This window comes from Photinus pyralis, unplaced genomic scaffold, assembly GCF_008802855.1.
Source record: "Photinus pyralis isolate 1611_PpyrPB1 unplaced genomic scaffold, Ppyr1.3 Ppyr1.4_LG5, whole genome shotgun sequence".
In the NCBI taxonomy this organism is placed as follows: domain Eukaryota; kingdom Metazoa; phylum Arthropoda; class Insecta; order Coleoptera; family Lampyridae; genus Photinus; species Photinus pyralis.
Window position 1 is genome coordinate 41,524,983 of NW_022170596.1, and position 139,068 is coordinate 41,664,050.

Here is a 139,068-nt window from a genome sequence, read left to right on the forward strand (position 1 = left end):
GGATGATCTACTCCACGAGCACGAGCCATTCGCTCAACTCGGTCGATAAATGAATTCAAAGTTTCACCTCTACTATCCCCGGAAAATTTTAATCCCCATTTATGTACAGGAGTACTCGGTACGGATAATCTTGGTTGTAGTTCTGCAGTACGTCTAGTAGGTGTAGAAGAAACTACAGCAGTTGCTGAAGGCATAATTGAGTCGTTAAAATGAAAAGCTTTGTTATCGAGTGAAGCTCTTAATTGTCGAAATAAACCAACTAATTCCCCAAGTTTACTTAATTGTTCAGCAGAAGGCTGCAATAATGTGCGAGTCCTATGTAAACGTCTGTCGGCATGAGCTAGCATGGTAACAATTGACAAATATGAACCTCCCCCAAAAGCATCATCAAAATTGTCAATCTTATTCTGAAGGATCACTGTCAATTCAGTAAGAGCAGCTAAATCCTGAGCAAAGGTAAAAGGGTACTCTGGAGCAACATAACCAGGTGCTTTCTCTAACTCTAACAATTTCCTGAGAATTAAACGACTTTCGTTCATATTACTCCCCATTTGTCCCGCTCTAATCTCAATTTCATATTGGAGTTCAGTCTCTCTTAATCGGTTAATTTCCATAGCCATGATCACACAATAAATTCAAAATACAAATATAAAAAGATAACACAATATAGGTACCTGTTAAATACCAAGAAATACACAAATATCAGTAATAACCACAAATTCAATTTAGAAGAGATAATTTAAAAATAAGGCCAAAAACTTAAATTTAAACAAATTATGCCCAGGCCACACGTTGAAGGGGGTCACTTTATAACGTGAGGTTAGTTCGGCGCTGTAAAACTCAAACCCCGCCGCATAAACGGCCAGCTAGCTCAGATTCTTAATTAAAAGAAGGGCTCGAGATGAGAATCTTCCACAGCGGTTTGTTCGTTCGGGCATATAACATAAGTTTTTGATCTTTGGTAGTCACTAGAAATGATTAGTTGAGCGCCACCCAATTTTGCACAAATTCTGACCTCTCCTGTATAGAAATTGGGAAAACACAAAGAGCCAAATAATAAATTCACTACGAGCAATTCTGATTTATTAATCCTGGCAAAAACGGTGCAGGATCGGCAAATAAAATGTATCTTCAATACGACAATAACAAATACTTTAAATGACAAAAATAATCCCCAAATAAATTCCTGAACACTTCCCTAATAATTACGTTACCAGCCCCCTACAACAATGATCGAGCAAAAATGTAGTTAAGCTTTCAATAGATTCAAAGATTGAATTAAGTTAACCCGAATAACAACTCATATAGGCAACACTGGGTACAAGTAAATTAAAAATCTTACCTTGAATAACACATACGCTATCTTCTCCGAAAAAGAGCTCTCCTTCGAAGTTCCAGTTCTGTAACACAAAAACAAACCCCAAGCTACAACGCTCGGAACGATTATATGAGCCGGAAGGGCCAAAAATAGCTTACTCGTAGCCGGCTCGTTTACCCATACGTTAAATACAGGTGCGTTGCTCTTGAAGAGAGTCACGACCTCAAACACTTGATGCGAACCAAATACAAAGCTCCGATCATAAATCGTCGGAAGGTTACACTAGATTAATGGTATTGAAGCAAATAACAAAAAGGTTGTGTAAAAGATCGTATCTTCCGAAAATTCCACAATCAGCTGGTCGCTCCCGGTATCGTTTAGGTGTTAGCGCTTATCTACTCGGTGGTACGCCGGATAGCTGCCGACAATCAACAGGTGTTCGTACTCCAGAATATTCGCAAGATGCAAATTCATTTACATACAAGAATTCATCTACTACATGGATTGATCGGTACAAGAATTCATCTACTACATGGATTGATCGGTACAAGAATTCATCTACTACATGGATTGATCGGTACAAGAATTCATCTACTACATGGATTGATCGGTACAAGAATTCATCTACTACATGGACCCCCTAAAAGTAATGAAGATGTAACACTCCCTTAACGAGATTTTTAATAACATACCTGAAATCGTCAGGAGGGTAATGAAAAATACTTAAATCAATGAAATATGGAAATTATCCAAGAGGTTGTGAATCTGAAAGAATTTTAGATAACATAACGTAAAAGAAAACCAACGCCATTTCACTTACATGTAGGTAGGGCGATGAATTTCCACCAGATATAGCCTCACAACGGAGAAAACGGCTTCTGAGTTACTCTACTCGACAACGCCAATAAACAGGTAAAATTGCCAGAGATTTTACGTGAATGATGGCAAATATTACCCACTGGTTTAAGAAGAATTCACAACGCCACGCTCTACAAGTACAACCTCGTTGGCTTTAAAACGGAAATGAAGTGAAAAATTAACGCGATCCTGCGCAAGGAAAGAAGCACGCGTACAAGTGGCGCCATCTCACCTATATCCTGCCTAACGTAGCAAGCGGTAATTTTGAAATTTGAATATAAATAAACTAAACTGTTACACAACACTAACAACTTAACTAAAACACATGCAGAAAAACACCGTAAATACACCGATATAGCTATCGAGCTTAAGACGCAATGGAGAATGAAATCTACTGTTATAGTTCCCATTATTCTTAGTGCTACCGGAGTTATACCAAGGACAATACACCCCAATTTACAACTATTAGGTTTAGACAAAAACACATACAAACATTTACAAAAAGCAGTCATTATCAACACATGCCATATTGTTCGTAAATTTCTAAACATAACCCAAGATACTACATACACAAATGATCCACAACGTATACATGTAAACAACAGTACTCGCTCACAACACGGTACACAACATACTGTAATATCTCCACCTCTAACCCAAACAAACACACAAATACAACTTACCGAACAAACAAGTACAACAAATGATACAACATATATACTACAATCAGAGATTCACCTCTGAAGCAAACCACATTATCACGACCCATTAGTATTCAACCCAAACGCAAAAGCCTAAACAGCACTTTAGACTCACAACATGACACACAACATACTGTAATATCTCCACCCTTAACCAACCAATCACACAAACACAACTTCCTGAACAAACAAACGCAATAAATACAAGTAACGCAACATGCCCTACAAAGACGCCCTCACTCAATAAAGTTACACGGCCTAGCACAGCTAACAAACACAGTACTCTTTCTTCTCAGAAACACACCACGTTATCACAACCCACTCGTACTCAACCCAAACGCAACAACCTTAACAGCACTACAGGCTCACAAAATACTGTAATGTCTCCACCAATAACCCAAGCCACAACACAAATACAACCTCAAGAACAAAGAAACACCATAAATATAAGTAACGCAACATGCACTACAAAGACAGGTCCACCCAATAAAGTTACACGCCCTAGCACAGCTAAAAAACACATAACTCCTTCTTCCCACAAACACACCACGTTATCACAACCCACTCGTATTCAACCCAAACGCAAAGCCAAAGAAACACTTACACAATAAACTCCATTTAATAAAATTACAGGAATTATTATAATGATTTTTGTTTTGTTTTGTTTTGTTTTCCTCTTTCCTGATAGCGTTGGCTATTGTGCCCATCAATAGGTATGTTGGTAAGTACGAATTACATACTATCCCTAGATGTCCAATGTACGTGTGTGATTTTTTTTTTTAAGGACCCTACATAACTTCACCAGACACAGACACAGACACTAATCGTTACTTGATTTTAATCCGTGCGATTAGTTAACCAGGCTAGACCTGCGTTCTCACAAGAAACACCGACCATAATAATAATAATAAATTCAACATATTTTTCTCATTATAAAGTATAAAATTTGGTTAAATCATCTGCATAGAAATCTCAGAATTCTTAAAAATATAAGCAACTTTGAAGTTCTATACCTTTTTTAATAAACATTTCACAAAAACTATAAGAAATCAAACAAATTTCAGAGGTTTTGGGGGTGTACTGGGAAAGCACAAGGGGTGTGAGGTCGAAAACTTAGATTCTTAACCACCAGGTGACTGTCTATGACATTCAAAATAAATTGAAACTACTTCTCATTTTGCAAGTTAAAACCCTCTATTCCCTGGACTAGTATCTACTCTCAAGTACAAAGACAACGTATCTAAGTTAACCTACCCACAGCGGTTGGAGCGAAGATAACGCAAATTCGTCAATTAACAAAGTTTTAATTAGTGGTCAATTTCCTCTTCAAGGATTGATACCAATTCAATATCTTCAAATTTTTACTGTCCATAACTAGTGTTAGCTTCACTAACTTATCGATGTCTGATCGTTTCAATTTTGCATGTTATGAATATGCCCTCTTCTTAAGAGACCGCGATGGTTTGTTAACGTATTCGATCGTAAACCTGGATACAATTACTTGCTTTGGGGGCTTAAAGAACCTTTGATATCTACCTTTACCGAATGGGTTTCTTGTTCCCTGTTTGTTTTTCTTTTTGTATTTTAGATTTATATTTAGATAATTAATCGTTCCTACTTACCTAATTGTGCAAGTAGGTAGGTATATAAGTGTGATCGCAAAAAAAGGGTAGTGTTCCTTTGTGTTTAACTTTATAAGCAATCAGTTTTCAATTTTTCATTTCGTGTTTCGCAAAATTTTCCATTTTCCATTACATCCAAGCTTTTTCTCATGCTAAGACGAATCTTTCAATTTCAATATTGAATCATGGGAAAATTTCATTAGAAATATAGTACTTACCACCACCCTCATCTCCTGTCTAGTCGGATCTAGCAGTTGCAATTGACATTTAAAATTGACGCAATCCTATGTTTTTTACATCGACGATTATCTGCGCGGGAAGGTTTATAGTTTTATACAATCAGATATTAATAATTTTGTTTTGCGGCTTGCGCTTTTTACAAAGAGACCAACTTGTGAACTAAATTTTAGCGTTTGCAATAACTCGTCGGCTATTTTTAAATCGGAATTATTTTATTGCGCATAGCTACTGCAAATGCAAATTTAATCCATTCCATATGTATCTCTAGTAATCTAGACATAAATAACGCGTCGATTTTAATATCCCTTGTACACATCGGCTTACAATTTCTGTCACTTCCCTGTGTGTAGTGCTCGAAGTAACAATGCCCAGCAATTCATTAGATTGGGTGAACAATAGACAATTCTCGGCCCTTGCACTTGAGGGTCTAACGCCCCTAAAGTGTGGATAAAATACGTAAAAACCCCACTGCGTCAATTTAATACTGTTTCCACACACACACTCACAGTCGATATAGGATTCATCGGTGGGGTTTCTCTCCCTAAAAGTCCATGCAGTAATTGCAACGGGAATTACCTACCTACATAGTTTTATATTCAATACGTAGCATCTTTTACAACAAAATCAACGCGGCGGTTCCGATTTTTCATATCTAGATTATGCGTCTATTGAAAAAATGCAAAGTAAAAAGAAGTTTGGAAATATGTAACCCTTACGTTTTCCGTTGCATATTTGGTCATTTAGACATATTTTAGTTCGTCTTCATGCAATGTCTGATCCGTGTAATAAAACTTAAGCACTGCCATGTGGTCACAATACAATTTTCCTATTACGTTATTAAAATTGAAACATTTATACAATGATACAGCAACCAAATTTTCACTTCTGAAAGCCGCGGTTGGCAAACCTTTATATGACTAGGACAGTATTTCTTTTTTAAATTTTTTCTCTAATTAAGAAACTGAAGCCATCCAAAAGCTATAGTGTATTCTTTCAGCTGTAAGGTGTGTTGCCTAATCGTAGGGGTATGGTATGTCCCCACTGGTTCAATGGTTTTTGAAATGTAGATACCGAAGTTATAACGTTTGCAGTTTGTTGAGGTTCTGAAGATGTAAAACAGTAATAAGTGTTTGTGTTATTTAAAATCTTTTTTATTTACTTATAAACAAGCACAATAATTATTACAGTTACCTACGTCTCAATAGGTGAAGTCGTTGCGAATCTGGATCTGTTTCATTATAAATATAAAATTTGACGGGAGCATTGATTAACGAGCTCCTAGCGAGTTTATAATTTTGCGGTGTCTGTCCGTCCGTCCATCCGTTAGTACGATAACTCATAAACGAATGGACCCATCACGATGAAATTTTGCAGGTGGATTCTTTATCAAAGTTTTAGATCAGAATTCGTGAATTGGCAATGTAGACCAAAAAAATAAAGTAGGTCCTTTTGACATCTTCGTTAGTTATGAACCGATTTGCATGAAATTCAATATGCGCATAGCTTTATCCATATAAAACACAGTTCCCAACAGTTGAGCCTAATCGATCAGCATTCACAGTGCCCTTTGCGCATCTCGACCATTTCAGACCGAAATGCAAATTTTCTTATTTATGAAATGAAATTTGATACATAGCCACTTGGAATAAAGGCAAATTTAGCGCCATTTTCCAAATTTGGTTTTGTGTAAGATGTGCAGTACCAACTTTCTTATTTATGGAAGCAATTAAATGAAATTTCATACATATGCACTTTAAATAAAAGCAAAACTAAAGTCAAGTTTAAAATTTGGTTTTGCAAATGCTATATAGCCATACCCAGGAGCTCGTTTGCTATATTTGTTTAATTTATTTTTCGTTCAATCGTGTCATGTCATAGAAAGCATTTTCTTGCTAAAAAATAGACATAAATTTTTCAAAATCAAAATACTCCCGACAAATGTGATGATTAAAGAAAACATAACTTTGTAATGTTCCCTATACTTACAGTTGACAACTCTGGGGAAACAGAATATAAGCTGAGTCATCTACTTTCATGTTGAAAGGACGGACATTTCGCGGTAGGTAAGGAGTAGTAATTTTATTAGTAGTCATAGCAACTTACTTTCGAATCTCAATATCAATCAACTAGGACCGGGCAAGCTGTCTCTTACGGTTACGCATCTGATAGGTTCTTTCAACAGAAGCGATCGCGATCGCATTCAAATTACATTGAAAGAACAAATCAGATGCGTAACCGTAAGGGATAGCTTGCCCTCTTAGTTTTCCCTTCTCTCTCACCTGCAGTATCCGCACTTATCATTGACACGCGGAGTTCATTTATTATATGTCGATGAGTGGTACGAATAGAACTCCTACGTTATATTTACTATGACAAAATGTGCCATAACACACACAAATACCCGGAATGCAAAAACCAAACGTATCTCAAATCGTACAACAAAAATCCGACAATCGAATTAAATATGGTTAAACAAAGTAATAGAATCGAGATACAAGTGATATAACTACAAAAGGAACAAAATAATCATTTTTGTGCAAAAACATCATAAAATCACAACTCATAAAATAATGATAAATTGCATGACCTGTAAAGAACATCATATGGGCATGGATTTGTTCCGGTATCATCCACCATTAATTTAAGACGTGATAATCTAAGTAGCTAAAGTAGACCATCACACATGCAAATCCGCATAGTAAACAACAGAGGAAAAAGTTTTTTAGAGGGGGCTCCCTTCTCATATTGGCGCAGTTCGCACGAGACGAAAAAGAAACATATACAGCGAAGAATCCATCTGCATGAAGTTCTTTCTCCATGAAAATACAAATCAAAACATACAGTGCAACATCATACTGATAATCTACTCCCGCGTGAACATGTTAAACTAATAGTAAATATTATCATAAAATTTGCCCGGATGACCATATGCACATCCAAGCCAAGCCAAAAGTGACTTATAACGGTAAATACAAAACAATATGCCTTCTTACCTCATAATGGAGATGGAGAGAATGTTCCATCTTACTATACCTACATATAAATATAAATGGGAAAAGGAGCAAAGAAAACTACTTTTAAACGCTCTCTCAATTTAACAACAGAGATCCTGTTCTAACAGCAGTTAACAAATACAACCTACACTTTTAAATTAAAACAAATCCTGGAGTTTAAAGCTATTTCAACAGTTAATTTTTTAAAAAACATTTTCCGCAGATCCTCATAAGATTTCCTCCATCAACCGATGTTCAACTTTTTCGGTATCCACGTTAGTCTAAAATGTGATGTTTTTAACGCTTCTAAATAATAAGTCTTCAACCTTACTGTATTTCTGATATTAATAAACTGAGGATTATTTTCTTCTTTGTTTAAGGCACTTAAATATTTTTCTCTTAGATATATGACAGTATCTGTGTGAGTTTTATGCTTCACAGCCAATTCTAACGCTCTAAAAATGTCCTACAATAATCGCATGCCACATACACGAATTACCTATTCCATTGATGCAGCTGAGTATTTATCAAAATTGCCTGATACACCAGGCCGTTGTGCAACAAAATTGATTCGGCATTTTGTAAAGATCCGCCTAGTAACGACGTCGCTGCCATTTGTTGAGCCTTGCTTGGCAGCGTCTAAAAATCTACAAATAAAAAACCGTGCACAAGGTGATTTTAAACAGTACTTTTATGTGATCAATATAGTAGACCTTATCGTACTGCCGAATTTCCGAAAAAGCCTCCGCTGCCATTTCTAGTAAATCTATATTGTTAGACTGCGTAGCTAGTACGGCTAAACCGGTCCATAATATTTTTTCTTTAATTAATCTGCATAGTAGTAGCGCGTCGTCCCACTTGTTATTTTGTATATGCCTGAAACATGTGCGTTAAGATTTGATTCTTTAAAAAAATTAATCTAAAAAGATTTTCCGCTTCTGTCTGTGTCTCAGATCAAAGGTCACACTCTGCTCTCACCAAATATTAAATGATACAAGAGAAAGCCTCAAAATGTTTATTCAAACTATAGATGCTTACGGAAACCTAACCCTCTTACTAGCGCTTTCCAGTGAAAACATACAAAATTACCTGTGAAGAAGAGAAGGGAATGGAGATATGGGGATGTTTATTAGAGAACCATCCGCTCTTCGAATCGACACAAAGTTTCCAATGAAGTAATTAATTCGAGGACCACGACCTAGTTCAGGCGAATTGTATTCTAAAGATGACATATTCAAAAGGGCTGTATTAAAACAAGCAGTCGGAAAGTACCATATGATCACATAGATATCCTGTATCGCCGCCAGCATATTTTCTTCAGTATTCCATTGAAAAGATTGCATTTGGTTTCCTACAAAACAATGCTTTATTTACAAGTAAATAAATTTAGGTAAGAGTACCTAGCTTCAAAGAATTTCTGTGTGATCGAGCTTGTGTGAGGAACAAATCTTTGTTTCGGTCTAGAATGGCTAAATACTGCTGGGAGGGTATGCTTGCTTGGTCCAACGCTATTTGCATAACCGGCCTTGTGTGTTGTATGGTAATGGTGGTATCTGATATATTTCGACTCGATGCCAAATCCATAATGTAGATTGCTGCAAGATAACTTCAAGTAAGTGAATACTGAAATATGGACTTACTTCTTAAATCTGACGTATCGCGTACCGCCAGAGTGTCATTGGACAAGCTGACATGAGCGCTTCGAAGAATATCAAGCCTCATGTTTGGCCAACGTGGTGATGCAATTAATCTACCTTGATAATTATAAACTGAAGCCGAACTTCGTTCGATGATCAGTAAATTTCTTGAAAATGCAATTCAATGAGTTCAAAATTTTCAGTGCACAATTCTACATACTTCTCACTCAATAATAACAGTACTACAGAACCATCTTTCAAGTCAAAAATGTTTGGAGTACTCCAATTATTACTATTATAAATGTAACACTGCGAAGGGGTGGTTATAACCAAATTCGTGTACTTAAGTGAAAGTTGCATGACGCGCTCCGGCAACTCCAACAATTCCGAAGTGTCGTCAGATATGTTATGGACAATTACAGTTTTCTTATCTTGAACTGTCGCACTGTAGTTTAAGTAATGAACTTGTCTCTCGATCACGTGCGCAAGTAGTACATGACCGTTAGCGCAAGCTGCAGCTAATTGAGTTCCGTCATTTGACCAATCTAATTTATATATGGAACCGGTGTGTGGCTTATCCAACGATCGGGACCACTGAAATAATAATCAAGTTTATTCATACATTGTACGAGGGCAATCTTCTAAATATAAGACCCTTAAGCGTATCATCGTGTTCTTTTACCAAATCATCAATAGGTAGTTACTGAAATTTTGGAAATATTGGAATATAAAGAACCTAGGTAAAGGTAGGTTGACATTGCGCAGTTTGCGCATGCATACATCTGATTTTTACAATATGCGATATGCTTGTCTTTATTCGTGCTCCAACCCAGGGGGTAATAGAAAATGAATACGAACAGGTGGTGTCACAGAAAGATCCGATAAGTCCGCCAAAATGTCCTCTAGAACTGCACCCCTATCCTTAGCCCCACCGACTTTTACCATATATGCACCCCCACTATTACCATTCCAAATCTCCCTTGTTTTCTACCCATACAGACCACCGAGTAAGCAAGAAATCGAAAAGAGAGCGACACCCTCTCCGGTACCTGACACTAATCTTGCAGCCGTTCGAGCCGAAGTGTATTGGCATTGTGGTCAACCAGGACATTTGAGGTTCCACTGTAAAAATCCTTTTCGAACATTTTGTTCCAGGTGTTTACTCCCGCCAGATGCCAGACTCCAGACCACGCCAAAGGGGTAGGTATATCATCACATTAGTTTAAAACCAGATGCCGAGCCGTGTAAAAACGGTACTATGCCGCGATGCAAAAAATAATGCATGACGAGGTCATCTCCATGTTTGTCGATGGGGTGATTGAACCTTTTAATAGCCCGGGGCTACAGTGACCTTATAGAGACAGTGGCGACAACAGGGTATCTCGTTTTTTGATTGGTCGTTGGTTCCGGTCCCCATACTGGAGCTAAATTCCAAACTCGCCAATAGAAAGCCTCCAAAACGACGCGGTACACTCCGTGCTATAATTATTAATTATACTGTTTTGACAGTGTCACCTGTAACTGTCACGGCTACACGTTACATACTAGTTTCCACTTTGTTTCTTGTATTTGCTTTATTTTACGTCTCTAGTTTTATATAAACTCGATTTTTAAAGACGCAGATATATAGCCGAGGATATACCTTGGATTTACGATTATATAAGGTATATAATTCGCTTAGAGTGTTTTTAGATGTAAAACTGTGCCTAACCTGACTACTGGTAATTGATGTAAACAAATTTTCAAAAGCCCTAAATACCTAATGAGTTTAATCCACGTTTAAGAACTTAAAACCTTCCCCATAAAATTCAATTTATTCAAGAATTTGATGTTGTAAAATAAGGCTAAGGCGACATGTTTCAGCTAACAAGCCATCATCAGGCCCTAAAAGTTCGGCTTTAACAAATTTGATAAGAACCAAATGGCGACAAAACTTACAATCTTAAAACTAGTTTTGTCGCCATTTGGTTCTTATCAAATTTGTTAAAGCCGAACTTTTAGGGCCTGATGGATGACTTGTTAGCCAAAACATGTCGCCTTAGCCTTATTTTTCAACATCAAATTTTTGAATAAATTGAATTTTATGGGGAAGGTTTTAAGTTCTTAAACGTGGATTACCATTGCACACCATTTCGGGTTAGAGAAGGAAAAATGGATACCCAAAGAACTAATGAGTTTAAATAGAAAACTGGTTTAAGAAGCAGCTTATCAAAATTTTAGCAGCAAATTCAATTATGGTTATGGATAACGCAATTGTGATCATAAATACCCTTGAATTAGTTTAATGTTTAACATTGGTGGTTGCTGAAGTTTCCCATATATCTTTTTGAATTTGGGAGGAAGCGGTTTTCCCATAGGTAGTTCTGAAAAGCTTTAAACGATCATTTCTGCGCCGTTAAATGAAACTGACATTTATTATTCTACGGTCACAATTTGACATGACAATATATCGATGTTACAATCAATTTTTGAGCTCCAATATGGCGGATTGTGATAAGTTGTCGCCACTGTCCTTATAGTCACTGTACCCGGGGTCATCGTCAGTCGTTTTGATCCGTAAGCCTAATTGAAAATACCGTTTTTGTATTGATTTTCGAAAGGTTAACCAGTACACCACCAACAGTAGTATTCCTTTACCCATGATGAAAAGTATCTTGTCAAAACTATAAGGCGCTATGTTTATCAACATCTTCAATCTTCGTCAGGAATATTGAAAAATACCCCCTGATAAAGTTAGCAAACCCATCACCTCATTTACCGTACCTGACCGAGGGTTACATTCAGGTCCCGCGACCTTCCAGAGGCTCTTAGAAAAAAAATATCTTTTGCTAACCTTGAAGACAAAATTATGTTACTCGTACGTAAATACCTTTACAGAGCATTTAATGAAATGTATACAGTATACAGTAAATTTTTTTTTTTTATTTAATTTTTTTTTTATTTTATTTTCAATATGTTAATGTTGTAACCTTTTGTTAAATTCATAAATATAAAATATATATATAAAAAAAGGTAAAAAATAGAAAAGTACAAAATGAAAATCTGAAAGAAGTGTTCCAACGTGTGCGACATTGGGATTTGACACTTCAAATCATTTGGATGTAGCGTCGACTTTTTGAAATTCAAGTCAAGGAGCCATAGGTACAGGGCGCTAAAGAAAAGCATTGAAACGTCAAAAATTTTGAAAAATCTTGAATAACTTGAAAACCTTTGATGCTGCGATGATGGGTATAGGGAAATGTGCTATAAAATGACGTAGATTTTCATGTGGATTTCGAAAACGCAATAAAATATAGGGTGTTCTATTTAAAATAAGAAAATTACTATCCGGTAAAACCGGAAGCGAAATGATCATGATATTTTTCCTTCGATGGATCATAAAAAAATTATGTTGGTATGCAAATTTTCAAATGTAAATTAGTAATGGAAGTCTAAATACTTTTAGGAAACGGTTCGCGTGAAACAGCCTGTATAGGGAAATTAAATTGTGTTTCATTTCAGTTCCAACAAGGATGCCGAATACTGAAATTCGCGCTCGTTTTATAAATTTGAAGTGATAAATAATATTTAACTATTATAACTCTATAAATTCATTACAATAATAATTACTTGCACATACATTACCTACACTGTAGCTTAGGCTAGGCTACACCTACTCCCAAATTCAGGAAAGATGTATAAAAAAATAGATTCTGTACAGAAAACACATAAAAAATAAAACACCTAGGCAACACATCAAACACAAATCCCTTACCGACCATATACAGAGTGATCGAAAATGATTGATATGTTTCCATTTCCCATGCTGACAGATCCCCCACTAAGTGATATGGAAACATCTTCCAATTATATTCAATCCATCTGTATCATGAATATACAAATTAACAATGGAAAATAATCCTATAGACATGTAGACTGCTCATTACATAAAACAGTGTGCAACTTTGTCAGTATTTCTAGATTTGAAATGTAAAATTCTGACCTCTGAATTCACATACCTACGTATAGGTAGATCTCTTGGTAGTTAAAATTTAATTTTAACCATACAAAACATGTGTGTATATGTTTTAAATTTCATCAAATGATCAAACAATATGCAATTAACGCAGGTCTTACCCCCAGAAAATCGCACAATCGCAATGTATTATAAGAGCCCACAGCAAACAGATCTCCATTCGGCGACCAAGCTAGGGCAGTTATAGGTTGATCATGCAAAGAACTCGAATATAAACAGTGGCCATGATTATCCCACACCTTATATCGACAATCCTCCCCTCCCGAAACGATTAACTCACATGCCGAACTCCACGATAAGCATAGAACTAACCCCTCGTGAGCTCGCCACTAAAACAGTCAAGTTCATGTTATGGTATAGCTATGCACCACTTACCTTGACGGGTTTAATGTTAGGTGTCAACTGCTTAATAATAATAAAACATCCGTGTGTGTATAAAATGGCCTGGCTATCAGGAGACCAACATGCATCGTAAACGGAATGATCACTTTGAACTACGGTTGATCTTAGCATACCTCCCCTTGACCAAATCTTAATAAAACCGTCTTCACCAGCTAAGGTTACTTTGTTAACTGACTGCTTAAAGCCATTCATTCACCTGTTAGTAATCCTGCGCCATCGTGACTCCATTCGCCTCTTAAAATTGCACCTTTGTGTGCGTCCACTGTTCTTTCAATTCTACCATTACGATTAACAATGTGATATCTACCATCCGTTGCAGTTAACAAAATCAAATCTCCATATTTTCCTAGTGAACCGCTAGCTCGAGGAAGAAAATGTAAGCTTGTTGGAAACAAGTCAGCATTGAATTCAGATACTTTGGAGGACTCGTTATTGGAGACACTCCACGATAATAGCTTGTTGTCTTCCCTAGTAGTTGAATTAATAACGAATTGTGTCGAGTTGAGTACCTACCCGGCGGAGTAGACTTCTTCGGCGCTACTCCAACCGACGCACGTTACGGATGCATTATGTGCAGGTTCTTTGGCCAGTGATATTTTAAAGCGCATTTTGTTAGGGAATAGACCTGATTCTCGTCTTCACTGTATTGATTTTAAATTTAATTAAACATTTACAAATCACATTGTTGTTGTGACAGTTGTCATGGGAACGCCTCAATAAATTCCCATTTCTTAAATATTCTAACTGGTGTTCCGATTCCCATTGGCGAAATAGTAGCGTTCCCGATGTTTAAATAAAGGCGCTTTTACAGTTTTCTGGAAAAATTAATACTACATTTTCTTTGGTTATGGCTGTTTAGTTTTTAGAGAATGGTGTGTGTGGAGAATTTGACTAAATATAGAGAATTATTCGAGCTCAAACAAATTAATCCTGTCTATATTTACAAAAAATCGGTATAATTATAGTTAAATATGTTACTTACATTTTAATTTATAGTATTTATGTATGTCCACAGAAGTAAATTCGTTAAACTTGCAAATTAAAATATATAAATGCTTTCCCCGTCGAATATACATTACGTGCGGTGCACACAGCCTTTTATTCGCATATAAGTATTTATATTTTGCTGTGATCAACTTTTAGCAAAACAATAAACCAAATAAGTACAATAGTAATTATATAGGTAATAGAGAATTCGTTCTCTATTCTGAGGAAAACTAAAAGCTTGTTTTTACTATTATTCTTTTACGCTTTTTAGTTTAGATTTACAATGACGTTAACTTTTCAGAACCTGTTCACTTGACATCATTATTATTTGAGTTACGAAAGTGGCGTCCGCCATATTGAATTTAAAATGGCGACGTTTAATAATTGGTCGCGTGGTATTGTTCAATTCAATCAATCAATTGATAGAGGTTTACTGGTTCACATTCAGATTTCAAGATTTGTCTCACACAAACTAAGAAGAAAGAATGCAGACCGAAACAGTAATTGCTTATTAAATGATTTTTAAAAAAGCAGGAAAACCTTATGCCATTAAGTACATAAAGAATGGTCAAAATGAAATTAGTAATCCAGCATCAATGGGTTAAGAAAATCGATTCCATTAATATTTGTGTTATCCAATTGTTTGGCATCTTGTCATCCACCTCTGTAGAGTACGCTTATAGCTTAAGATTGCACTCTGTACACATAAATGAAATAAACTAGTATAGTAGTTCCCACAAACCATTTGTGTGTGCAATTTGCATATTATAGGTACATATATCTATGGCAATTTGTGCTAGTTCCATTCGTGAGTTGCACACATCACAACACCATAATTACCTATCCCAAAAATTTCATAAAGCCACATGCCTATAGAAATGTCCTGTTATCTCTGGTCATTATAATTATAAATAAAAGTTGATCTGTTTAAGGGTTTTGTTACCGTAGGTGCTCCATTATACAGGTTGGCTCATGGGAGCATACCTACTCGATTTTGGAAATGATAAAAGCTAAAAAACACAAATCAGTAACCACTGCTGGTATTTGAACAGGCACTTGCTCGGCCTTTGTGGTATCACCCCAGGGTGCTTGCACAACTCAGATTCTTAGAAAACCTTTGTACACGCTTGAAAGCCTTATCTTACAAACACTTAACATAGTTTGTCCTTTTACTGTAGTTACACTTCAAATTTAAGCACAACTCTAATACAGAGGACACATAGACCTAAATAAATTCACCTTAGTTATGATTGTAATAAAGCTACATCTTAGGTACATTTTTACATCATAATACATTATGGTGGTGTAGATAGGTACCTCACCGGGTACAATTTATTGTAAGTATATAATATTAAGTTGGCCATAACAGTAATAAATCAATTGTGTTTAAAAATAGAGGCATACAAAAATTTATTTGCATAGTACATTAATACAATCGCTTTTAATAATTCAATGATTAATCTAACTGCAATAATTTTAGGTAATCTACATACTGCCCCTCACGCATAGAGTCAATTTCTTGCAACTTTGAATAACTTGCAATCTGCTCAGTTTTATAACTACCTTCATCCATCTGTAAATTTTTTAAAAGCCAACATTTTGCCACTAGAATCCCTGAAAAAAGCCACATTTAATAGCAATTAATGACAACTGTTGCATTTACATTTGCATTCTGGTTCCAATTCTAATAACTGATTTAAATTATCTAGTAAATCTCTCATATGATCATGTGTAACAACGGAATTACTCAAAAGCCATCGAAGATAGAACCAGGCGCTGCTATCCATAGGATCCGTAAATAAGGCACTTTTGACTAACGACAGCTCATCTTGAACACAGTCAGCTGTTAAAGCTTGGAGTGTACTACGATAATGCCAAGAGGAATAGTTTGAAAAATTAATATTGATGCGGTTTGTCGAGAATTTCAATTCATCGCCCAAAGTAATACCTATTTTATTTAAAACTAGTCTCCTATAATCCCAACAGTGGACTAAAAAGAGGATTATCATAACCCAGTACTTTATTATCATACATACAATTTCTCTCGTCCATTGTTAAGTATTTAGAACATAAATCAAATTCATTCTGCCAGTTACTGTTTGGATGCCTTGCCAACACCCAATAACGATGGTGCCATGAACCATATGATTTCGGATTCGCTAGTAGGCACTGCTCTGTTAATTTCAATTCGTTTTCCAGAAAGTTAGCAAGTTGCTCAGACTCGTCATTACTGAAAAGAGTGTAAAATGTGCAACAGCTATTAACATCATTGTAACTTATTACTCTGCTTTCAATTCTAATAAAACTACCTCCTTCCTGTAGTTCCATAAAGTATAAATGTCAGGATTAACCATAAGCAGTTGTGCACAAATTGCCAAACTTTTAGGATCGTACGTGTCTTGTTTTCTGGATTCCAGGATTTGTTTCATTCCTAGTCTGTAAGCCATTAATTTCTTTTGTTGTTCTTTACGTTTCAGCAGTTGTTGCTCCTCTGTGGTACGGACCTTCAATCTACCGTGCTAAGGTAACGTGAAATTGAATGACGACGTGAAAATGTATATTACTTACCATTTTTGTTAAAAACTATTTTTGCTAAAAGACAAAATAAACAAAACAAGTTGTAGATCACAAGTATTATAACCTTTTTTGTGATTGTCATTTGTCATATTTTATTTCATCATTGCCAACTGCGTTTCCATTACTTATAAATTCCATTTCATAAATGTGTCATTTGCAATACTATTCGAAATCAAAATATAATGTTCACATCTCACAAGGTTGTGTAAAAAGCGCTTTATCTGATGCATTTATATTGGGCTGCAAATTTTATGCCACCATCAATGCAGTTTTTAAAATCGTCTTGTCTTGCGGACGAAGCACAATTTCATACCTAATCAGTGTGTAGTTCCAATTAATTTCCTTTGCTTTCCTCATATCAACATATTTTCAGTATGTTATTATAACTTCCAGAAAATAAATATAGTATAATCCAGTGAATAGTGCACAAATCGATATCAACATACCCAGACACCTTAGACTATGGTAGGAGGGGACCCGTAATACCCAATCAAATGCAATGCTGCGAGCTGAAGCACATTTTGACTTGCTTGGTGGCAAGTAAAGCGTTTTTACTTCTTCTTTATGCCGTGCAGATGTTTGCATTTTCGGCCGTGCGTGGTTGTAAGTAAAAGTAAATTTAAGTACCGTTTTGTTATTTTGTGAAAATGGTACGGTACAGTTGCTACTTTAATCCTACGGAAATGGGCTGCAGGCGGCCATGTTATTGGAGGCAAACAGAGTCTTCACTTTACGATCATCTTTTATCCCTCCCCTCTCTTTCCTTCTCTAGCAAAACAGGAAACATCATTCAAGCTCTGCCTTTAGTAGTAAATTTGCTCCCAAGTATAAATAATGTGCATGTAATGTATAGATTTTTCCACCGCATACATAACCTATTAAACATCAACTTCGCAGTACGAGTTTGGCTGCTTAGCGCTCTTTGAAAAACGATATATTGTATAAAGTACGTGTGAATAAATAAGTCTAAAATGGCAGATGAAGAATATGATGGAGATGATGTTGGAGACGATTTTGACGAAGATGTAGAAGACGACAACATCGAAGAACTAGACCAAGGTGAAGAGGAGGGTGATAATATTGACATTTTAGCTCCAGGACAAGCAGGAGGAGGTGTTCCGAAGTCAAAGCGAATCACCACCAAATACATGACAAAGTACGAAAGAGCTCGAGTTCTGGGCACAAGAGCACTACAAATAGCCATGTGTGCACCCGTAATGGTAGAGTTGGATGGAGAAACGGACCCTTTACAGATTGCTATGAAGGAACTTAAACAAAGAAAAATACCAATAATTATACGCAGATATCTACCTGATAATTCCTACGAAGATTGGGGAATTGATGAACTTATAATAATAGATCATTAATTTTAATTTTTTACTTAAAGCAATAAATATTTTATTAATAATTTGTCTCGTATAAATTCTGATAGCGTAACTTTGTGCGTAATAGATCATCATCTGTTGTCTGCAGTACTTGAGGTGGTATCAAACCGGCAGCAACATACCTTCCCTCAGAATTTAAAAAGTTAAACGTTGTACATGCTTGTTCTGTTGGTAAAACCTCTATATTAATTAGATGTTTTCTCATGAATGGTAATAAACTTTGATAGAACTTCGGGTTTTCTAATGAATCTCCGACACCGAGGACGATTATTTCTATAGAAGGTTCCAATATAGTAAATAAACTTAGAGATTCTTCATTAATGTCCCTTATGTCTCGTATGCACCATGATAAAACTGATCTGAAAGAATGAAGATGTACCAATATATCAAGTAGTGTACTAGCAGTTTACCTAGGAAAGATCACCATGGGACCCAACACGGTAACGCTATTATTTAACCTAAACCCTACCTACAACGGTTTGATCTGAGATAAAACTGAATGGCGGCAAACTACATACTTCACTAATCCCATTTATCAACAGTCCACTGTCTGCATCGCTATTTAATATATGGGCCGTAGTTTTACCATCACCTTGATAGCTCGACCCACAATTTAACTGATTTGTGGATATAAATCTATGAACAGTAAATTACAATGGATTGCGACAGTGGAAAATATTTACCTTCTGAAGTGCTTCACATTGTAGTTATACCTAGTTGTGCGGAGAATACTTTGTACACAATTATGGAACATAGTAACAGTAATCAATTAATTCCTGATAATCAACTTTTATTATTTGAATTGAACAATTAAAGCAAAATGAGGTTAGAAAAGCTACTGTAACGTAACCACAAACGTCAGTAGCTAAACCGGAGTTAAAACATACCGGGTGCTCTAGAAATTTAAACCTTTTATAATACCATTGTTTATATAATGATGTCGACTGAAGCGTAGCCTACCGATAGATCTAGCCGTGACATTGATTTAGTGACGTCACAACTGGAGATGGGCCACTGCAACGCGATACTATGTGTTTAAATGCAATTTGATTCGCGCGCGTACTCATTTAACGCGAAAACATTTAGTAATTACTTATTTTGAGTCGCAGGATTGTTATATGTTTTTTCCTAATTATAAACACGTGTAATTATGCAAAAACTATTATTAAATACGTACATAAATAACAAATACTCACTGAAAACAAATAAAATTTAAACACATCTGCCTTTTTTAGCGTACACAACGAAGTTGAGGTAACGCTTGTCGCTTATGTGCTCGATTTTCCGTCGTCTGCCTATCTGTCTGTTCCATCGAGATTTCGGTCCCTGTACCACCTAGAGACTACGGGTTTTCGGTCATTTGTAGTTGATAAGGTCTATATTTTGCCGTTACTCATCATTTACATCCTTTTCATATATGTACCTATGATGGCTGATTTTCAAAAATGGAGGGATATGCGTCTTCGGCAAGTTTAATCTGGTCTCGTGGAACTGTTAATACTGTACCGTCTTATCTAGTCATCTTGTCTACCCGAATAATGAAAATGTCGGAGAAACGCTTTATACAAACCCTCGAGTAACTAGTAATTTCGAAATTGTCCCGGTGAATACATCTTAACCACTTTTTTTTATTGTCTTCATATTTTGGAAAACGAAAAACCGCAACCTTGTCTCTTGAACTATAATTGCTTTTGCAACCAGGGACGCAGCACGTATTTTCTTACTTATTCTGTTCGAATACAGTTAATTTAAGTATACAACATTAAAAAATAAGTTAACATAAAACCTACTTGGAATTAATTACATTAAAAGTCGATATGACGGCCGCCGTCAGTTGTGACGTCAACGCAATAGTGGGGATGAGTGTCACGGCTAGTTCTATCGGTGGGCTACGACTGAAGTAAACCACTTCGTCGGGTTCTTGTTTCAAATAATATTGTATATACAATTTTCCAAATTTTTCGGTTGGCCAAAAGATAAATAAAATTACTCTTGATATTCATGCCGAGCTTTCAGTATGTTGTGTTACGTACAATACCTTCTTCAGAACAATATAAGTCAATTATTATTCATTGTTCATAAGTCTAACATTTTAAAGAATGCGCATAAATTATCGAGTTTTGCAGATTACTTAAAAAATGTCAACAAACGTCTAGAAGTAGATTTTGAACAATTAATTGGAACGCTCCTTTTTTAGGAGGTACAAATAGTTTTATAATATATACCTAGATGAAACTAAAACCATCCAGGGACACACAAAAATGTCACCGAACCATTGAAAAAAAATAATTTTTTATTCAATGACCAAACCAACCGTTTAGGAGGAGTTCGGTCACACGACGAGGACCGCCAGACAGACCGACATCATCGAGATTTTGTTTGATTCGGATTCCTGGTGCTTCAAAACGTGTATTTCCGTAAAAAAGTTACAACAAGATACCTCCATTACTCTGACGGGCGGGAGATAAAAACGTCAAAAAGTCCGAAAGTCGTTGGTCGTTCCTCCTCGCCGTTAACGCGATTACTCAATAATGCTTTTACTTCACATTTATTGGTAGGTACACATATACGCCATGACAAGAAAAAGTGCTTAGATTTTGGAGTTCGAGCATTCCTGGAGTTTAATTGCAATGCTGTAATGTAAGGGACTAAAATATAAAAGTGTCTCACCTCCCATTCGTGTAATAGTAATTGCGATCAGTGGAGGTCATAATTCACCATTTATTGGAATAGTTGCGGGTTCACTAGGTTGTAACAAATCTTACTCCGTCTTGGGGTATTCAGACACACTGAGCAAGTAAATCCTAACTACTTGCTACTTAAAAATGTCATCTCCATGAAACATTTTTATTTTTGAGTGAGCGGGCCAGCAAAAAGATTATTTGTTGTAAGAACTCTTGAACGCGATAGGATTTCAGTTATATGGCAGGAAAAGCGCGTTGTCGTTCATTGATTACTTTTACCTATTCTTGCCAACATATAATATGTAAACGTAAACATACAAGTAATAGAAAAGCTAACAAACGTTCTTAATCAAACACATTTTATTATGAATATATCAGGTATCTTTTGTACCTACCTTCTTGTCAATTTAAGAAGTACCTACAGTACCTGGAGTCATTATTCGTTTACAAATTTTGGTAAATATGAAAGTAAGCGCCTACACTTTTACAAAATCGTACAAAGTTAATGAATGAACTAGCTATTCTAATTGTAAATACAAGAAATTGTAAGGGAACAAAAACTCTTTTATTTATATGAAGCAAATATGGAATTGCTACAACCAGGGTGTAATTCTAATGTACTCAGTTGCAGGAAACCGTATTATCAGCTTAATAATATACACTACACTATACCTACTATTGCATATGTTGCACAAGACATTTGTTTCTTGTATCGTTCGTTTCGGTTAAGCTGTGCACAACAATATGATGCTCTTTGTTCAACTATTCGGATTTATGGTGGTAGTGTCCAGTTACGAACATTTCCAAGTAGAAAACAACACTCTAATATTAACGTGTGTTATGCGGCTGATGGACCAAATATTCACAGGCGGCCAGGTAATCTACGCAATTTCCGACAATAATTACAAATACATTACACCGTCGCATCGAAATCCATACGTTCTTCTGGACCCGCTTAAAGAAATACGCACGTTTGATTCTAACTATGGCACTAATTGGATGATTGAAGCAACAACCGAACAATCTCTCTTTACAATGTTGGACCGCCTAAGCTCGAGTGCCGTTTGGAATAGAAGCATTTCAGCGAAAGGGCGATATATTATTTTGATGCCTGCCACTAATCTATCGCTTGTCTTTTTAAACCTGTGGAAATACGACATCTTAAATGCGGTTGTAGCAGTTTACAGTAACGATGTTGTATCTTATCACACGTGCAATCCCCATAAAGGTAATAACTGTGGAAAAATCGCTGATGTGTTTACATCTGAAACATGTGGCCAAGAGAAACGCATTAAATTTGAGAAATCGCTACGAAATTTCTATGGTTGTACGATGTATCATGCAGGTCCAAATGCTCAACTATTTCAAATTACTCTCAATCGATGCACATTTCAGCTTTGCTACATATCCATTTTTATAATGAAGACACTACGCGAAACATTAAACTTAAAGATAAGACCTCTCACTAACACATTCGAGAGAACAGTGAAGAGGTATGATATGGTTACATCATTTTTTGACTATGAACAATCAAGCGATTACGTAGATTTTGAACAAAGTTTGCCCGTCGAAAATCCTAAAATGTACTACGTGGTTCCTCCTCCTAGAAGAATACCGCATATAGTAATGCTGGGATACATTTTTAAGCCCATAACGTGGATAACGATCGGTATTTGTTTTATACTTCAAATAGTGACTTGGTGGTTGTCTCTGGTGCTTTTCAAGAAACATGACAAACTTCAAGCGCTACTAGAAGTGTTCAGTAACGTGGCAGCTCTTTTTTTCGGTGTGGCTATAGCTCGGACACCTACAGTAAGTGTTATGAAGTGGCTTCTTGTCGTATACCTGTTTTACTTTATTCACATTCAAACCGCTCTTACTTCGAATCTCTTCAATATACTGTCAGTCGCCAAATACGAGGAGACTATTAAAACTGTCTATCAATTGGCAAATTCGGAACTTCCAATATGTGCGCCACAATTTTACCGTAAGTACTTTCAGCGCGAAGATCCAGAAAATACAACGTACTCTAAAATTAAACGCAAATTAAAATACTTTGGCGACAGTGAGAAACCTTTTCCAACTGAACGTGCAGTAGTGCTTCGCGAATGTGCCTCTCTTACGTCAGATGTAGATTTGCATTCCATTAAAGTGGAGCGCGGCTGGCTTATTGACGCAATAGAAGATACCGAGGTGTTGAAACTGATTAAGGTTGGGATAAAAATGCGAAATGGACATTACATGATGCGTTCTATTAATAAAGTGATTACGGCATTAATAGAATCCGGCATATATGAAAAAATGGAACAAACCATTGTGAACGACAGAGGTGGTGATTTACGTGCATTTGAAGATGTCAGTGTGATTGAGGCCCTTGGGATAAAGCATTTGTACGTTTTCTTTATTATATTCGGAATTGGCTGTTGCATTTCAACTATAGTGTTTGCAATTGAAGTATTTTTTCGTAAAATTCGATAAAGATTTTCATTGTTCGCAGTTAACTGCTTATGTAAACTTGTGTAAAGTGTGCAATATTACTTCAGCCCGCATATCATTCTTTTGGGGAATAGTTGCTGGTCCATCCGGTTGCAGTAAATCTTTCAATATAATATAGGAAGCATGTATAACGCTACTTTTACATTAGGTGTTTCGTTTGGTGTGATTTAAAATAAAACATGTGCAAATTATTTTCTAAATTCCCCTTTCTACATTTTATTCTTTATGCAATTAAGACAGGTGTGGTTTTTGACAACGTACATTGGTAAGATATCAATTTTCCATGTAAGTATACAACTTGAATCTAAACTTTAAATTTCGCCCGATGTTTGCAGATAGAAATTTCGTATAAAGCCGCGACTCAATACTCTCTCGATCATCCGCTTGTGCGTGAAAGTTCCGAGCGGACTGTAAGAATCATAATAATCGGGAGAATAAGAAAGGGAACACTGCGAAGAAAAATAAAAATCTGTGAAAAGGGTTCGAAAAAACAGGAAAATCTGATGAATCGTAAAAAACATTGTAACATTCAAAAATTTATAGAAAATGTTGTTTCTCTGATTTGGATGCTCATTTTTCCCCATAACGATGATCGTATAGAACCAAAAATAATTCACCTACAGCATCTTCCCTTGGCCACATTTATGTAGAAGGAATTACCCGGAAGACCCAACCCAATTATTTATTACGCTCTGGAATATAACCTACTACCGTTGAGTTCACTCAACGCTACTACCCTTACTTGGCGTGGCGTGGTTGCATGTATTCACGTTTATTATGAAAAGTAATCTCTGTATGTTTGTCATTAACCTTGCGAAATGTAAGTGAAAGAAGAGTGAGTTTAATAAGTATAATAATAAAACGAGTAGGTAGGTATAATTTTTAAAGTGTCAAAAATGTAACGACGTTTTACAACGCTGTAGGTACTGTTTTCCCTTAAAAAATTCATTAGGGTCCATACCCAAATTCGCCGGACGTTTTTGGGCGGAAAGGCCACGGCCGGCTGGCCAGTTTGCACTACACACGTAGTTTATTATTGTGAGAGCAAAGAATATTAGCATAATATGTATTATACTATGATATTAGTTACTCTTTGGTAAGAGGACGTATGTACACTATTTGCTCTCATAGATGGCATAGTTTTAGTTTGTTTTTCATAGATATGTGTATTTATATATCTATGTTGTTTTTTCGTTTATGTTTTTGAGAAAGGCTAGACACGGCGCAGATGGTGTCGTTGTTGATTAGTTAATACATGCCAGATGGACAAGAAAGTGTCATTTCATTTTTAATTTGATAAGACGTTTAAATTGTTTGTAATTGTTTAAAAAAATTGTCACTTGTATTTAGGGACTCGGTCAATTTTGAGTTTCCTGTTAGTTTAGGCAAGCCGACGCATTTAAGTTATGTGTTGAAATCTAGTTGCTTTAGGCTTTTGAAATCATTTCAGTGCCGGATTCCGAAGTGACAGTTTTCATTTCTTCAGTAGTGGGCCTGAAATTTTGCCTGACATTTGCCGATTTTTGTTCTTACGTGTAAGCCATACTGTGCATTCGGGTGAGTTACACAGCAATGTATTCATTTTTTAAGTGGGTTCGTGAAGGAATAAATTTCTTTAGTGATTAATTAGGTTAGTAAGTCTTAAATAATCTTAGTGTTCTAAGATAACTAGACGATTCTCGACAGATCACAAGGCTCCCAAAATCGCGGGACCGTTGGGAATGAGTTGTCCGGTGATAGTTACGCCACTAACGTCTAGGTAGATATCGCAAAGCAAAAGCTACTTGAGTTCTGAGTTGCAGAAATTAAACACTTGCCCCCACATACAGGCAGGAGCAGGTTCTCCGCAAGGTGATCTTTAACACGTGTGGTGCACTAGAACGGCATCCCCGAGGGCCGGAAAATGGGCGAAGTTAATGTCGTAGTGTTGTGTACCTACTGTTGACTTTTTTTCTCAATTTTTGGAATCAGACCTACGTTTACAAATAAAAGTGGTAGGTAGGGGATATTGGACATATTTCGTAGATCCCAAACAAAACATTTCCAACCCTCCGTTTATAATCGGGAAAAACCTGGGGAAAACGTCAACGACTCACGTTTAAACATATACCATAATTTTTTGGGTATATTCAAGAGTAGAATTCTTATTGTTCTAATAAATGAGGGATTAAAAACTTCTAAATTAGTCAACCATTTATAAAGGAGTCCCGCGGGGGTGGCTTTTGTTCTTAGTCTTGTTGAAAACCTGAGCAGGATCCCTTTTTTCATAGTTGCAATACCAAATCAATCTACTTATGTCCTACAAATTGAACAGATTGATAGCAGCGATACTGGTAATATGTACCTACCTATAAATACATCATGAATTATATCAATTTGATGTCAATATCTTATCGCAAATGTAAACCTGATCTAGTTTTAGGTGGCTTTCACAACGTGGGTGGTGTTTGTACGGATCTCCAATTACAGTAAAATATGACTCGCTGCATTTGGTATACCTAGTATTAGCCCAAATATGTAATTTTGACGAATTATTTTCCAGTATGGTGTCGGATTTCTTTTACCCCAATATAGGAGGTGTGGAAGAACATATATTTAATCTTTCCCAGTGTTTGATGAGTAACGGAAATAAAGTTGTTGTGATTACGCACAGTTATGGAAATCGCAAAGGAGTACGGTACATGTCCAATGGCCTAAAAGTGTATTATATTCCTATTAAAGTTATGTATAATCAGTGCGTTTTACCGACATATTTTTGCAATATTCCAATAATTCGCTACATTTACATTCGTGAAAGGGTCGATATTGTGCACAGCCATTCAGCCTTTTCAACTTTAGCCCATGAAGGCTTGTTGGTGGGAAATCTAATGGGATTGAAGGTAATTTTACTTATGGTAAACGTTTCACATACCATAACCCGATTGCAGACAGTATTCACCGATCACAGCCTGTTGGGATTTTGTGACGTGAGCTCCATATTAATAAACATACTACTGACAATGGCTTTATCGGCATGTAATCATTGCATCTGCGTTTCCCACACGGGAAAAGAAAACACCGTTTTAAGGGCAAATACAAAAATCGACAATGTGTCTGTTATTCCCAATTCTGTAGACACGCAGATGTTTCATCCAATCCCAGAATTACGCTCTAAAGACAACGGTAAGCTTATTCAATTAATTTTGCTTTGCCATTGCTGTGTTTATCTTTTCCAGTCACAATTATCGTTCTGTCTCGGATGGTTTATAGAAAGGGAATTGATTTGGTTATACAAATCATAGAAAAGATATGTCCCAAATATCCAGAAATTAATTTTCTGATCGGAGGTGACGGGCCCAAAAGAGTGTTAGTAAGTCTTTAAATACCTACACGCCATATCAGCGACAGATTAAAACTATAATCATTGATCTTCGTACTTATAATTTTACAGATAATTACATTTATACTGTCGATGGCTAGTTAACTAATTAATCAAACATACAGTGAATTTTTTTAAAATGCGAACATAGGAGTTTGCATGCAATGTAATTTCCCTATGTTCGATTAAAAAAAACACATCAATCTATTGAGTAGTTCAAATGAGTAGTAGATACAATTGACAGCTGTCACATTTTTAAAAATACCGCCGTCCAATTTAATTAAGAAATCGGTTAGGTTATTGCTTAGAATGTCAAGGAGGACACTTCGAACATTTATTGTAATTGTTTTCGGTATTTATTTTCTTCATTTTGTGTACTGAATAGATCAAATTAGTAGAATACCAAGTGCACATGACCTACAAATAATTGAAGGTTGGTTCACAATGAGTTGTGGTGTCAGTGCGTGGCCTGTGAGGTCAAGTTATCGTAAGTTTAAGAAAAATGTATCCTAAAGTTGCTATGGTGTCACATGGCTTCTTTAAAAAAATCTTACCGAGTGCTCCATCATAAAGACTATAGAGTTTCTGTTCATAGTCACACAAGTTGCGCGTTTTGCTGGTGGGAATGTGAACCGCCCACACCTTATAGATTGATGTGTTTTTTTTTATCGAACATAGGGAAATTACATTGCATACAAAAGCGTATGTTCGCATTTAAAAAAAAACTCACTGTATGTACTTCTTTTGATATTTTTCTTTCTCTAGAAAATACCACATAGCTCTTTTGTTTAGGTTACTAGAAGAATTACGCGAACAAAGAGGGTTTCATAACAGGGTTAGGTTACTCGGTACCGTTGAACATTCAGAAGTAAAGTACGTTCTAAACAAAGGTCATATCTTTCTGAATTGTTCCTTGACCGAAGCGTATTGCATGGCGATAGTTGAAGCTGTTTCTTGTGGGTGAGTTCCTTACAGTTCGACATATTACGCATAGGGCTAAATTTGCCGGTATCGGGTTAGAAGTGGGAGAATGAATATGATCAGTAGAGGTATGGGTACTTTGATTTTAGATTACTGGTCGTATCCACTAACGTTGGTGGAATACCAGAGGTTCTTCCCAAAGATTTACTGTACTTGACCAAACCTGAGGTACCTGAATTAATTAAGGGCATTGAATCTGCACTGCATGTTGTAAAAAGCGGTCAATTCGTTTGTCCATACAAATTGAACTTGAGAGTAAAAGGAATGTACGATTGGCGAAATATTGCCTCAAGAGTTGAAAAGGTGTACGACCTAATTTCGTTTAAAAAGAAACGAACACTAAAGCAAACTTTTCAATGGTAAGTTGTAAACGTATGTTACGGTGGTACTAAGTTCAAAGTAATTTCAGTTACCTTTCAAGCGGTGTTTGGCCCTTTCTTGTTGTAGTAGCGCTTGCTCATTTGATGTTGATAATTTTGGATATATTTGTGCCAAGGGAAAACATAGACATATGTCGAAATTATCCTTCTGAAACACGCAAACAGATCAAGAAGGATTAATTCCCTAAATTGATTTCATACATTGCATACCAATAGTCCTGTAATTCCGTGTAATTATATCTGTTATTTTTACGTATCCGTTCAATTCTATGTATAATTTCTTTAATGGCAAATGCAGAATATACAAAATAGAGATACTCAATTGTATGGGAATGCGCGATACATTGTACTTCTATCGAGGAAAAATCATATGCAGAAGAAAAAGAGAGGTAGGTAAGTGTAACTTGTTACGAGATTAATAAAATGCGTTCTCACCTTCCTCACAACTGGTCTAATTGTTGCACCCTATACACAAAAATTAATTTAGAAACGTAGAAAAATGATTGAACGCTACCCGTTGATGGTCTGTGAACGCTACCAAAGAAAAAGTTTAGTTTATTCTTGTTAACCTCACTTACTTTAAACAAAAATAGTGAATTAAATTAAATTATTATTAATGTGTACGTTATAACTTCGAAGTTCTGTTTAACATGTCTCGGTGCATATGGTATTTTTACCACACCATCTTCGGAATGTTAACTTTATTCTTGTAGTATGATGTCCGACTTCTTCTACCCCAATATGGGCGGTGTCGAAGAGCACATATTCAATTTATCGCAGTGCTTAATTGCGAATGGCAATAAAGTTATTGTGGTGACCCACAGTTATGGAAATCGTGTCGGTGTTAGGTATATGACGAACGGTTTGAAAGTTTATTACCTATCCATTAAAGTTTTGTATAACCAATGCGTTCTGCCGACCATTATGTGCAATATTCCGCTAATACGGTATATATTTATTCGGGAGAGTGTGGACATTGTCCACTGTCACTCTGCTTTCTCTGCTTTGGCTCATGAAGGGCTTATAATTGGCAATATGATGGGTTTAAAGGTAAATCGCTCATGTCTCTTGGGCTGCTTTAAAGTTTACTTGCAGACTGTCTTTACCGATCATAGCTTATTTGGTTTTGCTGATGCTAGTGCCGTGATTACAAATAAGCTGCTGGAAATCTCACTGTCGGGGTGTAACCATTGCATTTGTGTATCGTATACGGGAAAAGAAAATACTGTTCTGAGAGCGAGAGTCAATAAAGAGCGGGTATCTGTGATTCCAAACTCGGTGGACACATACATGTTTAGCCCAATACCTGAATTACGTTCCACGGACTGTAGTAAGATGCTTTAGCGTTGCATACACTTACGTCAGTTTTGTTTTTCAGTAACGGTTGTGATCGTATCAAGATTAGTTTATAGGAAGGGAGTGGACTTAATGGCACAGGTTATTTCAGAAATATGTGATAATTATTCAGATGTTAACTTCTTAATTGGAGGCGATGGGCCTAAAAGATGGTTGGTATATTGTCTTTAAAAAAAACAAACTCTACCCAAATGTGATGCAGGTTGTTAGAAGAAATTCGAGAAAGGAAAGGTTTACAGCATAGAATTACTTTGTTAGGTACATTGGAGCATTCTCAAGTGAAGTATGTTTTAAATCAGGGACAAATTTTTCTAAACACTTCGTTAACAGAGGCTTATTGTATGGCCATTGTTGAGGCTGCATCATGTGGGTAGGTATATTTGTATCCCAATTAGAACAGAAAAGGGGATATTAGATTTTAATGACCAAAATCAATCAATTCTTATGAATATGACCTAATTCCTTTACTACATTGGTCTGCAATTCGATGTGTGGGGCGATTTTTGGCACTTCTACAACGGCAACATCACCTCCTCCCCACAAGCAAACACTACCTAGAGCATGTGTCACCACATAAACACAGTTAATACCTATACATAATATGTCAGTTCATTGATACAACCTTCCACATTTAACTGTGTAATTGAATAGTACAAAAGTGAGCAGTTTTCATTGCTCCATTTAACATCAAAGAATAGTTTATTATTATTTGGCAATAAAAGGTAATTATTTAATTACATTTTAAAGAATGCCTTTCTCTAATGAGACCAGAGATTGTTGCCATAGTGAAGAAAAATGTAGACTTTACACAAATTTAAATGGTGAAACTTTTAGTCCCTTTCCTCATATGGAAACATCGCTATTGCGGTCTCTTGTGTGCCCATTTATCCGTTCGTCTGTTCCTACTTTTTACTGCGGAGTGCTATTCATCAGAAATTTTGCTAAAGAATCCCTTAATTGCTCCTGTATGACTAAATATCCTCCCCCTGATATAAAGGTAATTTTTGCGTCAATGATCAATGATAAAAAATGATCTAGATGGTTATTGATTAGGTATTATAATTATGTTATTTAGATTATACGTTGGAATATTTATTTATCGATCACACACAGTGCCCCCCCCCCCTTCCCCGATTGTTTGGTGTCGTCCTCTGTTGTAAAAGACAAGAAATTATTGAATTTACTCTTGAGCTTCTGAGGATCAGCAGTACTTGATTGGAAACTAATTTGTGAGATCATTTTAGTTTTGAAAAATCAAGGATGCCTTTGAAATTTTCAAAAAACGTTTTTTGCATTCAGTAAAATGAAAAACTGAGTAAACTTGCAAAATTTTAAAGCCCTAAACCAACTTTGATTTTTTAACGTTTTGCAATGTAATGACCATGTAGCAAATTTGACGTCAATAAGAACACTTTGATATTTTATTTAAAATATTTAATGTACAAAGATAGCGCTGGGCGATTACATAATAATTTTAATAATCGCTAATTAATTATAAAAATAATCGATTATACTGATTAATCGATTAATCAAATAATCGATTAATTTAAAAGAATAATCAAATCCGATTATCGATTAATTAATTTTTTTTACCAACGCTAGCCATCACAATTCACATTCACAATAACATAAGAGGCGCAATGACATTACGAAATCACTATTTTTTGCATACACGCCTCCAATTAGGTTAATTACACCGGGCGCTGGATGGACCTAAGTATACAAAATTCAAGGACCGCATTTGACCAATTGATCCAAGTTCAGAAAAGCTTGTAGATTAATAATTCGGATGTTGCAGGACAAGGTTTGTATAAAAGATAATTTCCAAAAATTGTACGGAAAGACAAAAAAACAATTTTTCCCTTTTCCGCCATTTTAAATCGCAATAAAACTAATAGATGGCGCCAATGCGTGATCTACTACCGCCCTAGAAGAATTCAAACCGTTGACTACGGGCGAGAGGCGAAAAAATAGACGGACAAACGTATCTATTACGTATGCCCGCGAAGATTTCTGATGTTCCGAAGTTCCAACGGGAACGGGAATTGGAGAAAACAGGATTTTATGTTTTCCAGTCGAAAAGAGACTTAACATTTAGAACGTAGATTTCTTTGAAGGGGTTAAGGTTTATTCCAAAAGAGACTTCTCGAAGTTCCCACGGGAACGGGGTACGGGAAAAATGGGATTTCCCAAAGGCGGTACGAAGTTCGCCTAGACTGCTAGTTAAATATAAAAATAACAATGAATGACAGACGATTATCGCGGTTCCGAGGTGTAGACTGTCATTTTTTAAATTGAAAAAAATTATGAAATTTCAAAAATATTTTCTTTTTTCCGGTTCTAACATCCTAACAGACAGCAAAACCTTACCTATTGCCCCAGAATGTGTTTATGTAGGCGCATCTCCTTTTTCATTGCACAGGGTGTTATAATTTCGGTACGCGTCAACTCGCCAAGGGCGACTCGCCACCGACTGACTCGTCAACGGGACAACTCGCCAACGCGACAACTCGCCAACGGGACAACTCGCCAACGCGACAACTCGCCAACGAAACAACTCGCCACCGCGACAACTCGCCAACGGACGACTCGCCACTGCGCCAACTCGCCAACGAAATGTTTTTCCCTGTTTAATGTGTCGTTCAAATAACGATGTGATTGTCAAATTTTCTGTTCAAAAAATAATAAGCAGAAGATGTCGTTATATCAAAAATGCAGTAATAGAAACAGGTATAGGCGGTTGGATCTTCATTCAAATATTGACTACAATTTTTCGATAAACTTTTTTTACAAAATTAGGGAAATTGACTATTGCATTTGTGGGATGCATTTGTATGACACATTAAACAGGGAAAAATATTTCGTTGGCGAGTTGTCGCAGTGGCGAGTCGTCCGTTGGCGAGTTGTCGCGGTGGCGAGTTGTCCCGTTGGCGAGTTGTCCCGTTGGCGAGTTGTCCCATTGGCTAGTCGGTCGGTGGCGAGTCGCCCTTGGCGAGATGACCGTGTCCCTATAATTTTACTGTACACTTCATAATTTAAACCTTTGATTTATAAACATATGCAAACACAAGATACAATTTCATATGTGAACTGTCAAAACCAATAAAAACAAGAGATTATATATTATGAAACCAATGGCCCACTGGAATAGGATCACCTCAATATCTTTTATTTGGTGAGATACGAAAAAGTTGTTAAATATAATTGTATTGTGACATTACAATCTATGTGATCGCAGATTAAAACTTCCGGTATCACTTTCGGTTTAAAATCGATACAACTTTTGTTTTTCTAAGGCAATGCGTATGTTTTTTTAAGATATTTGAGGACAATCAATTTTCTGTACAACATGAAATTATTATGCATATGGTAAAAAAAAGAAAATTTATTGAAATTTAGCATGCCGAGTAACTCTAGGGCCCCCCGCACCGAGCATAGCGAGAACTCATCTCGTGAGTGCTATAATAGGAGACTTACTGGGCAAAATTGCTGATTTTATAATTTAATTTACATACACCATACTACATACGGCACTGTCAGTGGCGTAAATAAGGACTTGGCGGCCTTGGCAGCGCCAAGGGGCGCAGGGCAGGAAAGGGGCGCGGCGTAGTTTTCCTTTTCTCATTATTTTTATTGTCGCCTCCCCTCCCTCACGCGTCGCACTGAATACTTTTCCTGAACTAATTTATCAAAATTCAAAATACTGTTTTATTTTTATTCGTTTTCCCCTGGACCAAATAAATTTTTCTGATTCGACGGTTGCGATCGTGAGAAAAAACGCTTCATCTTTGCTAATATAACCAACTTGGTAGCTGCAATAATAACAAAGTTAGCAATGGTGCCGACTTCGCCGTGAACACTATATATTTTCACTTCTCTAAAAATTTGTAGCAATAGAAAATCTCTTTGCCAATTATTGTGGAGGGGGGGGGGCGTAAAACTTACGTTTGCCAAGGTACGTAGCCCACCTTAGTTACGCCACTGGGCACTGTCCTCATGTAGGTTTTGGTTCAGCGCCATTACCCATTGTGACATCCACTCTTGAATTTTTCCAAAACTCCTCAGATGCAAGTATAAAACTTTGCTAGAGATTAGAAGTAGATCACAACTGATGTCCTCCTTCATTAGCCCGTTGCATTCCATACATGCGTTTCTCAACCAGACTGCAACATACGTCCACTACCTGTATTTCAGTTCATAAATTACCCTCATCCCACGCGGGGGGTTTTATGTATAGCTAAGGACTAAGGGCCAGTTGTATGTCAGGTTGAATGTTTATGATTCGACAAAATTGGACCAATAACTTCTATTCAACCTGACAAAACTGGTCCCAATGCTATGCTTGCTTAATAAAATCAAATTTCCTGACAAACATTACCAAATCAATGCTAGTGAAATACTTTCAGAGTACACATACATACTTTGAATAAACAATGATTACCAAACTGTGTGAAAATATAGTACACAAATTTGTATTTATTAGTTTACACTTATTTATGGTCTCTTTCAATTATAGTTTACTAGTGGTGTCGACAAAGGTAGGCGGGATACCTGAAGTGTTACCTGAAAACTTAATTTATTTAACAGAACCGAACGTACCTGAGCTGACTAGGGGTAATTTCCACAAGAAAAAAAAACAGTTTAAAAAAAATTAACGTTTATTTTACAGGTTTAGAAACTGCAATACAAGACTACAGAGATGGTAAAAATATTTGCCCTTACAAACTGAATAATACGATACGCCACTTGTATAATTGGGAGAATGTTACGGCGAGAACTGAAATAGTTTACGACCATATTTCCGTTGAGAAAATGCGCACATTAAAAGAAAAATTTTCAAGGTAACTTCTTTAGTGGTAAGTAGTAATGAAAAATTGTCTGTTTACAGTTACTTGTCTAGCGGTGTGTGGCCTTTTCTTGTAATGGTGGCATTTTGTCATCTTTTCCTGATATTTTTAGATATATTCATACCTCAAAGGAATATTGACATTTGTAAACCATTTCCTTACAAAAACTTTGAAAACTGTAGGAAAGGTCGAAGGGAAATTACATAGGTAAATAGTCATTATGTTAATGTATTTGTACTCAACAAAATAGTATTGCATTTGCCTTAATAAATATTTAAATAAATTAATATTAAGCTCTAGATAAGCAAAATAAATATTTTTTCATTACATTATTTAGATTCATTGTACTTTTTCGATATACAAGTTCTCTTAAAATAGTATCTTAGGTACATAGGACTACCTATAACAAGAGTAAACGGAGTATCTATCATTAGTTAAAAAACAATGCGACGTATAAAGCACCTAACATTAACTTGTAGAAAAACCACAATAAATAGAATATATAATACATTCTACTTATAAAATCTTTTAGGCCAATTTTCATATAATAAGTACGTGAGGAATGTACACTTATCAATCACATTATTTGGAATTTTATTCCAATCCGGTTATTGGAAGAGAATTTATTTATTGTGGCATTTTGGTCCACTGCGTTTGATTTAGGAGTATTCTAATATTTATATTACCAATATGCTTCCTGTCGATCCTACCGCCTATTGTTTACACAATAGTTCTAACATTTTAAACGCTAAAAAACAAGCGAAAAAACAAAAAATTATTTGATTAAGTGTAGCCGAATGCTAGGTTTGATCATCCGGTTCAACTTCAGATGGGCGAGGGCTGCAGTTCCACGACAACCTTTTTTGGATGCTTGGATCCTTATTGTCGTGGTGCTGAAAAAAAAAGGTAAAGTTGTAAATAGTGGATCATTAAAAATTGTGGGTAACATTTTAAAAATTAGTAGAACAATTTTCATTAATGGTAATTATGCCATAGCGTGACGTGGACTACTAATTTTTTCTTATAAATGGAAACTGCGTAAAATGATTTTTTCGCAACAAAAACCAGCACACAAAACTGTCGTAAAAGGAAAAATTTGTTGTAGCTAGCACAGATATCACATGCGCAGGCGCGATCTGTTCAAAAGCTTTTTAGTCCTTTCTCTTTTACAACCTTATACAAATTGTAAATTTGGTTCCAATCGGTTCAATTGTTTTAAGTTTGAATTTAATATTTTCGTGCTCCCCACCCCACATACCAAATTTACTCATAATCGGCATTTTTTCATCTTGAATTAAGAATCTTTTACAGAATAGGTTAACCAAAAATCTAGATAAAGCATTATTTCCAAAATTCTACGTAATACAGTTGCTGAGAAAAGAAATAGGGAAGAACCGATGAGAGCGTAGCATAAAGACTGTGTCCAAGATAAGAATGTCGATCATGAGGATCTCCGAAGCCACAGAAGGTACACCGATGGTCAAAGTAGAGAAAAGATGGGCAATTAAAGAGTTATTATGATTGATGTATTGCTCCGTGGTAAGTTTTTAACTTTAAATAATGTAAAAGAGTTTGTTGACAAAACTTAATATTTATTTTCTTTAGGCGATCAATTTGACTTGAAAATCATCTTCAGGCCTTAGTCTCTATTGACTGACACACAGACATATTCATATTCCAATGGTTCGCCGCAACCCATGGTCACAACTACATCGTACACTATCATTAGGTTAATGTTTTCATTCAATAGACGCTAATAATTTGGTAGGTTTTAATTGTTTTTGTAATTTAAGACGTAAAAGTTAAGAAACATGTGGCACATGTGCAAAAGTGTAGATTAGGAGGTGACGCAAATAAGTGCTCGCATTTCGTAGGTCGTTACAGAATGTGAAAAAATGATGATGGAGGTGGTCTACACTCTAAAAGGATGGGCGCCGATCTAACAAAGCGGTCCCGGTTCAATTAACTTAGCGTACGTAACAGTCCGTTGCGTTTAAATTTCAAATACTTTTTTTCCGGTAGTTAGCCGGTTTTCGAAGTCTTTAGTTCTACAGTTACATTGAGAAGAAATGATACAGGAATAGTTTCTAATTACTGTCCAACTCTTGTGTCATTAAAAAAAAATAGTTCTGGGAAAAGTGTTTTTTTTTCGTGTTTGCGTAAAGGCGGAATAGGACAAAAATTTGGATAATCCCATGTTTTATGGGCAGAGCTAGTTATAGATAAATGTTAATTGATTGGTGTAATAATGAACTCATGCCATTGCACACAGCTTTGGCGCCCAACGTGGAGCATAGCATTTATTTCAAATGAAGGGACACAGAAGTACACTACCACATTAAAGATGACAAGACTCAAGACGAGGAATGACGAAAGTGTCACGACAAGAATACTTCATAATGACGTGTTTCAACAGCAAATTGGAACCTGAATCCAGTAGGAAAAGGTGGAAAATGAATTTTTCTGTTCAGTGCAAGTAAAAATATCAAAAACAAATGAAAGATCTTACCTTGATATCATCAACAACACCTGCAGTATGATACCTTTTATTATCATTTCTAACTCGTTTTAACATGGCTTGCCGATGCTGACTCCGACTAAAATTTTCACAAGAATCGTCAGTGGATGTGCCTGTAAGAAAAACAAGTGATAATTCTTAGAACCTCTCATTTAATTAACTTAAAGCGATCGACCGTAAATCTAGAATTAAGGCCTAATATTGCAACTCCGCAATTTTTTTATTGCAGAGCCTTTACAAAAGTATCAGTAAGGCTTTTGTAAACAATCTGCTCATAGGCCTCAATAAAAATAAAATTCATCTACATAGCTCAAACATACGCTAGTGCTGGAAGCTAAAGGTATGCTCTAAGTGATTCCGAAAAAGAATTTTTGACTTTCTTCAAAATTCACAATTATGCAGCAATAAAATAGTGCATTAGCAAAATAAAAGAGTAGTATCCCAATATAGACGTTACTACTTGTTTATTGTGCAAAATTTAGAGCAATACAGCTTTGCCTTTGTTTTGTTAAACAAAAAACCACAATCTGAATAAACGAGAAGTAGCGTTTAGGAAAAAAATAGAAGCGTTCCTAAAGGTTACAGAGAAATTTAAGTGAGTAAGTTAAAAAAGTGAACTACAATAAATGGGGGTGATTTAACACAGTTTGAAATGAACGTTCATGAATGATAGTGATAAAAAGACTCACAAAACAGTGAATTTACGTCGCATCACAATGTTCTTCTTCTAGTTTGTTAAAATGAAAAAACATCGATGAGCAATTTCTATTAATATGTGAATGGTTACTTTACCTGCGATAACAGGTACATCGAAGCTTGCTGGCGCCTGACTCGTAGTCGTCATACCAACAGTTGAAGTTACGTGTCGCGTTTTCAGTAACGGAGGATTTTTGCTTTGCGAAATAGCAAGTCCTCGTTTAAGATTTCCTCGCGTTGGCGACGGCGGCGGATACGACACCCCTCGATGCGTCGGACTCAATAAATGGGCACAATTTTTAGAACTCGGAACGGATAACGTATTCTGACTTAAATTTAAGCTTAGAGTTCCGACATTAGGTGAGCCCAATGTTAAGTTAGGTAAACTTTGCCCTAAACTTCCATAAGGTTGTACTGATAATGTGTTGGGCGTTTTGTTGAATAGGCGATGCTTAAATGATAATTTCTGCGATACTGGACTTTTATCAGGTGGCAATGGCTGAACACCTTCATCACTTGATATGGATGCAGTACGATTTTCATTCTCCACAGAAACGGCTCTAGACTGATTCGCTGAACCAACAGACGATTGATCGTTCATTTCAACGGATCCGCTGAAAGCTTTACGTTAACATTGTTTACCCTCAACACCCGTCTACCTGTGGCTGTGCGCTAAACTTGATACTCTGCTTGCGCGCGATGAGGATGCCAATGGTGAACGTGGAATCAATTGTAAACTATGATAATCGCCCTCCAAACTGTAATCTGCGCTGAAATCAGTTTCTAGACTTTCATCTGCCATGTAATTCATCTGCTTAGCCTGAAGATATAAATATTGAGCCTTGGCAATACCATCCTTCCAGCTCTAGAAATGGTGTTAGCTACAAACGAACTTCTCTACAAGAACATTACCTTAAGTTTTCTGGCATCGTTATTTTGCAATATAAATGCAGCGACTGGTAAATCGAATTCATTCTTATATATAGCGGCCAGACTTGGCGTTTCTCTCGTTAATTCGGTAATTACTAGCCGATCAATTAGATATGGCTGTCTTATAATTCGCATTGTGGCACCACCTTTCTTAGTGGACGGCTTACATACTAATAACATGTCGGTTAATAGGAAACAATGAACCTCCATCTATAAACAAAATTCACTATTAAGGTTAGGACAAGGTAATTACAAGTATTTTGGATTTGCTTTGTATAAATACAAAATAAGGTTCGCCTATACATTAGTAAATATTTGTCAGGCCGAGCATTTAATTAGCTATGTGCTTTAGTAGGGGCGATTCGTCTCGGCATAAGTTCGCCCTCTGAAATATTTACCACGAAATTTTCAACGTTCATCCCCAGCATGTTTACCTATACCTACTGGGTGACCCAAAATAACTAGATAGTTTAAATTTGGCGCGTAAAGCTTTTATGGCCGTTTGCACCGACAAATTTAAGTGGAGCTTAGCTTAAGCGTAGCTTAAAATCCATGGCAACAATTATTGAGACAATGGTTGCCATGGATTTTAAGCTAAGCGCCGCTTAAATTTGTCGGTGCAAACGGCCATTAGTGTTTTTTACTTAAGGTATTGGCAAACATGTTTAGAAGGTGGTTTATTATTATTTCATAGATATATTAATTTTTAATTAATTTTTATGTGAGTTTTTATTTTATTATCTGTTCTCTGGTGTTAACAAGGATATTTATGATCCCATCTGTTAAAGCATTTGATTGGTTGCAGAGTGGGTGTGTTTATACCCCAATTGTATAGTGTCATAGGTATATTAGCCATTAGTACACCAGGATTAGAATTAAACTGAACCAAATAGATTTGTGCCAACGGCCTATATTGTTTCTGCTCCCTCTAGAAGTAAGTATAATAAGTAGGTAGGTACATACCTTGGACGTCGCGCTGTCTTTTAATTTAAGATCACCTTCCAATAGTAGGTGACGCTTTCTTTCCACCGGACATCCTACCATTGGCTTGTTTAAATCTAATTGACTGTATGCTTTCAATAATTTTTCCAGGTCATCGTCTTTAGACTCCTAAAACATTATGTTACGCGCAATCAACACCACAAAGGTCCGCTGATACCAACCACTGCATCGTAACTCTCAATTCTTGCCATAATTCCCTTTAGACGTTCATTGTCCTGCTTTTGCTTAAGACTAAAATTTACACTATTTACAAAATCGTCTACGGACTTAATCTGAAAGGAGAACGTTAATTTATTTCACAATGTCTAGGTATTGATAATTAGATTAGGTAATACAAATATGCGACGATTGTTATAAACTGAACCTCTATAGCCTTGAGAACGTACAGCGGGCAAGCTTCTGTAAGTTCTGAACACAAGCCAAGAAGAAAATGAGACCTGCGGACCACCGCGAGGCAAGTATTGCCGAACAAGCCTGATATTTGGCAAACAGAAACAACTAGAAAGTACCCAACAAGAAGAGAACGTGTGTCCACTAATTGCAGGATGCATCTGCATCATGTATTTTGAAAAGAAGTTATGATCTTCAGAAGTATTTTAATGAAAAAATTGACGAAGAAATAAGGAGAAGAGAAATAGGAACAAACGGAAGGGAACAGAAGAAATTAAGTAAATTAGTTCAACAAGTACAACAAATTAATGAGGATGAAAATTAAGACTACGACAGTGGACCAGCAGACAATGAAGAGACAGAAATAATGGAGTGCCACTCAATCAGTCTAGGAAAGTTAGGCTGGCAGAAGAGCATTGCAAAAATGACGAATATGGTAGGAGAATTATAGGAAAATTTAGCTGAATCACATGAAGATCTTAAGACACAAGAATCAAATTTCAGAGGACTGTAGAACGACGCAGAAAGAATTTTAGAAAAACGGTATTCATTCGATTCAAAGTTCGAGTTCAAAGGGAATCATTTTTTTTTAGATAGAAAGGTTTAGATTCTTGATTAGGTTAGTTTAGGGAACACGCTCTCATTTATTTGCCTTCAAAATAATCAAAGTAATTAGTTTAAAAACAAGGAGGGGATACTGTAACGGGAGCCTGGTAATGGGGCTTGGTTAATTTATTTAAATTTTTTGGGCGAAGGGTTTCCGATTACGATCCGGCTGTATACTTGCGTATAAAAATTAGAAGCGTCAGACTTTCGCGCCATAAGATTAATTAGAAGTACATGGCAGTCCTGCTGAATCATATCCGCTCGTTGTTTTTTTTTGTGGAATATGTGGGAATTCTCCGTCAATGCAGGTTCAAGGTATCTGGCATTTGGGGTTTCTGGAGATTTAATTGGTTAAAAGAAATGAATACTCTTGGAAATGAGCGATGGGGGCAATTTCGAAAAAATAAAGGTAATAGGAGTTGGAAGTCCGGGGTTGAGCTGTAGAGAGGTTAGGCACGAGGTCACGGTAGCACTTGTTCGTGTTTAAAGTTTGGCACTAAAAAAATACGCGTGAAACCGTAGAAAAAATTGGCACCAAGACACGATCGCTTTCACACCGAGTGGCGAGTGCGCGTAGTGTGTAATTGGTTGGTGGCGGAAAATTAAATTCGGAACCGCAATAGCACACGCGTCGAAGTGCAAGACAAAAATTCAGTTAAGCCGTGGAACATATTTCCAGTTCACGGTCGTCCATAAATGCTCAGGGTATCAAAATTGACTCAAATTCAAAAAATTTTTCGTCTCCCGACGGATTATGTAATTTTTGGCAATCAAGTAAAATTTCATAAAGGCCAAACGAATTGTCCGTTGAATATAGGTAGTAGGTAATAAAAACATCTGGTGTATGTTTTATGTGGGGATCCATCTAGAAGGGATTAAAATTATTCAGTTGAATTTTAACCTTAAATAATGAATACCTTATAGCTGGGTTCAAAATATTCTTTTTTTAAAATTACGTTTGTGTTTAAATAGTTAAAAGAGGGTTAAATTAGATAAAGGAGTGGCCACTTAGGTAGGATACGTAGGATTTTAGTACCGAATTTTGAGTAAAAAAATTGAAATTAGGAGAAATGTAAACGAAAGTGGGGATTATTTTTCGTAAAATATTCGAAATATTTTATAAAAAGTCACATTCGTGTAGATATACGGTGGTACCGTCAATGAATCAAAGCAGTTTGAATACAGCACATTTCAAAGAGGCGGAGAATACATACCATTAAGTTTAAATTATCCCTTTCCACGTCATCATCTGTATTTTTCAATATAGCTTTCAAAAGTAAACCATACTTAGTCAGTCTTTGCATCGGTTGTACTAATATATCCATTAACCTTAACCTGACGAGGGAGGGGTAAATTTGATGGTTGTAGATGAAGCACCTACACTTACCTATTGCATTCTTTCTGCGTTTCACACCATACTAAATAAGCCGTAAATAATTCGTTGTGTGTATGGTTTTCCCTACAGTAATGCTGACAGCGTGCCTGTTCGGCACAGTACCTAAAATACGCTTGGAAAGTGTCGCTTATCTTAAGAAAACCCTGCAACATATTTTCAATACACGGCGGTTGCTTATACTTTCGCATATCTCGAACTAATGGGAAAATGCAGTTTCTCCAAAATAATACATTCGCGTCGAGGATTTCGGTAATATTCGAAAATAATTTCTCGGTATCGATTTCTTTCAGTAAATTGGCAGATTGTAAATTTTTCAGACAAGCCAAAAATAACTACAATGGATGTCAACGTTAAGCTTTACAAAATTTAATTGTAATACTTACATCTGTTACAACCTTTAAGGTTTTTATGTAGGCGACTTCCGTTTTAATTAATTCCCATAAAGCTGTTTGCTGCTGCTGCAACTTTTCGTTTAGATCTGCAAACAAAGTGAAGTGTTACATAAATCTGGCATAATAAAATTTTATTGTATCATATTTTTTTGGGTTATATTCAAAGACCCCGTTCTTGTGATGATGCATGTGTATTTAAGCACCTAACCACCTTTAGACTGTCATTTCGCATGCAAATCATATTATTTAGTTACAACAGGGAACAACATAATTAGTGGCGTGTCTGAGATACAAAGTAGTGGTGGTATGTAACAAGTATTACATCTAAAGAGAAATTATCCACCTTTAAATAGATAGGACACTGGATTTAAAATATCCTATAAGCCTTTGTAACATTTTTTTATAGAAAGGAGACCAACTACGAACCTAAATTATGAGTTTTTCGATGGCTCATTTTTGAACGGGTAGTTTTACTTCCACATCAGTTCAGTTCAGTAATTAAACGGTGCGTCAGCGTAAAAATTGAGAAAATGTCCAAAACAATTCCGATAAAAATAACGGCAGATCCATAGCCAGCGCAAAAGTTGCACGCCCCTTGAAAACCAATTACAACGCGATATAATATGGTGAATATTGAGCATTATGTGTGCTCTTGGTTAATAAAAATGAAAATTCCTTATCTAACTAAGTTCGGTTTTTATTAGCTTCCCTAATAAGGGAGTTTTTTTTACCCCGCCCTATACTTTCTTCAATGTAATTACTCTCACATTAATTTAAAATAATCAGAGGCCAAGTAGATGCGCCAAACATGTTATAAAATTCAAAATTCAAAGCCTCTTCTCCGGAAACCCACTTACTTAGTAACACTTAATTTCTTTTCTTTCACCACGACGTATTAATCAAAAATCTTTAATTAACAAACTTGCATTTACTAACCGGAAACTGACTACTTGAAAATACAACTTCAAGTAATTAAGTAACACGTCCACACTTGACTTTCCGTACATCCGAAAACTCCAATATGCAGCGGACACATTCTCACAAACGGCCAAAGGCGAAAGGCCCTGTTAAAACATTCCCTCTTGTATGTTATGGCGTTATGCTATTATCCCTCTCTTTTTCATGTCCGTTTCCACCTCGGTTTCCACTTATTTATTATTATGTTAAAAATCCGCATAATTCTTATCTAAAGCGCAACACCTACGAACATCTGTTTACATATTAAATAACGACCGACAATAAATTCTTACAAACACCTATAGTCTGGCTAAATTTAAGGAAATGGTATAATTTGGAGGTACCAATTTTCCTTTTTACCACGGTAAGACACATATATTAGGATGTAAAAAAAACCATAATTGCCATCTCAAAGTGGTAGCTATCTGTTAGAACGATTGGTCCGATTTCATCATTTTCTTAAATGAAAGTTTTTGTGTGTGCTACAATATTGTTATAACCACATTTCCAATAAAATCAACAATTATGTAGTAACTAATGCATGAAGTAAACGGACGGAATTTTTTTAACTCTTAACATTTAATGAAAACTAAATCAACCCCTTCGATACTTTCAAAAGTTTCATATACACTAAAATCTGTTACTTCTTCTTTTTCTTCAGTGACGTTTCCATAAGTTGGCAGTTTGCATGCGCTTGTACACTTTAAGTTATTAGCATTACATAATGGTAGTTGTCAAGAACCAGCTTGGTAATTCTATATGAGGTGATATGGAAGCCAAACTTAGGGTTATCTTTCATCTTCTTTGCTGCTTCCGGAATAGCATCTCTTTGATTTTGACGTACAATTTTCCAATGTATTTTTTGTTTTCACATAATCTATGTCAAATTATCTGGCACAATATACACTTTTCCATCAATATTAACAAACTCTTTGCTGACGTTATGGCTTAAAGCCGTATTTGATCGTATTTATTGAGAGGCAGTCAGTCTTGTCATTTGTAAAGTTTTTGTTTAAAGTGGAAACGCGTTTCACGATTTACAAAGAAGTTAGTGGAAGTGCTGTGTTTATCGAGCAGGCGTCGCTTAATAAGACTTTATTTAAGGTTTTCCCAGTACTCGTTAAAGGGAGTTTTTTCACCATTAAAGAGCCAATTTTACATCTGTAATTACAACGAATCCTGTGTCGTCCAAATTGAGATACAAGTTCAATTAAAGTAGAGAAGTTATAGGAACATAATCCGCACATACCAATTTCATCCGCATTTGGTATTTGATCATGCCTCTTCAGCTACAATTATATATTTCTAGACGTAACTGCAATGATTTTTGTATTTAGTAAGACGGTGAAAATTCTTGTAATGCAACGTTGTATAACACTGCCTAAGATTGCCTGTATTTTGGAGAGTGCAATTTCACTAAAAGGTGAAATCTCTCCACATATGATACGCATATTTTTGCATATTTTCACCATCTTCTTGATGTTTGGAAGCACTTATTTTATTTTAATTTTAATTCAATTTGTTGATCAGCTAAAGCTGTGAATACTTATATGCAAAATGAATATCGTTTATTTTTGGTTGTACTTCTTATGAGATTTTGTGTATTTTCGATTTGCAACATTTGCGATAAAACCGAATTTATTTTTGCATATTTTAAGATGTATTTAAATTTTTGTTAGATTTAATCGATTTTAATTTGAATTTTTAATACATTTTTGCGGATTTTTATAACGGACGCGATCATGAAACATACTGCAATAGCTGGAAGGAAGATTTCTTGATTTCATTGATGTTTAATTTCACCATTTCCAAACTATATATTCTATCTTTCTCTTTCTCTACGGTGTTAATGGATGATATTGTGGAAGGTTTGGAAATTGCTCCCAATAGTTTGTCGTTTTCTAATGCACATATTACTTTTGTTGATGTAGAGAGAAGTTTCTCTGCTTAGTGCTTATAAATTAATTCTTAGCGACAGGAGGCAATCATTTCGTGCAGAAAACTTAGAGAAACATTTATCGTAATTCCTTTATTTATTAAAAATTATGCAACATGTATAGTTTTGTATGTGTGCATATATATCAAAACTGTTTGCATATTTTTCACTAATATTCTGCATATATATGCGCATAATTTTACCATTTATTGCGTATTAATACAGGCAGTAAAGAAAATTCGGAAAAAAATTTAAAAAAAAACATTTTTTAAATTACTTATTACCAGTTGATTTTATCGAAAAAGTACTTATAACAATATTTATAGCACATATAAAGAGCTTTCATTTAAAAAAAATAATGAAATTGGATCAATAATTCCAGAGATATAGTTGATTTTATAAAACTTAACATCCGCCATCTTTGATTGACCGCCATTTCTATTAGCTACCGCTTTGAGATGGTTCTTTGGCATCCTAATAAACCTGTATAATCACTGTAAAAAGGAAAATTGGTACCCCCAAACTATACCGTCATGTCGACTGGCCCATGGCCAAAATAAAATTCTAACAAATGCTCCTTATCTTTCCGTAACAATGTTTTAGGATAATTTACTATTACTCCACTGGTATGTGGTATTGTAAAAGTATATTTTGGCTTTTTCTTTAAATAATCGAAAAAGTAAATGGTAAACCAAAATGTTAATGTGTTTGACTATAATTTAGCAACTTTTCGCGAGATACGTAGACCAGGAATATTTCGCCACCTCTGCTGTACAATTAGCATTTAACAACTAGAATTGAATTAACTAGCTGCTTTGAACAGGAATGGTCCCTGTCACAAACTTTGCGACGCCATTTGGGAGAGAGTTCTTCTCTTTTTGACACCATCCGAAATTACAGGCAACATTTCTAATGACGTATATAGTGAATGTTGGGGATTTGCCGACAAAATTTATTGATAGAAGAGCGAACTTGTTAGACAAGCCAAATTTCATTATAAGTTAAACCTTGCCAATCAATTTTAATTATGTTTACTTATTTGTCGGCTATAATTTAAGGGCCTTTGATGGAAGAGACAAGAGCTTCTAAGTAGTATTAGAAAAGCTGTGGTTATGCAATGATTCCATTAATTTAATTAACTTTCAGCGAGAGACTATTAAAGCTCTTTTATTTCTTTCAACGCATTTTGCTCCAATAACCAACTTTTACGAGATAATGGTTAGAGAGTATAGCCAGTTACAAACAACTACCTACTGGAGTACTTAGATACTATTTATGACCGGAAAATATTTTTTTTTCTTGGAATGTACCGCATCGTCCATCTGAGAAGGTATGTCGACCTCTCTGGAATGGGTTATATTAAATGATAACAACGTTCCAATTTGATTGAAAATTGTTTTTATATTGACAATGATGACCAGTGTTAAACCTATTATGACCTAATTTTTCCAGACATTCGTAAATTTATTCCGAAGAACAAATGTACCTACATGCAATCGTAAATAATCATCCGAAGAGAAATAAATTCATTCCAAGTTAAGATTGATCCACACGCAAAGTTAAATTAGCAGAAACCGTTGCTTTTAAGCTTCCGTTAATGCAATCTGAATTTAATTGGTAATGTCTTTGAAACTCGCCCTCTCAAATCGAAATAAGGCCACGCATTTATAAATTTTACCTTCAGATAAAACTTTCTTATCTCAAACTTCAAATTTTAATACATTCGCGTTTTGATTTTACGCCAAGGGGTGGTTGGCAGACGGATATTCTACAATAAATCTCGCATCTCTTTCCTTGTCAAAGATGACTTAATTAAAGAGCTCCACTGACGCACCCCGTTAATATTTTATTGTGATTACTGATTGATAACACTTCAACCCCCTCTCTAATTGCAATGAACTCACCTGTATGATCGATCAGCATTCTCCAATCGCCTTCAAGTCTATACAAAGCGTCGATCGATTCACATTGACCTTGCGGATATATTTGGCAGTTCGGAATGCCATTTTTCGCGTAATTATTCAACTGCTCCGCCAGCAATTCCATTCGCGTGTCCTGCAACGCGGGTATTTGTTATCAGTTTTTGTGTCCCGTAACTGGCAAAACGTACCTTTGTATTCCCAAAGAAACCCGACCATCGTTGCTTCCCTTGTTTTTTACTGGCGTCGGTTTCCGGGGCCAGCGAAGTGTTAGGGTTAGTATTGCTCTCCTCCATACTGGAATTAAAGAAACTACTTGATCGCGATTTGTTGTTCTGAAAATAGAAAGTCTTAGTCTAGGAGGTCGTTTTGAGCAGCCTTACGGAATTAGACGGCTTTCTGGAGTGACCACCATAAACGGACGTTGACGATTTTCTGTTGCCTGACCCATCTTTTGCTAAATGTGGGACACTTTATAAGAGAAAGGAAGGATTTTTAATACGTACCAGTTATTCTAATGTGTTTGCCTACGAGACTGGCCGTGTCTTGTGTAAATGATACCCAAGTGTTTGTATTGCTACTTTTATCTTGCAGCCATGCGTCACAGGAGGATAGGTCGATGTTTCGAAGTTCGCATAGTTTCGATAAAGAGTCCCTGTGAAAAGTAAATCATAGTAAGTGGAAGTCAGCACTCTACTGTAAAAATCAAGGTTAAATAGTAACACAGTTTCAATATTGCAACAACAAAATGACAACAAATTGCCAATCCTATACTTCGACCACCCTATATACTTTCTACTATCAAACTTATAACCATCCCTAAATAATCTCCAAAATTGTAAATCCATTAAAATTCGACGAAATAATTCCCAATTAAAAGCTACCGTTACAGTACCCCCCTCTTGTTTTTAAAAGCGCAGAAAACCTAAAGAGATTTTGAAAACGGCAAATTAAAACAAACGGGAGTTTATCCTTAAACTGTCTCTTACTCATAAAAAATCAAAAATCTCAAACTAACTCCAAAAACCATAAGGCGACACAAAATGTATCACTTGTCTCCTTATTTTAAGATATTTCATTGGGCAGGAGTTTTTTTGTTGTTCGTTTTAGAGAGGTTATTTAAGGATTTGTTCTTTAAATGTTTTAATGAGCTTGTCAGTCGTACAGAAGGAGTAAAAAAGCTTTCGATTTCAAAGATAGGCCTATATGGAAGTTGCATAAACTTTCCAAAACACATTGCACTATAAAATTTTGAGTTAGTATTTTTCCAAATTTTGATTACACAAGAGAAATTAACTAAATTGTCTCCTATCCTTAACCCATTTTTACGTGAGCTAGCCTGAAGTGAAAGTACGAAAAGGTAGGTCTACAGACGTACTACAAAAAAGACGAATAAAACGTTGAGAATTTCACGAACAGAACAACGAAACTATTACAATTGTAACTACACCGTTAAAATGTGCAATATGATTAAACTGCTTACGTAGCACGTAGCGGGTGACCGCTAAAGCGTTTTAAGATTTTTATTTTTTTACGAAGGTAATTAGGGCACATGTGTGTAAGCGCGTTGTTATGAGATTTTGGTAGTTCAACCGATTTTTAAGTGAGTTTCCAAACTAATAGTGTAAAAAAGTTGAATTTGGTTAGGGTATCTAATTTTGAGGTGTTAGGTACTAGGAAGAGTATACAGGAGGACTGTTTATTCCAAAATTTTATTCTTTTCAAATTTTTCAGTTCAATGGAAAGTGAGCCGTTGACTACCGGATGCGTCGTGGCTAACTAATGCCTCAGGAAAAGTTATTAGCGCCAGTCTGACGGGCCGTAACACAATCTTTATGTCTTGTACGTGACCAAAACAGCTAAATCAGAATTACTCATTATGATCTTGAGATCTGGTGGGTTTTGATAGATGACATTTCTATGCACTTGATTAGGTTAAGAGTCTTCTTTACCCAAGCGCAATTTTTTTACATTATAGTATATAGATGATTATAGTTGCAAGATACAAGATGATATTTTTGCTTTGTCAACTCCTGTCTTGGTCCTTAGTTAGTTCCCGCTGACACTGAGCAGCGGCGCCACTTGTTACACTGAAATTGTTGATTTACCGCCCGCCAAGATACAGACTTTATTTACAAAAAATATGATTTCATTTTTTGGGGTAATGTTTAAGAAGTAACTTATCTAAAAAACTGTCGGTTTACTTTTTCCAAAAATCGCCTTGATCGCGAGTAAAAAAATGAAACAGATTAGCGCAATAATCGGTGCAAAACAGCTAATCTTTAAAAAATCGATATTCAGTTGCTATACACTTTTTAAAAAAAATAGTCCGAACATTTTGTAGATAAAGGTCTAAATTTATAAAATAGCTCTTAAAAAAATTTATTTTTTGATAAACAACTTGAGTTTTTATGGCGGGCGCTCTTATGGAAATTTACATTGGGTGCAGTGGGTACAGAAGACTCTTAAGGACGCGAAGTCGATTGGTTAACGATTAGATATGGCCACTATCAGTACCATTTTGTAGGCGTGTTAGATTGAACAAGAGTAGGGACGCGTCCAGGAGAAATAGCAGTAGGGCATTCGGTTTTGAACGCCCAGAGCGTCAAGTGCGTGGTCCTAAATAGTTTTTTTTCCGACTATAAGCGTGAAAGTGTTAGCGGAGGGGGGAGTACTGTGGCGACCATTAACGCAAATCGATAAATCCTAGAAAAACAAGATAGGTGGTTGTCTAGGTTATAAAAATTGAATAATTAATAATTGACATTCTGTTTATATTTCAAAAATAAAAAATAGTTCCTTTTCCTGTATTTTGTAATAAAACGCTACAGAGCCAGTAATTATAGTTAGCGCAAAAGCCGTTCGTCAGTCCAAAATCGACGGACTGTGAATAAACGAATTCGAAAAATCCGCGCAAATTATGTGTACGGAAGTGTTAACCACTTTAAAATAATTCTACGGAAAGAAAATCTCCGTGATAACGTGGGGAGGTAAATTAACCGGATTTTAGGTTTAGTCAGTAAATGTAAAGTCTTTCGGTTAAACCAGTGTTTCAATAAACAGTGTGCTTTTGATAAATTATATGGCGAAAGCATAGAGTTGGTTGAGGAGGTAATCGTATAAAAAAATCCAGCGGCAGTATTCTTTCCAAAGATCTAGGTTTCATTCCATATTGTTCAGCTTTAAGGTATCATCTTTTTGAGAAACCCACTACTGATTTGTACCATAGGGAAACCATTCCATTCTAGAAAACGCTACAATTGAGGTAAAGTAATCCTTTAAATTTCAATCGATCTTTTTAAATTGGTTGAATGAAGCAAAATTGTATCGTTTAATTTAATTTAATTGTGTTACCTATAAGGTGATTGTTTTTTCTATAACATTGCCATATTTATTCTTGTTATTGAGCGTTAAATACGGGGAAAGAAACGAGGTCACAACATAGGCTCGTAACCGTCAAACACCCAAGTCAGAAAAATGTAAGAGGAGGTGCAACCTGGATTGATTTTTTAGCTTGTCAATATACTCAATCATTTCACTTTAAAATTTGTATTTACTGCCTGCCGTCAATCAGCTCAAACGAGAGAGTGCCAAGTGTTTGATTTTCAGGATTAAGGCTTGGTTGTTTTTAAAAATTTAGTTTTGAATTTGTATATTAGTCAACATAGGGAAATTTTCACATGGACCGCTTTATAGCGAACGTGAACAAAGGTATGTCTGGCGATGACGAGAAACGTATTTCAGAAAGTTTCGTTCTGTTCTGTTTAAAGCCTAGCACGTGACGGAAATGCGAGTTTTCTATTGGTTGTTAGAGACGCCAGTCGAGGTCATTTGTGTTCAGAAATAAGTCCCTTTTCGATTTTCTTGTGGGCGAGATTAAAATAACGAAAAAAGTGGGAGGGCACGATATTCGAAGACTACTTCGCGAGCGATGACGTGCACTGTTTGTGCGTTTTCTATCGTTGAAAATTTATTTTTCTTGATCTTCGGAAACCGTCGCGTACCAATAGACGGATTACGATAAATTCCTGGACGATTCGTAATAAGGCCGTTTATTTACGATTGAAAAAATTTACGTAAAGGAACCTTTTCCAGTCGGAAAATTGCTTTTAAAACCAAACCGCAAGTAAATTACCTGATATTCAAATTCGTCGTGATAAACAAAGAAGTGTTTTGGGATAGTTAACAGTAACGCCTGGTTAAAAGCAAGTTTCTTAATGTTCAGTGACGACATTGGACAGCGCATTATGCGATAAATCTAATTTGTATACAACAGCATACGAAAGGGAATTTAAAGACAACTAATCGGTGCATTTTTCCTGCAACAAGACCTACTTAATAAATTGCCAAAAATTAATATCGACACATCGGGCATATTGGCCTTTTATTCCTGTGCATAGTCACGATCTCGATTATTACTTTCGCGACATTGAAGCCGGTTTGCTCGGGTTCGCAATACGTAGGGGCATTTCATTTTGCATTCATCACGGAATACCATCGAAGCGGTCTGTTACCATATTTCTAACGGGAACCGCATTTAAATTTATTGAGTTGTATAAAGTAGATGTCCGTTATTTTTAGGAATTTGCATAAGAAATTTTGTTCAAAGCAAATTTAATATTCCTAAAGAAATCGGTCCGTGAAAATTATTTGCACAAAACAGATTTTGTACTGTATTTATTGATCCAAACAAAGAATTTGGGGTATTTTGGTTCATTGTTTGGAATTTTGCATTTAATTTCACTAGTTGGATTAAAAATTTGTTTAGTAGGTATTCAGAACGACACAGAAAAAGGATTATTTCTATTGTTTCATATTTAGTGGAAAATGAATAAAAACAAAGAAAATTGCGTGCCAGGGCCTATTTTTGCTTCGGGTATATTCGTAAATTTATTATCTGGAAAATGTTATGTGCCATTTTTGATTCCAAAAAGGAAACCAGCAATATTTGAACTTTGCCCGCAACGTAAAACGTTTGTTTGTTGATTGGAAAATGAGGAATGGAGGGCAAATTATAATTTCATCCGCGCATTTTGAAGTAACAAATTAGATCAGTAAACGTGATAGCCCGCATGGGGCATAATATAACAAGTTTTATGTTTAAAAGAACCCCCTCAACACGAAATTAAGGATTCTGTACTCAATGACTAAAACGGCGCCTGCATTTAGTCATGCGGGAAGTTCTCTCAAATTTATCCATGACTGCGACCAATACTTGTTTGAGTATGTCAAATGTAATTTTGTTAGGATTTATTTAACAAAATACATCAAAAGCTTTTTCGCTTCACTCCATACTAAACCGAAATTTTCGGACCACTAAACCGTGTTTTTAAAATTCGTAAAGAAAGTTATAATTTGGGACGCTCCACATTTTCTAACATAAGAGAAACACTACATTACATCTAAAATCAAAAGACACGAACGAAAGAAAATTAGATCATTATCGGTAGCCTTCGCTTTTACAACATGTCGATTTTAATTGGATTACAAAATAAAAGGGAGGAAATAACAGAAATGATTACCTACTTTTTGAATTAGGCTTGTTCAGAGATGCATTCAAATTTGAAATTGCTAATGCACCTACAGTTTTAGGAACGTTTGTTGATTGGGCTTGATAATTTGCTAATCGGTCTTATTTCGATTCGTGTAACTTTTGAATTGTTGACATTTAACAATACAAGTTTTTATGAGTAATCCTGTTAGATAATTCCTTTGTTGTACAATTTGAATCCTTCTTAGTTTTGATTGTTAAAACTGAAAACAATGACAAGCTTTAAAACTAACTTTTCCAACAACATAGCCTAACCTTATGCTATACATACATTCGACGTTCAACTTAAAAAAAATATTGGCAGTAGCAGTAGATTGGATTTTGCAAAAAAAGTGCAACTATAAATTATGCTTACTTTATAGTAACGCCTCGAACTGCAGGGAAAAATAACTCATTATCCCATGTAGTTTCATCTCCAACTTCAAAATTAACGCTGTAGCATTCGCTGCTCGATTTCTGTAACAAAGAAAAAATTACGATCAGAAAAACTCAATTTCCAACTTTTCTGCAGCGGTAGTAAATCGATAAGTGAAACGCAGATTTAATTTTATGGGTCGCGGTTTTATAAATTAGAAAATCAAAGATCCGTTTTTTATGTCGTTTTTATTGGAAATATAATAACTCAGTTTCATACTTATTTGGCCTGAGTTAATCAAATGAGATATTATAGATTGAAGGATTTAGGACTAGAGCAATTTCAAATAATGCGAAAATGTTAATCGAAATCACTAAGCTACGCGGTTTATTAAAATTCCCATGAAGCTTTTTAGAGGATAAGAATTTCATATAAAATAATGTCATTTACAATGCCAATTACTCTACAAAGTAATTAATCAAGTGTTGCATGTTCAACCTAATCAACATTCCACTAAGAAATTAACAAGGTATTGTTGGCACCTGATGTTTCAACTACTACATTAAAACTGCTGTTTTCAGTAAAAGCTGTGAATAAGTAATACGGTCACCTACCTACAAAAGTGCGAATCGAAAATAGAAAATGGATTGGAGGAATTTCTTCTTACCTCGACTTACTTAACCGAAAAACCTGATAAAAATTCAAGTCGAGTGAAAAATGCCATGTCGATTCTGAAAACAGAATCCATTCAAAATCCTTATCCATATTATAGAGGAAAGCCTCTTTTACGTTTTTGCAAAATAATTCTATTCGTGTGGCGATTTCCATAGAAGAAGGTCTGAATACAATCGCATTCATTGATCCTTCTAAATCGATTTATGTTTGAATGATTCTTTCGTGTACATTTATGGGGTAGATTAAGTGCATATAGAATCGGGGCTGAAACACATTTTATCGGCTCTTTTAAGTCGCCTAAATAATATACTATTTCAATTTCGGAACGAGCTCGTGAAAGCTTTATTGGGATTGTTCGCACATTTGTCCAAATGGGGAAAGATCGCTCTTGCGAACAATTTTTCCGTCCGTACATCCTTTCCGTCTTATTACACTAATTAATATCTCGGTCAGGACACTTTTCTATCTGTCCACGTTATGCTAATTTTACTGATAAATGCTATTGATTACTGATACGAAGAAATAGTTTAGATGAAAAATATAGTTTACTGAATATCCTATAATAATAATAATGAAAAGTGCCACTGAAGTGAAATTTTCGGAATAGCTTACTTATGTCTCGTACATACATGTAGACGTAATATCTGTAATATAAATAGCAAGTAAAGGCTTAGAATAAATATTATCAGAATCTTCGAACTGTCGGTCACGTACCCAGTTTGAGATATAAAATAATTCCCCACCGAAATTGTGTAACTTTGTTTGAACGTAACATTAAGCCTTACAACCCTAGTGCTACATGGGGTCTTTCGAGCCTTTAAACGAACTGGTTCCGCGTTACCACGCAAGTGTTCCGGTCCCTGTAAGTGCTGCATTTAGTCCTTCAAACCTTCAACGAATTGGTGCCGCGTAACGGTTTACCGCAAGGGTTCTGGTCCCAGTCAGGTGCTACATTTTGAAGTGAGTTCAAGTGTCCAAAATAGTAAGCATGGACATGGAGAAGTTAACCACGGAGCAGTTCGAGCTCCCAAAATCCGTGGAGGAGTCGTTATCCAGTCTGAAGAAAAAAGTTGGAAAAATCCGACGAGCATCTCCGGCAGCTAGGGACTACATCAACAGAAAAACGAAACTTTCAGTCAATACCACTCACAGATCATGGCCCTGTCAAGTCAGGACATGGTTACTTCGCCCATACGCAAATCCACAGATTAGTCATGATCTACAATGAATAGGTACCTTAACGCTCTGTTAACGGCAGCTCCGATGAGTCCAAACGAGACAACATCTCAAGCGGAGATAAGAGGCAACAAGTGTATGTCCAGAAAGACGGCGCTGAGAACAAATGCAGACCCAACCGCCAACATGCCGTCACTAACAGTAACGACACCTGAAGGGCGAGAATCACAAGAAGTGGCTCTCCTAATCAACCTGGGTCACACGCACCCACAATGGGTAAAATTGGATAAGGAACGCTCAAACAGCTATTGGAAGTACAAACAGGTGAGGATTCCCAAAATCTGGGATGCAAGAAGCCCACGAAAAATCCCGAAAAAGGAGATTATCTAATAGTAGAAGTGATGTTCCCTTAAATACTGGAATCAACGTAAAAAAAGAGACTGTTGCTAGCTGCGACGCCGACGGTTAAAGAATGAAGTAGTAAAAGTTTGATAACCGTTTTAAAACGGTTTGTCCGTATTGTGAAAAGGTTAGTGCGAGTGTGATAGACAGAGCAATTGTGTGCTTAGTGAAAGTTAAGGCTTCTACTGTCCGAACAAGCACCGATGTGGAACATTGCTGATGTGTGGGAGGGGGGGGGGTCCAATTCGTTTTGAAGCGCTTGTCATAGAGCTTCAGTTAAAGAAACCGCTAGCACTAAACCGTCAATGGGATACACATTCCGAAAGGATTAAGTAACGCTATTTGTGATAGTATGAAGACAAACTTTTAGATGAGGTCAATTAACCGGACGTTTCGGGGAATAAACAATTCAGGAATGGTCGTGAAAATTCATTGAAAATAAACGCTTTCGATAAAACCAGCGTGTGGTAGATTTCGTATCTAGAAATGTCGAAAAATTAAACAATTGAACTACATTTTATTGAAAATAATCAGAAATATTGCTTAAAAAATTAGGCTAATAGAGCAAAAGTGTGTCGTTTGAACTCATTCAGAAGGAATTTTGGATTTTTCTTCCTTTTGAAATTATTTTGTCAGTTTTAATGAGAATATTCCATGAGTCCAGTTAGCTACATAAGGTGTTTTGTTTTTATATATATAATATTATTGTGATTGCGGGTTTAAATAGGGGAAATTATAAAGAAAAATGAAAGAGAAAGTGGGATCGATTTTTATTCAGCAATATAACCAATCATTTCATTTAAATTTGTATTTATTGTCTGCAATCAGCTCAGATGAAAGTAACAAATTTTGTTATTTTCAGCTAATTAATTGAAATTTTTTGTTGAGCTAGCCGTGGATCAGGTAATGTTTTTTTAGAAAATGTAATTAAATTAATGAAAATGAATCGAATGGAATTATTTGAAAATCAATTGAACGGAATTATTTGCGAATTAATCCATTTTGTTTTGACGTATTTTACAGTCCATACAACTTCAGCTTCAGCTTGGTGGAGAGAACTGGATGTATAGAGAGCATTCTTCATATGTATACAGGGTGCTAGATATTATAAGTATGCAAAAAAATTGGGTGGTAGAGGAGATCAAAGCAATCACTTTTTGCAAATGAAAAAGGGTCAACATGTTTCGTTTGGGAGCCGCCCTCAAAAAAGTGGTGAAATTTGCATTTCTTTTTTAATTTTTTTCTCAGCAACCGTAGTTACGAAGAGTGATGGTACGTCTCTGAATAGATGAATTTGCAATGTTTTTTCAAAATTCTTGCCACGAAAGCGCGCACCCCTAAATGGGGGCGCAAGAAAAAATTCTGACTTCAACAAAATCTGTTATCTAGGGGTTTCGGAAAATGACAATCACATCTCTGAAATCTGTTTTTAAAATTTCAAAAAAAATTCAGTGCAATTCTTGGTGAGGCAACGAAAATGGAGAGAATTCCACGAAATGCATACTTGGTGACTTAAGGAACAAAATTGTCAAACAGGTGTTTAAAATCACTACCTATTCAGGCAAAAGTTATATTCATTTGAAAATTGGTCCTTCGGGTCAGAAAGTATCCCCCACCTACTAGTGAGTCATCTACTTTCGCATGAGTTGATAATGTCGCGAATAACAAATAAATTCAGTAAATAATATAATAAAAATAAAAAACAAAAATGTCTGTTGCGATTGGGCTACATTTATCTGTTATTCTGTTGTAACGTTATTTTTGCACCGATTGGTATTCCTAATTGAAATTTAGCTTAAGTAACTATTTGATTTGTGCTCTTATTTAAATTTTTACTCTAATGTATCGGTATTTTGATTGGTAATTTCATATTCTTACACCAAATGTAGATTTCTGATTACAATAGTTCTTTGTTTCGTCGACCGAGGTCGTGCATATATTTTCATAATTAATCAATATTACGTTTAAGCTATAAAGAACAGTTAATTAGCGCCGACTAAAGAATAAACCCATTGTATATTTCGTGTAACAACGTTGGCAGAGTTCCAAGTGGCAGTTTAACATAGAACCAATTATAATCGCGGTTGGACGCTATTCGTAATCTATGAAAAAAACGAAACCTCTCCCCGTTGAATATTGTTTGTTTGAAATATTATGGAAACAATGACAACATTAAAGTCATCTACACTACACTATTAAGCAAGTGTATAAAGTGACGAAATCTTTCTGGCTATATAGTACACGTTAAAAAATACCACCGATTCAGTATCCGAAACATGTCCACTGTGTTTCTTCGCGGGAATTTTTTAGACAACTATCGACCTAAGAAATATCCCTTTCACAGAAGAAACGGAATCAATTTTGTATGCGATGGACACCACCGACTTTCAATTTCTATATGTACAAATTAAATTGTTTTGCTGGGATCCGTTTAATAATCTAAATCATAAGAGAAAGAGTTCATTAATGTAAAATAGGAATAGTGAAAATATGCTAATAACTACAATGAAGTCACTTACTTGAGATCTGGATAAAACATGTTTTCTAGCGGGCGGCTCCGCAGGAACATCATTCGTTGTAGAAATTGGAATCTCCGATAGAATATTAGCACCAGGAGGAATCGATAAGCTCTTCGCACAATCCGGTTCTGATCTTGAATCTTTTAAAGCTGATTCCGTACTGGGATCTACCGCCTGTCTCATCTCGATTTCATCTAAATGATTTAGACTTTTCGAGCGAACCTGAAACAAGTGAAAGTATAAGTAGGTTTCTTCAAATAAAAATCATAAAAAATTGCACTAGTAGATCTCATTTTTTTTCTTAGTGGACAACCAAGAACATCCTGCCGTTTAAGTACTGAGCAACTGCCTCATTTTCTTTAAAAACCATCAAATGGTTGCTATCTTGACACCATCTCAAAAAAAGTAAAATTTGTGGTACCTTTTTTGATGATTTTTCAACACACCCTTGTAAGGCAAATTCAGGAGTGTAGTTACTGAATATGATTGTTATTGTACGATAGATATCGTTCAAAGAATGGTGGGTGTACGAAAATTACTATGTTAGAACAGGAAGAGAGTTACTGAAGTAACCATTTATCCTACGATATACCGATTATTTATTGGAGAAAAAATGATTTTAGCTTTCGGGAGTGGAATCTAATATAATACAATATATATTCATTATAACATAAAGAGGGTAGATCGTCTTCATACATTGTACAGCTCAATAAACTCTTTTAATTAAAATACAGGAAAAAATTCCTTTAACATCGCCGCGAATTTTCCGCCAGTATATTCGATTGCTCTGTAAACTAGGTGAGTAATTAAATTTTTTTATTTATTTCAACAAGTAAGTTGCAATTTGTTTCTATGTCAATGCAAGCCCAACGGGATATTAAATATGATTTAATTAATTTTATTTAATGTTATCATTTTGAAGGGAATTAGAATGAAATAATGCTTTTTCATTACAACAAATTAACTAAAAATAGAACATCGAAGGAATCTCCACAAATGTAGAAGTATTTGTGAAGACCATCGTAATTGCAAACATTGAAAAAGCCGTATAAGACGCAATCAGCCTTGTTAATTAAATTAAATGGGAATGAATTTCGCAAAACAGTAACTAATCTAACAAGACATTTTCAATAATAATTCAATAATAAAACAATGATTTATATTGTCATAACGACACACCAAAAACTTATTCACAGCTTTTCACATTTAAATCTTGCACTGATAATGCTCATTACTGGTTTGCCTTCAGATTGTCGAGTTCTTCAGACAAGATATCTAGATGTGACAAACCTCTACGGTGCATATATGACGATATATCTAGTAGATGTCATTAACACACAAGGTACTTCCATTGTTCAACCGCGAACAGTTTAAATTTGAAGCTGTAATGACGCAATTATCGCAACTAATTGGAAAAGAAAAATGTACAGAACAATCACGAATTGGTTCTTACGACGGACTAAATAAGAAATACTATCTCTTTTAGAACTGCTTGTGCCTTTTCGTGACTATTTAATATTAAGCAACGTACAACACGACTTTAATAGAACATGATTATGAGGAAGTGGTTTAATTAGCTTAAGAGTCGGTAATTAATTCAGTAATCGATAGATAATTTACTACGAATTTTGCAACTAATATCCATTCAATTAAGCAATAAAATTTCTAAACATACGTATAAAATTGTTATAGATCATTAGAAAATTCTATAATAATTTATAATGAGATAATGTAGCGCCCAAGTTTACATCTCTCGAGTTTCGAATTACAGGAAGCCCGTTCAATTTCCTACATCGAACTATATACAACTTCCAACTTCCGCCTACTTTGATAATTGATTTAAGTGCCAATATGATAGAAACGACGATGGAAAAATATAGCTTGAATTCAAGATGGCGTACAGACGGCTAGAAAAACTTCCTCCTTAATTATAAATTTGGATTACAAAAATGTACTTGAATACTAGAATTACTTTTCAATTTGTCGAGAGGATTTCACGAATCCCCAGATATCTTCTCGAGACCGTAACGAAACGTCGCTATTAACAGCAGTGATTGTATTCCGCCTCAGCTACGCTAGTTTCGTAAAAGCGGATTTAGACCGTAGTCAAATGTAAAGTATACAAATAAAAGTAACACGATTAGTACACCTACAAAAGCTTGAAATGACGAGTTAAAAAGCTTAGATTCAATCGACATAAATCTTTACCGACATTTTCTGGCGATTGCATTCTCTGGAAACATACAAGATCGGAAGTTATTAGATTAGGAATAAAAATGGTTTTTCATCTGGCAGCGACGAATTCGATGGTACAGTCTTCTTTATAGCGATGTGACACATTTCCTTTTATTAGAGAAAGTCTGATTTAGTTTGGCAATACTGTTAACATGATAACACGAATCTCTTAGGCAATTAAATACGTAAGAAACATTGTTAATTTTAAACGGAATTAGCCATCTACATTTTATAAAACAAGGTAATTAAGAGAATAAATTAGCTACTTAAATCCACTCGCTCAGATTTTATAGGTAGGAAGGGTTTCAATTAAAATTAAGCCTTAAATTTGTTTGTGTTACTCTTATTAACTTAAATTGGCGATACGGAAACGTGAAACCCTTTCTTTGTAAGGGGATTAATGTCAAGGGTTAATTAGATGACGATTTATTTTATAAAATTTCATTAAATTCTCATTTAATCAACAATTTTAAAAGGTGAATAATCCTTTTTTCTCAACGTCAGTATTAAGTTACAGCGTGACGAATAGATTGTGTAATTTTGTCTTTGAAGAATTTGAGTTTGATCATATTTTTTTATTGGAACTAGTTATATGGTGCGCTTAATCTGAATTTCAAATATCTAACAGTTAAAGTAGCTCTAGAAACTGCACTCATTTGCATATAATAACAGCAGTTGATTGCATATCATGACCATAGAAGTTAATAGAATCTAACACTAATTTGAAACTTGGAAATAGCCCAAACTTTCATTAATGTTTTCAAAACTATTTCTAACTTTTGCTACAAAATCGAAAGTTCCTGCAATAGTCATAGCAGGAGTTTACAGCTTGAAACTTTCGATACATCTATTAATTGATATACGTTGTCTGCGGATTACATGGCAGTTAAGGATCGAAACTGTACTTTGCATAAAAATAGTTCTCGCAAACTTCGGTTCGCCTTAAGGCGTATCGAACGTCGGTTTTGCCGTATGTAGCGAACGGATTTGCTTAGGAAATGTGCAATAATACCTTTTCCTTGCGGTGTTTGCTCTATTTGTATACGTGAATTGGAAACTATCCGAGAACTAGTAGGGAAAATAATGAAAACTTTTGCTTGACGTTTTCCTTTCCAGATTGCGGTTTGCTAAGCACTCGGAAGTGATCACATCTGCAAATGGCTACAATAGCTCTGCGAGTCGGAAAGAATATGGTAGTATAATAACAGTTGGCCGAATAACAGTCGTTAAAATGAAAACTTCCGATTAAGCCGAAAGCTCAATTACGCTAGGAACATCATACTTATACCGTTTTCATCTTAACGGTTTTGAAGATTTTATTATTTAATGAAAGCTGGTTCAGGAGGACGGGGTTGAGAGCGTTTCGCTATAATGGAATAGGTTTTACATAAGCTTTTCAAGTGGAATCAATTCCAATACTGTTGTTATCGGAAATTCGTTTCAAGCAGGATTTCAATTTTTAAGGTACACGTTTACATTTTCGTGCTCCTGATACTAATTTCATTAAAATAGTTTTCTGAAAGGAATGTCGGGAAGAATTATTCCGCCATACAGATGCATTGTAATTGTTATTCCATTTCGACTAATGAACCCAAGCAGCCCTTATTTACCTTGCCGTCGTAATTAAATTTTGTGGTCCCTCATCCGGAATATATTATTATAGTCGATCCGATCGGTACACAAGAATCTACAAACGAGAAATCTAGTATCTAGGATAAATTGATAGTTTAGAATTTGTAGATTTCTAATAATTAATACAGAACTGCAACGGACAGATCAGCATTCTGAAAAGGTATCTTGAGGTGAATTTCACGAATGCCAGAATCTTTCAATATAAATTCCATAGTATTTTTCCAACATTTTAACATCGCTGAGTTACTGTATCGTTTATTTTACCGTTCTTCAGTTATCCGTAGCCTTTTAGATCGCCAGTACGCACGAGGCCGGATAAATTGCCTCCATTTTCGGAGACCATAACACGCCGCCCGCCGCCATCTTGGTCCAAGAATCCACAACGCACCATCCAAACTATCGAGCCTAAGTGGCGTGCCGTTTCAGGATAGTGTCCACATACTAATCGACAAATCATTTTATCATATCCGTCTAATTGTATAGAATAGTCAGTCCGTTTGCTATCGATGGTTGCGAGCTATAAAGTCACCCGGCAAGGAAGGAGTCTTATTGCTTACAGACGTGTTTGTTGCAACATAATAATGACAAATGAGTGTCTGTTTTTTATTTTCACTTTTTGTGCATTTCAGACACCCTGTTTAATTTGATGTGGGAATGAAACAAACTAAACATCAAACAAAAAGAGTTCAAAATAAACATTCCCTTTACGATGTTTAATTCTAACACTTTCAATTACTTCTCCCACAGGAATTTGTTACACGCGAATGTATTAACAAGACATCGTCTACCCATGCTTTGGTCAGTACCTGTTCAATTTTTTATCCAGGCCCTGAATTTTCCAATTGCACAATTCCTCACAGTATAGAATGGACGGAGGGTATTCGATTTCTGTTTCATTTGGGAGTTGACAAATACTTAACGATTGGAAGTAGAGATACGCACTATAATTATCCGAATCGATCAACCAATGGCTAATCTGTGTTGGTTGAACTAATTTTCAATTAAAACCACGTTTTAGGCTCTAATATTTCAACGCAAATAATAACCTTTATTTATTCGAGTTTAGTAATAGTGCGTTTGCGTGTTTAAGTTTTAGTGATGAAAATATACTGTCATATTAATGGATGGTGTTTACACAAGTTGCCATTAATTACACGGAAACTTTGTGTGCGATAACATCATTATAAAAATTATTATGATAGTTCGTGGTTGTTTCCAAGCCGGACATTAAGAATTAAATATTGCTTTGCTTGTCCGATGCATTTTCCTTTTTTTTTTGCTATGGCTGATATATCGGGGGACTCTGAAACTAACTGCGCTCCAAATGTTCCAATGCCAACGCCCAGTTAAAAAGGAGACATAGCAAATTGTAATGGCCAATTTCCTCCAGGTGGTAGCAAGGGCAATGGATGTGAAATTTGCTCCACAAAAATAAATGGTATTATAAAAATTGAGGGTTTTCCACTTAAGTGAATAACTTTTCCACACCAGCTTCATGTCTTATGCAAATGAGATCTTTTAATCTCTTCCTTCTGTATTTAATTCAAAGACTGGGATGGTGTACTAAATCCGGGAAATCAGTTCGTTGTGGTTGAATGGGATGCTTCTCTCGTATGGCAGGGGTTATGTCTAAAATGTCTATTTTCAGACATCAAGGGTTTTACTGATCCGCTTCCATCACCATCCGATAATTTTGCTTTAGGTACATTTTTAATCAATTAGAATCTCTTATGGAACCTTTCTGGTGCTGCATTCGGACACTTTTTTGACACTTCCTCGAGTTCGATGTGAGGTCCTTCACGTGTTTCGTAAGATTGGTCACGTTCTTCAACTTTTGAGCAGCATACATAATGGAACCAGTAAAGATAACGAGTTTTTTACACAACCAAATTACTGCGAGTAGTGTGTCGGGTAAGAACTTGTAATAGTAGGTACTTTCGCCCTCGATTCTCTATAAGAACGTCTCTGAAAGTTGCATATAATTTCGAATTCGATAATAAATTGACAAGGTATGGCTCTGACGGTTTACTGTCAATGTCGTTAGTATTAGTAATCCATTTAAATCTCAAAATAATGGTAAACCGTTACTCTTTTTGAACCAAATCGTCGAGTTTTTCATCACAAAAGGTTTTTTCGCATCCTTACCCATTGTAAGATTACTGACAAGGAGAATGTTCAAAACGTCGCAGTCTGTATCTCTTAAAGAGCAAAAGTTTTGGAATTGCACATTCACTTTTTCGATCTTTTTCAAAATTATTCAGGAAAACTTGTAGGAGTGACAATGAGGCGGCTTAATGTATCTCAAAAAACTGGTATACCATAGCTATGGGGTACAAAAAATAATATATTTTTTTAATAGAACACCCTTATTTTATCTTCGTAATGCCCATATTTTTTTGAATTAACAAATATACTACCTGATGCAAATCAACTATGAAATGTTATATTAACACTGAAAATAAAATTAAACACAATGTATATGTATAATATAATATTTCATCACTAATGGTTATAATTTTTCCAAATTTTAATTGTTTAATAACTCAATAATGGTTTAAGCTAGAAGTATCATGTGGTATATTTTTGAATTCAGAAAAATATGGGCATTACGAAGATAAAATACAGGGTGTTCTATTAAAAAAATGATAATTACTTTTTGTACCCCTTAGTTATGGTCCGCCGTGTTTTTTGAGAAACATTAAATGACCATGGGGGAATTTATAATCAATATCCCTGATGTACACCAATGACATGACATTATTCTATGCAAAAAAATGGATGTATATATGTCGTAGTCTTTTAGTGAAATCCGTCATTTCACGAAACGCCTAGTCCGAGGCCTAGTCATTTAGTGAAACGCTGAAAATTTGTACGTGTGGGGTAATTTCCCTTCCCCTTCTAGATCGATAAGGATACCATTATTATCGATTTCCAATGGGAACGGAATCCAATCGCTTGGCCCTGGAAAGTACACTGTGCCACAGTTTCATATAAATGACTAGGCGTTTCGTGAAATGACGGATTTCACTAAAAGACTACGACATATATAAAGATATAAAAAAATGATATAAAAACAAATACACTCGGTCGGTTCATTAGAAATATTTTTTCAAGTTAAATGTTAGTTGAAAGTGTGCATTTGTCATTTCGCGTAGCGCCTTTCGATGTTTCAGTAAAAATTTCTAAAATACATGAATCAAATCCGCTTCTACATTAAATGTATTGTAATTGCAACATAAACCGTCGTTTTGCCTTGTTCAGTTGCTCAGAAGATTAATCCGCGTTCTCAAAAACAAAATACTTGAACTTTGAGGACTAATATCTTTTCCCTACAAAGTGGCATAAAGCGGTATTTCAGTAATTTTATTAGCTTTTAATGGTTTTATAAATACAATATTTCTTGCCTATTCTTCGAACGTTTTTTTCTCTTTTGATGTTCTTGAATAAGAAATTACTCGACGAAAAACAAATTGCTTCAAATGGAAAGGCCATGAAGAAATCAAACACGTTTTTTTTATGAACCACGAGACATATTTTTTCTTTTTTTTACTTAAGAGTGAATTGCATCGGAACAAACGCTCTTCCTATGCGGGCGATTTTTTCATTAAGGTAAGTTTGAAATAGGGGATTATGTGTAATCAGTGATGCAAAACTTAATGGCAAGACATGAATAATTAAAAATTATTGAACTTTTGGAACTTTACTGATTTTTAAATAAATCCTTGGGTCATTTCATTGCGGGAAATTGCAACTATTTTATTTTATCGCGTTCTTTCAATGCTTCCCAGTTTCATACGAGGAGGGAGTAACCGCCTCCTTTTTAATGTCCCAAGGTTGTACGTTAAACATGATATGTTTTTGCACCTATATGGGCGTTGACAAGCTCTTCTTTGAATTACATTAGGTAACAAAAGATTAATATAATTCCCAGTTAGCAATTTTGATACCATTGATAACACTTTGCAAAAATCATTTTATCCTCCCTTTTTTCCTGGATTTAAATCAAAGATTATTAAATGCGCCACTCTAGCAGAATTTAATTTAAAATCTACAAAAATTAAAAAAAAATTAAAGCCTGTTAACCAGCTCCCGTTACAGTACTTTTTGTTTTTAAAAGTGAAAAGATTTGAAAAAAAACAAACTAAAAGTAAAGGGAAGTTTACCTCTAACCTATCCCATAATAAATCAAAAAATTCTACAATAACTCAAACAATTCTAAACCTACACAAACTCTTCTATCTAAAATCCAAAGCTAAACCTAACTGAAACCCCTGCAAAAACAACTAACTTACCCAATGAAAAATTATGTACACCCCTTACTCGTTTCACTTGTTCATTTATATGGTGATACTTTCTTCTTTTTTCTTCCTCTTCTTCCAATTCGAATCTTGTTTCTTCCTATTCTTTTAACTTTTTTTCTTTAACTGGTCCTTTCTTGCTATTCATCAAAATTGTCTTCAAATCTCTTTCTTCGTAAGTATCTTCAAATCCTCTTCTTGTCGCTGCCAATTCTTCCTTCACTACAGATTTTCTCCCTAACGCTGCTCCTAAATTCTCTCTGCACTGTTCAGTGTTCCACTAGACTTCTCAGTGCCTCCAATATCTCGTGTTGCTCTTCTATTTCCAGAAATCTAACCTCTTGTGCTAACTTCTCTTGAATAATTGCCATTTTCTCTTCTTGTCATTTCAGTTGATCTTTTTTGTAGTTCTCGTTCTAATTTTAGGTTTATTCTTGCAGAGATTATTCCCTTTGATTTCTCAGATCTTGTTTTTCTAAAATATCAATGCTTTCTCTTGTAAGTTTCTCTGAAGCTTGGAGGTAGACTCTTGTGTTGAAATAAAATCACCTTCTGTTTTAGTCAACATTTCTTCTAATTTTTCTACTCTATATACGTTATATCTTGTATTGCTCTCTACTCGGTACCAATTTCTTCAACTAGCGCTTCTACCCCTCCACACTCTCTAAAATCCTTGGTCGATAAATGACTTTTCTGAAAGTCAAGGAACTGTAACATTGTGTGGCTGATGAAGTTCGGCGACTTTACGCATTCCAAGTTATGAGTCACTTTACACACAAATAATGGAATCTCGAAAGGATTTTGGTTTCATTTATAACTTTCACTGAAACTAGTAAAAAGAGATAATAATAATGTTTATTGTTGTTCAACAGACTCATAATCCATATATGAACAATCGCAAAAAAGATGTTAAGCGCATACTGCATTATTAAAACTATAGTAGGAACTAATATTTAAAATAGAAAACATAAAAATCAATATAAATATTGCAGTAAGTAATTGTAACTAGTGGAATAAATAAATACCTTTGACAATTAAGTTCTAAACTAAAAATAGAATATTGATAAAAAGAGAAAAATAAAGTAAAGAAAATTAAGCAAAAAAAAAAGGATGATGACACACTTTTAAGATAGAAAGCACAAACCAAAATTACAATTTTCAGTTAACCATAAACAAAGCTTAAAACATTGCATAATGAGTTGTAATGAATGTCACAGTTCTGGCAAATCTTATTATAATTACTGGACATTATTAAGGAGGGAGTTCTGCGAAGGAGATTGGATTTGGGAGTAGGATATGTGAAGGTTAAATGACATATATGAGATATTATGTCTAACTAAATCCACGGTGTAGAAAAATAAGAGGTGTATGTATATAAGAACAAAGTAAATCCAGTTTATACTAGATTGCATGTGAAAATGACGTGGAGTAATCGACTCAATCTATCGCACTTCCACTAGTAGGGTCTTACGGAGTTTTCTTACTAAAATCACGTTCGCCCTCATTTATTCCAAAATGTAGGGCAAACCGTAGATAATAGATACGAAAAATTTATAGAAGATAAATTGTAAAGGCCTAAATTTCCTACAAAAAAGTCAGAGAGAATATATGTTGATCTTCAACTCTCCCAGAATTTTTTGTAGGAAATTTAGTCTTCTACAATTTGTGGTCGTATCGATTTCGGTTTCTCCTGCATTTTAAAATAACTACGCCTGAACGTGATTTTCTTAAAAAATTCCATAAATCTCCGATAGCGGAAGTGTGATAGACTAAACATACTTTTTCCGTCTCTTTCTTACGTTGAATCAACCACAACACTGCTTCAAACTGGAAGCAGCAGTTAATACACCTTCTACACCGTGGTTTTATTAGAAAGACACTTCCTTTACTGGTTTTAAGGTATTTTTATTACTGCTCAGATATATCCAGATTTATAACAAAACTAGCAGGAAAATGTTATCTGTAGTACGTGAGATTTTATAAAGCTATGCCCGATGAATTAATTAGGTAATTTAAACGTAAGCAGGACTATCCCAGTCTCGGGTAATCTTTTATTCTTGTGCAACATTAAGGAAATCTGGGTCGCAGAACGGCTTCTTTCAGATTTACATATCTTTGCAACAAAGTATGAAAATATATATGCGGCATATAAAACGTTTCAGATCGATATACAGTCGGCAAAGAAAGACGTATCAGTTATTAATCTGCCATAAGGTTTTCGTGGTAATATAAAAGATGTATGCCCTACCCCTACGAAATTCACCATATTGAATTGCACTGAACTTACATTAAATTCTAAGTACAAACGCCGTTTCAATATTCTCATAGAAAACAGCACCAACTAGACCACATTGACGAATGGTTGAAAATTAATCGTAGCTATTAGGTATCGTGTTTACATATCAGACATTTTGACGCAACCAAAACGAACGAAGAAAAGAAAATGTATGCCGCATGTATTGAGCACATAATAAGTAAAATACTCCTATTTATTAATTATTAATGCTATATAAAGACGGTGATTTAGTATTCTTTAGAAATATGACATAGGGCATGCGTTCTAAACGAAAGGGATAGTTTCAATAACATCAATTTTCCGAACGAATTGATGGAACACGATCAAACTCCTCGCGGTCAAAATATACGAGATTTATTCCTTAGCATATGAAATGTACGTGTGCGGTTGGAAATAATCCAATTGTAGCTCATCTGTGCATAATAGTAATCATTCGTATAAGGCGACTAAACACACAGATCGATAAAAAATTGGCCATCCACCAAAGAATGCGAGGTACTCTAATTACAAAGTTATTGGAATTATATGGCTCAAGAAATGGACTGGAAAGTGGAAAGGACAATAATGGTATCGTGGTCAGTGCTTGTAATTAATAATGAATGCTTTTATTGTTTTGGAAGATAAACATAAAAATTATACAGCTGCTTGGCTTGTAGGATCGTAAATACTTTCAACCCATGTACTTAATCATAAAATTCCCAGGAAAAGTATTGCTAAACTGACCGTGCAGTTTTCCTCTTCTCGCTTGGAATTTAATGGAATTATTTTGGGACAGCGACATTGTTTTATGCTTGTTTCCATTGAGATAGATGCTCAAAAGTTTCTACATTTTCAATCCTCAGGAATCGTTTAAACATTTTCCGTAACAACATTTTGGAGATATTTGATTTTAAGGTTGCATTTTGTGAATTCATCCCTTAAAATCACAAGGGTAACTTATTTGTATTCCTTTTACGGTTTTTGCAATAAAAGAGATGACCGTCCCTTCTGTGAATAAATATTTCTAAATTGAAAAGTTTTAGCAAAATATTTAACTGACCCACGGCCAGCTTTTGACATAACCTTTATGATTAGGGATAAATGAGAGTTTCTCCCTGCAAGAAACTAACTTGCTTGCTAGCCAAATTAAAAACAAAATTACCATAAATCCGAACATAAATCTGTGAATATGTATTTACAAAAAATCAATTATGGAATAGATCAAATTTACATTTCCCTTACAAGTTTTCTATTTACAGCCTTTACTAGTAACTTCAACCTAAATAGGTTAATTTCGTGGCCACGATCTTTTGAACTACCCTTAATTAAATAAATGATAAATTTCAAGTTTTCGAACGGGTTCGATTAACCCACACATTGCCTTCTGGACGAATTTTGTTCAGATCTTAAAGGTCTTTTATAAATAGCAGGCAAGCAAGATTTTCTTTACATAACAGTTTCTTGATAACAGGTTTTAGAAGTTTCTGAACTCTTCTACTAAGAAAAAACTTCCATTAGTAAGTTTTTAACCCCTATTCGAGCGCTTTATTTACAACTTAAATATCCATTCCTTAAGAACAATATAAAACAATTAACCCTGCTAGAAATGTTTTGTCGTTATTACTTTAGTCTCATAACGGAATTATGTTTATGCCTTACGTCATAAATTATTAGTTTATGTGGGAAAGGTTTTGTTACGCATATTAATAATAACGACGGCCTAAGATAAATGGGCGTCTTAAATAACTTTCGTGCAAGATACAAAGCGCGTACGAATTCGCTATGTCTATTTTAAAATTTCAGTTAAAGTTAAAAGATCTTATTGCTTAATTATTAAGTAAGTAACAAGTAGCTATAAAGTGGATCACTTCAGTACCTACTCCAAATGCTAAACTTTAGTGTCGACGGACAGACGGAAAATATGCTCTTCTACCTGTTTATGTTGAGGTAAAGAGATGAATTCATCGGAAATTCCCTGCTCTCTATGGAAAAATGGGAAGCTTTTTCCGACGGACTTCCTTATAAATCAAAGCATCACGTATTACCCTTTAAGTCGCCCCGTAGAACTATGCAATTTTTTTTCTTTTTGTGTTTTTAAAATTTTTAATCTTAGAATTAAAGTTTTCAAGATTGCTGAATTTTAATTTTTCGTTTTTTTTTCAAAATATATTAGAAATATTTTGAATTTAAATTGTTGTGGGTGCCTCGCGAACCATTGTACACCAATTTTTGTGCGCTGAAATTTTTGGCGAAGTTATAGAAGCAGGTAAAGACCATCTTCATTCCGCGCATTAGTGAAAAAATAATGGTTTCAACTGAACTTTAAATGAGTAAGTACGTACTACTTTAGTGCGAAAATTTTAATTCCGCGTATTAGTTAAGATTTTGTGGTTCAATTATAAGAACCAGAACGCGTAATTACTTGATAAAATCTTTCGCGGATAAAATGTAACATTTTGGAACATTTTTGAGTCGTTGAATTGTTTTTAAAACCAACCCGCATGTAGTTAGCAGAACGGCTAGGTAGGGCATGCATTTGTGAAACGTCTTATCAGATACATAACATTTTATACACAATGGCATTCGGCGAAACAATTAATATATACTCATACAAAAAAGCTTAATTTATTGAAAAAAATTTAAAATTAATACAGCGGAACACTGGTGTTTTATTCCAGTGTGGAATAACAATATCGAGTATTAATTTCGCTGGTTTGTTGAACTCACAATACGCAGGGACAGTACGTTACCAGGGTTGTACAAAAAGTCCACTGTACCATCGAAGTGGTCTATTTCCATATTTCTAAAGGAAGCCACATTTGCCGGGGAGAATCAATCCGCAGGGAAAGAGAATTTTAATCATCTCCCTAACTGTTAAGTTATTTTATGTTTTGAATTGTATACATTAGCGGGCTGTTGTTTTTGGAAATTTACAATTTGATTTTTGTGTAAAATAACTTCGATATTCTTGAAGAAATCGACCTATAAACCATTTGCATAAAAAGATCGTATTCATTTTGAAGAAGCAATTTCAAGCAAAGGATGTTGGATATTTTTGGTTCAGTGATTGGGAACGTGTGCGTATTTATTTGAGTTCCATCGAACTAGATCATTAGACTTTGAATTTCAGTCTTAGAAGGTGGGTCTTCAACCCCTGTAAATATAACGAAGCCCGTTACAATAAAAAACTAGTTTCCCTTGTATTCCCAAAACAAGAGAGGGATAATAAATAAATACATAAAATCCGCTTCCAAAAGATCACGTCCAACTCTGCGATAATATAGTAGGATTTCAGATAAATCCACCAACAATTAATTGTACTCTTCCCAGGATCTTTGGGAAAAGGACTTTCCAAAATGCAAGGGCAAAAAACCCTGTTTTGGTATGTTGTAAAAGCGAGTTTTAGGGCAGAATGTGGTACATTGAACTCCGAGAAGGTGCATGATTCGTTCGAAAATGTATGCGACATTTATTGGAAATTTTTCTGGTAATTTGGAAAGTCAACAGTGACTTTTTGCAACCGGATTTTCTAAAAACGGAAACTAGTTTTCATGACAGATTGAAGTATATTGCATTCTGGTGGAAATTTATTTAAATTGTTTTTTCTGTGCTCTGGAAAGTAGGATAGCGATCTTTGGCAGCTGGATTTTTCGAGCAATGGAAATAAGTTTTGGTAGATTTTTAAATTCTGAAGAAAGGTGCATTAGCTGCTTCAGACCTTTACGGTGATAAAGAATTAAATTTTTCGAAAACGAGCGGGCTACAACGGAATCTGATTTAGATGGAGTAGATTAAATTCAGTACCAGGTCCATTGGTTTATCCCCCCCCCCTCCCCCAATCCTTTTACAACTAATTTTTGGTGTCAGTTCCGCTCTATTATCCTAACGTCACCATTTCCAGAGTTCATCCGTCTATTTTTCAATTTAAGCTCATTACCCGGAGCTTTTACTCTGCCAAGTGCTTTTTGCATAATTTGCTTGCACAATCAAAGGAAATAAGAAGCGTTTTTCATTACAGCATTGTAACTTTTGATGTGACACAAGGTATCCAATTACCGTACGGCAAATATTTGAGTGTTTACCAAATAATAACGAAAGATCGCACGAAAACAATTACGCAAAACGTTTCTCTCGAAATATGAATTAACACTAAAAAGGGGAACGATACTCCCATATTAATGAGGGTTCTTTATGTAAACGGAAGGCAAAGTAAAGCCCTCTCTAAAATTTTCACGTTTGTGTTTTGAGGTTTCGTTTGCAACATATTTCCGCAATGAAATTTAAATGGATTACATTAGCGAAGATTATTCAATCGGTGTTTGAAATGCCAAGCTGAATAAACAAACGAAATTTTCATAAGGATAAAAATGAGCGATTATCCCTCAGCTTTGGTACAAGCGGTAAATTCATTTCGGCCCCCTTTCGCGTTTTATTAACAGAATAAATGGGAAAATACCTCCCGCCGTATACACGCTTTCACCGCGAAAGGAAATATTGGGAAAAATCTAAGCTTTTGCTTTTTTTTGTATATCCATCTTAATATATTATTTAGGCGTCGGCAATTGACTCGTACCAAAATAAACGGTTATATTACGCATTAAATTCTCACAGAATTGATGCTGATCTTAAAGTGCCTGTAGAAAATAAATTTTCACGCGAAAAATAAGCACGAAATACCCCAACATGATCTTTTCATTTTGACCGCCCGCTGGTCTAGCTAGGGATAATGAGATTTCGATTCATTTCTTATTACCAAACGAATATTATTCGCCGGGCCAAATCACGAAATGTAGATAATTGGGATTGCAATCCATCTTCGGACGACATCAGACTCAGAGAAACGTACATTCTGTCAATAATGCTAATTTATAACACTCGTTCATCAATAATGCAGTTGCTGATCGTAATCCATTCAACTGGAAACTCAATTTTATCACAATTAAGCAGCAAAACTCATTTTTAATAGTCGCTTCTACCATAAAAAAATAATCCCTTTTCACGATATTCGACGTAATACGTAGAGAAATCAACATTTCTCGTTAGTGACTAGATTTTCACTTCGAAAAATAAAGGTAGAAAACCGGTGCGATATATATCAATGTCATCCCTGTCGGAAAATGTGCTCACTAGAAATGGACAATTTCAAGAGATAAAATAAATCCACTTCTTTCAACGATAAGGTGACACAAGAAGCTAAATTCCAGCTACCCTACAGACGGTAATGTTTCCGCTTATAATTTTAAGTATGTTTTGTTGTGAGCGAAATGCTATTTTAAACACAATTTAAGCGTCTTAGATAAATCACCAATTTCAAATATCCTATCAAGATCAAAATTGATACGTTACCTGAATTATACCTTTAAATCAATAAATACTGTCTAATACAGGTAATACATCGCCTGCTTTCTTTATGATGCAAACAGTATAGGTAAAAATTCAACACATGAACAATTCCAGGTAATTTTCCTAACTGAAAAATCTATTTAAATTTAATACATAATTTATCCAAATGTCTTAAACGCAATACGCGATAAAATGATTATTCAGGGAAACGCAAACGCAATTCGGTTTATTTAATATTGTAGCAAACATTCCAGAAATCACGATAGACATCGAGGCGCTGCGAAAGATTAGTCATCGGCGATAAAGAAGGTGAAGGCGTCGTAATATTTCCCGGAAATATGACGTGTTTGGTTCTAGAACATTCGAACAGACTCGGGAACACTCGAGAACAGTTGGATTTACTATATAACCAAATCGAATAGCGTTTCAGTTTAGTGCGAAATTCGACGCGCTTGTGATATGTTATAAACTGTAAGTGATAAAATAATAATTACTGTTATAAATTAATCCATGTTAAGACTAAATTTATTGTTTTTTAATTGTAATAAATACAACCATGTAATCAAATTTACGTTACAATATGTAGTGAAAACATAACGTTATTTTGAACCAGCTGATATGACGTCAAACAGTAAAGGTGCCTCTGATATTAGAGGTATGTTAATGGTGGAAGAGGCTATACAGAAGGGTAGAATTTATTCGAACGCATGAGCGTTGTATGTATAATAATTTATGGCACGATCGCCTATGATCTCACTCAACTGACATGCTTCAACTGCTGAACGCACTGAACTTTATTGACGATTTCTTCCACTCTGGTGCAAGTTTGTGACACTCCCACTGCCTCAAGTCACGCTCAAATCATCAGATTATTGAAATGCACACCTTACAACACGTAGTCAACCCACGTTACTTTGCTTTGAGGCGGTCGAGTACATCCCAAAATCCCCTATTAGGCTTCTCTACTAACAGTTCACTCCGGGACATTACGAAAAACAGTGCTGACGAAGGTGGCGCATACGACCCACACCAAAATATCATCCTACGCCCGACGTTTAATGTTGTTGCTTTTAATGAACGTAACCTACTAATGGTCGTGGTACCTAGTACAACTCTAATTCCTATTGATAAACCCGGATACGTTTCACTCACATTCGATGCGTGCCTATGTCCCTGTGCAACATAGTCCAAAGCAATTTACATTATTACCTTTCGTTAGAAGATGAAAAATGTTTTCAATGGTAAATTGTCCCTCATACACCGCGAAAATGTTTTTTCAAAACGCACACAACAGATGCAAGAAGATTAATGAAACTAGACGTACCAATAATTCATATTCTCTTTACTATAACAGGAAATGAAAACGCACGGGTTGAAATAATCGATAAAGGAACTGTCAGAAAAATAATGAATTTCCAAAATGAAATAGAAGGTTTCGTGCACGAATTGTGGACGAATATGATTAATTAACTAGCAACGCATTTTTCACATCTGGAATCATTTTCAGATTGGATTCGACTCAAAAACTTTACCAATCGGAACGGTGGTTTATGCAGATGGCTGATATCTGAACTTCTCAATAGAAATTGAAAATTCGCAATCTTTCACTGTCAGTGTCTAATCGAATTTTTCTTGTTCGTATTTTAAAATTTCGACCTTCTTGTGTATAAACATTCTTAGTAAATTGTTACTTACAAACCCTTAGGTATTTGTTTCCGTACGATTTATTTACCTCTGAAACAAAGATAGTATGTGACAATGACGAGGGTTCCCTCGTAACTATCTTACGAAACATTGGGTTTGCATTTAGCAAAACCACGAAAACACCATAAAACAAGTCAAAATTGAGACACTTATTCAAATGAAGAAAGGTAGGTGTGAAACGTGAGTGCGTTTTCCTTATTGTCGTTAACAGGTAACGCCGATTGTAATCAACAACACGACAAGAATTGAAATTACAAACTTTATCTTTGCATAAAATATTTGTAACCCACGAAAATGTGGCATGTTCAAATTCCATTCATGTTTATAACGCGATAGCAAATACTAATAAAAGTAACGCATATCCCGTAATATTAACAATTTAAGTGTGCCAAACTAAAAATAAATGAACGGTAATAAAGATCACAAATCAAAGTATTATATAATACATAAGAAACGGGAATAGAAATATTTAAATATCATGTATATGGCGATCGATGTTTCGCTAAAGCTCTGCGTGCCAGGGTTAAAAGCATTTCCTTTCTTTACCTACGACCTTACAAGGGTAAAACTATTTTTATTGAATTTTCAAGATAATATCGCCGAAAATTCATTTATCATTTTTATATGAACTATTCCTTAATTAGAAAACTTCGTATCCTCTTGTAACTCCCGACAAAATTAATTACAGAAACTTGTACCTACAGCTATAATCGGTAGTTGTAGATAGACGGATTGTTCAGCCATAATACGTATATTTGATTACCTCACAATGTTGACATGGTCTGAATTTACTTGAATTGACTCGGCAATTAGTCGAGAAATCTGTTATTAAAAGTTTTGATTGCATAATTTGTTTGGTACCCATCACGAAGATACAATCACAAAAAGTTATTAACAAGCGACAGTTTTGAGCAATTATAAGTTTCTAGAAAATGTCGCAATAACCTCTTCTCCGCTGCAGGGACGAGCTAAAAATAGAAACAAGTAATTAGGTATGTCCAAAATTAATGCAATTATACAGTCTATAATTAATAAGGAACAGCTGAAACGACGTACCCATTATGAAAATGGTGCGTACTTAAGTATGCAAAACTAAATTACTTGAAATTTTCTGCATGTCCGCAGTTCTTAATTTTCCACGCTATTTTTTGCGCTTTATCATGAATTCGCTACATCCCCCGTGTCTAATGTTTCAGAAGCAGATTATCAGCGGATGCCTGTTTTTGATATGTAATTATTTTTGTAAATTAGATGAGACAAGTAAATTAATTTGTAAAGCAAATGGACGGAAAATTAGAAATTAAATACCTACGTTTCCATAACGGAAAGTGACAATGATTTATGATTCTTTGAGCTTATAGCCACCCACGAAGAAGATGATTGCGCAAACATGATTAGGTTCGGAGTTGTGCCGTTTTTAAAGTTTAAATCGGGGCGGTAGCAAAGATGTGTTGACCAATAACAAATGTACAGTGCGTAAGACGGAAAGCAATGTATTTTTAGGGGGTTCTTTGCACAAGGATTCTTGAATTTTAATTTTCAAAATTCCATCAAAATACCAATTCGAAATTGAGTAAAAAAAAAGGAATTTTCTGTTTTTTTCGAAACAGTGTGAAAAGAATGCTGTTTTTTGTATTTCTGGTCTTTATTGATTGCAGGTGAAACGGATGTTGCAAACTTTCCTTTTCTCCTACTTCCTCAGATTAATAAAATTGGGTGTGGTTCTTGTTGGGTAATTATATTAATACGCCTCGGCTGCTCGTCGGTTAATAAACCCTCTTATGGCCTCAAGGATAAGGGGTAAACGGTTCTAATTTTTTCTTAAAATATCGTCTTTACTATAAGAAAGTAAATGGGGGGTTGGAGACGGCACGATCCTGTAAGGTAAATAGTTAGACCACATTCATTCGCAAAATCATACTTCGCATTGGTAGGAAATATTCAACTTTTATTCATTATCGTATGTTAGTGGTCAGAGGTCGAACCGAGCTTCCGACCGTCCAATTAATTCAAACCGCAAACCCTGGTAGCCTTCCGATTCCACGGTGAGGATCAACCGCAACCAGTACCGCTACCGATCCAGGTACGCGAACTTCGGACCAACCAGGGTGCTGCTTCAAGCAGGGAACGAAGTATTGGAGAGATGCCAAGACCTCGCAACGGGAGAATTCCAGCGCAAATGGAAGGGGCCATATCGAGGAATTACCAACGCAGGCTTAAACGTATACTTCATCCAGTGAGGCAGAGAACAGGTGAAGGTACACATCCACCAATCGTAGAGAGGCCACACGCAAACCGCCACCCCCAGATTGAGGAGCACCAGACCCGCCACCAAGACCCTCGATCTCGCCCACATCACCACGCCACAAGAGAACATCCCGCCACTACAACATTCCGCAACGAATCCGGCCAACCCAAGACTCCAACGCGGCGCAGCCAGCAACGTCCAGCCACCAGTCGCCGAATCCTTCGAAGCGGGGGCAAATTGTTACCCTTAATCAGTAAGCAGAGGGATTTGCGGCGGCTGATCTATATAAGCGTCCACCAAAACCACTAGTATCATCCAAAGACCAGAGTCTTCGGATCATCCTAGGAGCGTCTTCTTTTCCGCGTCTGTCATATTTAAACGGAAATCCCACTTAATTTTCGAAAAGCTACAGCCAATAAAACTGGCCAATACACGACCCCTGGATACTGCCCGTACACATTTAATTTTACGAGATAATCTTATTTAATTCTAACAATTTCTACCAAATACAATTTTTTTAATGATTTAAAGTAACCACGTTATCTCTGATTAATATACGACCAATCAGCTTGGCGATTGCTTCAAATTCTAACCAATCAGATGATTTTTTATCTGATTAAGAGCTAGGTAGCTTTTTATCAGCGATAAAAATGCGTGTAGGAATGTGTAAAATATATATTGGGTGTAAAATTTACTGTATTAATCTCCCTAAAGTACACTCGACCTTGGTTTCAAATCAGCATAATTTTATTTTTAATTCACTAAAATTTTGTTGCAACAAAACTTTCGTATAAAGTAAAATTATCCGATTAAAAATCAAGCTCTTGTATAAATTGGCCCCCGAAACAATTTTCTTTATCTCCAACAAATAAAAAGTAAACTAGTTTTTAGACTTATTGTTTGAAAAATAAATTAATCCACTTGATTTTCGTTTTGGACGAGGCAGATAAAAATTGCCTTTTTTTGCATGGTCACCTCGTTATTATGTATATTACTTATAACTTTGGACCTACAAAAAAAAACAGTCTGTAAGCCAATTTATTAATGTTTCATAGGACATGTACTTATTTCACTTTTACTTTACCCAGAATAAGAGATATAGAGCCTGGAATCCAAATTTAAGTAGGTAACAATTTTGACAATAAACTGACGCTTGTGAATTCCAATTTTTTCTTACAAATCGAATTATCTTTAAAACTACTAGTTTTTCGGATATAATAAAAAAAAGTCGTACAATTACACGTAAAATTAAAAGATACATTCAAATACAGGGGGCTCCATCTAATAAATGTCCCATTTTAGCGCCAGACTGTATAATTCCAAATATTTTTAAAATGTAGAGAATATTCAACCATATCATAATACAAAAGCACTATCAAAAAATATTACCTTCAAGGCATTAAGTTACTCCGCGCAATTGTTGTCTCACCCTGTACATATGTGTGTATGTATCTGCGTGGGGCATGATCTTGTAAACAAGGTTCAGCCGAAACTACCCGACCGATTTGGTTGAAATTTGAAACAGACGGTCCCGTAAAATGGTCTCGAGGGCTGAAAAGCTGTTTGAAGCGATTAGAAAATGGCAAAGACCTTTTTGGCCATAAAATCGAACTTTGTAAGGAGCACACCCGCTGAAATTTTGTACCAATCTTGTCTAATGGTCCTGTAAGCTGAGAAGATTTTGGAAACGATTGGAAAATGGAAAATGTCCTTTTGGCTATAAAAATATATTTTTTTAATAAGGTATGAGCAACAAAATTTTGATTGAGAGAAAGCCATGGAAAATTTAGGTCACGTGTAATATGTGTTTGGCAACTCGCGTTACCCAGTGAGTTGGTTGCGTAGCTAAATACAGTTTTAGGCAAAATAATAGTGGTGTATGTAGTACGTTTGGTGAGGTTCCAGGAGGTGGTTGTCATTTTGGCATATTTTTGCTTGTAAAAACACTCTGTACATTTACAAATTTGATCTCCAAATCCGGATTCGCACAACGATCCTCTTGGCTATTAATAGAGTATTGCAGTTTGCAAATCCATCCAAAAGAACTAAAAAGAAAATAAAGCGTCCTTCAGTATGCGATACATAGCGAAACAGTAAAGGATTAAGGTCCACTGTTTCTATCTGTTAAAATTCTTAAAACCATCCAAAGGAAATTTAATTAATTAACTCGAATACGCTGCAATGCTCGCTGCAATGCTATGTATCATAAACGCCAGCATTTAACGCATTTAGTGTCATAGAGACAATTGAAACTGCCGAAATGCATCGTTTTAATCCACTGTGTAGATACCACGTGAGATACTTCGATGTAAATTATCATACTTGGCTTGATCGTCAAATGTATAAATTAAACGAAAATTTTGCGATTCTGTCTTCAAAGAAGTTGACATTAATTGACATTTGGAATATACAATCTCGCTAATAATTCAGTAAGTACTACACTAGAAATATATCATCAATGATTACATACTCACTCACTTATACTAGCTTTATGTTCACAAACTCCGCGGATTGTTCCCATTTCACAAAATACAACAACTCTCAATTTACAAAAGGGATGAGATCGAGAGAAAGCGAGTATAATAATTCATCATTACTCTCCCCGTTTCAGCTTTATTTTCTTGGAATCACATTGAATATAGGACACAATGTGGCATATGAAGTATGCGTTGTGCATCATGTCAGCGAACGGTCTTTGCGAGAATTTATAGGCAGTTATTTGGGTAGTTTTCAATTCTTTAGAATGTGTGCCGAGTTATGAAGTAGGTCGTTGCGTTGAACAATATTTTGAATGGTATCTTTTGCGGTGTCCGAATACCTGAACTCTATTGTCGGTTGAAGCATTGCCTTGCCGTACATATTTATTTTATCTCGATTGCGTTGCAAATTGATTCATCAAATTACTCTCGAAATTACTGCTATGAACAGAGTGATTCTTCAAAAGCATTTCGCTTGACAGAACTTACGATCAGGTTTTGTACTCGCTGCAAATTCGAATAAATCATGCTTAGATGGGTTGAAATTTAGCTTCCATCGCAGAAAATCAAAAACAAACGCAGCAAGTAAACACGAATTTTCTCCATAACTGTGTAACTGAATTTCGAATCTCACACTCGAAATGTAACCGCTTTTATACGTCACTCATAGGAACCCTTCTTTCGAATGGGATAAAACTCCGCTGGGGCTTCCCGCACACTTACTATTTTATTCGGGAATCAGATCTCTATCCAATTTCGTAAAACGTCCTTGTCTTTTATGATGCGGACGGAGATTTGTGTCGCGTTAACGATATTGTGAACGCGACGGGGAATGTTGCGTAAAATAACGCAGACATTTAAGGGTTCTCGTTTTACCTATCTACGAGCGTTTACACTTTGCATCAACTACGACGGGGCTGTTTATTTTGATGTATTTACAGCCCCAACTATACCCTAAAGGGCGACGTTTAGCGCACATTTTGTATAAAGGTTTAGGAGATCTATAATTTGATATGATATACACACTTCTAGCCTGTGTTCCAAATCAACCTAGTTTTGAAATTAATTCGGAGGGGGAAATTCCTGGAACAAGCTCATTCCTTGAACACCTGATGAGGGTGTGAGTTTGACTTCATGAGCTTAATTGCGTAAATTAGTGTGTATGGAACAATACAAGATTGAGTAATAATAAATTTACGAATTGCAAAATTGTTCCAATGTCCAATGTCTTTTTATAGCAGCTCACCTTTAAAAACCGGACATACCGCATAAGAAGCTTTTGCATCACTTTGTTTTCAATTTCGGTGTTTGCGGACAGATCGCTTCTATTGTTCGACCCCTAATGGCCCTATATTGGTTGCTTTAGTCAAAGGGTAATACCGTTAAAACATCGCCTGCTGTTGTACTACAATAAAATCAACCACAAAGTACAACATTTACATCTCTTATCGGAATCTTTCAGACAATGTAATCGCGGCGCAAAATTGGTTTTTCTCTGACCTGTTGTAAAACTTCCCTCCTACAATGTAATGGTTGGAGATAATGTGCAGGTGTAAAAGTCGATAACAATAGATCATAAAACAGTACATTTCGCAATAGATCAAGTATTTAAGTTCTTTTGTAACATTTTTCTTGTTAACCTGTAAGTGAACTTAGATCGGTTTCAATAACATTTTCCTTCCAACGTGTACTTCATTATACATAGCAAGCTTGAAAGAAAGTGGTTTACCAGACAATCCCAAACTATTTTAGGATCTTCAGTTTCAAATGATTTTTTTTCAAACCCCCAATGAAACAATCACAAACACATTCTTGCGAAAGGCTTAAACTAACTTGGCAGAAATCGTCACCAATATTTCGTTGGGCAGTTGAAGTACGTACTAAAAAGTCTCTTTCTTGTTTTGTTTTTAACGCAAAACTGCATTACAGAATGGTTTTAGGAGCTGTCCTCCATCAGAACTTCAAGTTTTCAAAAAAAATGTATAGCACTCAGGGTCAGAGACAAATACCACGCTACAAACGCTCGATGGAAACAGGTTAAATAAAGGCTTAATTACCTTATAGTTGCCAATAATCCAAATCCAGTCTTACATTGCAATTTCGAATCCACTTCCAAATTCTCTAGTTAAAATACGCAAAATTCTCTTATCTACCGCGCGCACCCGCGACAACATCTGTTTAGCGACAAGTGCAACTTTTATCTACGACCCGAGATAAACTTTTCAAATATTACGCAAATCACTTCGAGAAGTTCCTTATGTTATAAAACGTAATTTCTGTACAATTAAATACACTAAATAAAGAAATTACAATGCGGTTATAAACCAAAATTGTCCAAACTACGTAAATTAACACAATATTTTCAATGCATTTAAATGACTACCCCGAACTCGAAACAAAACTCGGAAATTTCATCCAAAAAAATAGTACCAAATCCCTCCTCTGACACTTGGAATCGATGTAAGACGCCTATTTTCCTAACGTGTAGTTAGAGTTAACAAATAAATTTTCTCGTGGAGAGTGGGATCTTTGTCTTGCAGTTCTAGACAACGCTTGAATAGTTCTAAAACTTTCCGTAATGAACGAAATAACGAAGCACTCGTCTTACGTTGTGACTTTCTACCAGATTTAATAAACGTAGGGTTTGGATTAAACCGAACGGGTGCTTTACTACTAAAAACCGTGACGTCTAGACTTAATTATTTATATGCCAGGAGGTGACAATGGAATGCAGGATTAATTACGTTGATGTGTTCTGCCGATAGTAAAAAAAACAATTGATTAGTTTTGTAAACGTTCCCGAGGGGTTGTTTAAATTACTGTTGCAGTATCCGAAAACTCTCGTAATTTGGAAGATTCGAGAAAATTAATATTTTCCAAAGTAACCAATGGGTCTTACTGGATTTCCGGCCAATTAAGTAAGCATAATTATTACCGGTAGGTAATTAGATGCGCTGCAGCAAACCTCGTTTGATTTTGTTGGGTTTAATGTCTCGGAAGCGCGCTAAATTATTGTAGGTAATTGCACAAGTGCATCAAAATTACCGATAATTTTTTTGAAAGCATGTTGTCTAAAAACTGCATGAGGCAAGCGCCTCGAGATGTAATCTTGGTGCTCAGGCAATAATACTGGACTTCTCTACCTTGATATATAATGTACTATTATTTGAGATAATCTATAGTAATTTTTCAACACAAAAGGAATAAAAAAAATTTTTCAAAGAGATGTGCCTCTCCAAATATGCTATGGCTATAAAGCTGGGGTATTCAAATTTATAAATATTCTGCTATAAGCTGAATTTATAGTTCCGTATCCGCAACACCGTACCGTAACGTTTGGAATTAAACCCTACGTGTTGCGCGTGAACATTTATAATTCGCTTTAACGTTGCGTTAGAACGGTTACGGTACGTAGGAAATGCCCAAGGATACTATATAATATAAGGATTGCTCGATCCCTATACTTGTAATGTTACCCAAGTTTAAGTCATTTGTGACGTCACCAACGAACCCGGCTGTCAGAATTGACAGTTATAATTTGCTAAGTTGTGAACGTATTTGCATGGACGCCAGGACGCCGATGTGCTGTAACAACAGCCGTGTTTGCACAAAAATCACTAACCCGGAAGTCATTTACCATAACTTCCCTAAAACCGATGGATTAATACGCAAAGAATGGATATGGTGCTGCAAGCGAGATTAATGGACAAGTGTTTCTAATTTAAATGCCTGCCTACAACACCCATTTGAATGTATTTTATGGTAATCCTAAAGGTCGATTCTCATTAGAGCAGCACCCAGCGGCGCGCCGCAGAGCAGCGCGGCGCGTCGCTAGCAGCAAATTGTAGAGGGGTATTCCCACTTAAGCACCATTGGGAAGCGTGACGAAGCAGCGTTTCTGTTTGTGTTCAGTTTAAGGGAGAATGTATTCTTACACGCTCGAAGAAGAGCCATCATCGTCATCATCACCAGATGATTTCATATTTATAGCGGCACTATGCCATGTATACGACGAAAAAAGAAAGCGGACGAGTACAATTAATTTTTCTATTCTTTGTCCGGCCATAGCGAATCCACTAACACACGCAAGCTCAACACAGAAGACAAATAAATGCTTTTCACAAGCCACAGCACCACGCTTATCTGCTTCGCTCCTCGATTCCCACTTGTCCGTCTACACGCAGAGCGGCGCGATTCAAAGCAGCGCCGCGTATTCCAATGCTTCCCGACGCGTTTAAAATTTGCTGCGCTGCACCGCGCCGCTCTGCTCGGCACCGCTCTGCCTAGGGGAAAACGGGTCTACTTATTTACATGCGAACAATTGAGAGCAGGTTTTCACCGCGCCGCGCTGCTCGATGCTGCTATAATGGGAATCGGCCTTAATCAAAGCATGCGCTGGTACTGGGTCCGCGAGTGACGTCACTACACGCGGCGAAAAAATTCAGTGATCGAGCAATCCTATCAATAATATCCAATAGTATCCTTGGGAAATGCCCAAATCTTATTTCTTACGGTAAATCGTGCTAACGCGCTTGTCTCCGGTAGTACTCGGATAATTCAAACAGTTGAGTTCGTTTTGTTTATTTACAACAATTATTGACACTTTGTTGGTTATTATTATCACAACCGTCTATAATTACAAGCCGTGCTGAGAATTATGGCAACACTGCATGGTAGGCCGATTTCCTAATTCAACTTGACAGATTACAGGTGTATTTTATACATGTTTTGGTTGTAATATTCCTATTTACTTGTTTTAACAGAGCGAGATTGCGTAAATTTGTGTTACTCCGTATGGAATCAACAGAAATTATTATTCAGCTAAGTTGCTAAACGAAATGTATCGATTTGTTGTCATAACCTCTAAAGCAGACTACTCCTTACTGGACCCTTTACAAGCACTTGTATTTGTTCAAAGTACCTGTACAACCTCAAATATGACCTACACACTACATGGTACGTAAGTACGGTAAGTGTTTATCGTGAAAAAACACAATTAGTTTGTATTTCAGGTATTCTAGCACAGACATGTCAAGTCGATTTTCTGAAGGAACCGTCCGACTTATTCCCAGAAGTTCACGGTACGGGAATTTGAAGTCTACGGTGCTCCCCTCTTTAAAAGCTTCGTACCTAGACCCACTGGAGTAGCGACTGGCTTAAAGTCTGCCATTCCGAATCACACCTGGTCGTTGATAAACCCTTGCTGATGCAGAGCGATTTACTGTCCTTTTGCCGAAATTAAGTGCTCAAGCGTGTGCTTTACCTCGACCTCTTTCGACAGAAGTCGTAGTTCTCGATGGAAAACACATTATAATGCATTTACCAATTTACAGCGTTCCGAATTTTAATGTCAAATAAAAATGTTATTATCCATTTTTGTAAATAAATAAAATATATGTACAATTGTAAGCTGCCTAAGTATCTTTCTTCTGTATTAAAACCACCAAGGCGAAACACAGGAGAGAGGAAAAATGCCATTTTTCAAGAGAAACAAGACGCCATTAAAACTTGAATCGGCCCACCGATTGACTTTCGAACAACGTTGCCAAACTTCTCAGCATGGCTTGTAATTATAGACGGCTGTGTTATTATTTTGAAATGCACGTTAGGCTTACTGACAGATGACATACAATGACAGAATTCGCTACGCGCTAATGCGCAAGCTCATCACTTGCCACGTATACTTTGGTATGGCTTATTTTTAAAATCAAGTGGTTCAATATTCAGTCGACGGTTAATCGACGTGTTGTTATAATGCGCACCGGTAGATGTCTCCACTGTAATCTGTCAAATGGTGCATGTGGAATCGTGATACCCCGCGCCCGTTTCAAAAGTAAAGGCAATTATTTTCATATAAGAAGAGTAATACTTTGACTTGTGGTGGTGAATTATTAAAGTAGAAGAAATGTTATAATTACCTACGTCTGCGCGCTGATTGTAACATAACCTACGCCTTGCGTAAGTAAACAACATATCCTAACCTTAGGCATTAATTATTACATTATATTTCAGATGGGATACTGGCAATTCGTGTTAATCTCAAATTCATATTGAATTTGAAGCTTTAAAACAGGAAATACGGTGTAGTGGCTGACAACCAGTGTCCTATAATTATATTCGTATGTAAAAATGACAATATTTTAAGCAAGTGTATATCAGTATATGTATAAAAACACATTTTTAATTTCACAACAATTGTATATTACCAATTAAACACTCCGCAAATGACCAGAACTTTTGAAAGAAATCATTTCTTGATGTATTTATCGTAAAAACGTAAAAATAGGGAATAACCAGGCACACGCGAAATGTCAAATGACAGACAACAATTAATGCAAATGCAAAGACGTACGTTTTAGACCGGCAATATGAATTGCACGGCAGACTCATGTTGCGAATTGTCATCCTTTTCTAATAAGCTGCAGTATGTGTCAGACTGTAAGAGACAAAGTGAACAGTAAGTTAATTATTACGATATACATCGATGAGTCATACCCAAGTATAGACGGCGCAGACAATAATAAGTTATTTCCTATTCTCAATCCATTTTTACCTGAGCTAGCCTGGAAAGTAGAAGAACGAAAGTTAGGTTCCAACGTTCAGACTTTTTGGCGTTATTAATAATAGTAAGTCTGATTTCGAGCCGCGTCAACTGAATTATCACGTATTTTATTCAAAACTCGCAAAATAAAATTAAGGGGTGTTTCAATTAATATTTCAATCATTAAAAAAGGCCCATTAGGTGCATCTTAGGCTATTCTTACCTACTGTGTCCTGGTGTGGTATGGATGAAAAACTTACCTGAAAAAAAGAGAACATTTATTAATTTAATTCACAATGATTAAGATTTGTTATCTCAAAATCTTTGCGATTGTTAATTTATACATTCCAAATGCATGTTTTCAACAAACATATTTTAGCCAAAACTCAACGACAATTAGAATGGGTTGTTTTTCAAAAACACTTTCCTCTTTTGCCCTTCCTCGATTTCTTTCAGCATACAGCTAGCTAGATACATCAACACATGGAGGAACAGAGACGACAGGCGAAGATATTTTCTGGTACATGATCCATTAATTAATAAGGTACCTTTTAACAAAATTTCGATAATTGCATTCTCCAGAAAAAGTAATGCAAGGAACGGGCGAACACACGCGTTAAAAAACAACATATGCTCGATTTCTAGAAATTGAGGTACCGGAACTATAACCTACCGAGACTTACTCCCCCCCTCAATCCCGTCTCATTCCACTGCCACCGAAAAAGTGTTTGCTTGTGGAAAGTATTAGGTTAAAAAATAACATTTGATTGAACGAGTGTACAGATTTCCAACTACTACTGAGCAACTGAGCGAATGCGTAATACGACACGGCCAAACGGGCAGGAGGAAGCATGTGGAGGGGGAAAGGTTAGCAGGGTTGGCAAAAATCTGGGTTTTTGTCAAATCTGGGATTTTGTACGTTTTGGGTATTTGTGTTGGGTTTTTGTGTTTTTCTTGGGTAATTGGGTAATTTTTGGGTATTTGTCGAATTTCGGGAACTCTAACCTCAAATTATAAAAAAATAACATTAATTTTGAATTTAAGACTGCCCGATAAAGTAGAAAAGCTTGTAAAAATAATAAAAATGAGCCACTTTAAAAAAGAGAAAAAGTTGTTTTAGGTTTTTAATTATTATTTTTATTTTATTTTGTTCCTAATGAATAAGCCATTTCGTATTTTATATTTTAATGTAAATTTTTTTTGAAACTAGGAATAAGAATACTGATCTATCAGTACCTGTCTGTTTCCAAGTGAAATATTTTGTTTTTATTTCTAAATGAAAAAGCCGTTTCGTATTTTATATTTTAATGTAAAATGTTCTTGAAACTTAGGAATAAGAATGTACCTGTCTGTTTCCAAGGAAACTACATTATATTTTGTTATTAAATACTATATAAAAATTATCTCGATTTTGTCTCATTTTGTGTCTCAAATTCTTTGGGCTTTTGTATGGGTTTTGGTGTTGGGTTTTTGTATTGGTTGTTGGGTGGTCGAGAGTTTTTTAAATGGGTTTTTCGTTTTACCAACCCTGAAGGTTAGAGGCTTCTGACGCAGCTTAAAAACGGTAGACACTTCGAGATAGCTTTGAGCTACATTTAAATGTTTTATTATTAATTCCGAGACAATTTGTGATAATAATATATTTTCGGTTTAATAATTGATGTCCGTAATCAAATTCGTAATTTACTCACTAACAAAAAATTTTAGTTCTGATTTCATTTACTCTCTTAGTGCCGATTTAATTTTTATTTTTAAAAGAGAGAGGTCCCGGAACGCCAAATACATAAATCAGTACTTAATAAAACGATATAAAGGCATAATCACCTGTACCGTACTACAAACATGATTCAAATAACGGTACATTAAAAAAAACTTGACGTACGCGACGCTTCAATATCCGTATTTTATGCCACGTCTGCCGCCACTAACGACAAACTGCCAAACACACACACAATACATTTTGAATAATATAATACATCCAACCTAATAAAAAATGGCGATGATTCAAATCAAGATTTGCAAAATTAATTTAAAATTGAAATTCTGGACATTCTGGAAATGTAGTGCGTTTAAAACAAATACGTAAAGTTTAAATACGCAAATTAAAGTGTTTGGTGGCCCTCACTGACAAGGAATAATTTAATGCTATTACGATGAATGCGAACAGTAGCGGCAATTTTAAACACGCACAAAATTAAAATTGCGTGACCTTAAATAAAACTGAATTGGGGAATAATAGCTATTTGTTTATAAAGAGCGCAAAATGATATATTAGGATCGCGGCAATCCCTTGAAATCGACAATCAATTTGCGCTCGAATTACACACAAGATTTTTTCTACAATCGAGCAGTTCACATATTTCCAAAAATTTACATCTTTCACTCAAAAAGATGTCATTTACTCGTTGTCATGGGACACTCTAAGCAATGCATATTTGATTTATAGTTAATAATTGGGAGAGCGAGCGTTTTTTTTATTTTGTCGCTTATAAGTAAAGCAACAAAGTGACATTCCTCGAAAACGATGACGTTTGTGTTGTCAAATACGAGCGCAAATGCCTACTTTGGATATCGATTGTAGAAAAAGTATATCGTTGCAAATGCGGAAAAAGGTTGCCGCACATTTGTCCGTTGAGGGCCGGCGACGGTTCGCGCTGAGTCGTGACGTTACGTGACGGAACGGGCTAATGTACGTAGAGACGTTTGATTCAATGTCTTCTATGTTGAACGTTTTTTGACAGTCAATAACGTGACGGAACGGACAAGTGTGCGGTAACCTTAACAGCGTAAAACTAGAAGCGCGAAATTCAATTCTATCATCTTAATATTCCAGATTAATGGACCACAATTTCATTTTGTAATTCTTCGCACGTTTAAAGCTGTCAGTTGTGGGCGAATAATTAATTATAAGTACGACATTGACATTTACCGTCGGATCATCTAATTTTGAGTCGGCGCGGCGTTCCAAAAGTGTCATTCCCTTTAATCAATTCGTACAACATATATACTTGAATTTCACGAAAAATGAACATTATTCCTTGCTATTGTCACAAAGGTCTGTAGATTAATGCTAAAATTGAGATTTTTTTAAATGTAAGTACGAGAATTTTGAAATTCATTTCATTGTCTTTATTTGCGACCAAGTGATCTGGATCAGAGGTGCGACGAATTTTATTTTTTCCAAGTTGTTGTCCCTGCACATATTACTAGGAGTATATTTCGATGATTTCGATAAACAAAGAATCCGTCTTTGCGCTTCAATCATATATACATCGTGTTGTGGATTACGCCGGTCGCAGAGAAAAACACAAAATACTCACGCACCCATTGTTTACAATTTTAAATTATGTGTATCGATACACAGTGAATGAAACTTTGGAGTAAACAAAGCGGCGATTTCTAGAACAAAGCGGAGATAAAACCTTTTCCAAATGTGACAACACCCACGCATGATGTATTTTCCATGGCTAATTTATTAACATGGCCCTTAACTTTTAACGAACACAAGCTCTCCAACTTTCAAAGGGGATAACGAAAATAATGTCAGCGAGTTTTTATAAATGCGAAACGAACTATCACCTAACTTAATTTAAAGGACGAATTTCATTTTACGTACATTCGTTAGAATTTTTCTACTACTACGCCTTAATTAAGACGTTCATTAAATCACGAAGTTAAAATTTAGGCAAATTAATTTTACATTAGCGCGTCCTGATGCTTGTCGCGCACTTGGAAGTAGGAGCACGAAGCCTACACCTAAGTTAAGCGAAATTTACAAACAGGGGAGAGTTAACATCCATTCATCCACTACCCACCTTTTGTTAAAGTTTGATCCTGCGATTCGTATTTTCAATATGATAACGTAGTGGCGGTAATATCGCATTAGGGAAATCGAATTGCGCAGTTTGTTAATGGCCACGCCGCGTCGTTGCCAAATAAAATTTTGTACGTATAACGCGTAATCGTTTACATGGATGTTATAAAGCAATTAGCTTAGAGGGTATCAATTAAGCTAATACGCCAGAGAGAAGCTATAAAAACAGATTCCTTTTTAAATTAACAAAAAACATTCGAGTTTCGTGTTAGCCGCGAGTAACTTTGGGAGATGACTCCTTGTCACGCTTGGTTAATGTATACGAAGGCAACTTCCGTAAGTCAAATCGATAGCTAGTTGGAGAAACTGGCTTAGAGCAACTTATACTACCTGATCCCGTGGTAATCCTTAAATTCAGTTGTAGTGCACGCTTTTAAAATAAAAAGGAATTCGTTTCCTTAGCTCGCGTGTTTTTCAGACTTGACATGTATCTACGACTAGACGCGACACCCGTTAGGTGTCAATGGAAACAACAGTAACAAAGTACATTGTAACTATTACATAAATCTATTTAAAATAATTGATTTTATTAATTTATGTAACTTAACACAACTCATCTCTAATACAATAATTATTCGCAAATGCTAACAATGTTTACAATGGAAGACAAATATTGATGGTGGAGTGGGGCATCAAACCGGGTAATGATGAAATAAATAATAATACATATCTAGATTTTACTAACTTATACGGGGTTACGATGAGATTGAGGCGAAGATTTTTGTTGCGACCGTTGTTTTTTTATAAGCTTGTACTTTTATGTAAGAAAACTTTAGCTCACGACCCACATTGAAATAGGTAACGTAAATTGGTCGGCCAACTCGGAGCGTTTACTTCACTCTAACCCCATGTACGGAAATAGCAGACAGCATGAGCAATCCAGAACTTTCCATTGTTACTACATTCCCTTAAGTTATTGCAAGGCAAAAAATTGAACTAGTTGGTTGGACATTCAGCTTGCACGTTCTCTGACGTGGAAATAGATATAATTGCTAAATTTGGGAAGTGACACGGAGATTACGCTGCATTGTATCTTGACAGTTTATGTTACTGTTGTGAAGTGAACCTCCCGTATATCTGATGGTAACATGTAAACACCGATTTTCTTTAAAGAAAACAGGAGAACGGTGACTGTTACTTCTGCTCGCCACGTAAACATGTTTCAAACTTTTTTCTTAGCCGAACTTCACAGACTTCGAGGATCCTCTCTTGGCCGCCTCGCTCTCTTGATCTCTCCATCTGTTATTTTTATCTGTGGGGATACTTCAAATCAAGGGTATATGAACATAAACCCCGTACATTAGGGTACCTCAAGACAGCAATACGTGAAAAAATTGTCATCAACCAAGATACCTAAGCAACTGGCAGCTAAGAAGGCGAGAGATGACGCATCCCCACTATTCATGTTCTATTACTTTCACTTAAAGGTGCGCCACACGGTGCCTGTACGTTGCAAAAAGTGGAAGCAAACTTTCGAGAAGACCTTCAAGGTTGTCTTAATATTCAGGCGATACCAGTCGATGGTTAATCCTACACCATACAGTACATGTACTGCTATTAGCACTATGCTTTTAATACAAAATTGGTGGTCACGGATAGGAGACACTGTAGTCGGGGGCATGCGAATCTCACTCGGATCGCAGCTTCTACAGTAACCAAGTAGTACGGGAAGCTTTAAATGCTCTTCAGATGTGCTTTTTTGGGCACCTCTTGTGATTAAGTAATTGACGTTTGTTACTTTAAACTTTTACAGTTTCAAATCGTGTCTCATCGGACAACTTCGAACAAACTCGTTTTACCTTGAAACTCACATATCCAGGAGATGCCTTTGACCATATTCTATTTACAATTAGCAGTACAGGTACTGTATGGTCTAAGCAGTTAATCTGCGTTTTGTTATAATGCGCACCGGTAGATGTCCCTACTGTTAATTTGTCAAATTGTGAGTGTAGAACGATATCCACGTTTCAAAACTAAAGGAGATTTTTATTATATTGATGAACACACCGTCAATTATTTTCCATGTTTATTATTTCACGGCAGCAGCGGCACGTCACTAGAAGATCTTCACCTTGGCAGCCATCTTGGGTTTGATTCGCGGTGTCAATCGAGGTCAATTAAATTGATTTTCATAGTGGACGAGAATGTTTTCGGGGGATAATTTAATTATTTCCGGGAATTTATTGGAATTTAGACTTTGATTTGATAAATTAATTAAAAATTGGTACGATTTTGAGATTTATTGACATTTGATTTAATTGATGACGTCATCAATTAAATTGATTACTATGTAATTAGGTTAATCCACGGGTCGATTAACTTACTTAGCAGTTTGATTTCTAAGAATTTCCTCTAAATAGTTTGATTCGCGGATTAATCAGATTCATAGTTTAATTATATAATTAGCCGTCCAATTACTTTAATTAGTAGATCGATTAATTTAATTCGCGGATTGATTAATTAAATAACTAAACTACGAATCAATTAATTAATCCGCGCATCAAACTAATTAGAGACAATTCCAGGTCTTCCCGATTATCCCGGTCACACCATAATTATATGAATGTATAAGCCATTGGCGACCGATACAGCTATATAAACCACGCGGCCGATATTAATATCGGTATCGGTCGATCCCTAGTACTATATGTATGTTCAAGTTGACTTTTTTTAATGATGCCGAGGGGGCCCGTATGTTTGGTGTTGCACCCGGGTCCGCACGGGACTGGTTGCGACCCTGGATGCGTCCAAGTATAGATAGCGCAGACAGGTCTGATTGTGGCATTCGTCATAAGGCCACAGTGGATCAAAGGAATGAACTGCCCTTTAATTAGCCACTGCCCTCCACTTTTCCTTGTTTATGCCACAAACACCTGAGTCAAATTATTTAACGCAGTGGCAGGTATTGGAAGACATCCAGCGCGTTCATACGATCGCACAAGGTTTTGCTAAGATCAGCTGTTAAGTCAGGAAGGCTTTCAGTGCAGCTATGTAAAAATGTCCTCTTTCTGGTTGTTTTCAGGTTTAGATATCATTTCAAAAGGAAGTCGGAGAGTAAATGGTAGGAAACTGTTATTCCTGAATCCATGCGCCAAAGCTACCGCCCTCTCTTAGTGGAAATTTCAATCAGTTCAGGGATTCCTACAGATTAAGAATTAATCATAACAATTTCATATCATTACAATATACAGATCACCCACGTGCTTTTAAGGTAAGATTCTAAGTCCTCAAAGTGAACGTCTTTTGCGCCAACTAACATTACGAATCCACGGTTTTCCTTGAAATTTCTTTACTGTGGGGCTTTTTTTGGTGGTAGGAAAATTCACTTTAACGGATAATTTGAAAACTTCATAGAAAGACCTCACTTAAGCGAGAAACGCACGATAAGACACCAATTAAGACTATTTCTTCGAAAGCGTAAAAACCGGTTCGGCACATTCTTATAACGACGCAACGTAAAGAATATTCTTAAAACACTTTCTTTACGATTATAAAGACCGACTGTCTTCCCAAAACAAACTGGATTACGGAAGACTGCCGTACAGTAAAAATGCGCCCACCAAAAGTAACGTGTCCCGTTTGCTTCGTCTTTATAAAACATTCTTCCCTTTCCTCACTTTGTATCAAAATTAAAGCGTGTCTTTGACTAACTCAACACCTGCGTCTTCTATTCGCGCACACCTGCGTATCTACAACTAATTAACGTTACGCAACCGTAACGAAGTCTTATCGCACTGATCAAGTGATCAGACATAAACTTTTACAAAAACAACACGCAAATAAATTAAGACGTCCCTGATCTTTTACACGTAATTCAAATTTACAATTACAAATCAAAATGAATAAATCGATTGTTTTCAAAATCAACATGTAATAATTTTTAAAATTAGCACCGGACCCACTAATACCTCAGTCTGTACCGGGGACGTTGTGTTATAATTTATTATTATTCAAATTACGTGAAAGCATGGTTTAAAAATTTATGTAATTTGACACACATTTATAGTATAACCCCCTAATTTACACTTCCAACCCCGCAACAAACACGGTTTAAATGCCATTTCCGTTACAGAATGATACCGTCATTCAAAATAGAGCAGAAATACCCTGTCCATATTTGATTACAATTGCATTATTTATGGTATAGCACCAGTGAATAAGCACTTCCTGTAAAAGAGACACTGAGTGGGAAACAATCGTATAAAGGAGGAAATCGTCTATACTTTGGTAGGGTGGATTTATAAGACGAATGCCGTATAATTATATCTAAAATTTAGCCACAGCCGATCGATACCGTGAGTAATTAAACGATTAATGTTGCAGAAATAACTTACTTATTATATCCCTGCTTCACAAAATAAGAGTTCAGCGTCAATATATGGCATTTTTGACTTTGAACGTCTATTTTTAGAATATTGATTTTGGCACAATGCATAAACCTTCACCTGTCTGTTTATTATCTGCGGATCTATCTACTCAATATAGGTAAGTTACACTTCGTTAGCTATTTTTAGGGAAAAACTGATGATTAAGTGTCAAGATATCAAACTGTGTGAAGAGAGAAGCAAAAACACAGCTTTGTCTATCGAGCACACTCTCATTATAAATTCAGAAGATCGATACGAATTACGAAAGCGTTTAAAACTATCAAGATTTATGGAGACTTTCGAAAGATTTATTGGTGGAAAAAATTTCCAACTTTAATATTCCGGTTTTAATGTGCAATATAAATTCAAGATGACTTACATTATTAACCACACTGTGCATTTTAGAGAAAAGTAGTTTGGGATTCAGATGTCGCACAGTGAATTTCATTAGCCAATGCAATAGGAAATGTTTTCATATAAGAGGTGTGGGATATTGCAGGATGGTGGTGCGTTTAAAACCAGAAAGTATCAATAAAGAAACCAATAGCACGGTGGATACTGTGTTCTATGCTGCTGAAATTACAACGTAAACGTGCGCCACACTCGCCGACTTTAGTGCACGGTTATATTAAACCATTGAGTGCAACAAGGAACAAACAAGAAAGATAGGTATTGAGTATTGACATCGTTCTTGTACTTGCATCATGTCATTACTCGTTTGTGAGCTGAATGCAAAGCTAACTAAATTTACATAGATGCATTTAACTCAAAGTTGATTTGATTAGCAAACAATCTGAATGGCTTTAATATTTTCTTGACAGTTCTGCGCTCTGGCAGAGACATACTTGTATATTGAAACAAACCGCAATATTTCCGAACCTTTGTCTCTAAACTACACAGTACGATAAACTTGGCAACTCTGAACGAAAATGCGGGAAAAATTCTGATCTTAAACAGATGTGACCGAACCACCCCAAATCAGCAAAAATGTCTTTGAATTACTCCTATCTACGTTCATAGACTAATACAGTTAAAATATAAAACACAAAAGGAGCAAACAAAAAAGGGTTAATTAATCCTTTCATCTAAAGCTAATATAATTTACGTTAGCTGCTCGCGTATTTGAGTAAAACTTAATTCCAATTACAAATAAGGGGCTTTATATATTAATACTTTGTTAGATGTTGAAGATTAATCTTCGTTCTCTACTTATTCATGGAGCAGGTTAAAGTGGTGTTGCGGTGTCTGAAGCTGCTATCTGATCATCGCCTGTGCAAATGAAGTTATCTTGATAGTTTCTGATAAATCTGGAGTGTAGGTATGTAAGACAGAGCAGTGGCCCCAAGACACTACCCTGAGCTGTAACGAAGCACCCGTGTTACGCATTGAAGCACCGAAGTGATGACCACACTTTCCATTTGTGGAGTCGACCAGCGTTACACCCGGTATCTAGAAGAGTTTTAAGTTGGGCGCTTCGTTACTAAGAAATCGTAGTTTCTTAATTTACTTATTTGCTCTAGGAGACGTGTTTTGATTTTACTCGTGATTTTGTTTGTTTGCCGTACCTCCAATAACGCAAGTAAGTTTCGTAGTGAATTTATCTGTTTTGAAAGTTTTGGTTACGTTAATTGCCGACTTGACTTTTCTAATAGTATACGAAAATCCAGTTTAAAGACAATATCAACGTGATACCATATTGCGCCGCTTGACCTCACATTCCAAGGAACAAAAGGGCATTGCTGGACTGCTGAAATTGGAGTTTGCATTCCGACTATTTAGATAAGTATAATTAACCGGAATTAGTTGAATGGGTTACAGTAGCAACCTCCGATTAAGTCGAGATTACATCCGTTAGGTGCGCTCTTAAAAAAATTGAATTTTGACAGCGATCCCATATTTTTCCGATGTCGGGGAGAGGCGTACTCAACAGTTTTAATTTGTTTGAACGTATCGAAGGTATAAGCGACCAAGACGGGAATTCTAGTTTGGAGATTTAGATAAATAGAAAACGAACCATGAAATTGAATCTTTTGTCTTTTGTTTTTCGCAAGCTACGAATTGTAAGTACCGAAAGTTTGGAGCTTTCCCGTAAATTTACCTTTGGAAACGTGTCGTATTTAAGTCATCGATCTTTTGCATTTTAGTGGTTGACCGAAACGTGAACTCTTTTGCCTTTTGTATTTCAACCGTATTAACTTTGGATATATTCCATTTAGACCGTTTAATTTTGTTTTGGATTAAGTTAGCCGCACCGTAACTATAGCTTTTGATTCTTCTTGCACACTAACTTATACCGTTCCGTTTTAGTTGTATTTTTTTAGTTTTTCCGAAGTGATCGTCCCCATATACTGAACCCGTCCGATTCCTGAAGTTGCCGACCACGATTTACATCCGTGGTTTCCGAGACCGACCCGTCAGACCGCTGCTATCGCCGACCTCGACCAGAGGCGAGGCCGTTCGCTTGATGACGCTCGAGTCCATCCGCCCGTTCGTTCCGCCGCCGGCAGAAAATCCAGCTTGCCGTCAACTGCCGCTAGTGTATTAATCTCTATAATTTGTGCATTTATTTATTTTTCTTTTAAAATTAAATGGTAATTCCGCTAATACTGATTTAATTTTAGAGCTCACCGAGTCTGCGTCTACCCCAAGTTCGTCGCAGAGAGACTTATCTGATGGTTTGGCGTATTTATTTATTAGATATGACTTAAGAAATTGGTGTTCTTAAGTTTTTTACGTTTTAGTTCAGTTAATGAATGGTAACTGAATAGAAATTACCTTGCAACATTGCCTGAGCTTTGTGATGTGATGGAGCTATGATCAATTTTGCAGCAAATTTTTTAGTTTCCTTTAATACACGGGATCGCAAACGGAATTTTCTATTATTAACACGACGACTCTGCACCACTGCAACGTTAGTGTTTAGATTTTCGGAAGAAGGTCAATAAATGATATGCGTTTAAAACGAGGTTATTAACATTTTTCAACTTTTTATTAGGTTCGACCTCTTATGCGACTATTTTACTTGAACTTGGTCCTCATTTTCACTTTTTATTGCGAATTATATAAACAAGTATACTACATTTTACCCCGCGACTTCGTATGCTCGATATTGAATTATATATGATAACGGAATCCCAGCGTACAGAATGTAAAAATGTAAACACATCGACAAGTGACTGGCGTTATGTCTATACGCGAAATACCAAAGTGCGACATCAAGGAAAAAAAAGTTTTAAAAAATTGTGAATGTAAACCACAGAAAATTTCCTCAAAATCCGTCCAGCTGTTTAGGAGGAGTTTTATATATAAAGAAGATAATTAATTAAATGAGCTTATAGTTTCACTAACTGTCGATCGACGCTTATAAATCGCTCGAGATCTCACCAACGGAAGATCAGAGAGCATTCGGGTTTTCGGCAGTAGACTCGGTATGATTGAGTTAAACAACAGATGTCAAAATCGTTGGAAAATAGTCCAAACGCATTATTTCGATGACCAACAAATGAATTACATTAACTTTTTGTAACAATGTGTAGGTATTATAACCCAAAGATGACTTGTTATATTTCAATGTTAAGAAAACCACTAGTACCAATATATCAATGCCCAAGAAGTGAATCTCACGCATTTTATAAAAATGGTGCGTTTCTTGATTGTAGCGTGTGGCTCTTATGAACAAATTCTGACCGTAACCTGATCGATAATGTGAATTGGCATTAAGGAATACACGCTATAATACCCTGATCTGACCGTGACGTGACCGATAATGTGAATCGACCTTAATTCTAGCATCGCACTTCACTGGCTTTAGTCATATTTTTGTGCCGCCTTGCTTCAAATCTTTGTTTTTCGTAGCGAGATGGGTCTAGAAACCTACCAGCCTTGGTCGTAAAAATGTCATTAAAAATTGGTTGGTGTTATGGATTTATATTTAAGGTTTCTGTCATTAAACTGTAAACATTGTTCCATAAATTATATATTTACTATTACTATATTTATTAATAAGTATTTTCTTTAAAGATTACTACCAAATTATTTTATGCAAAAGTCCACAGTGCCTTTTCCAAAAAATATCGATCCGGACAGATGTGCATACGCTAAATTTAAGATATAAAGGGATGTTAACGCCATCGACTCACAATACGGAGTATTTCAAAAGATCATTCACTTACAACATAGCAAAAGTTTATAATCAGCTACCGGATATTCTGAAAAGTATGCCAACTAGTTGCTTCAAACCGAAGTTGCTTTCGTTAATGAAAGGTGGCCTAGCAATCAATGGGTAAATAATACAAAGTAATGATTTGTTGGTGTAGGAAGAGCTAATGGTTTTAAAGTATCTCTTCTTTCGTTTTTTTATTGTTTAGTTAAATACTTTTTTTTCTCTTCTAGCAATATATGTAGTAATGCGGTTAAGTGGAAGAACAGACTGTGGCATTGCCGCAGTACTGAACTTCGCCCTTAATTTTAATGTACTGAAATAAATCTCTGTTTTTTTTAAATAATAAAAGCAATATAATATAATATACGTTAAATGTGAGCTTTTGCTGATTATATTCAAACAGTGAAGTATTGTTTTGTTGGAAGGAGCAGAGAAGCGAAAAAGAGGTAGAAAAGTAAACTTGTGTCCTTGATAAGTTGAACTGGCGCGTTGTGGATGCTGGAGATGATACTCCAAGTTACAGGCGTGGAAATATTGCTCTGTTGCTTCAACCCTGCAATTGTTTCGTAAGACGGTTGATTGTTTTGCTTCAACAATGGAAGATGTACTAAGGTGTCATCTTCGCCTGGGACTGTGGCGTCGCTAGAACCGTCGTCCGTGTTGCGAGTGGATGCAACAGTTTTAAGAGAGGAATATTATAGAATATTCAGGAGCGTTCGAGAACTTTCGAGAAAGATGGCCGTTTGCTGTATAAGCAAATCGAATTGTGCTTCAGCAGTTCAAACATCGATAAGAAATGAAGTATTAAGCTCCCGCTCGTGTTATGTTATAAATTGCAAGTGATAAATAATTGCTTTTTTAAATTAATCCGTTTCAAGACTATTTACTTTTATATTTGAATTGTATCACTCCATGAACGTAGTAATTCAGAGAATTTGTGCTGGTTTGGAGTGGCTGCAAAACTTTTACTTGCGGTTAGTCGCGGTCACAATTTGTTCCTGTAAACAGTAGACCCTAGCCCTCTAATTAATACGAGTTAAACGAAAACTACTAAACTTCGCCTTCAATCATATCATAGCCATGCAATAACTTTCCTTTGCCCGGAAAGTAAGATATGCGAGTTGTTGTAAAAATAATTAAAATACACTTCCAAAAACCTAGAATTGGAAATGACTATATCAAGAAAAGAGTCCAATTTTCAATTAAGCAACGCGTGTTTAAAGAGGAAAAAATTAAAAGATTTTTGACGTATAGATAATTCCGAAATTAATCTCATTCATTAATAAAACGTGTCGTTATTACGTGTATGAAACAAAAGCCCTAAACCTTTGTATAATCAATCAATAAAATAAACAAGAGCTGACCTCAATGCTCGTCAGGCATCACAATTCGTCGCAATTTTTTTCTCCAAACAAAGTTTATTGCACTACCGTTGAAGCTACGAGTAGTAATATGCAAATGAGGTTTCATCACACCTTAAAGCTTCAAGAGTGGTGTAAGATGGTAAAAGTTCACAAATGCACGTGCTAAGTGAAAAATTACTTCATCATTAAGCAGATAAAAGTGTCTCGACACTAATTAAAATCTTTGGAAGTGCAATTTTCCGTTTGTGATCTGATTTCAATAATTAGAGTGGAAAATTCATTTGCAATTATTGATCTTACTTGTGACGAATGAGTTGCAATCGGTGGCATTATCGGTTTCTTAATTAATATATGTCAAATGAAAAGGATATTTTCTCCAACTTCCTGTGTAACTTTTTTTGGATGTTTCATTAATACTTTTATTATAAAAGGCTACACCGTCTGGCAACTGGGACGTAATTGTGACGCAAATTACTGGGTCTGTCGTATGGCATTATGTAAAATACAAATTTTGCGAAATCCATAATGTAACCCAAACTGAAAATGATGCAAAACAACCCGTTCTACGGAAAAGCACAGCCCCCTTGTTTATTTACTTGATTAAGGTAAGTACGAGGGGGCATTTTTATGTAAACCTACCTGGATATGAAAGAATAGTAGTTGTGGAGGAGAAGTAATATCCTTTCATGGCACGCGCTGTATTTAGCGTATCAATTTAGATCCGTATTCACGGAGTAGCCCACGTGTTACGTTATTTGGCTACATATAAATGCATCGTTTTAGACACAGAATGAAATAAACCATATATAAAATGGAGTAATGAAGAAGCTTGATTTTGCATGTTAAACACGAACAAAGAGGGGCGTATAAGAAGGGGGACCAAACAATCTAAGAAGTAGACGTCAAGAAAGAATGCGCTTAATACGTTGACGTGAAGGAAACTTGAAAGAAGAATGAAAGAGAAAGGCACAATGGATTCGTAAAAGACGCCTAAAGAGGATGGCGTGAAGGAAGAATTTGCGAAAAAAAAAGATGAGAAAGGAGTAGACGTGAATGAAAGACCAAGGAAGCATAGAAGCATGAAAATGACAAAGAAGACGGAAAAGGAGGCATATAAAAGGAAGTATAGAAGAAGCGTAAAGAAAGGATGCTTCAAAAGGGTGACATTATGAAGCATGAAGTCAACGTGAAAAAGGCGCGACCAAAAGATGTGATGGGAAAGTGTGAAAAACAGAGGCATGGAGGAAAATGAATGAAATGTAGAGGTGGCGTGAAAAAGCGTGAAAGAGTGAACAAGTTATTGGGGAGGTCTGAAGAACGCGGGATGCGTCAGTTTGGGCAGTCAACAAAGGGGGCGAAAAGAGTGGACAAAATATGTGCAAAAGTGTGAAAGTAGTATGAAGGTACAACAAGAGATGACATGAAAAGATGAAAGGAATGGTGGAAGCGTGGAAGAAGTTGGGTAAGACGTGAAAGACAAATGAGCGAAAATGGCGTGAAGGAAGCGGAAGTAATGAATCAAGATATAAAGAAAATATGTGCCAGGAAGCGCAAAGAGTAGGAAAAATCTGAGAAGGCGTCGTGAAAACAGTAACAGTTCGCCATATAACGAAGCATTCATTTTCCGCCTTGAAGTTGCCAGTTTTAGTCATCACTTTGTAGATGAACACCCGATACCTAGAAGCGTTTTAAATTTGGAACTTCGTGAGGAAAAGTGTCGTGCCGAAAGTATTTGTGTTGGTTCTAGGAGTTGAAGATAGAACCTAAAGGAAATTGATTTAATTTCTACAGCCGCCGTTACCGCAAACAAAAGCGGTAATTAATTCCCCGCGCCGTTTGCAACCGCTCCCGTCAAGATATTTCAATTATCTTTGTTGCATCCGAAAGCTCCTGTCATTTAGAAAACGAGGGCGAATTAATACTTTAGAATCTCATTAAGTCATTATTAGCAGGTTTTAGTTTACCTATGGTAATTTAAAACGAGCATTAAAACTGCAAGGCCATGCAGGTTTACGCCAGTATCAGTTTGATAACAGACCTTTTGCCAAAACTAAGAAATTCAAGAGACAATGAGGGTTAATTAGAATTACGAATTTAGAAATACGAGTATTATCCGGCAAATTCAGTAAGTGTAATTAGCCATAGCTGATTAAATGAGATGCAGTATACAGCTTTTACGGATTATCCATCGCTCAAAAGGGAGGAGGCTGGCAGAAAAGAAGAGCGAAGAGAAAAGAGGGCACTTTAATTGATGCAGGCGCGACGAGACGTGCGAGTTTAATACTGTAGTATGGCTATGAAAGCGCAAAGATAGTGGAAGGTGGTGGTGATGAAAGGGTTTCGCTTCTTACTAAGTTTATATGAAGTGCCTGCGATGTCGATGTTTATATCTAACCAATATGCTAATTTCATTCCTTTCAGGTGTACCACAAGGATCTATTCTTGGCCCTCTCCTGTTTCTGTTGCCTGTTGTAATGTTTAGTGATTTTTTGCGGACAATGTCAAACGAAGTCATCCAATGCGATCACAGTGTAGTATTGTTGGAAAGTGCATTATGATCTTGATGGAGTGGACTAAGAAAATGATTTGCATTTTAATATGAAAAAATGCAAATATTGTGCTTCTCTAGAGAGCACCCGATATTTGGATTAGAAATATTTAGAATCCGTAGAATACCAGAGCGATGCGGGGGTCATTTTTGATGGCGTAATGCTCTACGTCAAAAATGAGTTTTCATTCGAGTCTAGAGTTATACAAAATCATGAACATGAATGCTATTCCACCTTTTGCCAATGTATTTACGAATTCAATGATATTGTGCGATTTATGTATATTCGTACGGAGAGCTAAAATAAACTGTTATGCAACGGAATGTCGCACATGGTAATTCAACTATGCCAAAAGAAACAAACGAAAAAAGCAATTAGTTAAAAGAATGCACTTAGACAAAATTTATGGTTGCTGTTCACGACTCGATCCAGAGAAAAACACAAACACTCACGTAATCATTTTTATCTCCCCCATCAAATCTTGAACATGCGGTTAAATATGCAGATTGCATTTGTATTTATCATATCAATCACGGTTTGTCATACAAACTGAAATCTGGCAGCGAATAAAACATGACTACTAACCATAAGCACTGATGTAATCCACTTTAGCGGAATCGATTTCGTTAAATAACGGAAATTAGGTTTCACCGCACGTAGAAAAGGATTAAGTGAAATTAATGTTTCCACTTAGTGAGATTTTTCTTGAAGTTAAACAACTCCGACACCACACAATGAATGATCTCGCGCGGCGTTAAAATCGGTGCGTATAAAAGTTCGGAAAGTTTGCGACAAAAGACGTGAAAAATTAATTTGGCTAAGAAAATTTTGAAACGCTATTTTATTAATAAATTGGATGGGTAATGTGAAAGATAAATTCCATTATAAGAGAAAACGGAAATTCAATTATGTATATGACACACCACCTCATATAAAATTCTGAACTCAAGCAAACTTTTTTTCTTATTCAATCCAGAACTATCGTATTGAGAAACTCACCCCAGGGCGCTCTAATTATCTAATAAAATTGCAATACGTGCGGTAAACGGAAATTTCCTTGCCAGTTTAAGAATGTATTTTACCATTTAATCTTCCGGAACCGAAGAAAACACTTCCCAAGGTATCTATCTTGAAGTATAAGGGCTTGTTAAAACTCGCACAAGTTATTGAGGAGGCGACAATTGTGTTACCTATATACTAAAACGAAAGTAGTCCCTTTTTATTCCAATTCGCCTGTTATGTTACTGCGGTAAATGGAGCTGGAGTGTAGTTTACTTTAAACTTTGATAATTTTGTTGAAATCCCAACACCTTGGATGTGATTAACCTTTGCATTACATTATTTAAAGGCTATTGACTTTCATGATTTCTTAAGTTTTTAGTTACACTGAATCGGTTGCTTACGAATGAAGTGACTTTGAAGATCCGTTTGTGGTGGAATTGACGAACTTCTCATATTAACGATTAAGAGAGCATTACCTGACCAGTACTAGGCTCAAAATGCTTCAAGCACCAAGTGCCAAGCACTCACAGAAAGTGCTTGCAAGCCCCAAGCAATTGCATCCTAGTTGGTAATTATCAATCGGTCGGGCAAGTTTATCTCTGCAGTTAATTGCAAGATGTCCTGGTTTCTTGCAAGTATGACACAACTTCGCTGCCCAAATAGGACGTCTAAGAGCGTAGTTTAACTTGCGATGTTTCTGCTTGAAGTTTTTTGTTTTTACAGACAATTCCTTTTGGGTAGGTTCCCCAGTCATATTATCTAGACTTGCGTACACAAACGGTGTACTTGTCATGCCATTCATCAAAGATAAGAGGGTAAGAAAAAGTGCCGTAACCCGCTGAGGGAAAATTGCGTACTTGAGGTACAGAAGTTACACTTTAAGTTTTTAATGGAAAGAGCTACGATATATCTAAATCTTGTAAAAACAAGGGTGGAGGAGCCGGTGCACGTAATGCGGTGCTTTAGTGCAAAGCCTTTGGGCACTCTCAGGCTCGCTGCACGGAAAATGACGACATACGCCCGAGATGAGCACAAAAACATAGGTTGGATAAGTGCGAGTCAACCAGCCTGCTATTTTTGCCAATTTAGACTAGGGGCTGGGCTTGTAACGGGCGATCAAAAATGAGTTGCTGTCGAGTCGCCTTTGGAAGTTCAAGTTAAGTACGATTTCCCATGTAAACAAAAATTCCAAAGGTGACTCGGCAGCCACTCATTTTTTATCGTATGGTATAGCAAATGCATTGAGTTGGAATACTTTCCCATAACATGACAGTTCGCCAAGATTGTTTGGATATCGAAGCCTGGCGGGCAGGGAATTAGGCCCATAAGTTTGTTATCCGTACTAGGCAAGGTATTAGACCGACCCATTATATGGAGAGGTGAGGTCACCTCTCTGATCATCAGTTCGGCTTCAGAGAAGTTGGTCGACCGTTGCATCTTTAAATCCACTATTAGATTTTTAACGAATCACACAATTGTGTCTGAGTCAGACAGAGTTCCGTTAACACGTGGTTGTCCGCATGGGTCGGGTCTTGGACCAATGTTGTGGATCGCCACGATGGAGCCGTAGTTTCGGGCCATTGGCAGGCTGGACGGCTTGCTGGTTTCCACGCTGGTCATCCGAATTGCTGATGAGCAAGTGATGGTGCTGGCGGATGCTTCTGCCAAAAAGGTCGAGAATCGCTGGCGTCAAGTGTGGGAGGTATGTAAGACCCGGGCGTTAGAGAACCAATGTGAGTACAATATTACCAAAACTTTTGTACTGGCGACAAACGTTATGCGGTACCCAGAACTGGCAATCAGAGGCTGTAAAATAAAATCCTCCCCCAGTACTAAATATCTTGGAGTCCTTGTGGACCCAAAATTAACTCGTACATATAGGCCAGTAAATGAACGTGGAATACGGCGATACTGTGTAATTTTCCGCGTCTCCATCGAATCGCATGAAAATTTGGATTTAGGTTCTACTTACCCTCCACTTCAAAGTTGAGGGTTGCTTTTACTTGGGGGGGTAAATGCCACCCCTTCTCGGGGGGGAAAAAAGATACGTTCAAAATAAGTCCGGAAATTGATAAATTGAGTAATTCTAAGCAACTTTTATTCTATAGAGTTTTTTCACTAAGTCAATAGTATTAGAGTTATTTGCAAGCGAAAATGTTCATTTTTCAACAAAAAAACCACGTTTTCAGACGGTTTTTCGCAAACAACTCTAAAAGTAAGTATTGTATCGAAAAAAGTATTCTTAGCAAAAATATAGCGTATAAAAAAACAAATAAAATGGTCTATATATGAAGTCTGTAGACCCAGTAGAAACAAAGTTGTAGCTCATGAAAAGTAGGTTCTCATTCGTCAAATTCCAAATCGAGTACTTCAACGTGAAATAACCAAAAAATGAAGCACTTTTCGGGGAAAACTTATGAATACTTTTTTAAAGTGTTTGAAAAAACCTTTCATTTTGTTTTTAAGAAAAGTTCCTAGCATCAAAACTAAGTGCGTTACGCTCAAAATAAAGTTGGTTCTTTTTTTTTTTGTAAAAAAAATTGAGGAAATCACCCCCTAATTAGCACCCTAATTGTAATTAAGCGTTACCGCTTTACAGTTTACTTTATTTATGTATGGTTGATATGATCTGTAAGTTTGACCGGAGCAAAGTGGTTAGTTTTGAAAAAAATGTAGTTTTGAAGTAAAAAAAAATTTTGAAATTTTGAAAAATTGCGTTTTTTTGACAAATAATTATTAGTGTATTAGTTTAGTTTACTACAGTAGGCAATTTTTCAAAATTTCAAAATTTTTTTTTACTTCAAAACTACATTTTTTTCAAAACTAACCACTTTGCTCCGGTCAAACTTACAGATCATATCAACCATACATAAATAAAGTAAACTGTAAAGCGGTAACGCTTAATTACAATTAGGGTGCTAATTAGGGGGTGATTTCCTCAATTTTTTTTACCAAAAAAAAGGAACCAACTTTATTTTGAGCGTAGAGCGTAGAGCTTCAAAAAGCAGTTAAAGTTAAAATTGTTAAACAATCAAGCCAATATCTGAGTAGTCAGAATATATACTCCTTTTTCTCTTTCTTTTTTTGCACTTAGATTTCATTCATTTATAGTAAATATACTTAATCTTACATATAGTTGCTTCATATTTTTGGTAGGGTTGAAAAACGGTTAGTACCGATACCTCGCCTCTTAGATAAGAATTTCTTTGTAAATATTATCTAATAAAGTATAAATAAATAAATAAAATAAATAAAATATAATATTTTTGTATGAAAAAAATTAGTTACCGGGCGAAACCGGGTTTTTCAGGCAGGTGGAATGAATAGAATTTGGGAAAAAATAATTAAAACAGCTGAATTTTTCCGCGGGTGAAATCACGGGGGTTGAAAGGGGTGGAAAGTGGTATTTTGCAAATTGTGGTAAAACTCTTGATTTTAGACGAAAATGTTAAATGTAAAAGTTATAGAGATTAAAAAAATGAGCAACTTTTGTATCTGCACTAATTTCATATAACCTCCAATTTTCCTAGAAAAACCGGAAAAAATGTTTTTTTCGTTTTTTATTCTTATTTTTGCGAAAAAATGTCGTAGGGGTTTCAAATTTGGAGGTAACATAGCCTGTTTTATGATAAAACAGAAGATAATTGTTTGGGCCCATAAAGTTGAAGCGTTTCCAAGATCTCACGATTTCTGAAAAAAACCACCTTCTTCAAGGGGATGAAAAATCTATTTTTTTTTCATCGTACAGAGGTGCGCGGGGTAGCAAAATGTTGGGGAAGACTTATATTTTAATAAACAAAAATAAAGAAATATTATTCCTATAGCAAAAATTCGAGAAAATCGCCAAAAACCGGAAAAACAATTTTAAGATATACACGGTTTTTGACATGATAAATCAACGTGTTGGATGTTAATAAAGATTTTTTCGAAATCTGTCTTCTTCCTTCTCTTTAATGTTTGCCTAAATATTCTCTTTTGTTATCTTATGCTCAACTGTTTTAGTTAAAACATCTTAATTGTTTCTTTTTTCTGCATTTTTACCGCAATAAAAGCAATTCCAATTATGTATCTTGCTTCCTGATTCTTGAACAATTTATTTTTGTTCACTGATTCTTCTTCCTGCTTGTTTTATAGCTGATGCAATTGCGTTGGGCCTGTTGATAAACTTGCAAAATCTGCAATAATAACGTTGGTTTTACCGGCCAAAAGCAAATGATTTGAGATGTCAAACCTGCAGGAATAAACTTTATAAGGATTTTATCCATAATTCCTGTAAATTAACGATCAACAGGCCCAGCCTAATCCCATCAGCTGTAAAACAGGCAGGAAGAGAGAAAGTGAACAAAAACATATTGTTCAGGAAGCAAAAGAATTCGATTTTACTTCGAATTGCTTTTATTGCAGTAAAAATGCGCAGAAAAAAGTAATAATAAAGATGTTTTAATTAAGGCAGTTGGGCACTGAGAAACAAAAGAAAATATTTTAGCAACATTAAAGAGGAGAGAGAAGACAGATTTCCAAAACTTTTTATTAGCGCGGATCCATCACGTTAATTTATTTGCAAAAAAGCCCATTTACCTACTGTCAAAAACGGTGTATCTTAAAACTGTTCCCCCCGTTTTTGCCGCTTTTCTTGAAATTTTTCTATTGGAATAATATTTTTTATTTTTGATTATTAAAATGTAAGTCGTTACGAAAATTTTGCTACCCTGCGCACCCCTGTACGATGAAAAAAAAATAGATTTTTCATCCCCTTGAAAAAGAGGTGATTTTTTACAGAAATCGTGAGATCTTGGAAACGGTTCAACTTTATGGGCCCAAACAATTATCTTCTGTTTTATCATAAAACAGGTTATGTTACCTCCAAATTTCAAACCCCTACGACATTTTTTCGCAAAAATAAGAATAAAAAACGAAAAAAACAGTTTTTCCGGTTTTTCTAGGAAAATTGGAGGTTATGTGAAAATAGTGCAGATACAAAAGTTGCTCATTTTTTTAATCTCTATAACTTTTATATTTAACATTTTCGTCTAAAATCAATAGTTTTGCCACAATTTGCAAAATACCACTTTCCACCCCTTTCAACCCCCGTGATTTCACCCGCGGAAAAATTCAGCTGTTTTAATTATTTTTTCCCAATTTCTATTCATTTTACCTGCCTGAAAAACCCGGTTTCGCCCGGTAACTAATTTTTTTTGAAAATAAATCATTTTAGAGCTATTTAGCCTTGACTATTAAAATTTTGACAGTAGGTAGGGAATAGCCTAAGGACCAAAATCTATATCATGCCAAAGGGCGCTTTCCCCCTGGGGGTGGTTGCCACAATGCCACCCCACCTCAGGGGTGGTAAGAATTCATTCTAAGCAAAAAGTGTTCTACATATACATTTTTTAGAAAGTTAATACTTCTCCAGATATTCGCGATCGAAAGTAATTGGGCGCAAGCCTGTTGAGGGCCCAGAACAAAAGAGGCATAATAAATAAAATAAAATTAAAAAATGAGTTTTTCATAGAAAAGATCAATGTTTTTAATTATTGGTTATTCACGAAGAACTCGAAAAGTATGCAATTTATAAAAAAAAACGTGAAGAACAAAATCGTATCTTTTAAAAAAACAAAGAAAATGGTTTTTTTTAATAATTGAAGTATGACCAATACGAACCGAGTTTTGGCTTGTTAAAGGTTAGCTCTTGTTCGTCAAACGCTCAATTAGAGAGTTTCACAGTCAAATAACGGCAAAACTATGCATTTTTCGAGAAAAACTTGCAGAATATTCTTTAAAGTATTTAAGAAACCTTTCTTCTTTTTTTTAAAAACGAACTTTAGTATAAAAGTTAAGTAAGTTACGATGAAAATAAGGTAGAATCCGTACTTTTTTCAGCGAAAAAATCAACGTAAGCAACCCCCTTATTACCACCCTCATTAAAATTTTTGCAATTTTGTGAATAACGTCCTTCTCTTCAAAATAACTACAAAACAACTGGAGATACGTAAAATGTTAGAACATCCAATTGTAGCTTTTTTAATTCCAAACATTTTCCTCGCCGGAAATTTTCTGTACGACAAACATTAAGTGAGGTATAGACGTTTAAAACGTATTTATATGCGAGCACTACTTTGTTTTAACTCTTTAAGCTCACTCCATTTTAAAGCTAAGAGTTTTAAAGGGATTTGATGTAAATAGCCTTGTAGCTCTTGTAATGACCTACAAAATGGTTTTTTAATGCACTTTCTATCATGAAAAATAAGAAGTTATGATTAAAAATAAACAAATCACAATTTTTTTCTAAAAATTCTGAAAGCACAAATCGAAGAATTATGCTACACAACCGGTATATATTTCGTATACTACACATTAGAAACTTACATACACACTTACATCCATTCTATACACCTACAAACTATGTAATGCATATACAGGGTGATTCAAAAAGAATATCACCACTTTGAAAATCTAAATTTTAATGAAAGAAACAAAATAGAACCATGGGTTATAGTATCAAAATGAAGAGTATAAAATAAAGTTTTTTTTTCACTAGAAAATAGGTTCACAGGTGTGGAATATGACCCCACTGCAGAGATATCGATACGATTATATGTAGTTATGTACGTGCGCGGCTGCCCGGAACTGTTACCTTTGCACAAATACACAAACACTCTTTCTCTATGAAATGTTTAATGTTTATATCAACGTTTGATACCCCATCTATCAGGAGGTCGAACACGATCCTTTGTTCGAAAGGCGCACTTAACAACTGTCGTCAATACTAAGTTATTCACTTTTTGAGGGTAAACACTTTTTTTATTAAACCGCAGTAAGGGTTAATTTTAAAGGTTGGAAATATTCTGAAAGAATGTTCCAAAGTCTCTAACAATCATTTACACAACTCATCTGAACCAAAATTTACTCACCGTAAGCTTTAATATGTAGTTTTATGGGTTTGGCAAAAATAGGGAGTTTTCACCCCTAAAAAATGAAGAGCGCCCATCGGCATAATACCTATAGATTTTCAAGTGGAGGGTAAGTTTAACCCCTGGTTTAACCTAATCCCTAATTTTCATGCGAATCGATGCATTTTGAAAAAATTGACAGGTTTTACACTATTTTAAGCTTCGTTTCCTGGACTAATGAGCAAGTTCTGTGACTTAGTTCACAAGAAATTCCGTGTCACAAACTGTCTCCGTGAAAACAGTGTACGTGCAAATCCGTGTTCAAAACTATCGAAAAATTATAAAAGTACAAATCAGAGATTAGAAAGACACATCGATCAATTAAATTATAAATCGAAAGCAAAAGTTAAAAGCGTGTAACATTGAACTTGACGATATAAATTGAAAGTTCATTCCCGATTATTTGCAAACGAAGAGGTTAGTCGTAAGAAATATCCAAAAAACGTCAGCGGTATTCTTTCTTCAGAGATCCAGGAGAGAGGTAGTAGGTACTGAATTGTATCATAGAAAAGCCATCGATTCTAAAAACGCTGTTAAGATAAAGTAATCCTTTTGATTTGTATTCAAATATCTATCGGCTCTCTTTAAGAAATTGCCTTAAATTTAATTGAAAGTAACCAGAAAACTTCTTAAAGAATTCGATTTTTAGTCAAAATCATATCTAAAAAATCGTTCAGTTTGTTTGAAGTTTTTGATCTATGTCTTACTAATACAAGCCACTACAAGGAGATTTTTTCAATATGTATATTGGCGCTATATTTTACGAGTAATTCTATAAGAAAGTCATTTTTGAGAAATACAAAAATGTTCTCATGCCTGTGAATGTCTACTTAAAATTTAGAACTGGTCCCATTTAATTACCATACATTCTTGTTCTTTAATTGTTAAGTGTTTCTTTGACTATGACACTATGTGTAATGCCGCAAGCATCGCGAATCACGGGAGGTATTCGGATCTCACTTAAATCAGTAAGCCATCTTTAGCGCATTTTGGAAAAAAAATACGCTATTATATTCGTTATGGCTGACTGGCTGTCCGACTGAGATCTCGGCAATTACAATGGCTAGAGACCTGAAATTTTCACTAAAAGCTTTCTGATCTAGTGTAGATGTCTAGTCTATTTTGAGTTAGATTACTCGTGAGATGGATAATTTTAAACTTTGCTAATGAAATACTGATCTGCATTACCAAAAAATGCGCTTTCTTCATGCATATGCCGATTTTCAACTTGTTTCGACTTCGAACACTCAAGAGGGGTTTCGAAGTAACGACAGTCTTCGACAATAAACTTCGTGCTCAATTTTTGTTAAAAATTGTATATGCGTAATTTGTGCTGTTTATTTTGCAATGTTGTTATAACCGTCCTTCTGTTATGCTAATCAAAATTGTACGATTGAAATAATAGAAGTTAACGTGTGCTTTCTGCAATTTCAAACGAACAACAAATGTGCACGACCTTTGTGATAAAATGTTAAAATAACTAAAAATGGTTGTAACGGTATCGCATGCAAATTTTTCTTTTGTCTTTTAGGTACATAAATTCACGTGATTCAAACTTTACAGAAGGATACGAATAATTACAGTTTGCTAATTGAAAAAGAGCACCAAGCACAATTGTGTGAATAAAAGGAAAATACCTACTGGACACCTCACACAAGAATTGGGTGCTTCAAGAATAAAAAACCAATTAATTTAAACTTAACTTTTCCAGTAGATAAACTTGGCAGATGTCATTAGTGATGATCTAAAAGTACAAATGGCGACGAAGGCGGTAATTTAAAATTTGGAGAAATTCCGCAGCACTTGCACAGGGGGTGATTTTAAGGCTCATTTAATCCGAATTATACCCACCTAAGCGATTTCCAGGCGACAATTTTTTTCAGATTTTATTCGAAAAACGACTACTTCAACGTGTAAAAATTACTCAAAGGTAAAATATTCACGAAAACGTAATTAGCTTCATGTTTGGATCATTTTTATTATGGGATATACGGTAATATGAGTTTCAACGAAAGCGAATACGCGGAGAGGCGATGAAATTATTTAATTAACGAAGCAGGTGGTTTGAAATTGGGATAAAATCCGAGAGGGAAAGCTTAGAAAGAAATTTGTAATTGTATATTTAATCCTGCTTATGATATGCAAATGGAGGAACAAATAGCTTTGTGTCATTCTCAAGGGGTTTGTTCGGAACTGCTTATGAAAAAATTGCTAAATAACGTGGGGCACTTTTTCCCATACCAAGCGCACGAGGCGTGTCAAAGAAATAAATATCAGAAACGAAAAATTGTAGGAGACTAATAGAATTGTGAACAAAGTTTAAGTTTACCTATCGTATTTCATCCGTAGCTCGTATCCTAAATAAATTAAAATGGAATGGAAGTGCTTTTTCCATCATTGCTCCAACTCGCTTACGTGGAAAGCGTGTATACAACCGAGCTATAAGATAATAAATGTATTGCGCCAAGAGAATGCATAAAACATACGTCTTCTTGCAAATACATTTAAGAAAGTACCTACGAGTATCTGAATCTATCACCCAGCCACTCGGAAGAATTTCTCAAGCGATATGTATAATCTTTTTCCATTTGCTGGAAAATTGACAAATCTGTTATATTTACGTCCACATAATTTAGTGTGTCGCCTATACCTACCTTTTGATTTCTGAACATTTTAAGAGAGATCGTGAAATCCTTTCAAATAGAGCCACGCTTGGAAGTTTGAAAACCTCATGCAATGTAATTTATTTGTTTAAGTATTGTTATCTTAAGGGCAAAGAGATTCTTAGAAATTTTGAGGTGAGGCCTGTTACTTGGGTTTTGCGCAAGTTAGCGAAAGGACGGACGTGAATTTTATTTTTGTTAGTTAAGCTTAAACGTTCAATGTTCATCTTGAAATTGTTAAGTAAATTTGTAGTGGTGTTCATAACGTCAAATAATGAGACAAAAAGTTTCATCTTTATACAGTTCGACGAAGTGTTAAAACGATTTATTGCTAATGATAGGCAAGGACTCGAATATTGACGCAACCTGTGTATGTGGCAAAAGGATTTCAAACGTAGGCTAAGCAAATAAATCATTGCCAGCAGTGTAAAAGAGAAATCAGTGATTGCTTTCGAACTGAATTCTGAAAAATTTCCGAGACTTTTCCTATATAAATCAAGGTTTAGTTTTACCATCCCTTTCGGTTAATTGATTGTTTGTCCGGATATTTAAACCAACTGTTTGCGTAGTTAACAACGGTTTCGGCAGGGGTTGAAGTTTTCGTATTTTCAATCCTTCGCACACGTACGAGGAAGAAAATAATAATAATAATAATCATCTTTATTTAGGATAAGGAAAAGCCACAAGGGCCATTTATCCCTCCTCTACAAGCTTAATCATATAAATGTAGTTAAAGTTCATTAAATAGTAAGTACATAAGAATATAGATAAGTAGATAACATCAAAGAGAAAGAGTATATATACATTGATTGCAGTGGTATGAGTTAACTTTAGCCTACAGCGTTCATCAGGAAGTTGTGGCATTGCTGAATGAAAAGTTTTCTGGCAGTGATGTCACGAATGCTCGGCGGTAAGGTATTCCATAGGCTTGCGGCTAGCACTTGAAATGAAGTAGAGCCTATCTGAGTGTTCGTTTTAGGTAGAAACAAGTCACTGGTACGTGTGTTATACGAGTGAAAACTTTGTAGGGATTTGAACAAGTCACGTAGGTATAATGGTGCACTGTTTGTTTTGATTACTTTATGCAACAGACAAAGTGTGTTATGTACACGGGTTTTCTTCATGTCTAGCATATTTAGACTGCGTAGCATAGGTTGTATGCGATCAAACTTATGTAAGCCACATGCATAACGTAAGCAATAGTTTAGGACCTTTTGTAATTTGTAAGATAGCTTCCCGTTAAGACCATGGTAACATACATCTCCATAGGTGATTAGTGGTAAAACTAATTGTTTAACTAGATTGAGTTTAATATTTTGGCTTAAAAGATTTTTAGATCTGTATAGCGTTTTTAACTTGTAATACGATTTGGTGCATACATAGTTGGCGTGCACTTCCCAGTTCAGATTTTGATCAATATGCAGTCCCAAGATTTTGGCGGATGTGGCAAACTCTATACAGTTTCCGTCGACTTCTACTTTTTGAGATGTTGACATGTGAAATTTATGTAAATTTGTCGTGGTGCCAACGGCCATAACAACAGTTTTGTTGGAGTTGAGATGTAAGTTGTTCACGGCTGCCCACTTAGAAATTGTGTGTAGATCTTCATTTAGATTACTCATATGCGTATTTGAGTTGCTACTGTTGATCGTCATTAGCAACTGGATGTAAATTCCATTATTAACGAGCTCCTAACGAGTTTATAATTTTTCGGTGTCTGTCCGTCTGTTCGTTAACGCCATATTTAGAAAACGAATAGACCGATTACGATGACATAAGGTGCAGTCTTTATCAAATTTGTAGATCGGAGTTGGTAAATTGGTGAATTGGCAATGTATGCCCGTGAATATTCAAGAAAACAATCCAATTAGTCGATCCAACATTACATCAATCAAGAAAAATCGAATTGATACTTGAGAGCTCGAGTATTTTGGAAGCTCTTGAAGGATGGCACATTCAATTCGCGTAGACATATACGTAGATGACCTTCTAACAGGTAACGGCGACTTGGAAAATCTCAGCAGTATCCAGCAACAGATCAATACTATTCTTCTGTAAGCAGGATTTCAACTATGGAAATGGACATCCAATAGCAGTATTAGCGACTACGCCGAATGAATTCCTAAGAGTCTCATGGTGTCGCAGCAACGATTCAATATTCTCAGTTCACATCGCGCATGTAAGTATTTAAAAACTTTCCTTAACATCGTGGATGCCAACATATCAACCCTGAACCTGTGCTTTGAGCTGCCGAAGATTATGATCGTTACATGTATGAATGGGAGCCTATTTAATCTGGGGCGAGTAGTATTTTTTCCCCTGTTAACACTATTGGCGTTTGTCCAATATCTCATAAGGGGACACAATTACCAAAGAAAGCTAACCTTGCCTACGAGTAAACCGTAACGTTGGTTGGTACATTTGACAAAGGATCTGTATTTTGACTACCTCTCCGTGGTTGGCTGTTATAGCCGATCCGACTCTTAAACATTAAGGAAACACTGTGTATTTGAAGCAGGGTTACAGTTTTATACTTCAAGACCAATCCTTCAATTTCATTCTGAAAACGTCAATCCCGAGGCGTAAATAGCAACATTCCCAATTTCAGCCTAGAAATTTAGACATTAAATATTCAATGCCAGATTCTTCCACACAAAATTAATTCCTTTAATCTTTAATTTGGCAATCAACAATACAGCAAATTTGTTTTTTTGTTGTTGTTGCTTTTGAATGTATGTAATTTATTAATGAACAGCCACAGCTCACAGTACATTCCCTGAAAGCGTTGTAACGGGTAACCGCTTTGCAGTTTTAAAAATTATTTTTTCGAATTTGAATTTCGTTCAACATATACAACACATACCGCTTCATAGTAAACGTGAACGAAAGGATGTCTGGAGATAAAAGCGTCTAAGCTATAGTTTTCGAATAAAAGTTAGTAGAACAATAATAATAATAAATAATTTGAAACTACTGCTGTTGTTAAGAAGACAATATTCAAAACATGTATCATTCCGAGGCGCACTGTGCTATATAGTGAGAACTTACAAAGCTCAGGTATTAAAGGCATGCGGTAAAAATTTAAAGACAATTAATTCGTGCAATTACTCGCAGCAAAACTCAATTAATAAATGGGCACAATTAATATTCAGTCCAGTGAGTAATTGATTCTCGAAAACCTGAAGCAGGTTTGCTTGTATTCGCAATTCATACAGACAACTTTGTACCAACATTTCTACTCAAAAGAAGCTGAGATTACCAGGGTGGTGCCGAAAGTCAGACATACTGTCACGAAGCGATTTGTTTTCCATATTTCTAAGCTATCAATATCAATCGTAACATGACGGAAATCTCAGTCTCATCACAACATTTTATTCAAGATAATCATAATATTCCTAAAGGAACCGACCTGTAAAAATCAATTGAATGGTAGAGATTTAGCGAATCCAGACAAATGACTTTCGTTATTTATTACTTGGGAATTTGCATTTAATTTCAGTGATACCATTCCTTTGGTTGGATTAAAATGTTGTTTAGCATTCAGACGTGTGTGAATATCTTAAATAGTAGTAGAATGTATGCTGAAATCTAGCATGCAATAAGAGTTTCATTTCAGATTTAAAGAGAAATACAAGGCCAAACTTCAGCATGGTAAGGAATGTTTAAATTTTTTATTACACGTTTAGAGGCTCATGGAAATCGTTCTTTAACGAGAAATAAACGCCGTGTCTTAAATACATTATAAAAAATTGCTGCTGAAGAGCAGGTTGGAATACAATTTATGACGATTTTTCCAGAGGCCTAGTTACCTTCAATTTCAAATTTTGTTACTCCTGAGGTGTAAATGACATTTAGAAATTCTATTTTAGCCTGTAAATGAGAAATCAGTAACTCGAATGTTTAAAATCCGATCTTAATTCTAGATCGGTTCAATATTGGGAATAAAGTCCTAACTGCAAATTTGAGATCGTTTTTTCCAATTTCAATCCTAAAACGTTATCATGAGCCTTAAGTGACAAGTCCAAAACGAGCTCGCCTCAAAATCTCCTTTAATTTTTATAAGCAGCCATAACACATGTGAGGATGGAATTAAAGTAGGTGCCATTTCTGGCTTATAAAAAATTTCGATTCCAAAATAACCCACACTTAAATGGGGATGCAAAACTCCGATGTCAACGAAATTTCTATTTGAGCATGAGCTATTACTTTCTGGTTGTCGGCCATATGTTCTAACAATGCCTACGATACAATTAATCATTTTTAAACGATTATCTTCGGCACATTCAAAATCGATATGATATGACAAACATTTAAATGAATATTAGTTCTGATCCTGAATCCGACTCATAGGACATGCGACAGTAGCTTTTATTTTGAATTTAAGTTTTTCCCAAAAATACGTAAAGTGCATTTTTTTCTGGGTGCAGAAAGTTCATAGTTTTTCATCATTTTGACGATTGTAGGTCCGTAGGATCTGCATCATTTTATACAGTTGGTTTTCAATGGGAGTTTGTTCTTTAATGAGTTGAAGTGTCTCGATGTCTGCCTGTTGGGTTAAATTACGTCCTTTTTAATAAGTACATAAAGTTACATGTCTTGATAAGTGAAGTAAAAGTAGACATTTTTGAGTCAGCCTGTTCTAGGAGAGATTAACAACCTTAAAACCACCTGTGATTGGTAGTACAAAAGATACTAACCAACAGAAAATTTAGATATCGCCATTTTGAAGATATGTCGCCATTTGTGGATGTATAATATTTACACAGAAATTAAAGAGGGGATTATTCAGAGTTTGAAAAATAGACGAAATCTTTCGGCGAACGAGGAGATCACAGATCACTTCAAGGAAGATTTTCGATGTGAAACATTTTAATTAGTTGTTTAGTTTCTTCAACGACAGTTTTAAACAACAAAAAGGCAATTCGAGAAATGTCAAGTTATTGTGCGAAAGGTCTGAAATTTTTATTCATGTTCTCTAAAGGGTGAAATAACGTAGTATAACGTTTAAAGATTATACGTGGGGCGATATTCATAAATAATCGAAGCGCGCATTGACCTGGGTGAGAAAGTCAACAAATGCAGTCAGATTACACCGGGAAGGTGAGCACCTTGATGTATGTATAAAGGGAAACCTGACATACAATGTTTTTGAGGTAAACCATAGATGTTGAACGTTTTCGAGATTATGAAGGTAAATGATTTTAACTAAATCTGCATTGGAGAGTGACAGGCAGATGCACTATATCAATGGACAGTTTTGGCCACCTTGATCATTTAATTAAATGTATATAGATACAAAGTTTACAAACATTTTTAGCAATCAGACTGAAAATGGAGGATAAAAATGTTGGAGATTTTATGCACAGATAAATCATAGAACAGGTTCCGCAATGGAGACGCCCATTCATATTAGTAACTTTGAGATACAGTCTTACATAACTATAAGATATAGCAATTATTTACCTGCATTTTTCCCACCGGTGGAGAAACAACAAGAAAAATTCTCATGGTGGCCTTCAAGAAATCATCCCTGTTGACATTTCTATCTTCTCTAAGCTTCTGGCAGATGCCTACGCTTTTCTTAATTTGTTCATTATTACTTTTAAGTTTTGTAATGCATTTCTGCATTTTGTCAATAGTCACCTCCTTCTTCCGCACACCTTTGCATAACGTGAAACTCGACTTGCACGATTTTGGCGACACCAAACTGTCAATGTTTTTCACCGACGAACTTTTCGGTTTGTCGCGAAAGCTCAACGCCTTGAACGTCGTCGATTTAAAATTCCTAATGGGCAACTCTGACCCGATACTCTTTTGCTTGGTCAACGAGAACGCTTTGCGCGCTTCCCTCCGTTCGCCCCCCTCTTCTTTCTTACCCTTTTCCAATACGCCTTGAGCGTCGTCTTTGTTTTTATCCCATTTAAACACATCGAATTTACTACGGGTCAGGGAATTTTTTCTGGTACTAGTCGCCGGTTCGCTAGTAGGCGATAATTCCACAGTACCGGACGTGGAGCTATGACGTTGCACTCGACGTCTTATAGATCCGACCAACTTCTTCCATTCGTACTGCTGCCCTTCCGACTGAGGACTTGTTTTCTCTTCCACGGTCAGATTTTCCCGCGCAATCTTCGATTTACTTGAAATAGATTTCTTCAAACCGAACAGGTTAATTAACTTTATTATTATTACTTTACATATAATTTAAATTCTCGTTGTACGAGACTTATAAATCTAATAAGCGTATTTGCTTTTCTCGCCAATTGTATAAATAATATAAACGTACAGTATCGAAATTAAATTCTTCACTTTTTTCTTAATTTAAAGTCCTTTGGTAAAAGATGCTTGCTTTACATGGATCTAAAAAATTAATAAAAAAAACAACTCTCAGTAATTACAACTTTATTACGAGTATAGCGAGAACGTTTTAATGAAGTCTGTAGACCGTAAAGAGCTCTTTTTTAAATTGAATTTGCTATTGGCATACTTTGCACCTGACAATGACAAGTCAACGTTTTCCGGTTCGGTTTCGGTTCCTATCGACCTGTTTTTTTATGAAAACTGTACTGAGATCAAAATAGGCGTTGGATTATATTGCCTATAAAAAGAAAACGTAAAACGAATGTAATTTTAAGACATAAACTGGAAACACATAAAAGCGTGTACTACTGTAGTTATTTGTACTCAACATGAGGTCAGAATTGCACTTCCACACACCCTTTATGCTAATCGCGGCGGGTGTGCAATTAGTCGTATTGAAAACGATAAGAATGTGTTATTGGGTGCTCAAAATCAATTGTGCTCAGAAGAATATTTGCCATAACGTATACGTTCAACTATACAGATCGACCGTTTTAAATTTAAAACGACCATAAAAAATTAGGCATTAGTGTTAGTTTAAACATTTCTGCTACTATCAGTCATTTTGTCTATATACGCCACCAGATTCTGATTATGGATTGGTCTAAACAAATGTTCGTCACATAGCCTGTCAGTTGATAGATGTTACACTGTTACAGTGTTTTAGAGTATGTCTGAAATTGATTCACAAATCAATGACGCAGGCCACATCCTCCTGATTTTCAGTGTAGATTACCATTTCCAAGTAAATGGAAAAAACCAGCATGGTATAAACAAAAAAAGTGACACTTTCTGACCCGAATGACCAAACTTCAATTCAGCTAAGAATTGCAGTGGAATTTTTTGTCGAATTTTCGAAAACTAATTTCAGATTCGTGATTTTCATGTTCAAAAACCTCCAGATACCAAATTTAGACGAAACCAGAATTTTTTCTCGCACGTCTGGGGTCCTGCGCTTTCGTGGTAGGAATTTAAAAAAAATTTGCAAAATGACATACCCGAAAACCCATTCAAAGACGTGCCGCCAGTCTTTCTAACTCTTATCGTTGCTGAGAAAAAAATGTACGAAACCATTTTTTTGGGGGTGGCTCCTAAACGAAACACGTTGGACCCTCGGTTTATTTGGAAAAAGTTCTGATTTTGATCCTCCATACCACCCAATTTTTTTATACATACTTATATGTAACACCCTGTATAATATGACTACATTTTACCCCGCGACTTCGTACGCTCAAGACTGACGGATATGATTCCTATCTGACCCAATGGAATCTAAACCATCAGCAAGTACAGAGAGGCACGTAAAAAAATTTCACCAAAATCCGGGGTCCGTGAAGTTGGAGTGTCGACTTGAAAGGAATTAAGTCCCATGTATCTCATAATTTTGTGCTCATTTTGTGCTAATTTGTGCTGCTAATTTAAAATTTTGTGCTCATCAGCTTAATGAGTAATTCAACTTTTTCTGAGGACACTCCAACTTCACGCTGGAGTGTCAACATTGATATTTTCAAAATTTTCTTTTACTATAATTTTGTGCTCATTTTGTGCTAATTTGTGCTTCTAATTTAAAATTTTGTGCTCATCAGGTTAATGAGTAATTCAACTTTCTCTGACGACACTCCAACTTCACGCTTGAGTGTCAACATCGATATTTTCAAAAATTTTTTTTACCATAATTTTGTGCTCATTTTGTGCTAATTAGCAGTCCGTGTACTGTATTGTCTAAGTTGGAAACCCATAATATTCTAGACACCGAAAGAATTGTAAAGATATTCATAGAAAAAGAATATGATGGTGTAAAGATAGAAAGCTAATATTCTCCAAAAGGTTTCGCAAATACTTGCAGTTAGTAATGAACAATTACGTACATCTCCAGGTGTAAATGTTCGAAGTAGGTTATGTAATGTCGTCTCACGTGACGTTGCCAATGTCAATTTCGCTAAGATGGCGGGTCCAGGTAAATTGTTGTTCTATGGGTAAAAGTGCGATGTCATCCACGTTCTGCGTAATCCAGAAGAGAAAATGATAAGAAGTTAAGAGAGAAGTTTGAGCGAACCTTGAGGGAAGATAAAACCCTAAAAAACGTATTAAGAAAAATGCTGAAGTACATACCTCACACTAATTACTTGCAAAGCGTATTCAATGGAGCACAGCCACAGCACATCAGAAATAGAAAAAAACACTCAATAGAAATATGTTCACAGCCAAAACAGATTGACACAAAGACAAGTAAAAAGTAATGGCGTATCGAGAAAAATTTGCACGCAATTAACCCAGATCCAGATCGTCTCTGAAAGGAAGAAGTATAGGACATGCGTATGTAGAAAAAAAGAAGATCACGACCTCTAGTGGCGAACCAAAGAACTATGGTAATAACAAATATACTATAGAAATGACTGGCATCTAAACTAAACGGGTTTACAGAGGGAATACCTAGGTGGGGTGAGAAATATAAAGAGAGGTGCAACTCGATTAATTTAGATGAGGCTTATTGCAAGATGCTTCAGTACATCGGCAATTTGGTAAAGAATAATCGATTTCCGCAGATGTAGCAACGTTTATTTATTTATTTACTATTCCTCTCTTGTTCTGGGCCCTCAACAGGCTTACGCCCAATTACAGAGTGACCCGCATAGTGCTTTTTAGAGGTGCCTCTACAGAGAAGGTATTAAGTTGTTTTATACTACTCCGGTATTTACCTTACGAATTAGGAAAACTGCAGAAAAACGTCATTCAGAGTAGCCGGCAGAATGCTCGCAACTGGTCTAAGGTATCTGCCACAGATGAAAAATTCACCTCAATCCAGGTTCGAACACCCGACCTCCGGAATTATAGTCCAACGCTCTTTCATTGGTTTTCAATCGGTTTGTGTTGTTGGGTGGCCTTTAAGCATCAGAGTTGCACGTCTAACACACTCACACCCCTCCCACTGTGGACTGTGGGCACGGAAAGCTTCGGGAATATGTATCGCAATTTTACATTATAGTTGCGCCTCTTTGCTATTTCTCACTCAACAATCAACGAGTAAAATTCGAAGTATATAAGGAATATAAATTTGGAATATCAATTGGTAAGAAAAGAACGCTACATACTCCTTTCCTTGTTTTCTTCCTGGTTGCCGTATTTACCGCTCATCAGCAAACAATCAGATATTTAAATTTGTGGTCTCTACGCTTCATGCTTCTTACTAAACAAAACCAAAACTGGTGAATAGTCAAAATGTTTCCTCCAAAATTTACCGCCCCTAGAATTTGCCGCTCTAGGCGCGCAACTAGTCCGCCTTGTGGGAAATACACCCCTGGATGTAGCTCAAGGGAGAGTAATAAAAAAAGAGAGCGAAGCCGAAAAGGCACCTTACTGTGGACATAAAAGTTAAAAGTAAAGAGGTTTGGACCTAAGGCGAGTAAATTGCGAGCATTTTTCATGCATTATTCGGGACTTCCATAGTCCATTGTTATGTGACCTATGTTTTTCGTTATTAGAAGCATCTATAATTAAAAATAAGGAAGTTACTATTGAGCGGTTTGCGCATGCGCATATCTAATATGGGACGTTTGCCTTTACTAGAATGTGGTTAAATTTTCCAAAAAATATCTATAAAAAAAGGATGCGGGCATTGTGCAGTCTGCGCATGCGTACACCTGATTTTTACCATATGCGATATGTTTGCCTTTACTATAAAGGTGGTGAAAATTTCAACAAAATATATTAATAAATAAGAAAATTGATATTGCGCATGCGCACATTTATCGTCATGAGGTAACAGAGCTACCGAATTCAAGAAGAACGAACTAAATATATTGAAAGCTGTAGAAGCAGTGGCGCCCTCGCATGGACGGACGGAGAAAGTGGTCATAATTGCGCCTTCCAACATAAGTTTAAAAATGCGCTAAAATCTAGGTTCTACCATTAAAAAAATAGAAAACATTTAAGAATAGTAAATCTATTAAAATAAAACAGATTGCAAGCTGTGCAAACAGATACCGCATTCACAGGCTTCGTTCCGTTCTTCAGTCTGATAATTGTCATTACGACTAATTATACACGAAAATTGGGTAACCATTTTATCCCAAATTCCATTATAATTCGGATTAATGTTATAAGTTCATAAACACAAATTCAGCCTTATTTCTTTTGTACGATTTGTTTGTTTCTAATTCTTTTAGTAACTGCGTTGTAACTCAAAGTTGATTTTTTTAAATTGAAGTTACAATTTACCATGGTTTAAAAAAAATTATTGTTTTACGAGCTTTCCTAAAATGTATAATACATCATACTTATTTATCATACTTATTTTCAAGAATAAGCTTTTTACAATAAATTTTGCTTATTAATACATCTTGCCTGAAAGATAATAACAAAAGTTTTTTTGTGGAAAGAGTAGCTAATTAGCTAACACTCCACCCACTATAAAATAAAGACAATAATAAATAAATAAAAGGTTGGTTATTAAAAGGTCTAGAAACAAACGACTGACGACATTGGTTATCTACATTAAAAACTGCTTGAATAATGCTAAAGCCATTTTGTTCTAGCTTCAACATTTTTCACTTTTTCTCTCTAGTGAAAAAGCAAAAGACGGCAGCTTATTTCCGGCAAAGGTAATGGAATAAGCATAAAAAATAAGGACACGAGTACTAAAACCGTTTTCAGTTTATCTGCGCTAATAAGAAAATTACCCATTTAATCCCATCGAAATTGGACCACACTGTACATAGTACGTACGGTACGTACCCACAGGCAGAAAAATTTTATTATTTAGAAGTTGCTTAAAATGATCTAAAATGTCGACATTTGATGAAATTTTTTCCAAAAAAACGGCGATGGCAATATCCAACTAACTGACACTACAGTGAGTATCTTCAGAAAAATTTGAATTACTCATTAACCTGATGAGCACAAAATTTTAAATTAGCAGCACAAATTAGCACAAAATGAGCACAAAATTATAGTAAAAGAAAATTTTGAAAATATCGATGTTGACACTCAAGCGTGAAGTTGCAGTGTCATCAGAAAAAGTTGAATTACTCATTAACCTGATGAGCACAAAATTTTAAATTGGCAGCACAAATTAGCACAAAATGAGTACAAAATTATGAGATACTTGGAACTTAATTCCTTTCAAGTCGACACTCCAACTTCACGGACCCATATCTTAAAGAGAACCGATGCTATTTTTAAACAAATCAAAAATTTTTAAATTACCTTAATCCTAGCGGATGGTTTCCGTATGGTAAAAGAACAATACGGCCTTTCTCGAAGGGATGGCGCCTTAAAGCGGGACAATAATATAAAATTAAACCTGGATCTCCTAAAGTAATACTGTTACAAACCAACTTTCCGTTTTCGCAATATGAGTAATCATTATAAGGCTACACAAGTACAATGTTATACGCTGAAACTGGGTTCCTTTATGTCTTTGATAACATTCGCTTTCGAATTGGAATTTTTGATTGATCGAACCCTTTTCGTTCAACATTGACACGATACTATCACGGAAGTCGCTCGCATCTTAAGAAAAACATAGATGTAGACCGCGATCAGGTGTTCTGTGACCGATAATCTGTCCGGGCGAGAGATTCGTACACACAAATCACTAATTAAACTAAGTGAAACCACAGACACCTGATGAACCGTAGCACGCACAAACTTGGTCCTTCAGCTTCTTCTTTCCGACGTAGTAAAATCCCACTTAAATTTCGTAGAACTTTATTAACCAATAAACACTGCTTAGAAACGATACTAGCCAATACACAACACCTCGGTACGGCACGTACGCCTTCTACGAATTTTTCTTACGTAATTCCAACAATTTCTATCTAATAATACAATGTCTTTAATGATTAAAATAGGCACGTTATCTCCAAACAATTACCTTTATCTCTCACAAATAAAGACAAAACTTAACAAAACAGCTCGAAACTGTCACATTTGCACTAATGAGCAACTGGACAACGAATAAAAATGAGAGGTACCGCAGTTTCTTAATCTCACAATTCCAAGAAGGACATTTATACAGAATCACTTTGACCGCACTCTCGATTTGAAAAATTGTTGTGTGTTAAAACGTAATCATATCCAATTTGTTAAACAGAGAAAATAAAATTTTTATGAACATTATTTAACAATTAGGCACCTGAATCCATTCCAAACGTCTTAATATCAAATACAACATCCTGACTGACATTGGTTACACAGCAATATTAATTGGCTGTATTGAAACCACTAATATGCACAAACGTTATATCTCGGATTATCGACGAATTAAAAAAACATTTGAATCGTAGTCGCAGCCTTTTCGATCTCAGAAGGGTACTGACGGAAGAGCTGGTTTGGAGGTGACCGATGTAGCAAGCACAATTTTAGGTTTAAATTGAGAAGTCAGAAGGGTGACATCTATCAATGAACAATATTAGAACCCTTTTTCTATCTTGTTTACTGATTCTACGTAAATGTTCGGTCGGAGGTAAGATTCCCGTGGGGGGGGGGGGGGGTTTAAATTTGTATGTTCCGTGCTACAGAGCCTTCAATGGCTTTGTTCATCTTTACTAACATCACAGATTTCCCTTCTGTCCTAATATTGTGTGAAGATTTAGTTCAAATAAATGTTCTATATATTCAGCTGACCTTGAATTAAATAAATCCCCTGCATTTTAGACGTAGAGGGTGCACGCGTATGTTTTAAATGTGAACGTTGTGAGAAGTATGCAAAAACGTAAAATATGAAAATTTTCGGCCCAGAAATTAATTAATGAATACAGATTACGAATTCTATTAAGATAAACGCCTAAATGTTTTTAACTTGACTAAATTACTTCAATGTAATTATCCCCACTAAATCTTGATTTAGTCATCTGGTTAATGAATACGGACGTTTAGAACATGAAAAACAATTTAAACTGGAGATTAATGATCCGATCCTCCCGATTAAGTTTGCTACTTCACATATTAAGTTAACAATCAATAGTGACCGTTGTTTTAACCTCACACCTTCATTCTAAATTTAGTAGATGCACCTTCCCCCTCGGTAAGACTGGCGCCCAGTGAAAGATAGGTGGCGGGTAAACCCCCAATGGCCGGACGTCCGGTAGACAACCCTTACGACTGACTTCTAGACTGCGGCTTGCCGTAGTCGCATTGCTTTTAGATGCTACGTATATTTGTTTGTTTTGTGACGAAATTCAAGGCGCCTTTTTTTCACAGCGACATCGAACCAATCCCAAGAGAAACCCTTTGTCAGAAAGAAAAGGTATATTCACAGAAAATATATATTCACTTTACGGTTTTACAGCTTTAAAATTAATTAATTTTTGTAATCACTTAATTGCTTCTGTAATTTCTCAAACACATGGTGCGTATAACGTTTGCTTAATTAAACATCGGTTATTCCATTTATTATAATGATCGAATCAATCCGCCATTCTTTTGAACTTCTACTGAAACAATTCTCCCTTATCGCAATTTATACATTCAACCCTACGAGTTGGATATCAATATGCGCAAGTTAAGTAAACGTAGACCGCCCTCAATATTAGACGAAGTGTCGGCTAATTTTTTTGCATGACTCATTAGTGTTGTTATGACACGACGCGAAGCAATAGATGGTTATAACAAGTACCTACCTAACGATCATTATTTTAATAAGTGGAGTACACTGACAAAGGTTTATTTTGAAGCCAGCATTTCTAATTTCGTTGATTTGGTCGGCAGAAGGAACTGGAAATATAAATAAGCCGGCAATTCGGAACAGTTGAAGGTAACGGAAGTTCCCAAATTAAGCCTGATGTCGTTCGGGTAAGTAATTTTCTGATCCTGATCCGCACAAAGAACTGCATTGCGAAGGATTCGCTTCCCTATGAACATCAGTTGCTACGTATATTTAATTGCCCGCAGGTTAATAAATGGCCACTTTTTTTAGCGCACTTTCCAACGAAGTTGAGTGCGCTATTGCAGCCACTTTCTCTGTCCGCCCGTCTGTCCATCTGTCTGTCTGTCCGTCTGCCCGTCTGTCCGTCTGTCCGAGGCCTTATCTACTCCTACAGTTTTCAAGATATTTAGTTCGTTTTGTTTGCATTCGGCATATACAATGCGATCAAAAATGAGTTGCTGTCGAGTCGCCTTTGGAATTTTTGTTTTAATGGGAAATCGTACTTAACTTAAACTTCCAAAGGTGACTCGACAGCAACTCATTTTTGATCGCCCGTTAGTAATAGTATTTTACATTATTAACCAGGTAAGTTAGTTTTTACTGGCGATAGAAGTTGACTGGCGAGCCGTCAGGATGTTATTTAATGGTCAGTGTAATGTTTAGTTCTTTCCACTCCACCTAGCTCTACAAGGTTAGAGAAGAATTCTAGGGTCACTCTGGGATATATTGTAAACATGGTATTGCGCAAGATACGAAAAATAGAAACTTTTTTTTTCGCAAAATTCAAATTACTGAACGTTCCGAACTTAGATACTCTTTGTTCCCTGGACTTTAGCTCATCTTTGTCGAGAGATCTCGAGCGCTTCTGAAGGCATCCTACTATTCTAGAACGTTCCCGAACAAACGCCATATTTCTCGGAAAAATACGTCATTTCCCCTTCATTCTTTATGGCCTATAACTGATCATTCATGGCGCCTCGATGCCTATCAAAATTTCTGGAAGATTCGCTACCAGTATTTTTTTTGGAAAAGTGTCGAGTGGGCGAATCGCAAAATTCTATCATGCGATCAACATGCTTTGCGAACGACTCGTTTATAACAGATGGAGCAACTACACACTAAACTGTAACACTTCTCCTCCCGTCAAGGGTCGCTGTCGCAATTACACATATCAAGCCCTGAAGATGATATACACCTGAGGTGCTTCAGTTTCGATAATGCCTTTGTTAGGAAGTTAGCGACCTGTTCCTCCGTTGGAATGTAGCGCATCCTGATCTCCGTATCAGAAAGTATTTCCACGAAGCATTTTTTCATGATGTATTCTAATTCTTCTCTGAACTTCCCTCGCATATTTCACAAGCGGCAAATTTAGCTCATGAAACCTCTTTCAACAATTATTGTTCTCTACCATATTCTCTTTCATTCAACGTACACTATTTTGTGTCCCTTCACAAATCTGTTTGCAGAAAATTAACAAAACCCGCATGAATGCATCAAACGAAATTTTCCATCACTCTGTTTTAATAAAAAATGTGATTACTAATTAGTGTTAGAGTTTTCAGAATTTCATTTATCTACCTATTATTTTTCAGACTTGCGAATTAGAATCCGTTGTTGTATTGGGTTTAATTATATTAATGTATTATTAAGTTAATGAAACATGCTAATCGAATGGAACGAATGCACTTTTCAAAGTGCACATACTACCCCTAACAACCATACTGATTAGAAAATTATACGAGATTTCAAATTATATGTATATGTATCGCATGACTCTTTGTACCATTACAATTTTAACGGAGCGGTCTTCTTATCTAAGAAAATTAAATAGTAATCTCCTTGGTTGTGAGATTAAATTTGGCCCTTCTCTAAAAAAAGGACGTTCCGTTATCTTTTTTGGGTTAATATTCTAGAAATTAACTTATGAGAAAGTAAACATTTTAATAGACTTTATATGATTCATCGTACAGTTTTACATTCATTGTCTATAGCTTTTCAGTTTTCATTATACGCAAAAGTATAGTGTTGCATTTAAATTTTGGACCAAAATCCATGATAACTGAATAACCCCGCGTTAACATTAACGACAAAGGGAAAGCGACATTCATTTTATATTCAACGAACTAACCGCTGTAAATATTTAATGCCTTTTTACTTTAACATGCAGTGCCATCTTACCTCAAATCACAAGAGTTACTTGAAAAACTTTGTACGCATGAAATAACTTGATAAGAAAAGAATTTTTAATTTCATCACAAACTCAAAGCAATTTAAGAATCGGGAAAAATGTTTTGGACGCAATGAAATGAAATTCGTGTTTCTTTCTTTTATTGGCTCATTGGGAGATACACGAATAAGACCTACTTCCATTGGTGTACTTATTTCTGCTTAAAACACTAAAACCTAGTTTCCAATCGAGGAACAAATCTAACAGTAATTTTAACTAGTCTCTAATTAGATATTAAATTTTATCGGACGTGCTGTTTCCTTAACGAAAACGTAATTAAAAAGAAAATGGCAACAACTTTAGTGTGTACACACTGCTTTTCTATTTGATCCCGGAGAATTTAATCACAACTAATTGCTCCCGATAGTATTAGGAAGGTTTAATGTAAAGTACACATTTATCAGTATTATAGCTACGGCTCCTTTTTGCAGTTACTCAACTAAATTAAAACGCTATTGAACATTATTTAGTGCTCCCAATTTTATAATTTTAATAGATTCGAACTCCAAGTCTAAAGACTTCTGTCTATATTCTCTTCGCTCTCATACATTGGTATCAGACCCATTTGCATTTAGGCAGATTATTCTTGCATCTTAATGGATGCAGATTTAGTATTAGTTTTTGTGTACATTTGGCGATTTTTGAAGATTCTATCCCGCCATTGTTACGATGTATGTGTCTTACAACAAATTCAAATAGCATCAGTGTCCACAGTAGTTGATTTCTCGAGGGGATGAAATGTATTTAGTTTAAAATCAATGAAATGAGGAATAAAAAGTGTAAGCCTTCTCCATTGTGTTTTAAATTTAATTTTCATTTCTCACCGTATCGTGATATTCGTGAGAGATGCGCACGCAGGTTTTTGGATTAACGAAAAAAGTTCACTATGTCATGGAAAATTCCTCCTCCTCCATTCCCCCGACATGCTTGACTACAGGGTCGCCAGAAGCGCGGGCTGCTCTGGCTTGCCAGCGAACGGGAATGTAAGGATATACCTAGGTAAAATTAGGGATGGATACTGAAGAAACGGCGTTAGGGTGCTGAGGGGGAGAGTACTGCTCCAGCATTCGCCTCATCGATTTCAACATAAGCGAATGTCTGAGGAAAACCCCCGACAAAACACACAGAACAGTCGGCAGCGGGATTCGAACCCATAACCTCTCGAATAGCATCGGCTTAGCGTAACGACTGCGCCACGCGCCTCGGTCACTATATCATGGAAAAGACCATGTTTATATAAGTACCTTTCTTTTGCATCTGTACGGCTACGCTCTTGCGTTGTGCATCGTTTGTGAACTGCAACCCCAAAAGCATCTTCCTTCAAATTTACTTAAAAATCATAACAATTAACCGAGCTTTTGGATATTTCATTCGATCTCGAAGAAGTATCTGGGTATATTACAACATGAAAATATTGAAATTATTAAACTTTTGAAAGCATATTGCCAACATTATAAGAAGTAGAAAATTGAACTGTTCTGAAAAGTCGTTCAGGGGGAAATCAAGAATATAATAAGTTGCGAAAATCAGAAGTCGATTCGAAAAAGTTTTATAAAACGAAACAGTTAGGTGCCCTTCCAAGAGACCCCTTTAATAAAGCAATTGTCATTTGTCAAACATGTTGAGGTTAAATATACAGCTAGTTTATTAAGCGGCAGAGCAAAGCAATGCAAGCTTTATAGGGAAGTCGATGGTGTCCGTCTGTCCGGGAACACGATAACGGTTGGACCGATTTGGCTCAAACTTTGCACAGTTGACCTACATGCCACATGTAATAAGTCTATTGAAAATGAGTCAAATCCAATGACCCCGTGGCGTCACGCTTCTCTGTCCCTGCCAAACACTTGAACCTATTCGGTTGAAACTTTGCACAGTTAACATATATACCACATGTAACAAACCAATTGAAAATGGGTCAAATCCAATGACTCCTTGGGGTCACACCGAGGTGCTCTGCCGCTTTTTTAGACGCTCTTCATGGGTTTATTAACGAGATCCTAGCGAGTTTATAATTTTGCGGTGTCTGTCCGTCTGTCCACCGTCCGCCCGTCCGTCCGTTAGTACGATTACTCATAAACGAATGGACCGATTACGATGAAATTTTGCAGATGGATTCTTTATCAAATTTGTGGATCGACGTTCGTGAATTGGAAATGTAGACCAAAAAATAAAGTACGCCCTTTTGACATATCCGTTAGTTATGAACCAAATTGCATGAAATTCAATATGCGCATAGCTTCAGCCATATAAAACACAATTCCAAAATGTGAGCCTAATCAGCATTCACAGTTCCCTTTGCGCATTTACCATTTACAGACCGAATTGCAAACTTTCTTATTTATGAAGGTATTTAAATGAAATGTGATACATAGCCACTTGGAATAAAACCAAATTTAACGCCAGTTTCAAAATTTGGTTTTGCGCATGCGCAGTGCCAACTTTCTTATATATGGAGGCATTCAAATGAAATTTCATACATATACACTTTAAATAAAAGCAAAACTAACATCCGGTTTAAAATTTGGTTTTGCACATGCTATGGCCATACCCAGAAGCTCGTTTTCTATATTTGTTTACACGTTTATTTCTATTCTGATCTCGATTCTGATTCACTGCAACTTTTAATCATCTATCTCCTTAAAAGTCCGCTTTACTAAAATATCCGTTGAATGAACAACTCTGTTATAGTTTCCAAACACTTATTCATTTTGATAGAGCACTGATTAAACCTACAAGACGCTAGCATTGAGCTTGCGCTATGGGATGGCTCTATGTTGTCTGTTCCAATCTATACCGCGGTAGAAAGTATATAGTTACGATCTGTATAATAGTACCTATAGATACTAATTACGCATCTGGACAGTCTTACTAAGATCACTCTCCCGGACAGGGAGCAATGGCTGAACTCAAATTGCAGGTTCCTCAATTCTGAGGAGCTCATGCCGTTCCCGGGTCCCTAAAGTAAAGGGGAACGGGCATATGTATATATGGTGATCGACCGAGAGCTGAGAACAACTTATCCCTTGGTCAACATAGCACCATGTGTCAGGGAGTGATGTTAGCCATCATTACCTGTGCAGGTGAGAATATTCACTCTAATACTGCGGAATAGGGGCCAACAAAAGGGCGGACGAGCTAGCTCGCGAAGGTAATGGTGGGGTCTTCGTCGGGCCCGAGCCTACTCTAGGAATTGCTCCCTCCGTTGTCAGGGCCAGGATTGAAGACTGGCTGACCAGGCTCAGTGGTAACAAGCAACTGAGTCCAAGGCCCTCTTAACAGTACTCCTTGGCAAATTTGGAAGCTTCTAAAACTGAATAGAATCCAGATTAGGAAGGTGACTGGAGTCCTTACGGGGCACTGGATGGTCAACTATCGTCTGAACAACATTGGGCTTGTAGGAGAGCCCACGTGCAAGTTCTGTGGCAACTACCGATCATGTGTCTGTCGCTGTGATGTTTTGATCAGAAACAGACATCAGCTCCTTGGCGATAGTTAATTGGAACCGTGGAGGGTAAAGCAATTTAGGCTCAACCACTGTTTTCCTATCCTTTATTGAGAGGAGCCTCCGGTGTGCCTAAGTGCTGCCTAGTCGAGCTCCCCTTATGAATAGATAGATAGATATAATGCAACCTTAAATGTAGGTAAAAGAAAGAGATAAAATTTACATCGACTTATACCTGTATAGTTGGGGATAAATCTATGGTAAGGAATGTGTTAAGTAAGTTGATCCGATTTTAACGTTTCGCCTTGTGTGGGGTATAGTTTTCTGATTTACAGTTTAAGAACGCAATTAACTGAGATCATTATTAATCCCGTTGTATCAGCATTTAATAGCGAGCCCATAATCTAGAAGACTTGCCTTTTTGCTAAGTGGTAGAACTAAACAAGTTGGACGTTTTCAGAAAAAAAAGCTCGTACTTTTTGAATGTTGCCATTGCATAAAGACTAAAGTGCTTAAGTACAGCGTCCTATACTAGTTAAGCTTTCTGTTTGGATTTTTCAGGCAACAGATTCAAACATACCTACTTGTGCGGCGGTTTGTGGAATATTTGACGGAGTATTATCTTTGCCTATTGTTAAATTTTAAATTCGATTATGGTGTCGGTAATATGATGATCTGTATTCATATTCACACTGTAGCGATCAATTTTGTATTAATTTTTAATTATTGAATATAGCTATTGTACATTTGTCCTTCTTATTTAATTAAATTGGAAGGGTTAAGTATTTGCATTAAAAGGGGATTCTATAGGACATAAATCACAAGGCTAAAAATTCTATTTGTGAACACTAATTTCTTATTGGCTGTCAGCAGTGAGTTTTTTTAAAGCACGCCCAATGAGTAACGATTGCCCACTGCTGATATCCAATAACGTGATTAATAATGATTACTTTAAAAAGATGAAGCGCTTGGTGTATTCATTATTTGATTTGAGTACTTATTACATTACATTACCTGTACATAGCTTGAAAATCGCAGATCAGTTTGCATTTAATAATAAAGAAGAAGAGTTTATGATCCTCAGACTTTATCTACTATTTCAGTACGCATGTACTTCTACCTACAACTTTTTTCATCGTTGTTAAACATCAATTACATTTACTAGTATTAACTTCTCTTGTAAGTTTATCGGGATAGCATTAAGCGTCCAGGATATAGGAATATATCGAAAGAATATATTAACTTGATTAATCGCCAGAAAAACTGTAGTAGCGCAGACAAAGAACTATTTCATCATTGTCAGATTAGATTCTACCCAATCATAATCTCGATTGCTAAGAAAAATGAAAAATTGACCTAGAATGAAAATTACAACACCACCCGCATTCTACGAAAAAATAAAGCCCGCATAAGTTATGTTAATCAAACCGATTCGCTTCCTTAAAAAAGAGTAATGATTTCTCCAACGACTGATAGGTATGAGAAATAAGTTTCCTTTAATACTTAGTGTTAAACGTATAAATCAGAGCTGCCACTTAAATTGGCGAGATATTTTCAGACGTCGGCGTCGTGCGGTCAGTAAGACAATGGTGGATTTTGATGCACAGCCACTTGGAAAATTGCAAAAACCTTAGCGGATCCCCGGCGATTACATACGACAGGGCCATCAGTCAGCGGCTTAGGAGGTGTTGCGTTCCTCCCTTCTTTTAATATACAAGAAACAACTGGATATATATCAGCAAACTAAAGGAAACTTTGTCATAGAGTCTGACAGTGCATTATCTGGAAAAATAACGAAATCAGAACTCCCCAAATAAATTATATTGTCGTTAGAAGCACGGAAATAATTGTGATGAATTCGTTGCAATTATTATCACTTTTGAAAGATTCAGATTAATTGTGAACTCTATATAATTATTGTATGTTTAGGAACTATAATTAGTTAGCAGTTAGCATCAAGGTCGTACTCATTAGTGAACAATTAATTTTATAATTTCATATGGTTCACATACAATTTCATCAAATCCAATCGTACGAGTGTAATACATAATTGTTTATTCTCGTCATTATAAGAGTTTTAAAGCGGTTTTGAAATTTTGATACTCTGCGCTCTCATCAACTATTAATTCAAACCATTTCCCTCCCCCCCCCCTCCCCCCGTGAGGATCAGCGAAGTGTCTTGAAATAACTGTTAAAAGACACGTGTGACCATGATCATTTAACTGGAAATACTTTTCCCCCTGTAATCATGGATAAATTTGTCATTGGAGCCAAAAAATTTGACGATTGTACTGGGTGATCTAAGAAGAGAAGGTTAAGCAGGTTTCGCCGATAAGAAAACACAGGTGATTAATTTCGAAGACGCAAATTCAAGTACAAGAGTGTTGTGTTTGTTGAGCAGTTATCGCATAAAGGAGCCTTTTTTTAAGGTCTTCGAGAACAAGTTAAAGCGAGTTTTTCCACCATCAAAGAGGTAATTTTACATCTGTAATTACAACGAACTCAGTGCCATCTAAATCGACATTTAAGTGAAGTTCCGAAGTATCATTTAATGGTGTGCGTCACATTTAATGAAATTCGCAATTATGACCGTATATTTGGTATTATTAACACTTTAAGGTAAATAATTTTTTTTAAATTAATTAATTATTTCAATCGATCGCTTGTTGCATGGTATGTGTACTCTGTCCCTGGGTGCCTATTTTAATTTTAGCCTTCTTGATTGATTTTGTCTAATAAATTTGTTTCATCTGTAAATGTTTTATGTTGTATTCCAGGAGATAAGAGTTTCCATGCTAAATTTTTCTGTTGGTACCCAGTGTTATGCCAGGTGTTCAAATAAAGTTTTGTAATACAATCCTTTGGAATTGTGGAAAATTATAATCATTTCGTTTAAATATTTTGTTTGTACCTGTGTACATAATGCAATGATGTAAAAATATGCACTAATCTATAATATTAAAATAAGTCGGGTTTTCCTTCCTGACGCTATAACTCCAAAACGGCTGGACCGATTTGGCTCATTTTGGTTTTGAATTATTTGTGGAAGTTCAGGGAAGGTTTGAAAGGTGAGAAAATAAAAAAAAACGTACGGGAAGAGGTAAAAAAATTGAAAAGTTCCTTACGGTCGAGTTTTGCTTGCTACCGTTGCAGTTAACATGGCGCACAAGCGACTTCGTGCCTTATTATCTTTAGCATATTTAAAGTTCCTTTCGGTCGAGTTTCGCTTGCTACCATTGCTACCAAAAAAACACCATTGAATTTATCTATATATATAAAAATGAATCGCCGAAATTTATGTACGCGCATCACTTCAGAACGACTGCACCAAATTAGATAATTCTTTTTTTGTTGTGTTTCTCATTATCAGGACAAGGTTTGTAAAAATTGTACGGAAAGACGTAAAAACAAGACTTTTCTCTTTCGCCGTTTAAATCGCAATATAACTAATAGATGGCGTCAACCGTTTATACGTTCACTGCCCACTGCTGCATTATTTATTACACGAACTATTTTTTTTCTTTCGTCGTACAAATCGCAATCTTCCATGTCTATTGTCTATCTATCTATACATATATTATTACGCGCATCAAATTAGATAGTTCTTTTTTTGTTGTGCTTGCGTTATCGAAGCATGTAGGTAATGCTCTCTTTTCTTAAAAATGAAAGCAAACAAATGCACGCAAAGGATGCAAACGTTACTATATCATTTATAAATTAATTGTCTTCGACATATTCAATATAAATTCGTACCTATCTACCCTACATCTGCGGCTACTTTAAAAACATTTCCGCAAATTCTATTTATAAAAAGGGCAAGGTTTGCCGTGACTTCAACAATACATTCTGAGGACGACCCAACATACAATTAAGCCATAAAGGGATTAAATTTACCAAATTTTTAAGAATTTTAAGTAATTTAAGATTTACTATATAAACTACAGTATGATGCGGGCTTTCTCTCGCTTGGGGTAAAAGTCGGGGTCGGATAAACGCAGGGACGTCCCGGAGGGGGGGCAGGATTTTTCATTATTTGGCCAACTCTTCGGAAATAATTCACCAATTAATTGGAAAAGAAGATACGACGATGGTCAAATTAGAGAAAAGATGCGCAATTAAACCATTATCGTGCTTTAGAGAAAACAAAAAAATTCCGATTACTTCCGAAGATATGACAGAAAAAACAAAACTTGCCGATTTTATGTTTATTTTTTGCTAATTGCTGGTGTTATTTGAACAGATACAACGAGAAAGACAAAAAACACTTTTTCATTGCCAGTAGATGACCAATGTATGTTCTGGATCAGGAAGTGTCGTCACAGCCAATCAGAGACGAGCTCGTGACGTCACAGCCAATCAGAGACGAGCTCGTGACATCACAGCCAATCAGAGACGAGCACGCCCCCCTATGCCCCTCCCCCTTGGCCAATGGGATACGGTAGGCGGAGCCTTTAGGGGCCGCCCCCTGTGGCGTCACAGCCAATGAGCGGTGTGGTCGGCCATTTTGGATCGGTCGCCATTTTATTAGTCACCAAATCCGCCATCTTGGATTGGTCGCCATTTTGTTAGTTTCTATTTCCGCCATCTTGGATTGGTCGCCATTTTGTTAGTTTCTATTTCCGCCATCTTGGATTGGTCGCCATTTTATTAGTTTCTAATTTCGCCATCTTGGATCGGTAGCCATTTTATTAGTCTCTAATCCCGCCATTTTGTTGGGCGCCATTTTATTAGTCACTAAATCCTCCATCTGGGATCGGCCGCCATTTTATTAGTATCTAATCCCGCCATTTTGTTGGGCGCCATTTTTGACCGTCTGTCTGTCTGCCTCTCTCGCTCCATCCGCCATCTTGGATGTTATTTTGGAATCGCGTCATCGGTCACGTGATTGCTATAGACAAAATTTTTTTTTTTTTTTCAATATGCGTTGGGAATCGAACCCACGATACGTGAATTACGAATCTGCCGCCTTAACCATCTGAGCTAAGCGAGGCTTTGAGATATGAACGTTTAGCAGTTCAAGTATTGTTAGAATGGCCGTATAAGCTCACAAGCCACACAACGCTACGGAGAGCGTTGAGATGTTTGCGAGTTGTAGAAGGTTATAACGCGGGGGTGTGTCGCCGATAGGGGCTAGGGGCTAGGGGCTATTTGGCGGGGAAGCGCGTTAAAATGATTACATCGTATTCGATTACGTAATTCACAGTCTCTTTGCAATACGTTGGGGATCTTGATCCATATTTTCTTTAGTAACAGCGCGCGAAATTTAGTTGTTTGTTATTATAATTAGGATGGGAAGCTGCAATCTCGCAGTAGTGTTTATTTATAGCAGCTATGATAAGGCGCTTAAATCGTGTGCGAAAAATCTTATCTTCTTTATGCTTTATTTTTAGACGCATTATTCTAATATTACATTCTAATATGACATTGGTTTTCGAATATGCTTTGACGAA

At 35.9% G+C, this 139,068-nt stretch overlaps 7 protein-coding genes across 9 annotated transcripts; 3 read left to right on the forward strand and 4 right to left on the reverse strand.

Annotated features, from left to right (window-relative positions):
- Window positions 1–7,827: 7,827 nt before the first annotated feature.
- On the reverse strand, window positions 7,828–14,482 carry LOC116170114 (intraflagellar transport protein 80 homolog). Its single transcript, XM_031486306.1, has 12 exons — window positions 14,300–14,482; window positions 13,983–14,254; window positions 13,760–13,938; window positions 13,486–13,713; window positions 9,590–9,963; window positions 9,373–9,536; window positions 9,133–9,327; window positions 8,822–9,083; window positions 8,422–8,608; window positions 8,232–8,371; window positions 8,064–8,187; window positions 7,828–8,013 (listed from the first exon to the last, which is right to left on the reverse strand). Exons 1-12 carry the CDS (start codon window positions 14,392–14,394, stop codon window positions 7,960–7,962), a joined length of 2,274 nt encoding a protein of 757 aa, XP_031342166.1. The 5' UTR covers window positions 14,395–14,482; the 3' UTR covers window positions 7,828–7,959.
- A 1,676-nt stretch (window positions 14,483–16,158) lies between these two features.
- Window positions 16,159–17,453, reverse strand: LOC116171319 (geranylgeranyl transferase type-2 subunit alpha). Of its 2 annotated transcripts, none has more exons than XM_031488090.1 (5): window positions 17,342–17,453; window positions 17,057–17,292; window positions 16,810–17,003; window positions 16,437–16,763; window positions 16,159–16,387 (listed from the first exon to the last, which is right to left on the reverse strand). In XM_031488090.1, exons 1-5 carry the CDS (start codon window positions 17,342–17,344, stop codon window positions 16,230–16,232), a joined length of 918 nt encoding a protein of 305 aa, XP_031343950.1. In that variant the 5' UTR covers window positions 17,345–17,453; the 3' UTR covers window positions 16,159–16,229. The 2 variants fall into 2 exon arrangements, with proteins under 2 accessions (XP_031343950.1, XP_031343951.1); XM_031488091.1 differs by having other exon boundaries at window positions 17,057–17,284; window positions 17,342–17,433.
- A 743-nt stretch (window positions 17,454–18,196) lies between these two features.
- LOC116172438 (DNA-directed RNA polymerases I, II, and III subunit RPABC2) lies at window positions 18,197–18,758 on the forward strand. Its single transcript, XM_031489655.1, has one exon. It carries the CDS (start codon window positions 18,322–18,324, stop codon window positions 18,715–18,717), a length of 396 nt encoding a protein of 131 aa, XP_031345515.1. The 5' UTR covers window positions 18,197–18,321; the 3' UTR covers window positions 18,718–18,758.
- On the reverse strand, window positions 18,714–19,610 carry LOC116172437 (NADH dehydrogenase [ubiquinone] 1 alpha subcomplex assembly factor 3). Its single transcript, XM_031489654.1, has 4 exons — window positions 19,419–19,610; window positions 19,254–19,371; window positions 19,146–19,204; window positions 18,714–19,094 (listed from the first exon to the last, which is right to left on the reverse strand). The coding sequence occupies exons 1-4, from the start codon at window positions 19,487–19,489 to the stop codon at window positions 18,752–18,754; spliced, it is 591 nt and encodes a 196-aa protein (XP_031345514.1). The 5' UTR covers window positions 19,490–19,610; the 3' UTR covers window positions 18,714–18,751.
- Window positions 19,611–25,807: 6,197 nt separating this feature from the next.
- On the forward strand, window positions 25,808–28,951 carry LOC116172767 (phosphatidylinositol N-acetylglucosaminyltransferase subunit A-like). Its single transcript, XM_031490032.1, has 8 exons — window positions 25,808–25,909; window positions 26,332–26,407; window positions 26,458–26,794; window positions 26,843–27,077; window positions 27,131–27,260; window positions 28,066–28,233; window positions 28,344–28,613; window positions 28,664–28,951. The coding sequence occupies exons 2-8, from the start codon at window positions 26,391–26,393 to the stop codon at window positions 28,812–28,814; spliced, it is 1,308 nt and encodes a 435-aa protein (XP_031345892.1). The 5' UTR covers window positions 25,808–25,909; window positions 26,332–26,390; the 3' UTR covers window positions 28,815–28,951.
- Window positions 28,952–29,144: 193 nt separating this feature from the next.
- On the forward strand, window positions 29,145–35,363 carry LOC116172766 (phosphatidylinositol N-acetylglucosaminyltransferase subunit A-like). 2 transcript variants are annotated; one of them, XM_031490030.1, is made up of 8 exons: window positions 29,145–29,301; window positions 29,348–29,684; window positions 29,730–29,964; window positions 30,013–30,142; window positions 30,193–30,360; window positions 34,507–34,604; window positions 34,660–34,831; window positions 34,879–35,363. In XM_031490030.1, exons 1-8 carry the CDS (start codon window positions 29,285–29,287, stop codon window positions 35,042–35,044), a joined length of 1,323 nt encoding a protein of 440 aa, XP_031345890.1. In that variant the 5' UTR covers window positions 29,145–29,284; the 3' UTR covers window positions 35,045–35,363. The 2 variants fall into 2 exon arrangements, with proteins under 2 accessions (XP_031345890.1, XP_031345891.1); XM_031490031.1 differs by having other exon boundaries at window positions 29,730–29,961.
- LOC116172765 (pleckstrin homology domain-containing family G member 5) lies at window positions 34,631–120,153 on the reverse strand. The gene is made up of 17 exons (XM_031490029.1): window positions 119,405–120,153; window positions 58,258–58,479; window positions 53,486–53,586; window positions 48,086–48,234; window positions 47,963–48,036; window positions 47,771–47,914; window positions 47,565–47,715; window positions 42,759–42,853; window positions 42,367–42,707; window positions 42,194–42,314; window positions 40,145–40,255; window positions 39,945–40,091; window positions 38,964–39,191; window positions 38,711–38,916; window positions 38,148–38,665; window positions 37,347–37,468; window positions 34,631–35,730 (listed from the first exon to the last, which is right to left on the reverse strand). Exons 1-17 carry the CDS (start codon window positions 119,567–119,569, stop codon window positions 35,638–35,640), a joined length of 2,988 nt encoding a protein of 995 aa, XP_031345889.1. The 5' UTR covers window positions 119,570–120,153; the 3' UTR covers window positions 34,631–35,637.
- Window positions 120,154–139,068: the final 18,915 nt, after the last annotated feature.

Bases quoted from the DNA above. Each gene is read 5' to 3' on its own strand.
- LOC116172765 (XM_031490029.1), bottom strand. From the start codon at position 119,569: ATGCAGAAATGCATTACAAAACTTAAAAGTAATAATGAACAAATTAAG. The intron at 53,587-58,257 runs GTAAGTGACTTC...TCTTTGTTACAG, and splicing joins ATGTTTTATCCAGATCTCAA to AAATCGAGCAGCGAATGCTA. The intron at 47,915-47,962 runs GTAAGGCTGCTC...TTCTATTTTCAG, and splicing joins CCAGAAAGCCGTCTAATTCC to AACAACAAATCGCGATCAAG.
- LOC116172438 (XM_031489655.1), top strand. From the start codon at position 18,322: ATGGCAGATGAAGAATATGATGGAGATGATGTTGGAGACGATTTTGAC.
- LOC116172766 (XM_031490030.1), top strand. The intron at 29,685-29,729 runs GTAAATCGCTCA...GTTTACTTGCAG, and splicing joins GCAATATGATGGGTTTAAAG to ACTGTCTTTACCGATCATAG. The intron at 30,361-34,506 runs GTAGGTATATTT...TTTCAATTATAG, and splicing joins GTTGAGGCTGCATCATGTGG to TTTACTAGTGGTGTCGACAA.
- LOC116172437 (XM_031489654.1), bottom strand. From the start codon at position 19,489: ATGTTCCATAATTGTGTACAAAGTATTCTCCGCACAACTAGGTATAAC. The intron at 19,372-19,418 runs GTAAATATTTTC...TACTGTTCATAG, and splicing joins AATGTGAAGCACTTCAGAAG to ATTTATATCCACAAATCAGT. The intron at 19,095-19,145 runs GTAAACTGCTAG...TCATTCTTTCAG, and splicing joins CCCATGGTGATCTTTCCTAG to ATCAGTTTTATCATGGTGCA.
- LOC116170114 (XM_031486306.1), bottom strand. From the start codon at position 14,394: ATGCGCTTTAAAATATCACTGGCCAAAGAACCTGCACATAATGCATCC. The intron at 13,939-13,982 runs GTGAATGAATGG...AAGTAACCTTAG, and splicing joins TGGCGCAGGATTACTAACAG to CTGGTGAAGACGGTTTTATT. The intron at 8,609-8,821 runs GTAATTTTGTAT...CACATGTTTCAG, and splicing joins TTCCCTTCTCTTCTTCACAG to GCATATACAAAATAACAAGT.
- LOC116172767 (XM_031490032.1), top strand. The intron at 26,795-26,842 runs GTAATTTTACTT...ACCCGATTGCAG, and splicing joins GAAATCTAATGGGATTGAAG to ACAGTATTCACCGATCACAG. The intron at 28,614-28,663 runs GTAAGTTGTAAA...AAGTAATTTCAG, and splicing joins CTAAAGCAAACTTTTCAATG to TTACCTTTCAAGCGGTGTTT.
- LOC116171319 (XM_031488090.1), bottom strand. The intron at 16,764-16,809 runs GTATGTATGATA...TCCTCTTTTTAG, and splicing joins AACAATGGACGAGAGAAATT to TCCACTGTTGGGATTATAGG. The intron at 16,388-16,436 runs GTAAATGCAACA...GGCTTTTTTCAG, and splicing joins ATTGGAACCAGAATGCAAAT to GGATTCTAGTGGCAAAATGT.